General features: G+C 43.3%; 2 protein-coding genes across 3 annotated transcripts; both read right to left on the bottom strand.

Annotated features, from left to right (window-relative positions):
- Positions 1–30,366: 30,366 nt before the first annotated feature.
- Positions 30,367–49,347, bottom strand: METTL3 (methyltransferase 3, N6-adenosine-methyltransferase complex catalytic subunit). Its single transcript, XM_083144832.1, has 11 exons — positions 49,054–49,347; positions 48,757–48,965; positions 46,826–47,209; positions 46,332–46,507; positions 44,985–45,201; positions 42,754–42,941; positions 35,838–35,876; positions 35,646–35,754; positions 35,482–35,547; positions 33,627–33,739; positions 30,367–30,610 (listed from the first exon to the last, which is right to left on the bottom strand). The coding sequence occupies exons 1-11, from the start codon at positions 49,157–49,159 to the stop codon at positions 30,499–30,501; spliced, it is 1,719 nt and encodes a 572-aa protein (XP_083000958.1). The 5' UTR covers positions 49,160–49,347; the 3' UTR covers positions 30,367–30,498.
- A 27,757-nt stretch (positions 49,348–77,104) lies between these two features.
- Positions 77,105–112,170, bottom strand: SALL2 (spalt like transcription factor 2). Of its 2 annotated transcripts, none has more exons than XM_083144810.1 (3): positions 111,771–112,170; positions 80,203–83,099; positions 77,105–79,505 (listed from the first exon to the last, which is right to left on the bottom strand). In XM_083144810.1, the coding sequence occupies exons 1-3, from the start codon at positions 111,841–111,843 to the stop codon at positions 79,128–79,130; spliced, it is 3,348 nt and encodes a 1,115-aa protein (XP_083000936.1). In that variant the 5' UTR covers positions 111,844–112,170; the 3' UTR covers positions 77,105–79,127. The 2 variants fall into 2 exon arrangements, with proteins under 2 accessions (XP_083000936.1, XP_083000945.1); XM_083144819.1 differs by having other exon boundaries at positions 80,539–83,099; positions 111,771–112,169.
- Positions 112,171–144,179: the final 32,009 nt, after the last annotated feature.

Raw genomic sequence — 144,179 nt, 5'->3', positions numbered from 1 at the left:
ATGCCATGACTATTCAATGGCAGGGAGATCTTCTTTACGCATTCCCTCCAGTGCCAATGTTAGCGAGAATTTTGAAGAGAATACAGGACCAGAAGGTTCCGGTGATCCTAGTGGCCCCAGATTGGCCAAGGAGGTCTTGGTACTCGAGACTTCAGAGGTTGTCTGTGGACTCATGGTGTCTACCTCTGAGACCAGATCTGCTAAGACAAGGCCCATTCAATCACCTGGATTCCGATCGATTGATTTTGACGGCCTGGCTATTGAAGCCTCCATTTTGAAAAGGAAAGGGTTTTCTGAGGCAGTAGTGCAGACTATGATAAAAGCCAGGAAAGCTGTATCCTCGGCAAATTATTATAGAGTCTGGAAGACTTACATTAGATGGTGTGAGAGACGAAAGGCTAACACATCTCACTTCAAGTTATCAAGAATGTTGGAATTCTTACAAGATGGTTTTTCATCGGGCCTAAGCCTTCAGTCATTGAAGGTGCAGATTTCGGCCTTGTCCATCTATTTCCAAAAGAGGATAGCCATTTTGCCGGAAATTCAAACCTTTTTACAAGGGGTATCCAGGTTGAAACCCCCATACAAGCAACTGGCGCCTTGGGATCTGTAACTGGTTTTGGACTGCCTTCAGAAGGCACCATTTGAACCTTTAAGGTCGGCGGACTTTAAGTTTCTCACGTGGAAGCTGGTATTTTTGTTGGCAGTAGCATCTGCTAAAAGAGTGTCAGAGTTGGGAGCTTTGTCATGCAAATCTCCCTTCCTAATTTTTCATGATGACAGGGCTGTTCTGAGAACAGTGCCTCAGTTTTTACCGAAGGTAGTCTCTGCCTTCCATTTAAATCAGGAGATAGTTCTACCTGTGTTTCAACCCCCAGAGGGTTCTAAGAAAAGGGACAAGTTGAAAACTTTGGATGTTGTGCGTGCTTTACGCATCTATGTGGACAGAGTAAAGAGTGTCAGAAAGACTGACACATTATTGGTACTGTATGACGTACACAAAATTGGTTGGCCTGCATCTAAGCAGACTATTGCTAGGTGGTTGTAGGGTTACCACCTAGTCCCTTTAATTCCGGACACATATTAATTACACAGGTTCTGTGGCTGGCTGACTTCAAGACTCCACTTCACCTGATTTTAAACTGCCACAGAACCTGTGTAATTAACATGTGTCCGGAATTAAAGGGACTAGGTGGTAACCCTAGGTGGTTGCGATCTGTGATAGCCTTTGCATACACCAAAGTGGGTAGGCCTGTACCGGCCAGAATTAATGCGCATACCACCAGGTCAGTTGCCACCTCTTGGGCGGTTCGACATGAGGCCACAGCTGAGCAGGTTTGCAGGGCTGCCACTTGGTCATCTGTTCACACCTTTGCCAAATTCTATAGATTCCATGAGTTCGCGTCGGAGGACGCATCATTCGGGCGAGCAGTGCTGAGAGCTGCAGACCTAAGCGTACCCTCCCAAAGGTCCGGCTCTGGAATGTCCCAGTGTTGAGCTGTGTCACCAGGACCATTGAAAGAGAAAAAGGGATTTTTGTAAGAACTTAAGGCCCCCATACACTATGCGATTTTCGGCCGATTTCACCCGATTTCGGCCCTTTGGGCCGATAAATCGGCCGAAAATCGCATGTGTTTGACATCTGATTTGATCTGATGCGCGGTCCCGTGCGCATCAGATCGGATCAGGGCGTCGGACCTGCAGCACATAAGATATATTGGCATCTGACCCATCATGGGCACATCGTGGGTGCTTTTTAGCACCCACGATGTTTCAGATCCGATATATCATTGTGTACAGCTCCAGGTACCTCCTTCCGTGCGGCTGTCCACTCCTCCAACCCGGCGCAGCAGCAGAAACACGTCACTGGGGGCAGGCACAACAGGACAGGAGCCATAGCAGCAGCAGCTGCACTCAGCGAGTCAGTGTGACAGCGTCCCATCCCGTCAACACACACAGTAAATAATTCTCTGGAGCTCAGTCTGAGCTCCGTCCTCCCTGCCCGGCAGAGATAGCAGAGCATTCCTGTAGGTAGAAGGGAGGGAGGAAGCAGCAGAGTAGTTGTACGGAGAACGGGACTCCCCCTCCCCTCTGCTCAGTGCTGGAGGTGACGGTGTGGCCAGCAGAGCCCGACCCCCTCTCCCCTGCTGCTGGAGGTCGGTCAGCGTCCGTGCAGGCAGCACAGCCCGACACCCTCCCCTCTCCCCTGCTGTAATTACGCATATCCGTATTAGCTGCCTGACAGGCAGCAGCATGGACTGTCCTGTGACACTGTACCCAGTGGGATAGGTGGCAGGACAAACACTGCCCCAGTTTACCTGTGCCAGTGTCACATTGGGGCAGTGCTGGACTGGCAGTACTAGTACCCAGTGCCAGCCTGCATTGTCTCAGTGTCTCTGGGGCAGATATATTATAGTGGTGCTTATCGCACCACTGTAATACTTCCTGCTTCGCCTGATTAGCGAGGCGAAGCAGGATGGGAGACCGACAAGATGTATTAACATCTTGTCTGCCAAAGCGGGGGAGCGCAAACTCCCCCCCTCCGGCGATGTCCCCTCTTGAAGATAGCGCATCAGTTTACACTGCTGCGCTGTCTCCTGTCCCCCGGCCGGCTGGACTGCGCATGTGCGTGATCTCGCTACTTGCAAGATCCCCAGCATAGCACAGCGCTGTCCCTGCTGTAGAGATAGGGCTACGCCAGCCTGCTGCTGGCGCAAAACCAGCAGCGGGCTGAATGGTCAGCAGTGTTGACCATTCATACATTTGGCCTGCTATCATTTAGATAGCAGCGCCGATATAGACAGAGGCGCATAGCGCCCCTGTCATTTACTGCATGCTGGCTCCTTAATACATTGGGGAGATGCGGTATCAGTGCACATAACGTGTGCTGATACCCCTTCTCCCTCATATCGATCTTTAATACATCTGCCCCTCTGTACCCAGTGTGCTAGGTGCCAGTCTGCATTGTCCCAGGGACGCTTTAAGGCCCCCATACACTATGCGATTTTGGACCGATTCCACGCGATTTCGGCACTTGGGCCGATAAACCGCGTGAAATCGGCTCAAAATCGCATGTGCGCATCGGACATGCTCATCGTACCGGATCGGACGTGCAGCATGTGTGTGATCACGCCTGACCTCCTGCAGTGGGCGGGCAACGGCAGCTCCTAAATGAGTGGCCGGCGGGTGCAGCGGGGGGTGCCGGTGAGGAAGCAGTGCAGCCACGGCGGTGATCATCAGTGTGCTGTGTGCAGGGGGCAGCCAGCAGCGGCAATTACAACTTTAAAATAATGTGTCCATTGACTGTCCGTCTTCTGATTGGCTGAGATAGAGCACTCTCAGCCAATTAGCGGCCGCCAGAGGGAGGCCGCTGATTGGCTAAGAGTGCTCTATCTCAGTCAATCAAAAGCCGGACAGTCATTCGACACATGATTTTAAAGTTGTAATAGCCGCCGCTGCGGCGGTGCACACTGATGATCATTTAAGATCCGCTGCAGCCCGCCCCCACTGCTCCTCACAGGAACCGCTGCTGCCCCCTGCCTGCTCTTCACCGGCACCGCTGCTGCCCGCCCCACTGCTCCTCACCGCCCTGCAGCTCCCCGTTTTTTTTTACATGTGATAAATCGCATGCGATTTATCACATGTAAAAAATTGCACATCAAGTGCCAAATTGTTTGTGAGCCTCCCGGGGAGCTGCCGGGAAGCTCGCAGGAGAATTGGGTCCGAATTGTCCTTAGGACAATTCGGCCTAATGTATGGGGGCCTTTAGCCAGTGTGCTAGGTGCCAGCCTGCATTGTCTCAGTGACACATCCAAATTTACATCAGATAAATCACATGTGATTTATCTGACGCAAATTGGATGTAAAGAATGGTACATCTAGTGTCAAATTGTATGTAGGCCTCCTGGGAAGCTGCCGGGGAAATTCAAGGGAAATTGGATGCAATTTCACAGGTCAGATAAATCTGATAGTGTATGGGGGCCTTTACCGTTCGAATCACTTTCTCTGATATGGTCCTGGTGACACAGTGATCCCTCCCTTACGCTCAGTAAGTATGCCAGAAGTTTCATGATGTTCATGTTAAAATGGTTAAAAGTTAACAGTTACTGTTATAAAATGTGCATATGATATGTGCAGGCGTTTGTACAGAGTTAATGTATTCCAGTGGCTTTGAAAGATTGAACTGAAGAGTCTGGGATGCAGTAGGGGAGGAGCCTACCCTCTAAAGCTTTAGGATAGGTGCCTGGCTCCTTCGGACCCTCCTACATCCCAGTGTTGAGCTGTGTCACCAGGACCATATCAGAGAAAGGGATTCGAACGGTAAGTTCTTACAAAAATCCCTTTTTTCTTGTTCTGATTTGTCGCCATCAAATCTATCTGAGGCATTTTGAATCTTTTCACTACCTTCATAAAAAATTGTTGATCTAGTTCCCATTCTCCTGGTAAAATTTCGTGCCTGCTGAGGAAATCTGCGACAGTATTTCTTTAACATGCAGTGCTGACAGGGAGAGCAGGCTTCTTTCTGCACAAGATAGAATTTATGAGACTTCTTCCCACAGAACCTGATTCTTGACGATTCAGGTAGGCTACTACCAATGTATTGGCCGATAGGATTCTTAAATGTGTATTCACAATGAGGTCCTGGAAGTCCATTACTGCCCTCCGTACTGCTCCCATCTCCCTCTGATTTGAGGACATTAGTTTTTCTTGTCAAGACCATGTTCCCTGGCAATTCTTTTCTCTCAGATGAATGCCCCTGCCTGTCGTACTTGCATCTGTTGTTAGAACTGTATACGGAGGCTGTGACGGAAATCTCCCTGGCTTGCAGCTCTGTACTTAACCACCAATTCAGGGAGATTCTTGCAGTCCAACTCAAGCTTATCTTATATTCCAATGTTGTTCCTTTTCTCACAAAGGGCAGAACATGTCTTTGAAGCTCTCTCATCCTCCATCTTGCCCAGAGCACCACCTCTATTGTGAATGCCAGCATACCCAGCAACCAAAGCACCTGACGCATCTGTCCTCTGAGAGAGCAATTGCATAATTCACTGTGAGGCAGAATTATTAAGCATGGTGAAGTGATAAAGTGGCTGGTACTTTATTACCGGCCAATCAGATCCTACCTGTCATTTTTCAAACCAATCCTGTAACTACACAGTTGAGAGCTGATTGGCCGGTGATAAAGTACCAGCCACATTATCACTTCACCAAGCTTAATAAATCTGCCCGTGTCCACAATCACGCCTAGAAACCATAGCTTCTGACATGGCTCCAACTGGCTTTTTTCCCAGTTGATTAACCCGCCGTGTGATTGTAGAATAGAAAGTGTTCTTTCGATTGCTCACTTCACCACGTCCTCTGTCTTCCTACGAATGAACAAGTTGTCCAAGTATGTATATATTGTTACCCCTTGCATGTATGCAATGAGCGACAACAAAACTTTGTGAAGATACTCGGGGATGCTGATAACCCAAATGGGAGGCACGTGAATGCAAATGTCGATTCAAGATGCACAACCTCAACTTTCTGCTTCCCCTGCATACTGGGACATGAAAGGAAGTGTCTTGTAAGTTTATTGAGGCAATGAAATCTCATTTGATAGAATCAACTTCAACGTTTCCACGTGAAATTTCTTTACTTCCATGAACTCATTTAAATCTCTGAGATCCAGAATGGCTCTGAATTGGCCTGATGATTTTTGAACTAGAAACAGTCTGGAGTAAAATCCTTTTCTTGAAAGGGAACCCGTTCCACAGCCTTTGACCTTAATAGATCCTGGATTATCTGCTGCAGAACCTTGATTTCGTATCTTGTTGACAGAACTCTTGACTTTATAAACCTTCCCTCTGTTGAGGTACTGTTGAATTCTAGTTGGTAATCTCCCGACACAACTTCTAGAGTCCATTTGTCTTTGAATCCTGCCATATATGTACAAATTTCTGTAGTCTTCCTCCAATAGGAGGTCACACACACAAATGGAAGACCGGTGCCAATGCAATGAGTCTTCCTCCAATAGGAGGAGTCCTACACACACACACACACACACCCCCAATGGAGGACAGGTGCCAATGCAATGTTCACCATTTTGTGACCCGAACAAGGTCTACATCAGACATGTCGAATTGCGGCCCGTGCTGTAATTTCAAGCGGCACGCAGCTCCAGAAGCAGGTGGAGCATCAGATGCAGGACACAGCACTAAGGGTGGGGCCCCTGTGTGCGTACCTTTACCCTGCTGTCTACAGCAGTGAGGAGGTGACGGCCGCCACAGTGAGATGTGTTTGGCGTCTTTCAGGTGAGTATGCATCCATCCCCTGCAGCTGCAATTGTATATCACCCTCCTCCACAATCACAGTGACAGCAGTATGTGGGGAGGGGGTGTAGCAAGGGGGAAGCTTGCTCCCATAACATGCAGAGTGGAGGAGGGCAGCAGCGGGAGCCCAAGCATCGCCTGTCCTTGCAGTTCCTGCTTTGCCTCTCCGTCCTCTGGCTCACACAAGGGGCTCGGAAACATACAGAGAAGGTAGGGCGCAGGCAGGGGGACATACAGTGAATGGGGCAGAGTGGGGGACATACAGTGAAGGAGGAGCAGGCTGGGGGACATAGAGAGAAGGATGGTCAGGCAGGGGAATACACTGTGAATGGGGGCAGTCTAGGGAATTTACAGTGAAGGGGCAGGCTGGGGGACATAAAGTGAATGGGGGCAGAGTGGGGGACCATTCTGATGTGATTAATGATTCAAAGAATGTCAGGCTGAATGGTCGGCTCCCCACATTTTCACCTCACCAAAACTGGCCCTCGTCGCAAAAAGTTTGGACACCCCTGGTCTACATCATAATTCACCCAAATAACTCAATTCTGTTTATTAAAAAGCATAGAATTGTTTGCGTCAATTTTTACAGAGTCTTCACAGTTGTACAATTACCATGGATGTAGTGACATGGACAGTTCCAGGGATAAATACAAAATAATCAGCATTTTGGATTAGACGAATTATATATTTTTTCTTTTCTCACAAATAAAACACAATACACCAAAGTCGTTTTAACCGGCCAGTATAAAAAGATTTAAAACACAAATTATTAATAAATGTAATATACAATCCATAAGTGTTAGAGGCCGCATTAGCGGTGCTTGCCCGGTGCAGCCGGCTTCTGCAGCGCTGGTCACGGGCCGTTGCTAAGCAGCCGGGACGAAGTGTCACTGCCAGTCCCGAACACTGCCACTTGCCGACGTAAGACCCGGCGGCATACAAGTACCAGTAGATGTATACAGTCTTATGGGAAAAGGGCTGTTATTGGCAAGAAGGCTCGCTTGTGTGCTCTGTGGACTTAGGCCTGGGTGGCCACCCAGAAGACGTCCAGAGGCCCCTCGGCTGAAGACCTGCAGTCCAGTAACCATAGTGGTCCTGCCCTTTCATCTGTTCCGTCACCCTCCAGGCGTTCCCCAGGAAAACCTTGCTAGTGTTCACCAACACTCCCTGGTGAGTGTTACCACAACATATCATAAACTAAATAGAAACTACTCTGCAAAATAATCTAATTTGTTTATTAGCTCCAATGTATAATCAAATGAGTTATTAGGTGTTAATTCCTTAAAGGTTATGTATATTTACAATAGCAGCAAGATGTTAGAAAGCTTGTTATAGTCAAATGCACTTCATTCTTTTTTTTTTTTTTTTATCCTTTTTTATTAGATATTTTTGAAAAAAAACAACACATACACATATCATTAGACATATATCACAAACATTACACTACATACAGCCTTAAACAATTAATCTATTATTGAAAAGGTTCCTATACTTCGTTCGATACCTACAATAGGTTACCCTCTACTTCCACCTTAGGTTCTGCTAGTCCCGTTTCCTTTCCAATTACTTCTTTATACCCCCATACTTCTCTGTTTTCTCCTTTTTAATTTTTATTTTCTCCTTTTTTTTTCCTCCTTCTTCCCTCTCCCCTTCATGATTAACCCTGTCCCCCTTCTCTTCGGGGGATTTAGGGGACGATTTTCCTAGATAACCAACTATTATTTTTCCCAAAGCTTACTTAACCACCCCTCAGGAATGTTCTCCGTGCCCTAGATATACCACTATTGATTTCATTGTAGACTCTTTGTTAAAGTGCGAGTTTTATTCGTGACTATATTTAATTATATGGGGTCTTTTTTTCCTTTTTTCTCTTCCCCATCTCGTGTATTTATTAAACGTGATCTACTTGTTAATTCTGTGAAAGAACAAAAGGAAACACAAAAAAAAAAAACAATAATAATTTTTCTCCCTTTTTCTTTTTTTCCATTTATATATTTAAATGTGTTTATTAGTGCACTTTTTTTATTTTTTATTTTTTATATTTTTAGGTGGAAATAGCACAAAAAGATTCCTCCTCTAACGCATATCACAGTGCCCCATCCCCACCCCCTCCCCCTGTCCCCCTATAATACCAACCCCCCCATACCTTGTAGAATTTTGTTACTGACTTTCTTGATATGTGTATATATTTCTCGTGCTCTATTATGTTATCTACTAGTTTTATCCATTCTATAATGTCTGGACCTTCTTTGGCCATCCAGGATCGTGCTATAATCACTTTAGCGATAGAGCACAGATTTATCGCATTTTGTCTCATTTCCGATGTCATATTGTCTTTAGGCCATATGCCCAAAATACAGTTTATTGGCTGGAGACACTGGGGGGGATACCGATATCTACTAATACCTTATTGACTTTTTGCCAGAAAGCCTGCACCTGTTTACACTGCCACATTAAGTGGAAGAATGAGCATCTCAGCTCACGACACTTTGGACAACTGTCTAATTTGTTAGCTAGGAATTTTTTCAACTTTACAGGGGTTATATACGTTCTGTGTAAGATGTTAATCTGGACCTGCTGAATTCTAAGAGAGTTGTGGCAACCTTAGGTATCGACAAAGCAATCTTCCAGTCCTCCTCACTAATTTCTGGGATGTCTATCATCCATTTAGATCTTAGTTCTGGGAGATCTTCCTTATGGTTGAGATCTAGGAGATATTTATATAATTTAGACACTCTATTCTCACTACTGATTTTTTTAATAAAACTTTTGAAGGGTGTTTCGATAATTTGAGTGTTTCTCGGTCCGACCTGATTAGAGATAGCACTTCTTAATTGTAGGTATCTATAGAACATTCTTTTAGGAAGCCCATATTCAATCTGCAATTGCCCAAAGGATTTTAATATATTACCATTATAAAGCTGTCCGATTGAGTTAATCCCATAGTAATTCCAAACTTTACCCCCCTGTTCTATATTCAACTCTTTCAGATGTTTTAAAGAAAATAGGTAGGTGTCTGGATCGAGCCCCTCATAGTTTAACATTTTGCCCACTTGCTTCCAGACTTTATTTGCTTGCACAAGGATTGACGGCGACCCCCGACCACACTCACCCCTCAACACAATTTGTAGTGGGGTGGGACCGGGAGCAGCCACTCCAATAAGGTCTGCCAATCCTGGCGGCACTTCATTCTCCCGAACCCAATTACATATATGAGCTAGCTGGGCAGCAAAATAATAGAGCCTGAGATTTGGCATTGCCAGACCTCCTTTTTCTCGTTCTCTGGTCAAGGTGTCACTTTTTATTCTTGGGCGTTTATTTCTCCAGACAAAGGATATGATTATACTATTGATCTTTCTGAAGATGTCATCTGTAATAAATATGGGAGATTGTTGGAAGATGTACAAAAATTTAGGCAAAATTACCATTTTTATTAAATTAATACGACCCATTAAATTCAGTGGCAGCTTCATCCAGCATTTACATTTGATTTTAATTTCTTCTATTAGAGGGGCAATATTGTCTATATAGAAATTTTTTGGGTCTCTAGAGACAGTAATTCCCAAATATTTAAATTTATTTGACACTAGAAGAGGAGTATCGATCCTATGCTCCCCCCGCATTACCTCTTGCGTTAGCAGGAGATGAGATTTGTTCCAATTTACCGTCAATCCTGAAAAGCGCCCGAACTCCTCAAGGGTATCTATCACGATTGGCAAGTCCCTACCATAATCCGAAATCCCGACCAGCAGATCGTCTGCGTACAGGGAAACAATGTTAAAGTTCCCAGGCCTTGGAATCCTCCCGATCCCCAGAGTCGCCCTTATCCTACATGCTATTGGCTCGATCGCCACTGCAAAAAGCAGTGGCGATAGAGGGCACCCCTGACGGGTACCTCTTGACAGAGAAAATGCTTCTGACACATAACCATTAATGGCGACTCTGGCACTCGGGTTCCTGTATAGCAGAAGATCCAACCGATATACCTAGGACCAAAGCCAAAGGCATCCAATACACAGCAAAGATAAGGCCATTTGACTGAGTCAAAAGCCTTATTGGCATCGAGCGAAGCCACTGCAGCTTCAGCCCCAGTATTTTCCAGTGTCTGGAGATATGTAAAGACCCTTCTAAGATTTATTGAAGTGGATTTCTCCCTCATAAACCCCGTTTGGTCTGGGTGCACAATATCCTGAATTACCCTACCAAGTCTATTGGCCAGTATTTTGGCAAAGATTTTAACATCTGCCGTAATCAGGGAAATTGGGCGATATGACTCCACACTCATCGGGTCCTTGCCACTCTTGGGAATAACTGTTATGACCGCTTCTGTCATTGAATCTGCCATACGGCCCTCTTCCTCCATTTTCTGAAACAGGTCTAGTAGCCTGGGTATCAAGATCTGACCAAATTTCCTATAAACCTCCCCCGGCAACCCATCAATCCCCGGGGCCTTACCATTTGATAGTGTTTTAACTGCACCCTCCACTTCTTCTAAGGTAAGGGGAGACTCCAGCATATTCACGGCCTCTGGGGTTAGTTTTGGTAAGTCTATACTTCCCACGTAGCTTTGAATATCTCCTTCCCCCCCATCTTTTATTTTAGATTCATAGACTTCCTTGAAGTATTTAACAAAAGCTGCAGTGATTTTAGATGTATTGGTAAAAATGTCTCCTTTCTCTGAGGTGATCTTACTCACGATATTTGTGGGTTTGTCCACCCTGGAGAGTAGGGCCATATATTTCCCTGCTTGGTCCATATTTAAATATATTTCATGGGAATTTTTGAGTAGTCTACATTTGGTCATATTCTGCAGATGCTCGACCCAGTTTTTCTGAGCACTCAGCCATGCTTTTCTATCATTTTCAGTTTTACCTATAGTGTATCCCTGTTCAAGATCTATAATTCTTGCCTCCAACTCTAGTGCTTTTTCTTGAGAAGCTCTTTTTATTGATGCTATTTTCTTGATCATGCATCCTCTGAAGAACGCTTTAAAAGTATCCCATATACGAGTGGGATTAGTTGATCCAAGGTTGGTATTAAAGAAGCCCTCTATATCCTCTATATTATCTAATTGATCCAGCCATACGGCTTGGAGTCTCCAGTATCGAAATCCCACTTCCTTTTCTAAATCTATTTGAATGACCATTGGAGAATGGTCAGATATCCCACATGATTTATAATCTATTTGAGATATACTATTTAGCATATTTTCAGATGAGAATATCATATCTATCCTGGAAAAGGAATTTTTTGCAGGGGAATAACAAGAATATTGTCGATTCCGCTTCCGGCCCCGAGCAAGACGGCCGCGTGAGTACGGAGCTCCGTGGACGGCGAGGCGGGCGGCACCCCTAACCTGCCGGACCATGGTCCCCAACAGCTCGGCCGAGTGGAGGACACAACAGAGAGGCAGGCGCGGTGCAGAGAGAGGGGTCTCTCTCCCATGTCGAAGCGCCAGAGCCGCCGAGCCACAGCGCCCGCACAGACGCCGCAGCAGCCCAAGATGGCGACCGCACTCACACACGCTGACACCGGGTCCCTGCAGGACCAGCCAAGACGCTCCCCAACGCGGCAGTTACAGCCTCAGCCCAGCCAGCAGCAGCAGGTAACAAGGGGATCCCCAGATTCCCCCACGGCATCCCTCCGAGGCACCCCAGAATGTTTAATCAGAGATATCAGCAGAGGGGATGAGGAGGACACAAGGAATGAGGCATACCAAAGCATGGTACGGGCAATTAAAGCCACCATTACCCCTATGTTCAGAGAACAGGCAGAGGCATTTAACCAAAGTTTTGCTGACTTAAAGGGGCACATGTCGCAGCTTACACAGAGAGTCTCACATAACGAAGCACAGATAGGGGCAACGTTCCATGATGTCCAAGAGCTGAAAGCCCACAACAATGCTTTACAGAAGTCTGTGTATACACTAACCAATAAGGTCGACGACCTTGAAAATAGATCAAGGAGATCAAATCTGAGATTGGTGGGTCTCCCAGAGACGGTCAGGGGACCGGCCCTACACCATTTTATCCGCAATACCCTACCGGCCTTACTAGGAGTGGAACAGGATTGCGCAGACATGGTTATTGAGAGAGCCCATAGACTGGGACCCGAAAAAGAAGGGGTGAATGTTAGACCACGAGTAACCATATTCAAATGTTTGAATTATTTACACAAGGAGACAATGTGGACAGCATCGCGCAAGCAGAAGTCATTACAGTGGGAGGGCCATAAACTGCACCTTTTCCAAGACTATTCAGCTGAGGTTACCAGAGCGCGTAAGGAATTCACTAGTATTTGCTCCAGATTGATTTCAGACAAGAAGAAGTTTGCTCTGCTTTACCCTGCTCGCCTTAGGGTGTTTGAAGGAGACTCATTTAAGGACTTCTCTACAGCGGCAGATGCAAGAGCATACCTTAGAATGGAAAATACAGACGCCGCCTCGCCTTGTGGCTCTGCAGGCCCGATGGGAGGCGACTGATTATTGCCCCATGGACGCTATGCAGAATGACCGATAAGTATATTTATGACGGAGAGTACACACGAGAATGATTAATGCAGTTGAGTATCCAGATAACTCAGCCTCTCATACATACGTATGTGTATGACTAGTTATGTTATATACATTTTAAGGGATACTCATAGGATGATATGGGGAACGTGGTTCAAATTGTTAAAAGTTAATTGTTACTATTAGGGGTGCCGACCCGACTACGCAGTCTGGGAGATTGGTTGGATCTCGCCAAACCAGGTGCGTAGAGGTAGACGGAAGTTTGGCAAACTGCCAATAGAATTGTGTTAGCGGGGAGAGGGCTAGTTGTTTGTGGCCTGATCCTTTGCTGCTAGAAGTTGCATTTTATACATTGTAAGACATGAGAGTGACCACACTCTCAAGGGAATCCTTTCCTGTACAGGGAGGGGAGAAGGGGGAGGGAATTTACTGCACATCATTGTTGGGAGGGGAGGGTACTGGTTTAGGGAAGGGGAAGGGAGGGACTTGATGCATCGATGGTCAGCTATTATTTTACCAGTAATGTTAAATGTCTAATATTAGGCTGTGCTCGTGGAATGTGGGGGGCATAAACTCCCCGATAAAGCGGAAAAAACTCCTGTTATACCTCAGAAAGCAGAGGGCAGATATAATACTACTTCAGGAGACCCATCTTACAGATAGTGAACATGACAAGCTAGGGATCATGGGATTTAAAGTTGAGGCGTATGCCTCTTATAACTCAAAGGCTAGGGGGGTGGCCATATTATCAAGGAAAACATTAGGAGTAGCAGTCACCAAAATAGTTAAAGACCCAGAGGGACGTTTTGTAATAACAGAAATGTTGATACAGGGAGAACAATTCATCGTATGTAATATCTACGCGCCCAATACTTATTCCAGAAAATTCTTTACCAGTTTACTTTCAAAGCTGTACCCCTATGCTGACTCACGATTAATATTAGGGGGAGATTTCAATATGGTAGCCCAACCAACACTAGATAAATCCTCCCAGCCCAAAAGCAAGCCTGTAAAACCGCCACTGGGTATAGGAGAGCTTTCAGCACAGCTCCAGCTGGTAGATAGCTGGAGGATGCTACATCCCACGGATAGGGAATATTCATGTCTCTCGGCGGCACATGGGACTCTGTCGCGTATCGACTACATACTCCTGTCCACTGGCCTCTGTGGCCGACTGCTCGAGGCAGGAATGGAGCCGATCTGTGTTTCGGACCACTCCATGATATGGATAATTATAGAGACGGCCTTGGATGTTGGGGGCCATCGTCAGTGGAGGTTCCCCTCATACTTGGCGTCCTCAAAAACATTTAGAGACGCCCTGGAGGCCAAGTGGATGGAGTATCAACTTAATAATGAGGAACATAATTCTGATCCATTACTTAAGTGGCAGGCAGCCAAAGCAGTACTGAGGGGGGAGATTATATCCTTTGTAAACAAATACCGCAAAGAGAGATCGGCAGATATAGTTAAGGCCCAAGAATATTTAACGAATACATATGCTACATATAGCTCCTCCCCAACTCTGGAACATAAAAAGGAATATTCCCAGGCAAAGACCCAGTTTGATGCACTGCTTGAATCTCAAACGCTAAAACATATGAACAACACTATTTTTCAGTTTTACAGACATGGGAACAAAAATGGGCGTTTGCTATCCAACCTGATGAGAGGTGCTAGACCCCCAACACTTATAAACTCTAAAAACAACAGACGGGGACAGGGTGCATAAGGGGACAGACATCCTAGAGACACTTAGAAAGTTCTATTCCAAACTATACTCACAGGGAGAGATTGATCAAGAGGAGAAGGAGAAGTTCTGGAATGACATCGAGCTGCCCCAAATATCCAAGGAGGCAGCCGATCGCATTCTGGCTCCTATATTGGGGGAAGAGGTTGAGCAGGCCATAGCCAAGCTGAAACCCCTCAAAGCCCCAGGACCAGATGGCTATTCAGGAGAATTTTACAAAATCTTAAAACCAAAACTGAGTGAAACCCTAGCCACAGTCTTTAACATGATACTCAAGGGACAACAGCTACCATTATACTTTAATTCTGCGGTGGTTAAGGTGCTCCCGAAACCGGGAAGGGATCCGGAGGATCCTGGCTCTTACAGACCTATCTCGCTCCTCAACACCGACTATAAGCTGTTAACTAAAATAATATCCGAGAGAATTAAGCACATTTTGCCTACAGTCATCTCTGAGGACCAGACCGGATTTATACATGGCCGCCATTCGGTGGTGAATGTACGCAAACTGTTGGCGGTGGTACAAAAATTAGGGGAGGAGGGCGGCTCGGGGGATCAGGTCGTAATTTCTATGGACGCTGAAAAGGCGTTTGACCTGGTCACCTGGGACCACCTTTATGAAACACTGGGGAGATTCGGGTTCCCGTTAGCCTTTATTAATATCATAAAGTCCCTATACACTTTGCCCTATACCCAAGTGGCGTGTAACGGTTTCATATCCTCACCCTTCCTTATTCAAAAGGGGACGAGGCAGGGGTGCCCGCTGTCCCCATTGCTGTTCGCATTGGCTTTGGAGCCATTGGCGGTAGCGTTGAGAACAAGTCAGCAATTTACGGGTATCAGAATGGGATCAGTAGAACTGAAGGTCAGTCTCTTTGCGGACGACATGTTATTATTTGTGACAAATCTAACCAAGTCCTTGCCAGCTATTAGGGGAATTATTACTAAATTTGGATCATTTGCGGGATATAGAATCAACTTCCACAAATCAGAAATCCTACAAGTACTGGGACCCCGGGTTACTGAGGCCACCACTCACATTACATTCCCGTTCAAGTTAAACACTAAAGCCATCAAATACCTAGGCATTAATATCCCAGGTAAGACAAGCGATTTATACCACTCAAATTATTCCCCCATCATTGCAGAAATAGAGAGGCTGCTGAAAATATGGAAATCACTACCACTCTCATTGCTGGGAAGGGCCACGGTATTACAGGCAATAGCATTCCCAAAGATGTCTTACTGTATGCAGATGCTGCCGCTAAAACTATCCAGAAATAGCATACAAAGAATAAATAAGGCCTTCTTTGAATTCTTATGGCAAGGTAAAAAGGCGCGGATTGCCAGACACAAAGTTTATCTTAAAAGGACAGATGGAGGATTAGGGATACCAAATGTCTTAGCCTTTAACCAGGCAGTGTTTATGCGATATATTTTAGACTGGATGATGGGGGCAAATTCATATACTCATAAAGTATTGGAGGAAAACATGGTAGCGCCGTTCTCCCTGGCAGGATTGTTACATGTCCCACGGGCCAAATTACCCCAAAAGGTCCGAAATAACATACTATTCAAAGACACATACTCCGCATGGTTATAAATTAACAAACGACTAGGCCGAAATCACCAGAATACTAAATATGACACACTCTGGGGAAACCCAGGCTTCACACCGGGCTTGACAGAGATAGGATATGACAGGTGGCGGAAGAATGGAATAATGGCAGTTAAAGATGTGTTTGACCCCGGGGGACATCTTCTCTCATTTAGTGATCTGTCGACCAAATACTCGTTGCCCAACAGGGACTTCTTCATGTTCCTGCAGGTCAGACATTTCATTCAGTCAAAGGGAGGACCCATGTGGGATGTAGAACAACAAGATGTGATGAAACAGGTCTTTGCGTTGAGTACCACTGGACCTTTTAGAATTAGATACATCTATGGAAATATACTTCCAGCCACGCCAGAGGTGGTTTGGAAGGCTATGGTCCCCAGGTGGCAGGCCGACATTCCGGGGATAACCTCGGAGGAAATATTATGTAAACACATGGAAAAAACATTGAAGGTATTACATTCGGCCATGCTGCAAGAGGTTCATATAAAAACCATGCATAGGGCATACATTTCTCAAGCCCAGAGAAAATACTTTGTCCCTGGAGAGTTGGGAATTTGTCTCAAATGTAAGGGGTCCAACGCCACATTTTTCCACCATATGTGGGAGTGTGGGAAAATTAGAAAATTTTGGGACAAGGTCACGGCCTATATAAATACAGTATGTGGTTTAAAACTTACAAAAGACCCACTAGCAATGCTCTGTGCAAACTTCTCCAACTGGAATATACATGGTCGAAAGACAGAGCTGTTCCCATTCCTGACTATAATGGTGACAGTAGCAAAAAAAGTTATATTAAGGAATTGGACGGTGGCCACTCCTCCCTTTTTGCAGGACGTAAAGGCAGCCCTGTTACAAATGCTTTATTTCGATAGGAGAGCCACTCTCCCATTGGTGGAGGAAGGGGCCAAAAATTTTTATGCAAAATGGGGAACGTATATTAACTCGCTGGAAGAAGATGCACAGAAACATATCATGAAACTATTTGAGGGCACAACCTGGTACTTGCTCAAATCATTATCTAATAATCAAGATGCACCGAGTCTCTAAAGGGGAGGGGGGAGGGTGGGTGGGAAAAGAGGGAGGTGGGGGGATTCGTTCAGTTTTAGTTTAAGGGGGGAGGGTTAAAGGGGTGTTTAGTATAAGTTAACTCTATGTTATGCTGCAAAGTTGTAACTGAAGAAATAACATACCACGGCTATTCTAAACAGACTTATAGGTAACTATGGCCAAGAATTTTTGGAAAAGAATATATGGCTAATACTGTATAGAGTAAAAGTGATGCACAAACTGAGATTGATTGTACTACAGTGCTTTATTCATTACAACACAGTTCATTTGTTCAAATATGCAATGTAAAAAAGCTTTGCAATGTGAATGGAAAGTATATTTTGTTTTCTTATGCTAATTCAATAAAAACCGTTTAAACAAAAAAAAAAAAAAAAAACAAGAATATTGTCTTACTGTAGGGTGCCTATCCCTCCAGACATCACACCATCCTATTTCTCTAATAAAATCTGCTATACCTCACCTTGATTTAACTGTCTCCCCTTTATTACTCCATCTGTCCATTGTTGGATTCATTACCACATTAAAATCACCCAGACAAATTATGTTATTTTCTGAATATGCAGCTGAAAAATCCACCGCCAGTTTCAGAATCTCATATGTAAAGGGGGGAGGCACATACACTGACATAATACAAAACCGAGTAGAATTAATAAGACAGTCCAAGAATATATATGCATTTAAAGGAGATTGTTTTTTTTTACAATAATTGAGACCCCTCGGGATGCAGATGTGAACGGGGCATGATATGACCAGCCAATCCAGGGACGCCTCAATGACAGCAATTTTTCTCCACACAAATGGGTCTCCTGGAGACAGATGATATCTGCCTCTAACATTTTACATTGTTTAAGTACAAGTGAGCGTTTTAGTTTTTCATTCAAACCCCTCACATTCCAGGTCATTAACATAACCATTGCCGCTTATTATTATCTGGACCCCTTTTATACATCTTCAATTTTGGACACATTTCTCCATTTTTATATTTAAGAGCTATTTTTAGGCCTGATTGGCCCAACCATTTGGGACTAGCCCCCATCATGCTGTTTCTAGGAACCTTAATCATTTCTGGTTGTACGCTGCACATAAACACACACATAACACTTAACATACACCCCCCCTCCTCCCCCCACCCTGTATCACCTACCCTACTAGGCATACCTTATTCCCTTACAAACCCCTTAATCTAAGACCTACCAAGGGACTACTTTATTAATGGCCACCCAACGCCCGGCCGGATCTCCAGTACTTATTTCATAGTAACTAACACTGTATATACCCACCTCCCCACCCCCCCCCCAAGTCCCCGCGCCCCGAGCACTTTCCCGTCCCAGTCAATATTCATCACATTTTCTTTATCCCCCTCTCCGCCTCCCTCCCTCCTAGCTTGATGTTACCCTTTACATATCAACCATACTCCTATCATCCGTTTGTGTCAAGTTGCTTCCTAGCCGGGTAGTTTTTATCTAGCCACTTGGCTGCTTCGCCCGGAGATAGGAAAAATTTTGTTTCACCATCTGAGATAACTCAATTTTGAGGGGTACATCATGGAATATTTAAGATCAATTTCTCTCAATCTGGTTTTGACTTCACGGTACTTGGCTCTCTCTCGTTGCACATCCAGCGAAAAGTCAGGGAAAACAGAGATCCTTGCGCCCTTGTACCCAAAGTCTCCTTTTTCCCGAGCCATCCTTAGTATTGTGTCCCTGTCTTTGAAGTGAAGGATTTTGGCTATGAACGTCCGTGGTGGTCCTCCTGGGGGGGGGAGGGCGAGCTGGTACACGATGTGCCCTCTCTACTGCAAATTGTGCCGAGAATGCCCCTTCCCCAAACTCATTTTTCATCCACTCCTCAAGAAACTTTTCAGGGGCTCTTCCCTCTGCCCGCTCCTCCAGCCCCACGAACCGCACATTGTTACGCCTCATCCGACCTTCGATGTCCGAGATCTTGTGGCGCAGCTCGCTTAGCTGCCCAGTCATATTATTAACTTGCTTTTGCAAGGGACCAGAAGCATCCTCAATTAAGGAAATGCGGCTTTCTATTTCAGTTACCCGCTCCCTGACTTTTTGGGCATCATTTCTTATTAACATAATGTCCGTTTGAACTTGGTTTATTTGTTCGGAGAGTCGAACCTCACATTTATTTACTGCGTCCAAGACCTGTTGTAGGGTCACTTCTGGGGTTTGGGGAGCACTGGTACTTTTTGAGGGAGTTGTCTGTGGTGTAACCACTTGAGAACTATTTGTGACGTTCGTTTGTGAGCGGGCATATTTTTCAAGCCACGCTGCAGCTGTGTTTTGCCCTGTTTTCCCCATTTCCCCCTTTTACTCTCAGCCAAAGTTCGGTCTATTTATGAGAGGAAGAGGTAGCAGTTAGGGAGCGAGGGGGCTATAATAGATTGCAATGTAAGGCTGTTCACCAGATGGTGTCAAATAGTTTACTTTATCCCCTCAATCTGGTACCAGTATCGTGCTGTTTTAATCTTCGCTGTCCTGCTGGTGTTGCTTCCTGTTAACCCCTCACCTGCTACAGCTAGGTGGATTTTTATACAACAGTACTCTGTCCAAGTTACACCAGCGAGTGTGTTATAAGGGAGTTATATAACGAAAACTCTCTTCATAGAACCCACACTTCCCAGGTACAGTATTATGGGAGACAAAGTGAACAGTCAATAGAGAAAGTGGCTTACCAGCCTGCTTGGGTCTCAGATTTCAGCTCAGGTTTCACACTGAGCTACCACGCGTTGCAGATGGGGAGAGGGGAGTACTCCAGTCCTCATGAAGGTCCCAGCTCCTCCACTCTCTATCCCTTTGCTCCCGCTCTCCCTTTCAGCTGATGTCTTCTCAGGGACCTCTGGGCTACTGACTGTCTTTTGCTGCTTTCAACCCTGGTCACCAGCTACCATCCACAGATATCAGCGCCCACTTGCCCTCCGTCAGCTATTTTTGCCGTTTGCACCACTGGTCACCATTAGCCAATCGCGGGTATCAGCGCCCACCAGCGACAGTCCTCTCCTTGCCACTAGGGTTTTGCCCGCTGTGCTCTCCGGCAGGGGATGATTGCGGGAGGCTCCGGCGTCCTGTCAGAGGGACCGCGCATGCGCCGTTCGCCCGTCCCACGTGACCCGCTCCTTCACCTCCGGGCTCCGACTCCTCTGAGCAGCTCTCACCCGACAGCCAGGTATTTTCCGAGGACGGTGCAGTCTTCAGTCAGCTCCCACATCTGTGTGCTCAGGGCTGCGGGGGGTGGGGGGAAGAGAGACGCAGGCTTAGCAACGCTGTATACCCTGGAGAGCCGGACCTCTCTCCTCACTCACAGACTGCCGTGGTCACGCCCCCCCCCCCGGAAAATCAAATGCTTCACAGTTGTACAATTACCATGGATGTAGTGACATGGACAGTTCCAGGGATAAATACAAAATAATCAGCATTTTGGATTAGACGAATTATATATTTTTTCTTTTCTCACAAATAAAACACAATACACCAAAGTCGTTTTAACCGGCCAGTATAAAAAGATTTAAAACACAAATTATTAATAAATGTAATATACAATCCATAAGTGTTAGAGGCCGCATTAGCGGTGCTTGCCCGGTGCAGCCGGGTCCTGCAGCGCTGGTCCCGGGCCGTTGCTAAGCAGCCGGGACGAAGTGTCACTGCCAGTCCCGAACACTGCCACTTGCCGACGTAAGACCCGGCGGCATACAAGTACCAGTAGATGTATACAGTCTTATGGGAAAAAGGGGATTTTGGTCCTACCTGTAAAATCCTTTTTTCTGAATCCATGGTGGACACTGGGACAGTGGGGTGTGGGTGGAGCTTCAGCTACAGGCACCAAGTAGAATAGAGTTCTTCAAGTGCAGCCCAGGCTCCTCCTCCTCCACGCCCCTACAGGCTTCAGTTTGTTCAACAGCTTACCCGCAAGGTACAGGAAAAGGAAGAGAAATAGGAAAGAAACCAGCAACCCGAAGGAAGAATAAGTTTCAGGAAGGTGTAAGCCGACCCCCATTACTGTAGATCAGTGTGCGAGGGCGGGCGCCCAGTGTCCACCATGGATTCAGAAAAAAGGATTTTACAGGTAGGACCAAAATCCCCTTTTTTCATTCATGCCAATGGTGGTCACTGGGACAGTGGGACGTCCCAAAGCTGTCCCTTTTACGGGAGGGAACGCACCTGAGCTGCACTGATGACGCGTTGGCCAAAAACAGAATCTGCCCTGGCGAATGTGTCAAAATGGTAAAATTTTAGAAAGGTGTGTGGAGAGGACCAAGTGGCCGCGCGACACAACTGTTCTGCAGAGGCTCCCTGATGAGCCGCCCAAGAGGCTGCTACCGCCCGTGTGGAGTGGGCTCTGATAGAGGATGGAACTGGCTTATTAGCCGATACATAAGCCTGTTTTATGGTTAGTCGCAACCATCGAGCCAATGTCTGCTTCGTTGCCGGCCAACCTCTCTTGTTTGCATCATAGAGCACGAACAGGGCCTCTGTCTTGCGTAAGGATTGAGTCCTATTAACGTAAACCTTTAAAGCTCTTGTAACATCCAAAGAGCGTAACTCTGGGGAGTCCTCCAACTGGGAGAAGGCAGGAACAACGATATCCTGGTTTATGTGAAAACTGGAAACAACTTTCGGCAGGAACTCCTTTTTTGTTCTTAAGACTGCCCTGTCCTGGTGGAACACCAGGTACGGTGATGCACTGGATAATGCTGACAGGTCCGAAACTCTTCTGGCTGAAGAAATAGCCAGCAGGAACACTGTTTTCCATGTTAACCACCTGAGCTCTGCTGATTCTAGAGGCTCAAACGGTGGTTTTTGTAGTGCTGAGAGAACCACTGTGAGGTCCCAAGGCTGGATTGGAGGCACAAAGGGAGGCTGTATGTGAAGGACGCCTTGCAGAAAGGTCTGTATAGCCATCCTCTTTGCTAATTTCCGCTGAAACAAAATAGAGAGAGCGGAAACTTGGACCTTTAAGGAGGACAACCTAAGGCCCAAATCCAGGCCCGCCTGCAAGAAGGCCAGGATCCTGGAAAGCCGAAACTCCCTAGGCGGAAAGTTCTTCTTTGCACACCAGATGAAAAAAGCCTTCCAGATTCTATAGTAGATCCGGGAAGAGGCCGGTTTCCTTGCCGCTATCATGGTTTTTATTACTGGTAAGGAAAAACCCTTCTCTCTTAAAACTTCCGTTTCAAGAGCCACGCCGTCAAAGCTAGTCTGCCTAGATTCGGGTGAAGGCATGGGCCTTGTACTAGCAAGTCCGGACGAGCTGGCAGCCTCCAAGGTGGCTGTAGAGACATCTCCCGAAGGTCTGAGTACCAGGCTCTGCGGGGCCAGTCTGGTGCCAGGAGGATTGCTGTGGTCCCTTCTTGCTTGAGGCGCCTGATGACTCTTGGTAGCAGTGCCACTGGGGGAAAAATGTAGACCAGGGAGAATGGCCATGGAGCCGACAGGGCATCCACCAGATATGCCTGTGGGTCCCTTGCGCGAGCCCCGTAACGGGGTAACTTTTTGTTGACGCTTGAGGCCATTAGGTCTATTTGTGGGAGTCCCCATTTGTTGACTAGTTCCTGGAACACATCCTCGTGGAGCTCCCACTCGCTTGATTGTACCTCCTGGCGACTTAGAAAGTCGGCCTCCCAGTTCTGAACCCCTGGGATGTGTACCGCTGACAGAGCTAACAGGTGATGTTCTGCCCACTGCAGAATGGCTGTTACCTCCCTCATGGCCGCTAGGCTCCTGGTCCCCCCCTGGTGGTTGACATATGCCACCGCAGTGGCATTGTCCGATTGTATTTTCACCGGCTTGGAGTGAATCAGAGGGCCTGCCGACTTGAGGGCTAACAGGATGGCTCTTAGCTCCAGTATGTTTATTGGGAGTAGCGCCTCTTCCCTTGACCAACGGCCCTGGAAGGAGTGTTCTGCCAGAACAGCTCCCCACCCTCGGAGGCTGGCGTCCGTCGTTAACATCACCCACTGAGGGATGACAAACTGGCGCCCTTTTTGAAGGTTTAGAGGACTGAGCCACCATGTGAGCGACAGACGTGTCTGCCTGGACAGAACAAAGGTCTGTGATTTTAAGCTTGGCTGGGAACGGTTCCAGTGACGCAGCATTTCCCTCTGCAGTGGCCTGGAATGGAACTGCGCAAATTCCGCCATGTCGTAACAAGAGACCATCTTGCCTAGGACTTTCATGCACAAGTGCACAGAGACCCTGTGCTGCTTCAGGAAGAGCTTCAGGAGGTCTCTGAGGAGTATCCACTTGTCCTCCGGCAGGTAAACCCTGAGGGTTTTTGTGTCTATCACGGCTCCGAGATGCACCATCCGCTGTGATGGGGTTGTTGAGGACTTCTTCCAATTTATGAGCCAGCCGTGGGTCCGCAGGAGGGAAACCGTTAGCTCCAGATGGCACTGGAGTGTCTGTGCGGATTGAGCCAGTATTAAGAGGTCGTCTAGATACGGTAGTAGCCGAACGCCCTGGGCCCTCAAGGCCGCCGCCATGGTGGCCATAATCTTTGTAAAGATTCGTGGCGCTGTCGCCAGCCCGAAGGGGAGGGCTATGAACTGGTAGTGGTTGGTTTTGATTGCAAACCTGAGGTAGCACTGGCTGTCCGGCCGAATTGGCACATGGAGGTAGGCATCCTGGATGTCCAGGGATGCCATGAAGTCCCCCGGTTCCAGAGCCTGCAGGATAGACCTGAGGGACTCCATCCTGAACTTGGGAACGCAGAGATGTTTGTTCAGGCCCTTCAAGTTGAGGATGGGCCGGAAAGACCCGTCCGGCTTTGTCACCAGGAACAGGCTTGAATAGAAGCCTGCTCCTCGCTGAGAAAGTGGGACAGGTACTATGACCCCTGCTGCCAGCAGGGAGTGAATGGAGCTGGTCAGAGCAGCCGCTCTGTCCTTCTCCCGGGGCATGCCTGTTGTGAAAAACCGAGATGGCGGACGCCCCTGAAAAGAGAGGGAGTAACCCTGTGCCACTATGGTGTTTACCCACCTGTCGGTGGTAGTGGCCTGCCAAACCCCGGCAAAAGACAACAGGCGACCGCCCACCTGACGTGGTTGGTGGGCCGCCTGATCCTCATGCTGAGGGCTTGTCGGCCTGTTTAGGAGCCTGACGGCGACCCGCCCAGGACTGTTTGGGTTTGGGAGCGGATGGACGCCTTGCGGCGGGCTGTGCCCTTGATGAAGGCTGACCCCTGGGCCTCCCCTGTGGACGGAAGGTCCGAAAGGACTGAGATCTAGGCCTAGCTGGTGCCGAAGGCAGAAAAGCTGTTTTGGACGTAGCAATGGTGGCTACAATCTTGTCCAGCTCAGAGCCGAACAGTACCTCCCCTGAAAAAGGAAGGGCTTCTAATGCCTTTTTGGAATCAGAATCTGCGTTCCAAGTGCGCAGCCACAGTGCACGCCGGGCAGCAATTGAAGAGGCTGAAATTTTTGAGGAGAGGGCCGCTGCATCTATCGCTGCCTCTTCCAGGTATGTGGCCCCTTCCCTAATGAGGTCCACCGTTGACAACATTTCAGAGCGACGTGTACCTGAGGATATTTGCTCCTGTAAGGAGTCAGCCCAAGTTGCAATTGCCTTTGCCACCCAGGCTGAAGCCATAGCCGGCCTTGCTGACACACCAGCATTTGAAAACACAGACTTTAGGCAGTGCTCAATCTTCCTATCAGTAGGATCCTTCAGAGAGGCCACTGTAGGGATGGGAAGGGTTGTGGCCTTAACTAGGCGGGCCACGTGAGCATCAACCTGTGGAGGCTCCTCCCATTTCTTACGGTCCGCTGGCGCGAACGGAAAGAAGGAAATGAGGCGTTTGGACACTAGAAACTTTTTGTTAGGGTGTTGCCACGCCTCAGATAAAACCTCATTTAAGTCTGAATTTGAGGGAAAAAGAGCCAACTCCTTCTTTTTCTTCTTAAAAAGAAGTGTGTCAGGTGTTGTGGCCTGGGTGTCCTGTATATTGAGAGACATCCTTACAGCCTTAACTAAGGAGTCTACTCTGGACTGGGTCATCCTTTCCTCCTTGTCAGGTTCATCTATGTCGACATCCTCTATGTCAGGATCATCGTCTGTGTCGACCAGCACCTGGTCGTCCAAGTCATCCCCAGCATCTAATTGATTAGAGGCTAAAGGGGCTTGTGCTTTGCGCTTAGGTGGAGCCCTCAATGCAGACTGCAGAGAAGCAGACACCTGGACTAAATCCTGAACAGAGGAGGACAAACCCTGTACCCAGGACGGCTCTGATGCAGCAACAGTAGGCTGAGCTGGCAATGGCTGCGCAGCAGACTCTCTGTTTGCAGCTAACTGAGTTGCTAACTCCTTCATGGCAGCTGAGAGAGTGGAAGCCCAACTGGGTTCCCCATGTGTTGGGACTGAGGGGCCCCCCAGGGAGTCTTGTGCAGAACAGCGTTCACACAAACCAGCTTGATCCTGTATGGAGGAATAATTCTCCTTACAGTTAGTGCATGTATAAGCATGCAGTTTAGGTGATTCCCTAGCTGGCTTTGCTTTGGGGTTTTTCTGTGACATGTTAACACAGACAGGCCCTGTGTGCACTGATAACAATAAATGCAGTGGACAGTAACACCCTCTGAAACTATAAAAGTATACAGATGGATGACAGTAGAAAATAAGACACTATCCTCTCTGACACTCAGGTAAATACTGAGGTACAGAGGGCTGCTGAAAAACCTGTTCCTGTAGCGTGTAGAGGAGCAGGGATTCCGGTGCACTTCTCCCACAGTGTAGTCCCACGTAATGGCGTCTTCAGAACGCTGTTGGGGCGTGGGGAAGCTAAGCTCAGGCGGGAAAACCAGCGTTATGCCGCTCTGAGCGTGGAGGCGGGGAGCTGTGGATCAAGGCCCCGCCTCCCCTGGAACCATCAGTGCCCTGCGCCATTAACCAAAATGGCGTTCCACAGTACGGCTCCCTGGTGGTCTAGTGGCCGCGCAGAAAAGACTGGGTGCCACTGCCAGGGTCACCCGGGCTGCACCCCGCCCGGTGACTCGACCGCTAGCGGTGCGCACCCGATTGGTGCGCGTGTCACCTCACATGGAGGGCCCGCTTACCTGTGGTGGAGCGCGGCGTCCTCCGTGTCATGAGGAGAGCGGCGGGTCTGGCTATGCAAGTCAGCGCGCCGCTGCCAGCCACAGGGGAGCAGCGTAACGCTGTCTCCGTGTAAAAAGAAAAAATTAATAAAATAAAAATGAAGAAATCAGACAGGGCACGGAGCCCTGTCTCATGGTACCTGTGCCTTGAGGCACCAAGAAACAACTGAAGCCTGTAGGGGCGTGGAGGAGGAGGAGCCTGGGCTGCACTTGAAGAACTCTATTCTACTTGGTGCCTGTAGCTGAAGCTCCACCCACACCCCACTGTCCCAGTGACCACCATTGGCATGAATGAAAAAGGGATGTTATTGGCAAGAAGGCTCGCTTGTGTGCTCTGTGGACTTAGGCCTGGGTGGCCACCCAGAAGATGTCCAGAGGCCCCTCGACTGAAGACCTGCAGTCCAGTAACCATAGTGGTCCTGCCCTTTCATCTGTTCCGTCACCCTCCAGGCGTTCCCCAGGAAAACCTTGCTAGTGTTCACCAACACTCCCTGGTGAGTGTTACCACAACATATCATAAACTAAATAGAAACTACTTCTCTGCAAAATAATCTAATTTGTTTATTAGCTCCAATGTATAATCAAATGAGTTATTAGGTGTTAATTCCTTAAAGGTTATGTATATTTACAATAGCAGCAAGATGTTAGAAAGCTTGTTATAGTCAAATGCACTTTATTCTTAGCAGTAATTAGTAGCACATGATTTGTAGATATACTTAAGGTGCCCATACATGTTACAATTATTGTATACAATATATGCTGCACAAACTTTTTGTACTAGATCTCATCTCATCGCAAAACCGAGATGCGATATTGTATACAATAATTGTAACGTACTGCATATGGGCACCTTTAGTCCTTAGGTAACAAAAGGAAGGTAGGAGGTGCGGTTCTATCGGGCAGCTGGTACGAGGGTTGTCAGCCCCTAAATAGGTATAGCAAAAAGAAAAAGGATTTGTGTACCAGCACCAGCTGTAAAATAATATAATAAACTATTTCTTCTAGATCTAAAGATTTATTGTTATAAAAACAGTATTAATAAAAATTCATAATTATAAAAACATGGAATTAAATAAATATACATATAAATCAAATAGTATAGAGCATATTACCACTGGATGTTAAGTATGGTTGATTTAGGACTAATGGTGCCCATACACGTTCAGATATGGGGCTGTATGTTTTGTACTTTAAAACGTGCCGTACGATTCTGGCACGTGTAGGGGGATGCAATGTGCCAGTGCGATGCAATTCGATTTTTTTTTTTTACGTTGATAGCTACTAATGGACATCGCTTCGCATGTACTCCTGTACCGATGCAATGCAATGAAGCACAAAAAGTACTGCATGCATATATTTTGTGTTTTACAATATTGTACCTGCTGGAACGTGCATCGCATCCCCGCAGGTACACGGCGCGATTATCGCACATGAGATGCGTTTTGTACTTTAAAAGTACAAAACGGATGCGATAATCGCAACGTGTATGGGCACCCTAGGCTCCAGTCTTTATTATAGCAACAAATGAGTACGATCCAAATGGAATTGGTGGATATGTTGGATCCACCAATTGATCTACGGTCCCGGATCAGCCTACGGAAAAAGGTTGGTAGTTTGGTGGGGGCAGTCCAATAGGGGTTAATCCTGAATAAAGAATGTCCAGTGTGGTCATTAAGTGGTATATGCTCTGTGGTGGAGCTCAACACATTTCCCTGGAGTAGTGTCTCCAGCTTCTAGAAGAAACGGTTCATTATATTATTTTACAGCCAGCACTGGTACACAAATCCTTTTTCTTTTTGCTATACTTAGTCCATAGCTTTGTCCCATCCAGAAGGTGAAAACCACATACTGGGCAATGTAGGTGTATCCACAGGTGCGATCCCAGCTGCTGGTGCCACCCTTAAGGCCGCAACACACGAAGCGATTTGGGCCTGATTTGGAGGAATCGGGCCGTGAAATCGGGCCAAATCGCATGTGCAGACATCCCATCCGACCCGATGCATGGTCCCGTGCGCATCGGGTCGGATTTGGGAGGTCGGACGGGCTGCACATAAGATTTGTTAAATCTCATGTGCAGCCCAAGGCGGGCAGGGGACGCAGCGTATAGTACGTGCGGTGGAGGGAGCCGAGCGGGGGACTGTAAGCAGGGAGCCGGGCTAGAGAGGCAGTGGGCGCACTATCCTGGGCGGGGGGGGAATGCCGCAAATAGATACTTCCAGGCGGTGAACGCCGCAAGGGGATCAGAGACCGGGTAGCGTAGGGGAAGCCGGGCACATAGAAATGAATGGACAGCCAGTAATTGGCTGAGAGCTCTCAGCCAATCACTGACTGTTAATTAATTTCTATGTCCGCCCGCTGCTGCCCGGCTTCCCCTACGCTACCCGGTCTCTGCTCTCTGGTCCCCTCGTGGAGTTCACCGCCTGGACCAGTGCGCCCACTGCCTCCCCTGCCTGGCTCCCTGCTTGCAGTCCCCCGCTCGGCATCTGGCTCCCTCCACCACAGGTACTACAGGCTGCGTCCACTGCCTGCTTGCAGCCCCCATGCCCTGCTCAGCTCCCCGGGGGGACTGCATGTGATAAATCGCATGCGATTTATCACATGCAAAACCTGGCACATCAAGTGCCAAATCGTATGTGACCCCCCCCAGGGGAGTTGTCAGTAGATTAGGTCCGACTTGTCCTTCGGACAAGTCGGCCTAATGTATGGGGGCCTTTAGAATGCAGGCTTGTCTGGATAACAGAACCTGTATTGCAGCGTCCTGAGTCGGTGGTAAGTGTGCAACAAATGGATAGTTTGTAACGTGTTTCCCCACCTTCTAGCTTATCAGCGGCTTCCTCAGATACGCTGTTTATTTGGTGTTTCTTTAAAGGGTTAAGTATCCCTTATAAACAGCAGCAGATTGGCTTTGACCTGTGGATTTGTGCTGTGTTATCCTTTATTTTTTTTTAATCCCCTTTGGGGTTAAAATATTCCAAACCGAGCTGCAAACAACCATTTTGCCATTGTTCTGTAGAACAGAGAGAATGCAGAGAAGGGCTTCTTATTTGAAAGATAATATTGTTAGAGGGGCAACACTCCAAGATAATGACTGCCTAGACATGCAATGATGTCAGAGACTCATCATTGGTGGGATCAGATCACCCTACAGAAGTATCTGGACGGTGATCTGATCCCAAGAGGCCTAATGGTTTTAAAGACTTCCCCATTTCAGGATGAGCAGTCTGAAGATAATGGGCCAGATTCTCTAAGCTTCAAAAGTGATAAAATGGAGAGTGATAAACAGCCAACCAATCAGCTCCTGTCTGATGTTTTTCAAACAAAGTCTGTGACATGGCAGGTAGGAGCTGATTGGATGGCTGTTATCACTCTCCAGTTTATCACTTTTGAAGTTTAGAGGATCTAGCCCAAAGTCCTTATCTCTATCAAGTCATTTTGGAAAAAAAGTTGCCATCACAACTAGCAGATACCACAAATGTAACTGCCACACCTGTGTATGTGGGAGGAAAAAAAGAGTCTGGAATTTACATAATTTACGACACAATTGACATATCATATTAAGGAATTCCATAAATGTAAAAGTCATCATATGTTCTATACAATACCTTGTGTATCCCAGTGCTCCATATGGAGTCAAATAAAGGGATTTAACCAGGCAAGAACATAAATCTCTTTATATGTGGCCCTGCATCAGAAGGAGGCATGTTTTTATTCTGGGAAGTAAAATATGGCATGTGCATATTATTCCGCTGTGACTCTACACCTTACATCAGGGGTGGCCAAACCAGTCCTCGAGATCTACCAACGGTCCACCTTTTCCAGGTTACCTAGTCATTACTAACTGTCACATTTTAAAACATGCTGCATTCATTCCTACTATAGATCCACAGGTTGTCTGGAAAACATACATTGTTTGTAGATTGGTAGATCTTGAGGACAGGTTTGGCCACCCCTGCCTTACATAAACAATGATGTCTCCTACTAAACAGTGTGGAAGCAAACACCATTATACAAAGGTAAAGCGCATTCTGTCTTTATTCTTTTTTTTTATGTTAGCAAAAAGAAATGATACCATAAAATTACTATTTACAATTCATGACCAAATTTCTTTGGAAAAAAGTAAAAAAATTCTTCATGCCCATAATGTGTTCACATGTTCTTCGGTTTTGAAATAACTCCATCTGGATACTGTTGCTTAAACCGAGCCACCACATCTGGATCTAATAAATGAATCCCATCTAGCTGATTTCCTAATGTGATCCTGGACAAAAGAAAATGGTGGTGAGACAAAAAACAAAAAATCTTCCTGCAACATATTCAAAATTCACTTCATTAAATGGTTCTATATATTTTACCAATAAATCTTATTGATCCTGAATAAATGTATTTCCCCATCTACATCGAGCACTGGACAAAATCTCTCCAATAAAAGCTTCTATATATTCACAATACTCTGCATAGATTGTGGCCTTTTTCTTGCTTAATCTGCACACTGAGCCTCAACAGTTAACCTGGTCCCTATGATGAAATTGCTCATGCCAACTTTTATCCACAGCAATATTTCACACACTCAGCCATTATAATATTATTCATGCGGTTTTACATGGTGCCACATGGGTTCTGCAGTGCCTAACAATACATAAATGAGCAAAAAGAATAAAATCTACAGTACAAGAATTTAGGCTAAGTACAGGATAAATAAAGGGGTGTGGTATGAGCTGCCGATAGGCGGGATTCTGTCAGTCATTAGACTGATGTCAGAATCCCGACTGCCGGGACAGGGGAGCAAGCGCTGCAAAGCCTCATGTGGGCTCGGTGGCGCGCTGCAAAGCCAGCTTCTATTCTCCCTCTATGGGGGTTGTGGTACCCCCCACAAGGGAGAATAGCCCCTGTAAGTTGGGATCCTGACTGTCAGGCTTTTAACAGTCCTGATTCTGGGGAGGCTCCCCGGCACCCAAATAAAAGATATTTACATAAGGGCCAGGACACTGAAATAATAATTATTAGGGTAGCAGAGACAAAGGCTAGGCATTTACCCCTTTGTAATAAGTAATTATACATTTTCTAAGAAAGTAAAAAAAAAATAAAAAAAAAAAAAAGCACATGAGGAGGGCCATCCTCTTAAGTGCTTACATTCTAATGGGGCAGTGTAGACAAGAGTGGCACCGAAGCGGTAGAGATGAGCATAAACAGAAGGTTCTGGTGAGAGATGGCTGGGTTTAATGAAGAAGTGGGTCCTGAGAGCCCACTTTTGTAGAAAGGTGGAGAGTCTGATAGGGAGTGGTAGAGAATTCACAGATAAATAGCAAAATGCAAGGAGAGGGAGGAATTAAACAGTTGGCAGGAGAGGCGGTATGCATTTTTGGAGTGAAGAGGTCTGGTGGAAGAGTGGATAACTATGAATCCGACCCAGTATTTGGAACATAGTTCCAAGCCAGGTCTGATCCCGAATTTACTCCGTTTACACTGCGGTGCCGACCTGGGAGATTACAAGCTTCAGGACCTACAATCACCGCGGCCTGGCCCTGGATCGCTGTGCTGGGGGCAAACCAAAGGTAAGCTGCTGGGCTGCCCCCAGCCTCCCTGCACCCCCCATCCACGAGGTGAATGGATGCCGCACACAGACATCCATTCACCTCCTCCCTGCTTCCGCTGCTGTCTGCACAGTACAACAGACAGCAGCAGAGGCTGTGTGCCCCCCCCCCCCCCCTACCCCCACACTGACCGCTGAGGTCCAGAGGTTGGGCTTCCCCATTGCTGTAAATGGGAGCCAGGTAGGATGACCCGGCATACCAGTTTACTGCCCCCTACCTGGCTTTTTTTTTTTCAGCTACCCCTTTTACACCAATGCTGTCCCGGTTCCATCCCAGGTTTTTGCTTCGTGTACAAGTGGTATAAGTGGGAGAGTAATAGGTGAGGGCTTTGTAAGGGAGTGTGAGGAGCTTGAATTGAATTCAGAAGGGGAACAAGTGTAGGGCGTAATAGGTTTGGAAAAGATGAACCAGGCAGCATGGCGAATAGATTGGTGTAGAGAGGCATTTGTCAGGGAGTAGATTACAATAGTCCAATCTGGAGAGGACCAGTGAGTTGTCTTTGGAGCATACAGAGTTAGAAAGGTTCTAATCCTGGAAATATATTTGTGTTGGAAACTGCAGGAGTGTAATGCTGGGCATACATCAAGGCGATTTGGTCCGATTGCGACCAATCGGCCAGTTAAATCGGACCAAATCGCCTCTCCCTGACATGTAGTCGGGTCCGATGCGCGGTCCCGTGCGCATCGGACCCGACTAGGTGGTCGGACCGGCTGGCCGTCCGACCACCCGTTCTGGGAGGGGCGCTAATCAGTGACGCATGCGATCCATCACAACGGATCGCATGTGTCCCTGCCGCCGGAAGGTCCCGGCGGCTTGCAGCCCATCGGGTGTCCGTACACTGCTGCGAGACGTCGCAGGCAGTGTATGGGCACCTTTAGAGGTGCCGATTGTGTGGTTTAAAGGAGAGGAATCAATCAAAAATAACTTCAAGGCAGCATACTTATAGGAAATAGTTGTTACATCATCAGTGAAGATGTGGGATATGTGGAAGATGATCAGCTCAGTCTTAGACATGTTAATGTTTAAGAAAGCACTGGGACAACCAAAAAGAGATAGTTGGAAATACAAGTGAGAAGAGGGAGACAGATCAGTAGAGGAGCGGTAGAATTGAGTGTCATCAGCATAGAGGCGATACTGGTCTAAAGATGACCTATAAAGACATAAAAGGAGAGGTTCAAGAACACAGCATTGGAGGACACCTACAGTTAATTGAAGTGGGAGAGGTGGAGTCATGAGAGGAGACAGAAGAGAGGTAGGAGGATAGCCAGGAGAGAGCAGTATCACACCGACTAAGGAAGTGTCAAAAGCAGCAGAGTAGTTCCCCTTAGATTTGGCAGGATGGGGGTCATTGCAGACTTTCGTGAGGGCAGTTTGTGGAGTAAAGAAGATGGAAGCCAGACTGATATGGGTCAAGCGTTAATCGTCAATAACAGAGGGTTTTTCATTTCTACTGATCTGTCTCCCTCTTTTCTCACTTGTATTTCCAACTATCTCTTTTTGGATGTCCCATTGCTTTCTTAACGTATTGTAGGCCTCATCTCCCGTTACCATTATCACTAGGTTTAGGATGCTGTTGTTCAAAGTCCGAGCAAGGAACAAGCTAAAGTTTTAAGATGACGGTAAGGCTTCTCTATTAAGAGGACTTTGCATGGTAAGATTTCATCATTCACGGGAAAAACTTACCAATTTGGCTGCACATTGTGTGGACGTCCGAAAAGTTCAATCTTGCGGGTGCCAGGAGAGAGACGTTCAATCATCCCATATATCTCATCAGGTTTGTGACTTGTAGACCGTACCTAGAAAGATGAATAAATGGCATTAAAGAATGTTAAGTGCAAGGTAGCTGAAGACCAGTTCAGAATGTACAGTAAAAAGAAAACAAAATCAGCACAAAAATGTGGGTATAGGATGGTTGTGTAGAAAATGCAATGATATTGTACTACAATAAGGTAGTATCTGAAAACTGACTTGTTATAAAAATCCCAGTCACACATGTGCTTGTGAAAAATAAAACAAAAATGTTACAGGTCTTTCTAGTTAAATTGGGATCAAAGTTTTGCAGCATATGATACAATATCAATCTGTTTATCCGATGCAGCTTCATAAGAACACTTGCCAAGAGCAGACTTCCTCTGGCAGAAGTGGCAGCAGAGTGGCTGATCAATAGCTTTCCAAAGTGTTCTTTTTTAAATATAATGTTCTATGCAGGGGATAAAGGATTTACCATCAGCAGTGAATGCTTTATTGGAGATTTACTCTAAATAGTAGCAATTATGCTCATAAATATCCAGATATTGCTGAAAACATAATAAAAAAATATTTTGGTTTAAAATGGATGTCCACTTGTTTAGATCACAGACTTGGAATGGCATACCATCGCTAGAATCCAAGCTGCACCTAGAAGACCGGTGCCAGAACTCTGACATAGATTATCATGCTTAATGATGGAATTCTGAGTGACGGGAAACCTAATCGCAAGCGTCTTGCAGTGTTGGGCATATAAGGATTAGGCTAAGGGACTAGGAGAGACTTAGGGATGGAGTCAGACATCAGGGTAGGATGGTTAGCAATAGGCACTAATGGGAAGGGTACCTATGCGGGCCTTAATGGTATTCTCGGGATGTCGGTGTCAGCCTTTTGACTGCAAGCGTCAAGTATGTATCCATCTTTAAATATATACATGCCTTTTGCCTTAGTTTGTGATTTCCTATTCAAAATCAAAACTTGCTGGAGAGAGTGGAAGTCAGATGCAAAATATTGACACCCTCTGTTCTAACAAGACATAGTTCTCAGACCATCCATTTATATCATACAGAACTTATTGTACTGTTGTAGGACTGCTAATTAGTCCCGTGCTGCACCCCTTCAGTGGAACGCACTCCCTCGCTCCATTAGACTCTCCCCGACCTTGCAAAGCTTCAAACGGGCACTGAAAACTCACCTATTCATCAAAGCGTACCCTTCCACTGCATAAACCAGCTGGTTCTCCGACCCCTTGCCTGTTTCCTGTTTACATCCTGCTATCTAACCACCACCCCCTCGCTTGCACCTCTTGTAATCTGTCTGTCTCCCCTTCCTACTAGATTGTAAGCTCCTCCGAGTAGGGCCCTCTTCCCTCCTGTTGTCAAAGCCCACTTCTCTTCACATTTCACTCACAGCTCTCCTATACTCCAACACTCAGTGACCATCTTCGTCTGCATACTCATCTCCATCATTGGCCTCAAGCCTCTAGTTGTATGTGGATTGAGTCATCACTACTTATATCCAAGCTGTAATGTGTATTGATCTGTGGCGCTCTTTATTTGTACTGTATTTTTGTTATTTATTCAATGTTATGCCAAGTTTTGTCTCCCTGTATTGTTACTTTGTACGGCGCTGCGAAACACTTGTGGCGCCTTATAAATAAAATTATAATAATTATTATTATTATTATTATTATTATTATTATTATTATTATTATTATTATTATTATTATTATTATTATTTTAAAGCAATGCTTTAAACACTGTAAAAATAACAAATAGTGCAAATAACTTACCTCTGCCACAATAACGTCACAGTCTAGACCCCTATTAAAACCCTGCGGGTTTCCTTTAACACCAACCTACAAAATAAACAATGCAGACATCTGAGCACGAGGCTTAGGGACATCAGAGTAAATATAAAAGCAGTGATAAGACAGAACACAATAACAATGATTACCAGGCAGTGCTCTTTGCCGTGATTAAGCCAATGGCCAGTCCGGCCAGTCCGTATAATTCGTTGCAACTGGTTGGTTTTGACCCAAATAATTTCATCCACTCGCTCATATCTGTAGAAAACATAGTATAGTGACAAATCAATATAAAGTTACAGGTCAGTCTTATGTTATAAAGAAAGGTACTATATACTCACCCCCACAGTTTCAAGCATTCCCGGCCCAATTCCATAGCCCTAGAACCAGAGAGATCAAAATATGAAACACAACCCATGTACTCTCACGTCAAAGGATCATAGCATTTCCATATAACTGCTGCACAAATAGGATAGAATAAGCAGAACAGACAGACAAATTAATGATGTACTGATTAACTATATAATGATCAGATCGGAGTCAGATTTTCCAAACGTGTAATGCTTGGTTAGGTAGTTTGTGTACAAATGCAGAAAACACTTATTATTCTTTTTCCGACAGAACTACAGTAACTCCAAATGTAGTAAAACACCCCAAACTGTCACAAAAAACACCAGAGCAACGGCATCACTTTTTCACCGCTGTGTTTTGAAAAACAAAAACTGAATCGTGACCCGTATTGGACATGAAAACTATGCTGCTCTGTTCATAAATGTATCAAAGGGAAAAAGGGATTTTTGTAAGAACTTACCGTTCGAATCCCTTTCTCTGATATGGTCCTGGTGACACAGCTCAACACTGGGATGTAGGAGGGTCCGAAGGAGCCAGGCACCTATCCTAAAGCTTTAGAGGGTAGGCTCCTCCCCTACTGCATCCCTGGACTCTTCAGTTCATCTTTCAAAGCCACTGGAATACATTAACTCAGTACAAACGCCTGCACATATTATATGCACATTTTATAACAGAAAACTGTTAACTTTTAACCATTTTAACATGAACATCATGAAACTTCTGGCATACTTACTGAGCGTAAGGGAGGGATCGCTGTGTCACCAGGACCATATCAGAGAAAGGGATTTGAACGGTAAGTTCTTACAAAAATCCCTTTTTCTCTTTCAATGGTCCTGGTGACACAGCTCAACACTGGGACGTTCCAGAGCCGGTCCTTTGGGAGGGTACGCTCAGGTCTGCAGCTCTCAGCACTGCTCGCCCGAATGATGCGTCCTCCGACGCGAACTCATGGAATCTATAGAATTTGGCAAATGTGTGAACAGATGACCAAGTGGCAGCTCTGCAAACCTGCTCAGCTGTGGCCCCATGTCGAACCGCCCAAGAGGTGGCAACTGACCTGGTGGTATGCGCATTTATTTTGGCCGGTACTGGTCTACCCACTTTGGTGTATGCAAAGGCTATCACAGACCGCAACCACCTAGCAATAGTCTGCTTAGATGCAGGCCAACCAATCTTGTGTACGTCATACAATACCAACAATGTGTCAGTCTTCCTGACACTCTTCACTCTGTCCACATATATGCGTAAGGCACGCACAACATCCAAAGTTCTCAACTTGTCCCTTTTCTTAGAACCCTCTGGGGGTTGAAACACAGGTAGAACTATCTCCTGATTTAAAAGGAAGGTAGATACCACCTTCGGTAAAAACTGAGGCACTGTTCTTAAAACAGCCCTGTCATCATGAAAAATTAAGAAGGGAGATTTACATGACAAAGCTCCCAATTCTGAAACTCTTTTAGCAGATGCTACTGCTAACAAAAACACTAGCTTCCACGTAAGAAACTTAAAGTCAGCCGACCTTAAAGGTTCAAAAGGTGCCTTTTGAAGGCATTCCAAAACCAGTGATAGATCCCAAGGTGCTACTGGTTGCTTGTATGGAGGTTTCAACCTGGATACTCCTTGTAAAAAGGTTTGAATTTCCGGCAAAATGGCTATCTTTTTCTGGAAATAGATGGACAAGGCCGAAATCTGCACCTTCAGTGACTGAAGGCTTAGGCCCGATGAAAAACCATCTTGTAAGAATTCCATCATTCTTGATAGCTTAAAATGAGATGTATGAGCCTTTCTTCTCTCACACCATCGAATGTAAGTCTTCCAGACTCTATAATAATTTGCCGAAGATACAGCTTTTCTGGCTTTTATCATAGTCTGTACTACTGCCTCAGAAAACCCTTTTCTTTTCAAAATGGTGGTTTCAATAGCCAGGCCGTCAAAATCAATCGATCTGAATCCAGGTGATTGAAAGGGCCTTGTCTTAGAAGGTCTGGTCTCAGAGGTAGACGCCATGAGTCCACAGACAACCTCTGAAGCCTCGAGTACCAGGATCTCCTTGGCCAATCTGGGGCCACTAAGATCACTGGAACCTTCTGCCCCTGTATTTTCTTCAGAAGTCTCGGTAACATTGGTACTGGTGGGAATGCATAAAGGAGATCTCCCTGCCAGTGAATAGTCATGGCATCCACTGCCTCCGCTAGTGGATCCCTTGTTCTGGCATAGAACCTGGGCACTTGACGGTTGATCCTGGATGCCATCAGGTCCACATCCGGAGTTCCCCACATCGAAGTGATTTGGTGAAACACCTGAGGGTGTAAGCTCCATTCCCCTTCCTTGAGCTCCTCCCTGCTCAGGAAGTCGGCTTCTATATTCTCTATTCCTGGGATGAATATAGCCGATACAGCTGGAACATTCTGTTCCGCCCATAGGAAGGTTCTGGATACCTCCCACATGGCCAATCTGCTGCGTGTACCTCCCTGGTGATTCAGATACGCCACAGCTGTGGCATTGTCGGTCTGAATCCTCAAAGGGAGGTTCTGTAACCTGTCTCCCGCCAAGGAAATGACTTTCCAGACAGCTCTCAGCTCCAAAATGTTGATTGGTAACGCTGATTCCTCTGCCGTCCACAGGCCCTGAAGCCTGAGATCCAGGACTATTGCCCCCCAGCCCCTGAGACTGGCGTCGGTAGTTACTATCAACCAGTCCCAGGTCTGTAATGACCGACCCCACTGAAGGGAATCTACTTCTGTCCACCATTTCAAGGATTCTCGGGTGTCCGAAGACAGCACTATCATCTCGGATTTCATGGTCAAAGTGTTTCCTGACCAAGCTGACAAAATGTTCCATTGGAACCTCCGAGAGTGGAACCTGGCAAATTGAAGCGTCTCGAATGACGCCACCATCTTCCCCAGGAGCTTGAGGCACCTCCATACTGAAATGCTCTGAGCCCTGAAAATCTCCTGGACTAGGGTGACCAGATCCCTGGCCTTTACCTCCGGGAGGAATACCCGATGAAGATGGGTGTCCAGTATGACTCCCAAGAATTGGAGCCTTTGTGACGGTACCAACTGAGATTTTTGCAAATTTAAAATCCAGCCGTGAGCCTGCAAAAAACTGATGGCCTCTGCCAAGTGACTCTGCAGCATGGCTGCTGACTCTGCTTTGAACAGGAAATCGTCCAAATAGGGTATTACTGTGATTCCCCTGAGCCTCAGCACCGCCGCCATTACTGACATTATCTTTGCGAATACCCTTGGCGCGGTTGCTAGCCCAAAGGGTAACGCCCGGAATTGTAAATGCAGGTCTCCTATGGCAAACCTCAACAAGGTCTGATGCTCCGGGTGTATAGGAACGTGCAAATATGCGTCCTGGACATCCATGGACGCCAAAAATTCTCCCTGGTCCAGACTCAGGAGTACTGACCGTAGAGACTCCATTTTGAAATGGTCTACCCATAAATGAACATTTAGAGACTTCAAATTTAGTATTGGTCTGAAAGACCCGTCTGGTTTGGGCACCAGGAACAGCGTGGAGTAAAAGCCTTTCTTCCACTCTGTCTTGGGGACTAGTGTCACCACCCCTTTTTTCAAAAGGGAGTGCGCTGCTCTCACAAGAGCTGTACGCAGCCGTGCCTCCTTTGGTAAGGATGTGGGAATGAACCTCTTCGGAGGTGGCCCTCTGAAAGGGATTTTGTAACCCTGTGTTATGATGTCTAGCACCCAGGCATCCTGGTCTAGAGAAGCCCAAGCGTCCCTGAAGAGCGTGAGACGCCCGCCCACTTTTGTCACTGTCGGGCAAAGCCCCTGACAGTCATGCAGAGGGTTTATCCTCTCCTTTATTGGCAGGCTTCTTGTGAAAAGAGCCAAATTTTGACCTTTTGTGTCTTGCCTCTAGAGGGCTGAAACCTTCCCCTGAAAGACTGTCCTCGAAAGGACGCACCACCTCTAGGGGAGGGCCGAAAGGACGGCTTAAAAGCAGAAAATCTGGACGTCTGCTTTGCTGAGGAGGCCAGAAGACTGTAGTAGCACGAAGAGTGGTGCCAGGAAAAGAGGTTACGCTGTTAGAGTGCACACTGTCACGTTTTGTTTTTACTGTTACTGTATTGTAATCATGAGTATATAATAAAATTTAACTTTTAATACACTTGCTTTTAAAAGATGTCCTCTTTATTTTTATTCCTTTATGTTCATAGGAAAAAAGAGGATTGGGTTTTCTAGGTGAAATATAGAATTAAAATTGTTTACATTTAGACATGGTGCTCATACAAGAAAATGAAATGAGAGGGTGTAGAAGAATAGAATGTTTAAAACAAAAGAATGTCAGAGCCCGTGGTCTGCTGCACTTAATTTGATTTTTTCAATTTTTTCAATGTTGTAATTTTATCGCAGGTATTCCCTGGGTCTTATTGTGTCTATGCACTGTTGCCTATTATTGGCTTATGCCCAGCTACTACAGTCTTCTGTATACCCAAAGTTACCCTGAGTGGCACCCCCGCAAATGAACTAAAAATAGCGGGCAACAAGGGTCTAAAAATAGAGTTATTGACGACCCATTAAGAGTGTGCAGACAAAGTTCCTACCTGTCCTTTCCCCATCATTTATTTGCTGAGGAGGCCGGCAGGAATGTACTTTTGCCGCCTGTGGCCTGTTTTATAATCTCCTCTAATTCGGTACCAAAGAGTACCTTTCCTTTGAAGGCTAATGTTTCCAGAGCCTTCTTGGACTCATTGTCTGCTTCCCAGGCTTTTAGCCAAAGCACTCTCCTGGCATTAATGGAGACTGTGGACACTCTGGTTGCCATTTTAATAGCTTCCTCCTCTGCTTCAACTGCATATTCTGCTGCTGCCTTAATCTTTTCTGCCAGCAGTAATGCACCCGGGTCAGCCTGCAGCATGGTGCATAATTCACCAGCCCACTCTATCATGGCCTTAGAAACCCAGGCTGAAGCAATAAGGGGTCGTAAGGTAAACCCCACCCCTTCAAAGATAGCCTTGAGGTTTCCCTCCAGCTTTTTATCCACAGAATCTTTAAAAGCTGCACCGCCCTGTACTGGTAATACAGTAGCCTTGGACAAACGTGCCACTGAAGCGTCCACAACTGGGACCTTTTCCCAGAGCTCCGCATGAGACTCTGGCATGGGGTACAGACTAAGGAATCGCTTAGGCATCTGAAGCCTCTTATCAGGAGTTTTCCAAGCCCCTTCTAACAATTCCTGTAACCCCTCATCTGAAGGAAAAGTAACAGCCTCCTTCCGCTGTCGCTTAAAAACACCTTTAACAGGAGTCTTATCCTCCACAGTCAGCTTTAAAGCCTGCTTCACAGCTATAATGAGATCCTCTATACCAGCAGCAGAGTTCTCTTCCAAATCATCACCCTGATCCCAGGGGATGTCAGTATACTCTCCTTCCTCTTCATCTACCACAGTGGTTAAGGCATAAGACCTTCTAGGGGTCCCTGCCACATCATCCATTTTGTCCAGCATTTCACTGAACCTGTTAATCCCTTTTGCAGTATCCTGCATCACCTGGATAAGTGCAGGATCTGCCTGGGTAAGAGGCAAGGAGCCAGACGACTGCTGAAAAGATGGCATAGGTCTCTGTGATTCTACCAGCCCATCACTCTGCCTGTCCAAAAGCTGCACCAAAGCGTTTACTGACCTGCCTAGGGCCCTGGCCCACGCAGGTTCCATATGCTCTGCCCTATGGGGATCACTGCCCATGGGTCTCACATCAGCGCAAGTAATACATAAGCCCCCCTTGGCCATCTGCTCAGGGACAAATTTTTGTGTGCAAACATTGCACGCGCTCAGTGCATTAAGGGCTCCCTCCCCCAAAACCACAGCCTGATGCTCAGACATGACGCAAGTGATAAATGTATATCTATCAGTATACACAGTGCAAACAATGTACAAGCGTTTATACAGAGGCAATGCACCCAATCACTTATCTGTCTGTTGGTTTCAACTGCGGGGAAGCGATGCCCAGGAAATCCAAGTCACTCTGCCAGGATCAGTAAGCCAGCTCAGCTCCGCTGCAAGCGTTCTGAAAGGCGCCAAAGTCAGAGTGAAGGAAGAGACCACAGGTCCCTGCTGCTGCGGGGTCCGTGACCTTTTGGCGCCAACCACCCCCAGCAAGCCGCTCCTTAGGTAGGATTTCCTAGTTCCAGTGTCTCCCCCTCAAATGGGGATCACTTGGAACATGCCTGTCACAACGCTGCTGTCCTCTCATCTAGGAGCTCAGCGTGTAAGCTCCGCATAAAATGGCCGCCGCCATCACGGAGCGCCTGTCCCCCATGATCCCCACCTAAGCGTGGAGCCGGTTTCAGGGTACTCCGGAGCCCAGGCAGCCTTTTAGAAAAGGCTATAAGCGCTGCACAGGGGGGACCAGACAGTGTCTCCCCTGTGCACAGTGAGCTGACAGGACGCGCTTCTGTCAGCTCCTGCTGCGCAAGCAGTGTGAGGATTCACTATGAGAATCCTCACACTGTGCCTACCTAGCTAGGGTAAAAGTTAATAAAATAATAAAAATCCCCTAACTACTCTAATTCTTCGGCTGCTCCTGCAGCCCTTTAGAATAGCACCCACTCCAGTGGGCACCTAACACGAACTGAAGAGTCCAGGGATGCAGTAGGGGAGGAGCCTACCCTCTAAAGCTTTAGGATAGGTGCCTGGCTCCTTCGGACCCTCCTACATCCCAGTGTTGAGCTGTGTCACCAGGACCATTGAAAGAGAAATTGCAACATAAATTTGAAATACCAGCAAACATTCATGAACACGGTTTTGCTGGTAGAACTTTAAATTTGCACAATGTGGAGCCATAATCCTGCTTTAGAGTATTTTTTTTATTATCTTGTGTTAATGAACGTCTAATATTTCTCAATATATATGATCAGTGTTGGTGATACAAGACCCTACCTTCCAGTGACCCAGAGGAAGAGGAATCCATCATCCTGCAGTACAGGGATCTGCAGTTTCCTCATTTCATCATCAGTCAATGTCCCATAAGGCAGCTCCATGTGAATATCCCATGGTGGGTCAGCCATTACCACTGAGAACTTGCCCAAGATGCCGACATCCAAATAACGAATATCACAACGGATCCACTGAGCCAAAGTCAAACCAGGTTTAAAAAAAAAAAACAAAAACAAAAAAAAAACAATAAACACACTCAAGCTCTGGTAAAAGTATACAGCACCTCCACAGTAACTAATAGAACCCCACACTCAAAACTTCCAAGCTATGAGAAACACCCAGCCCTACCAGCACTGAATGATTACCACTGCCACACATCTGTACATGATTAAGAAGAAAAACCAAACTATGACCGTGGAGGACTAGGATGGTGAATGCCTGTACTGAAGTATTTTCATAATGTCTCATAAGTGATCCACATCAAGTACTCCAGATCTACAAAAAAAACTTGTTCCTAACACATAGAAACATAGAATTTGATGGCAGATAAACATGTTACCTCAAACTATATTTGATCCTTATTTATTTGTAAGGATATCAATATGCCTATCCCAAGCATGTTTAAATTGCTCTACTGTATTTGCCTCTACCACCTCTGATTAGAGGCTATTCCACTTATCCACTACCCTTTCTGAAGTCATTTTTCCCTCAAAATTCCTCATTAGTTTCAGTGCATATCCTTGTGTTCTGTTGCTCCTCTTCCTTTTAAGCATTTTTAGGAAATATATCAAGCCCTCTAAAAAGAGTGGAAAAGAAAGCAAGTGGAGAAGTTGCCCACAGCACCCAGCTTCTAAAAATAATTTTATAGTAAGTACATGAAATATGGTCGCTATGGGTATTTTCTACCCTCTTTTGAAGGTTTGCAATATTTAACATTTAGGGGGGTATTCAATCTGGGGTCACGGCTGTTGAGCTTACTCCACAGCCGTGACCCTGTCCCATTCGAGGTCAGCTCGACTGAGAATTTGCAGGTGGGATTCAATGGGCAGTATTCAATGTGAAATTTTCTCCGTGCATGGCGAGAGATTTTTTCTCTCGCCATGCACTCTCCGTGTTCCGGAGCCTCCTGCTCCCCCTATTCAACGTGTTAAAGACTCGCCGCCACTCGCGGCGAGTCTTAACCCCTGCAGCGGACGAGCGTCCGCGGCAGGGAGCTGTCAGGGAGCCGGGGGACGTAGCAGGCAAGAGAGATTAAAGTCTCTCTTGGCTGCTGCAGGGGATATGGGGAGGGGAGCAGGGCTCCCCTGGACCCAGGCAGCACAGGCTGCCCCCCCTATAGCCAGCGGGGGACCCAGTATTCACTGTACCCGAACGTGCATCGGGTGCAGTGAATATATGAATATCTAATGAGCGGCTCGAGCGCTCCGGCCCCCTGCTGGCTGCACTGTGTAAAAAAAAAAAAAAAAAAATTTAAAAAAATATTTTTTTTAAAATTAAATATATATTCATGTGCTATAGGCACATGAATAAAAATAACATGCCACTTCACAGAAAAAAAAACCTGATTTTTTGACACCAAAATTAAATAAAACACCCTTTTAGTTTAAAAGTTCACATTCCTGCTCTCCATCAAAAGATGGAGAATTTCTACACGGAGAGAGACGGCGAGAATCACTTAGAAAGACGGAGAATATTTCACATTGAATAGGGTGGCTCGCCTTTGGAGAAAAAAAACCTCTCTCCACCGCGTGAAAAGCACAAACTCTCCAGAAATCACAGCGAATTTTTCTCATTGAATACTGCCCATTGTCCTGCCTGTATCGGGGCGGGGGCGTGGCCGCGAGCTGCGGCCAGGAAGAGGCGAGCTGCAGCTGAAAGCTAGTCACTTCCCGGCAGAACGAGCCCGACAGCTTGTGAAGTTGGGCTCATTCTGCCGAGCTCCACCTGTTCAATGCTGTAGAGGGAGACTCTGAATAAGGCCCGGCGGCCATCTAGCCCGTCGGGAGATGGTCGCTGGTGATTGAATACACCCGTTAATCGTTGATGTGTAAAATGAGACCTCATTAAGCATTAGGAGGATATTACCCAATCAGCCCAATATGTAAATTTACAGTTAGGAGCTTATTGGCTGCAGCACTATCACCTTGCACCTTGTTCTTTATGGGGATAGAAACTACTTCTCCAAGCTTCACACATTTACCCCAATATTCTGTAACTCATTACATCTGTTTTACCTGTGGAGGGAAAAGACGTCCTACACTTGGGTCTCCAACACCTTTAACCAGGGGCATTTCTTGGCTGGGAGTAGATTCAGATCCAACTGCTGTCGCTCCAGTCTCTACCCATGCATCAATCTCATAATGAACATATTTACAAGTGTCCATGTGGAAACATGTATTAAGAAAGGAGCAGTCACCGAGAGACTCATCAGTGTGCAGATTAATGATGCGCCTGTAATAATAAATAAAATATGAGAAGTGATGAGAAATCTAACATTTATCCCTATGAGAATATAATTTCTGCATTTTAAATGTCACACAAACCTGATTTTTTAGTAAAACTAATATGCTGAAAGTACTCCGATAAGTGAAAGACTTTTTTGCAAAAGTAAATGTTGATGTACAGTACAGATGTGTCCTCATACATCTAGCCTCAATATGCCATGCAGAGCAAGATAGCTGGCATGGGTGAGCAGCCAGGTCATGTGCAACTCTTAACTGTCAGGCATCTTTTTTCCCAAAAATGCATCTGTCACAACACAACTAGGGTGCTCATAAGACTGGAATAATTAATTTGATATGACACATATATAGCACTTCCCGTTTCATAGTTGACATTTGCCACCATCAAGAGTTGGTGTCAAATGCTTTTGCAATCGATGGGGGAGAACCAGATAATTTCCCTCAAATCAAGGGCACAGCATAACTGAAACCCAGGTTCTGAATGGCCCACGGGCCAGCCTAAGACCAGGGTTGACCATCGGGTTGATGGTAATCGGCTGCATAGTTGGTGACCATCAATGGACACTTTATATAGCCATAGATGGCAACAACACTGTTGGCCAGAGACTCAGTAACAAACAGATAAGCAAGTGTTATATCAAATGAAGCATGTGCCACAATGGCCTTGCATTGCCATAAAGATGCATTTTTTGGCAAAAAAAAAGCCCAATTAGCATAGTTGCACGGGACCTGACAGCAACAGATGAATAACAGATTTTTTATTTTTTTTTAAATAAATAATGCTAAGATTCTCACGTGACATGGTGTGCCAAGAGGGGCAGTTTGACAGGACTGCAGCAAAGATGTATGAGGGCACTGTACCAATGAAAAATGGAGTGTCCCAAATATTTTTTAGTGCCCGTATGCAAAAGGTTTGTTCTAGTGCCGGGCGGCCCTCTTCTATAATATTAGACAAGAAAATACAATCTTTTCGTGCTTTTCCGCTCACCTTGTTAGGAGGGAACAAGCAGAAATAATTGGCGTATTCAAACAGAGCAACAACTGAATTGCTCCGTTGAAACACAGGATGTGCAGAAAGAAAAAAACATTTAAATTCTTGACAAAATGGCTAAGTATTACCTAAAGTGCAGCCTCTGACACGGAGTGTCCGCTCCTGCCCCTCTCATACATTCTTCTTTAGTTCCATAGTCACAGAACTCTTGGACCTGAGCCCTCCCACGGGACCGGAATTTCTCTACAATGGACTGCTCCTTGGCTGTACTGGTGTTTAGAAGCTCTAGGATCTCCTGACTTACCTAATGTACAATAATGCAAAGAATAGTAAAATCCAAGAAAGGAAAAAAAAAAAAAAGTAATAAAACTGTAACTAATTACAAATAGAATATGCAATACTGTGCTTCAATGCTTATTTATTTCATCCAATCACGCAGGTTATTGCTGAAGCCCTATGTTTTGGAGAAAAATAAATTATAACTAACCAAACCACCCATGCTAATTTGTAGAGAGTATTTAAGACTGCTACATTGTGTCCCCATTATTGTGATGTCAATATAATCTTTTTCAATATATGTGCTTTCAAAATAAATAAATATATGAATGAATAACAGACTTACCTTTTTAGTTTGTTGCTCTTTGGTGGATTGTTGACTTAGCAAGCTTTCTATTTCCAAGTCCACATGAGATGCATTTTTACGTGCCTTCTTTTGGGGTTCTAATATTTTTTTCTCACCTGAAATACCTGCAGCAGAGGTAGCTAATGATGAGGACAATGGATCATTCTCTTGATTTCTTCTCTTCTTGGTTCCTGATGCAATGGTTGGACCTTTTCTTTCAGTTAAGGCTACCATCATAGCAGAAAGCTTAGAGTGATCAGCAAAAGTTACTACAGTTGGTCGGTCATCATCTTCATGTTCCCAGCCTTTTACTTCAATTAGCTCTTGGGCAGCAAATTTCTGTAAAAGGCTTTCAACAGCTTGGCGTGACACGGGAAAATCTGGCTACAATGACAGAGAAAATGGTTTGACAGTTTTTTATGAATTGGCAAAACAAATAAATCTGGTATATAGTCGCTGAGCGATTTGTTTGTGCTGCAGCAATAAATCACCGGGTGCATGCTCCCCTGTTCAGCCTGCGATCAGCTGTTTCCCTCTGCAGCTCCCCCGGCAAAGTCGCCTGTTCATCAGCGACCATCTCTGGTCGCTGATGAAAAGGAGACACTGAGCAATATATTGCACCGTGTGTACACAGCTTTACGCTTCCAATCAGAAAAGCAGTGTAGCCCTAGCTGGACCTTGTTAGCTGCTTGTGGTCCCCCATACACACTGTATCAGAGATAGTTCAGTGTGAATGGACTTTTATGGGATTGGCAGGATGGGCCAAGAAATATTACACCAGCACATAAGACACGACCTTCCGATCGCAAACAGTGTAGGAGCACTATAAGCGGTTTACTGGCTAACACTCCTGCAGCCGTACTGCATACATGCCTATACAATCGTTGGCGGTTTACCCAATATTTGACCATGAATTGTATGAAGGGTACCATCAAGTGTACCAAGCAAGAAATGAAAAAAGAAACAAGGATTGTGTTCAACCATTCCCTTCTACTGCAGTGTTATATATAATTGTTATTGATTATGCTGTACCATATTCCACAGCATAAAAATAGAAGGTCATAAAATATGTCAGGGCCAATGTGACATTTAGGTAAATTTAAAAAAATGTCCCATAGCCTGAATAAAGTTGAATAATGAACATAAAACTTTCATCATAAATAAGTTAAAGCTTATAGTTGATTCCAGTAAAAGAAGTCTTGAAAAAAAAAAAAAGGAATTGTTGGGAAAAAAAAAGACAAAGGACAATATACTCGTGATGGAACTGGACTCCGATAAAACACAAAATCCATCCATGATTACAGAACATTGAAACGTCTTGTGACGTTAGACCAGGCTGGGCTCTTATTTTCCTGTATTGGGTAAACAGACCCAATGTTTAATTATATATTTATCTAAATATTTTTTTAATCTGATCTGCCGGATTTGGGTGAAATCAGGCCTAAACAGCATAGAGTATGGGGCCCTTGACAAGTGTCGGGATTCCAATCACATGCCATGCTATAGGCTGGGTTTGACAAGTGACAGGAGCTGGTTGGCTGTTTATCACTCTCCACCTGATCACTTTTCGTACATCTGACCTGAAGGGAAGAAGGGTACACAGTGCTTCCATGAAATTTGAGTATTTTGTGGAACTGATGACTTGGGTTGGTTGTAAATCAAGTTTACAGTCATATCGTTTAAATGACATTCTGCATATGTTTGTGGCAAAATGTAAATAGAAAACACAGAAACCGACATCAGTGTGAGCAAAGGAGACCGCACAGGTGATGATAAAGTGGACAGAGATAAGGTACCAACCAACCAGCTCCTGTCATTTTGAAGCAGCCTGTAACAAGGCAGCTGGAAGCTGATTGGCTGGTACTTTAGCGCTAAAGTTTCAGTACGTAGTACATAGACATGACTAGTATACATGAAGCCATAGCCCTCACCGTGGTAATAGCCTGCTGGATAGACACAGAGTCCGCCGGCAGCACGAGGGAGAGGTCTGACAGGTGGTGCAGAAGTTTGTTCTCCAGCTCGGGGTCTGGGGTCACCTCTGTAGAGCCGCTGCCGCCTTTGGAGCACTGTGCTGATGTTGCAGGGACAGGGCTGTCACTGCGGAGAGATGGCGCCAGCCCGGCCTCCGGGTTCTGCAGATCTGCGGGAGAGGAGGAGGGAGAGAGGGGTCACTCTGGGATGTAGTAGCCCGGCGGGTGCATACCGAGTAACTGAGGGACGCATCCTACCCAGGGCAAGCTGGGACGTGACATCCTTTCGCCGCCGCTGCAGCCGCTCCCGTAGATAGTCCAGCTGCTTCTTGTGAGCCTGGATGGAGCTCCATGTGTCGGACATCGCGCTGCAATTTGAGAGGCCGGGTACCCTCCCGCACTGATTCCAAGCTGGTTACATACACCTCTCCCCTCTGTAATACCAGCACCGGGACCACTCACTGCACTGTAAAGCGCCCACCGGATGTGTACAGACTACGCCGGAAGCGGGGAAGAGAGCAGCCTGTGCACACTTCCCCTACACATCTCTTCACGACAGTAATTTACCAGGCTGCCAGTGCCAGGCATGGGACGTTTCTCACAGTAACTAGATCAGGTTTGCCTACCTGACCCTCTCCTTCAGATAGAAAATGCTCTGTTCCTGGACTTCCCTGGTAATGTATGATTGCCATGGGGAGCTAGGTAACTGATAAGAAAGGTGTTTCACTACGGTGATGGCAGTCATAAAGAGCAGAGCATTTTCTCCCTGAAGGAGAGGGTCAGGTAGGCAACCCTGAACTAGAACTAGCTGTAACCAAGTGGGAGCAGGGTTGTGATAGAGCTCAGACAGAGATGTACATGTGGGCAGGGAGGATGTGCACACGTGTACGTGTGTTAATCTAAAGCCCCCCCCCCATACACCTGAAAGACATTGCACCCAATCATACAATCTCAATGGATTGTAAAATGGATTGTATGCAGATTGCGTGCACATCGTGTGTACGCAATCACACAATCTTCCGGCCCTGGGAGATTGGAGGATTGGTCGTCTGATCTGAAGTGCTGCACGTCAGATCAGTTGGAATTGGGAGCAGATTGCATGTGCTTTTAAGTACATGCAATTTGTCTTTAGATGGCTCATACAACATTCCCTCCTTGACTAGCAGAGAAGAGAGGTACAGCTTCTTGGCAGCAGATGCTAGGAGTTGCAGAAGTTTCCAAGTGGCAGACGGGTAGGCGGCTGAAAAAAGCGGTGCACGTCATTTTGCACAATTCTGTCACTACTCTGAAAACAGTTTTCAGAGGATTGCTTCATTAGGGCTATTTAATGATGGCATAACACAGCAGATTGGTAGTTGCTGGCATCCTGTAAATTAATAAAAACAACAGGATTTTTGGTACTCCTATCCTTTTGATCCTAGTAGGCCAGCCCCCTATTTAAATTAAGCTTCAATCATACAAATCATACAAACATGCAGCAGATGAATTGTATGACAGATTGTCAGTACACTCTGTGTCCAAAAACCACCAAGAAATGCTGGGGAGTTGAAGGGAAATTGAACCCAATAATTATTGTAATATGACCGGTCTTTCTGATGTACAGTATGGCCAATGCTCCTACATCGCTCCATGTGTAGAGGGCCATAGGGATGCATGGCCCTGCGCGTCGTTATCGCCCGGCAATTAATATCCTGCAGCTGGATATTAATCCGTCAGGGCCAGTGTTTTCACCAGAGAACACTGACTGAGTGTGTAGTGAAAGGATAACATCCCTGGTATAAACAAGCAGGAGATATGTTTGCCCTGTCTCCATGACAACAGTCTGAAAGTGACGTTGTGGCATCTTCCGGATGCGGAACTAACACAGCCGCGTGTGGGACAATAGGAGGCCATTTAGTTAGGTTGCTATTGCAACAAGTAGAACCAATCAGATGTCTGAATGCAGGGGTCAAAGGACTTGCAGAGAATCAATGTAAAGGACCTATCTGTGTGAATCGGACTCTGATTGGATAGAAGGAGTTTAAAGCTAGCTCATTTAACAGGGATTATCACACTAACTTCTGAACACCTTGAAAAAGACCCCAGTCGGGGTAGAAATGCGTAGGTGACTGAACGGAGGATATCCAGGAGTGTGGTGAGGAGTAGCCTGCAAGCATTTATCTGGGAGGAGGCAGAGTCTCCGGGTCTCCATATCCAATTTGATTATGCCAATTTTGGAACTGTTTGGCCTCAGTTCTAATAGCATCTGGTTATTATTCACCACTACTGTCCTGCTGGATATATCCTGTTCCAACATTTTGTTTTGTGTGATTGTATTTTATTGTCATATATATATATAAAAAAATCTGTATTACACCATTTCCTCTCTCCTCCAATTTGCATGAACAAGCGGTACTTGTGAGTTATCTGGGCTGCCGATTTTTTGATAGTATGCCTTAAGTTAAGGCATACAATCAGATGCGATGCGATATCGCATCGCATCGCATGCGATCATCGGATGCGATGACCCGATTTTTCCATAGGAATCAATGTTAAAATGGACTGAGTCCATTTTAACATGGAATTCAATGGGAAAAAGGGGTCCTTTTCATACCCCTACTATCCAAGTGGGCATGGAGTTGGATATAAACCTGTGGCGAGCGTAGCGAGCCACCGAGCCCGAAGCGTGGCGAGCGAACGGTATTCTGTGTCCCCTCGCGGGGCTCGCTACGCTCGCCACGCTTCGGGCTCGGTGGCTCGCTACGCTCGCCACAGGTTTATATCCAACTCCATGCCCACTTGGATAGTAGGGGTATGAAAAGGTCGCATGCGATGCGATGCGATGTGCCCGATCCGACCCGATTTAGAAATCGGCAGCCCGGATAACTCACAAGTACCGAACAAGCTGCTCAATTGGAGAGAACAGCTGCAGTTTTAATTCACCCTATGGAAACATTTGGAAAGGGCCAGATAGGTTTACCTTGCATGTTTTGTTTTTAACTGCCTGGGATCGAGCGGCTTGGGCGCGGGCGGTTGACGTCACATGACATGAATTCGGAGGATAGCAGGAGCTGGAAAAGTCAGTCCAGGCTGACTTGTCTTAGCAAAAGCAGGAGATATCATTAGATGGTGAGCGATCATCGAAAGATTTCGCATGTGAGGGGATGTATTAGCGTATACATTAGTGAGGGGGATTTAGGGGCCAGGCGATCTTCTTTGCAACGTTTACCTGTTTGCTAGGCTGCGAATATACGCAGCCTAGTGAACATGTCTTAATCCGGCCCCATATCTGTATAGGAATTAGTGTTCACTCTAGGATTTATTTAGGGGCGGGTTCTGACCACCAGGCAGGGCACTTTTTTCAATCGGGAGGGAAACAAAAACAAAACATATATAAAAATGTAACATGTGCAGAGAGAGTTAGATTTGGGTGGGGTTTGTACTTCACACTGATATCTATATTGCAGTGTAAACCTAAAGCAACAAAATAACACCCAAATCTAATGTTGGGTACACACCAGCACAATGCTGCTCATCACAGAAAAGTATGACCCGCACACGAGCTGACGGAGCCGCCGACCGGCACAGAAAAAGCCCCTGATGTGATCGCGATCCGATCGCGACCCGCACCCACTACAATGGTCGTTTCTGAGATCTACTTGCAGCTAGTAGGGATCGCATCAAAAGGGCAGCGAAATGGCCCAAAACATGGCCGATTTACAAACAATCGGTCGAGATTGTATCTAAATTGGCTCATTTTGGGCCATATCGTCTTGGTGTGTACCCCACATCACTCTCTCTGCACATGTTCCATCTGCCCAACCTGCAGTGCACATAGTTTTGTCCATTAGAGAGAGATTTTGATTTTGCAAGTGAACCAGACTCAGGCCCCTAGAGCAAAGATCTGTGCTGATGACATACCTCCCAACTTTTGTCCGTATGAAATAGGGACACTCGCGCGGAAAAAGGGGCGGGGCGTATGCAAATGAGGCGTGGCTTATGCTAATTAGCCACAACCTCATTTTCATACGAGAATAGACGCTGTGCTATTCTATTCTACTAGATTGGGGGTCTCCCAACTGTCACCCCCCCGCAGCGGGACAATGCCTGCAGCGGGACAGGACCCGAAAATCGGGACTGTCCCTCTAAAATCGTGACAGTTGGGAGGTATGTGATGATCATCAGTATGGACATTTGCAGTGTTTAAAGAAAAAATTCCATATGTTAGCCCACAGATGGCACTCATGGGTCTCTATACAATGCACTCAGCATCAGCAACCTATCCGAGTATCTGACTCTTATCAAGCTACTGATACTCCAAGACATTGCTGCTGTTGATTCCTTACAAGCATTACATGAAGAAATATACTGTAAGTGCCCTCTTTGGGCTAATACTGTGGAAAAATGCATGCTGTTTCCCTCGCAAAAGCCAGAACTCGGGCTGGTCACATTATAACGGAACCTTGTAGTACAGTCCCTCTAAAATAAAGTGACACAGCTCAAGTCGGATTTCCTAGAGAAAACAAAATGCAGACTTTATTCCCCCTAGGAAAATAGCTCAAGTGCACCTCCCAACACCCATGTTTGGTGAGTGTTACCAGTGTTGAATACTGAAATGTGAAGGGATGAAATATGCCACTGCAGCCATACACTGCTTTTGCATGCTGGCACTTGTAGAACTAAAAGTGTGATAATTACCATGGCATCCTGGGCCATGAGGGACATGTAGTGTAATACCACGGGTGTGGATCATTAGAGCAACAGTAAAAAGGTCGACAGGCTTTAAGTTGACATTGGCATTAGGTCAACACAAGCAAATGTCAACATGGAAATGGTCGACACCAGAAAATGTCGTAATAATGTTTTCTTTTTTGTTGTTGTTGTCTATGTCAAAATCTGCAGCCATGGACAACATATAATTGTACCAACTCCCCTCACATGGCATGCTGTGCTTGCCATGCTTCCGGCACATTATTGTAATCTAACTCTATGCCCACTTGGATCGTAAAGTAAGGACAAGTTGGTTTAAAAAAAAAAATCAAAAACTTATGATGACCTTTTTCTTGTGTCTACTATTTTTCGTGCCAACATTTTGCTTGGTAATGTCAACCTAAAGCCTGTCAACCTTTTTCATGTATCCATCTATTGCATGTCGACCAATAGTGGTCAACCTATTGACTGCCAACCTAATCACCGCTGACCAATCGGATCCCAGTACCTTGTATAACAATAATGCAATGGTAGACCAGGTTTGTCACGAATTGACCAATAAGGAGTGACTTTGCTCTAATTCGTCAGAGTATGAAAAAGTAATTCTGTTTGATTGGTTATGCATAGACTGTAGAAGGGGATTCAGTTAACATCATGGTATCAGTGAAGTTTATTGATACAGTGTGTTAATGAAGTTCAGTGGGGTATGGATCATTGGATAGACACCAACTAGGTCGACAAGCATTAGGTCACCAACACTAGGTCGACGTGCAGGAAGGTCAACGTGACTGAAGGTCGATAGGGTAATTAGGTGGACACAAACATGTTGACACGGGGAAGGTCGACAGTCAAAAAGGTCAACATGGGTTTTTTTCATTTTTTTTTTACCCGAATGTCTATACCGTCACCATGGACACTAAAACGTAGCACCATGTGCGCTCGCCATGCTTTGGCACGGCTCGGCACACTATTTTATTCTCCCACTACGCTCTAGTGGATGGTAGGGCATGAAATACCGCTTGTCGGCACATATCGGCTCCAAAAAAAAGTGAAAAACCCCATGTTGACCTTTTGACTGTCGACCTAATGACCCTGTTGACCTTCACGCATGTCGACCTAGTGGTATCGACCTAATGCTTGTTGATCTAATGACCGTATCCCGTTCGGTGAATCCTACAATGGGTCCAGCTGCAAGTAAACAATTTCTGCCACCTTGTCAGGCTAGGGATTTGCCTCACTTATTGTCTCCAGCCCTTAAATCACTTCAGTTTTTAATTATGTGCCTATGGTGTTGGGACATGGGGATATTTGTGCTATTTGCAGTGCAGTTGGGTCCCCATGCTGCACCCAAGTATATACTTATATCTCTGCCACACACATTTCAGTTATCAGGAAAATGATGCCTATTATTCTACAAGCACAGGTGATGGCAATCATACATGACTAGGGAAGTCCAGGAAAAGAGCATTTTTCTCCCTGGAGACGGTCAGGTAGGCAAGTATGCCTCAGTCCTTGCCCTAGTGGAGCTTACATTCTATAACCCCTACCACATGTACACACATACACAGTCATCCTAGGGTTCATTTTCTGTTGTACACTCCCCCCCCCCCCCATTTTTGGGATTCACCAGTCAAAAAGTATTGGGCCGAGGGGTGCAATGCAGCTGACATCACAGGTAATACAGGCAGTGTCAGGAGGAAGTACCCTTTCTGGGCTGCTTCACCCCCTCCCTCTGAACAGTTCTTCTCTGCCTTCCTTCAGCACCCTCCGCTCCCATGCAACCCGCTCCAGTCCCACCTTGAGCATCCATGGCCACTAGCAGTTCCAGGGGCAAGCAGCTGCAGAGCCGCTAAGAGATCTGCAGCTGCTCAAGGAGAGTCTGTATTTCCAGGGACAGCCACCTCATGATGTCACATGCTGGGGGGCAGGCCAGATACATTTTGAGTTACAGCTCTGGCCTTTGCAGCACTGAGTAAGTCTAGACTTACTTGGCACTTGCAAACAGGGTGATTCCAAATGGATATACCCCTGTGTGCACAGCTGCGAATGCATTCGCAGCTGTACAACTGGGTGAGATTTCACCAGAGCAGTGCGGCTTGGGGCGGCCTTAACCTGCTCACTGGGCTCCGAAAAGTGTCATTGCTGCAGGCAAAATGCAGACTGTGTACACTTTTTATAATAAGGAAAACCTTAGGCAGCCTGCATTCAAGTAAACTAAGAAAAACGAATAGCCATAATATGCAAATCATCATTAACTGGATATAATAGAGAAAAATATGGGGCAGCTTCATGCTATTTTTTTTTAAACTGCCTATTTTGTTAGAGCTGTGACTCAGGCTTCTAACAAAGCATAGAAGAAAGATTACACAAGGAACCCTATGATATCCTGCCTTTAGAAATTCAGAATGAACATCAGTTTTAACCAAAGGGTTACTAATGGAAACGGTGATCAGGCTAGTTTTGTGTTTCTGAGCTTTTCATTTGCTAATATATTAGTTTTGCATTTACGTTATTTCGTACTTTAACTCATGCCTTTGTAGTAAAGCAATAAAAGAGACATTAATGTCTTGCAGTGTTTCTCTTAGAATTGTTTGAGCCATTCAGTGGCTTTGCAGTATCCATTTATTTACCATTAGACTGAAAAGCAACACATAGTAATGCTGACGACTTGCAAAATTGATGTACATTTTGTATAGCATTGGGGTCAAGAAATTAAAGGTCACAAAAAAATACAATAAATGGTTCAGTGTTGGGGTCTTACTGAGTTTAGGAGTCAAGAAAATGACCAGCAGAATTATTAGGGTATAGGTCAACAAAAGACAGAAAAGCTTCATCATGAATGTAACACATAAGAAAACAAATCAATGGTTGCACAAAGAGTATAGCACAATGGGTGGAAATTTTACGTTTCAGATGTTTCCTTAAACATTTGAAAAGTCTTTTTGTGCCAAATGGTGGCACTCCACGGCTAAAGCTTTCAAAAAAGCTTTATAGCTTTTACACCTTTGGGTGGCGATACCCTACAGAAGCCTATGGGCTTCTATCGCCGCCAGCCGCAAACCCGCCGCCTCCGTCGACCCTCCCCCTGGCTTACCTTCCTGCAGGTCCTCCTGGACCCTGAAGGTAAACCCCTCCTCCCCCTAGCAACGCAGCCGGACGTCCTTCCGGCTGCAGGGGGGAGGAGGAGGCACTGGGGACATCCTGCTTAGGATTCCCAGCGTGAGGGGAAGAGGAGGTGCCGAGTTAGGTGACGGACACCACATCACAGGTATCGCGGGGGGGCTCTATCACCGCACTGCGATGCTAGCCACATATGTTAATACATATGCACTAGCATCGGTGCGGCCAGGCGGCAATGTATTTTAATACATCTCGCCCTTATTGAGTTAAGTTTGCACAAAATTATTTTCTTTTTGATAATGTATTTTATTTGCAATTAAATGGCACTGATATGGGGTTTAACATGGCCCCATTGTATGCCAATTTATTTATGTTTCAGTATGAGAACAACCACATTATGGCAGATGTTGAATACACCAGTAATATAGCCATGTATGTTTGATTTATTTATTATCTGTTTATGGTGTGGACTGTGACCCAAAAATACTTGATCATTTTATCACCAAACTGAAATCCCTCTCTGGCTCCATCAGATTTTCATATGAAAGTAGCACAGAAAGTATTGACTAGATGTGACAATATCGATAATTGGAGATACATTTCTGACTAAACTGTTTAAAAAAACCAAGGCACAAAAGCAGCTTATTGCTGGAGACGAGTTTCCATCCGAACCTGTCGTACAGGATTTTCCCTTTTCATAGCTCATAGGCTATATATTTTACCAAGGCTGCCATGCACATGTTTTAGGTTCTGGCATACAAATCCAATGTGCATTCTCGGCTCGGAACTCACTACGCAGTGCACATAATAGGGAGATCTGTAGTGCTGCCAGTAACATGGTCATTTATGTGTGACCCAGAATAGCTCACTTAAAATGTAAGGCACAATTCATTCTACACATATTGTAAACAAAAAATGCCCGTGCAACTGGCTACAGGTGTCTCTATTATGTGCTTTGAGTGGTGAGTGCCGAGCAGTGCATGCTTGTTAGCGTTGGTACTGAGAACCTATAAATAGTGAATGTGAGTGGGAGCTATGGGAAAACATAATCTAGACTCTAAACTAGTGGTTTCCAAACTGTATACCATGACACCCTGAAGTGCTTCGGGACACTTGCAGGGGTGCCCTAGGTTGGCCCAGGACCAATTCAGTATAGGCAAATACAGTGTTGGTGGCTGGCAATCATACAAAATGTGGACAAACACAAACAAATCTTGTCCCTCATCACATAGTTAAACCCAAGTATGACGTATAAAAACAAATTACTTAATTTAATATTTCAGAATAAAACATTTTAGGCCTAGGGGTGCCGTGAAAACAATTCTGATACTCTAGGGTGCCGTGATTGAAAAGTTTGGCAACCACTGCTCTAAACTATCCTTATGCCAGTTGTCAAGTCAATTAATTTAAAGGTTTGGCTGTGATTGAGCAACAATTATACACTTTCTGATTGATATGCATTAGTAGTGCTGTAAGATGATACTTTGTATTCCTATTGGTTAGCTTTGCCACTCTCCCATGGATACCATTTTTGGGCAGTCTCTTTATTATGGTGGAACCATGAATGTTCTCTTGATTTGGTGATAATTGTTAACACTGTAGTTGCCTTTGGTTCCAGAGCTTTAAGCCTCATATACCCTACCCAGTTTTTTTTTTAAAAGCTATCACTCAGAAGGGCCCTGAACATAGTTGGCTATAAATTTTGGCTATGTAGCCAACGTCTCGCATTTTCATCTGGGTCCCAGTATCGACACTGAAAGATATCAGTAACATTATCGTTCAGAGCGTATGCACAATATAGTCCCCTGCGATATTGGTCCAGCGGGTCGTCTAGTGTGTATGGTGCTTTACAAATGGCTTTGTAACCCTTTTCATACTCAAATATCTTAATAACTATCTTATTTTTACATAATTTATTTTTATTGTGCCATTCTGTGCTGCTTGTTGAGACCTTTAACCAACTTCACATTGCTGGAAAGGGTCTAATTAAGTGATGCTTAAATACACCAAGCAGGAAGAAATCAAGTTTGATTGTGTCTAGTTTAATTTAACTTAATTATCAATTCAAATTGATTTATTGGTTTAATGGGGGCAATTACTATTTCATATGGTGCCAGATGGTGTTGGATAACCTTTTTCCTTCAATAAATGAAATAATTGAAAAACTGTATTTTGTGTTTATTCAAGCTGTCTTTGTTTTATATTTAATTTTGTTTCAAGATCTGAAACAAAATTTATTATTATTATTATTATTATTATTATTATTATTATTATTCTTTATATGGTGCCACAAGGGAGCTGCAGCACCAAATTACAAAGTGCATAAACAAATAAGCAAAACAAGATAACAGTTCAAGACAATATAGAACAAATACAGGGCATATAAACAGCTGCAAAAAACACTGAAATAAATATCAGAAAACCAAAAACGTCTTTGTATGTAATGTTAAAGCAAGTATTTCTGCTAGTCCAGCACAATCTTCCCGAGATTTCTGGAAGGTGCTGCATTCCTATTTGGTAGGTTTGGTTGTATTCTGCAGTAGTCCTTATAGAAAATTACTTTATGTATGTTATAAAGTCCCCACAAGGGATTCTCCACAGTCCTGTACTATTTTAAAATAATCTCATGGACTGAGCCTGTCAAAAAAAATTGGGTCACTTCTTAAAAGTTCTAGAGTGCAAATAGAATTTTTATTTTATATGGGTTTGATAGACACTTGGATCAACAATTGTATTTCTGCCCCTTTCATATCTAAATTTAGGGGAGTCGCTATATTATTGAGCTGTATCTATGAGGCAGATGTATTAAGTCTGGCGAGGAGATAAAGTGGAGGTAAAGTGGAAGGAGATAATGCACCAGCCAATCAACTCCCAACTGTCATATTTCAAACACAGCTGATTAGTGTTATCTCCTTCCACTTTTTCTTCACTTTATCTCCACTTTATCTCTTCTCCAGGCTTAATACATCTCCCCCATTATACTATCACAAGCTAATATTTGGATCTGAGACCCATTTATTCTTCTTAACCTTATTATTTCCAATATGAAATATACATTGTTGAATGTATTTGCTCCCAAACTTGGTTTTGTTTGGAACTCTTTAATTTCCTGGCCCAGCAAGATACTGTGGGATTAATTATGGCTGGAAATTTTAATGCAGTCGATGATGCCAGACAGGATAAATTTCCATCCACCGCATACTCCATTCCTCTTTCTGAAAATGTTCTTTCTTGATTCAAATCCCTGCAGGGGATATCGGACTTATGACACATGCTTAAACCCTACTGAACGATCATACCCACACATCTCCCTGCAGTTCACCATACCGCTAGAATTTATTACATCTTAGTTGTGGACTACTTATTTTCATTTGTGCAGACTGTGACCACCAGTAATATTAGTTCTGATCATGCCCCTATTTATTTGACCCTTTATTATCCTTCACGTGTGCCATCCTCTGGTCTATGGCACTTCCCTGCTTTCCTATCCCAGCCTGAAGACTTTTAAAAATATGCTGACTTTCAATTAAATAAATTTCTCGATGATAACATTGGAACACCACTGTTCATAATATTTATGTACCAAAAAATAAATTTAGAGGAGAGGCCTCAAAACAAACCTGTACAGGAGGCTTGGCTTTGGCCTTTAGAGTTTACAATACTAATGATAATTGCTTTGAATGTTATAGGCAGGCTTATCACTTATTGGAGAAATTTATTTTCCCCCCAAAGTAAGCCAAGTAGGTTAATTGCCATTATGTCCAGGCCTTTGAGATAGAAGAGCTATATTCATTCTCTTATAGCCTAATCGAATCTAATAGACGGCCTTATAACTGGGCCACAAACTGAACGACGTTAGGGTTCTGGCACGGTTGGTCTTCCCATCCTTATTTTAATAGATCTAGAATTCCTCTGGACTGTCTCCCATAGAGGAGCTCAAAGGAACTTAACCCTGTAGAGCAGGCATGTTCAAAGTCCGGCCCGGGGGCCAATTGCAGCCCGTGCTGTCACTTCAAGCGGCCCGCAGCCTCCAGCCTGAAGCAGGCAGAGCAGGCAGAACCCCTGCTGCTACAATCGTATATCACCCTCCTCCGCATTCACAGTGACAGCAGTGTGTGGGGAGGGGGTGCAGCAAGGGGGAAGCTTGCTCCCGTAACATGTAGAGCGGAGGAGGGCGGCAGCGGGAGTCCAAGCATCTGTCTCCTGTCCTTGCAGTGCCTGCTTTACCTCTCCATCCTCTGGCTCACACAAAGGGCCACTTGTGGGGGCAGGCATGGGGACATACAGTCAATGGGGGCAGAGTGGGGGACATACAGTGCAGGAGGGGCAGGCTGGGGGACATAGTGAATGGAGGCAGAGTGGGGGACATACTGTAAATGGCAGTCATACAGTGGAGGAGCAGGCTGGGGGACATACAGTGAATGGGGGCTGATTGGGGGACATACAGTGAAGGAGGGACAGGCTTGGGGACATACAGTGAATTGAGGTAGTGATGGACATTCGGAGAAGGGGGGCAGGCTGGGGGGCAGAGTGGGGGGCATGCAGTGAATGCGGGCAGGCTGGGGGGAATACAGAGAAGGGGGGCAGGCTGGGGAATATACAGTGAAGGGGCAGGCTGGGAGACATAGAGTGAGTGGGGGACCATTCTGATGTGATTAATGGTTCAAAGAATGTCAGGCTGAATGGTCGGCCCCCCATATGTTCACCGTACCAAATCTGGCCCTCATCACAAAAAGTTTGGACACCCCTGCTGTAGAGGATTGGGGTAGATCCCAATCTTGTTTTTCTTGAGACACTACCTTCTTTATCATTTGCTTTAGGGTTTTATTAAATCTTTCTTCCAGGCCATCTGTTCGAGTGTGGTACACTGAGGTGGTAATCCTGTATAGTTTTAGCAACCGGCATAAATCCTTCATGAGTCTTGACACAAAGGGGTAAATTTACTAAGATGTGATTTACTCCACAACAAATCAGAATCTACTTATTATTTATTTAGCAACCTCTAGAAGATAGTAGACAGGATTTGATTGGTTGCCCATAGCAACATCACATGTGAAGTAGAATTCACATTTAAGTAAATTTCCCCCAAAAAGGTGTACCTTGGTCCGTTAAGACTTACAGTATTCCTAAGAGGGTATACATGGTTAATAGCTATCTGGCAATGGTGCCAGATTTCATATTGCACAAGGGTATTACCTCTGGGTACCTGGTGGCATAATCACTACCAACAATATGTAGTGGTGCCCTCAAGCAGATTTTTCCACTGGCCCTATCAGATCCATACCAATACACTCAAAAGGCATCAAAATAATAGGGAGGGGTACCAGTGGAGCCCTAAACTCTGGCCATGGGGCTGTCCTCTTGCACACTGGGAATTCCTGACAATACCTCTTAATGGAAGCATAGATGCCAGGCCAAAAGAACCTTAGCTGGATGCGTTGGAGTGTTTTCTCCTCCCCCAGATGGCCACCCCACAAATGCGTATGTGCGGCTTCTAATACCAACTGCTCCAGTTTTTGGGGAACTAAAGGTGCGTACACACGGGGGGAGATATATTGCTCAGTTTCTCCTTTTCATCAGAGACCAGCGATTAGAACGGGGCTGAAAACAATATATTGCTCAGTTTCTCCTTTTCATCACAGACTAGAGATGGTCGCTGATGAAAGGGAACCTCTGCCGGTGGTGCCGCAGAGGTAATCAGCTGGTCGCAGGAGCAAGCTCCTGCGACCAGCGATTAGAACGGGGCTGAAAACGGGAGCGCACACTCGGCGATTTATCGCCGGGGCACACTACCATCACTGGCAATATGGTCCCGAGCGACCATATTTCCAGCGACTTCAACCCCTATCGCCCCTGTGTGTACACAGCTTTAGAGCTGATCTACCCTTCTCCCTTATACAGTAGCAACACGATATAGCAAATACTTTTTCAAAACAAAGTAGGGTACACCCTCTGATAATAAAGCATCAATTACCCTGCTGTTAACCACTTTAACAGTCTCGAAGGTGTGTACCAAATTGCTGTCATCGCCAAAGTGATATCTTTTCACCAACTGGGTTCCATTGGGCCCCAGACTCAGTTTCTTGGGGTGGTTCAGGACTGGCAGCATCTCTCCCAGATGCCAAACTTTGGTAGTCTCTGGCCCCTGAGTTGCTCTAGTGGCGGTCAGTTTGTTGGTGTAATGCCAGGTAACCAGATCCTGCCGTAATGGAAAGTCATGGCCCAAGATCAGTAAATAAGGTGGTCTGGAGGTCCGCTCTGCTACCACCTTTAATGACCAACCTTGAACGGTCAAGGTAAGTAGACAAATAGTAAATTATAACAGTGTATATCAAGATATCACTCAATGTTTGCACATTTATGCAACATACATATAAAAATATTCAAATAAACACTCTCAATACGTATGGTGGCTGCAAACAGTTCTCAGGGTTTTCCGTTTTCCAAAAAAGTTAAATTAAGTGTTCATCGATGAACTTTGCGCCTTGTATAAATGTATAGGTGATGTATAAAATCCTTAAACAAGTGTTCTAAATGTGTACCGACTGAATGATGAAAACATGGCATATAACGATATCTCTGGAACGGTGCTTCCTCCTTGTGTGGTCCAGGGTCATCGATTGGTACACTCGTGGACAATGCGGTAGGTATAAAAGATGTGAACCTGCTGTACTGTATAAGAAACTATTAATAAATAATTAGCATTATATATATATATATATATATATATATATAATGGATACAGATAGGCGGCACTCACAGGCTTTCTTAGTGATGAAAAACGTGAAGTTTTATTCAAACACGATCCAACATGTTTCGGGTCTAGCCCGTCCTCAGGGATCAACAGTGTAAATACAAGTGCACATATTTAAACATCTAGACAGAACCCGCCCCCTAATCAAAACACACTTCACCTGGAAAAGCTCACCTACGGCGTCCATCGCCAGGTCCGGCTCCCGCCACCTCCACGTGCGTCGCTCCGCCAATGACGTCATGTTGGGCACGCCACACTCCGTCCAGGAGTTGCCCGCTACGTCATCAGCCGTCGCCCCACATCGTGAACCGCAGCTCACAGCCAAGCCTCGCTCTGGGCGCCGTGGTGCGCCATCTCCATAGTGATATATCTAAAGCAAAAAAAAACAAACCAAAATGTAAAAACATGATTAAGAGGCTTAATATAAGCCATTTAAGAGGCAGTGAACTGCCATATCACTTGTGGTTATACATAATTAAGTGAGAAAAGTGAAAAAACATGAAATACATAAAATACATATGCAACATATGTAACGCTGGAAATACATTTGTACACTGGGAGGTCACACAGTTCTTCATGTAAATACATTATCTTCACAGTTATAGGCACAATCTCAATGTGATACTAGTGCTTTGGTTGGTACAGTGCCTTTAATTAACTTCTACCAGTGTAGCTAAGGAGACCCCCTTTGATCTCCATTAGGGGTGAACGAACTTCACGGCTATCAGAGCTAAATACATAGAGTTAATATAACTTAGGGCTTTGCCACCATATGGTCATATATAGCTCTGCAGCCCATGCTGCTCGTTCAACCCCCTTGGTGACAAGGTGTCCAAAACAAAAATCCATTTGGATTCAGCTTGTAGCAGTTTCCTACTCCTATTGCCGCCTCTGACACTCTGGGGAATGTGATCAATGATCTTAAATCTTATGCTTGCCAGGCTATGCTTTAAGAGGGCGCAGTGTCTTGCGACTGGCTGGTCACTGGTGCCTGTGCTGAGGGCCTGCCGGATAGATGACCTGTGGTTTGCCATGCGTTCTTTAAATTGGCATTCTGTCTTGCCCACGTAATATAAACCACATGGACAAGACAGAACATAAACCACGTACTTTGTGGAGCATGTCACAGAGTGTTTAATAGGTATTTTACGACCTGTGTGTGGATGACTCACTGTGCTCCCAACAAGCATGGCTCTACAGGTGGTACACCCGATACATTTATAACACCCCTTAGGGCGAGTTAGGAAATGGCTAGCTACTGGTCTCTTAGTAAGCTCAGTCACATCCACCTTGACCAGCATATCAGCAAGATTCCTGCCCCTCCTGTACGCTGGCATGATTTTTCTATTGTGCAAGCTTTTTAATTCCCTGTCAGACGAGACTATAGGCCACAGGGATTTCACTCTTTTAGTGTGCACCTCACTGTTGGCCGCATGCTGTGTTACCCATGGAATTCTATCTTTAAGTTGTTGGTCTGTATCATTGTGTTTCTTATTATTGGATGTAAGGGCCATTTCCCTAGACATTTCTAACACTTTTTGTTTAGTGGCTGCTAAGTCCTCCTTCCTGTAGCCTCGCTCAACAAATCTGTCCTGCATGATGTCTAAGTCCCTTTTTGTCTGTTCTTCATCACTTGTGATCCTTTTGACACGCAACATCTGTGAGTATGGGAGACCATAACGTAGCGCCTTTGGGTGGCAGCTCTCATACCTCAACAGAGTGTTGCGGTCTGTCTCTTTTACAAAAATGGATGTTTGCAGTTTGTTGTTTCTCAAGCTGATTTTAACATCCAAGAAGTTAACATCCTGTGTACTCATATTATATGTCAGTTTTGCTGGGCAGTTACTTTGATTGTGAGTGTCAAGAATGTTACACAGTTCCTCCTTGCGGGGAAGGTGCTTTTGTACCTCCGCTACATAGATGATCTTTTGATATTTTGGTTGGGCAGAAAGGAGGAACTGTGTAACATTCTTGACACTCACAATCAAAGTAACTGCCCAGCAAAACTGACATATAATATGAGTACACAGGATGTTAACTTCTTGGATGTTAAAATCAGCTTGAGAAACAACAAACTGCAAACATCCATTTTTGTAAAAGAGACAGACCACAACACTCTGTTGAGGTATGAGAGCTGCCACCCAAAGGCGCTACGTTATGGTCTCCCATACTCACAGATGTTGCGTGTCAAAAGGATCACAAGTGATGAAGAACAGACAAAAAGGGACTTAGACATCATGCAGGACAGATTTGTTGAGCGAGGCTACAGGAAGGAGGACTTAGCAGCCACTAAACAAAAAGTGTTAGAAATGTCTAGGGAAATGGCCCTTACATCCAATAATAAGAAACACAATGATACAGACCAACAACTTAAAGATAGAATTCCATGGGTAACACAGCATGCGGCCAACAGTGAGGTGCACACTAAAAGAGTGAAATCCCTGTGGCCTATAGTCTCGTCTGACAGGGAATTAAAAAGCTTGCACAATAGAAAAATCATGCCAGCGTACAGGAGGGGCAGGAATCTTGCTGATATGCTGGTCAAGGTGGATGTGACTGAGCTTACTAAGAGACCAGTAGCTAGCCATTTCCTAACTCGCCCTAAGGGGTGTTATAAATGTATTGGGTGTACCACCTGTAGAGCCATGCTTGTTGGGAGCACAGTGAGTCATCCACACACAGGTCGTAAAATACCTATTAAACACTCTGTGACATGCTCCACAAAGTACGTGGTTTATGTTCTGTCTTGTCCATGTGGTTTATATTACGTGGGCAAGACAGAATGCCAATTTAAAGAACGCATGGCAAACCACAGGTCATCTATCCGGCAGGCCCTCAGCACAGGCACCAGTGACCAGCCAGTCGCAAGACACTGCGCCCTCTTAAAGCATAGCCTGGCAAGCATAAGATTTAAGATCATTGATCACATTCCCCAGAGTGTCAGAGGCGGCAATAGGAGTAGGAAACTGCTACAAGCTGAATCCAAATGGATTTTTGTTTTGGACACCTTGTCACCAAGGGGGTTGAACGAGCAGCATGGGCTGCAGAGCTATATATGACCATATGGTGGCAAAGCCCTAAGTTATATTAACTCTATGTATTTAGCTCTGATAGCCGTGAAGTTCGTTCACCCCTAATGGAGATCAAAGGGGGTCTCCTTAGCTACACTGGTAGAAGTTAATTAAAGGCACTGTACCAACCAAAGCACTAGTATCACATTGAGATTGTGCCTATAACTGTGAAGATAATGTATTTACATGAAGAACTGTGTGACCTCCCAGTGTACAAATGTATTTCCAGCGTTACATATGTTGCATATGTATTTTATGTATTTCATGTTTTTTCACTTTTCTCACTTAATTATGTATAACCACAAGTGATATGGCAGTTCACTGCCTCTTAAATGGCTTATATTAAGCCTCTTAATCATGTTTTTACATTTTGGTTTGTTTTTTTTGCTTTAGATATATCACTATGGAGATGGCGCACCACGGCGCCCAGAGCGAGGCTTGGCTGTGAGCTGCGGTTCACGATGTGGGGCGACGGCTGATGACGTAGCGGGCAACTCCTGGACGGAGTGTGGCGTGCCCAACATGACGTCATTGGCGGAGCGACGCACGTGGAGGTGGCGGGAGCCGGACCTGGCGATGGATGCCGTAGGTGAGCTTTTCCAGGTGAAGTGTGTTTTGATTAGGGGGCGGGTTCTGTCTAGATGTTTAAATATGTGCACTTGTATTTACACTGTTGATCCCTGAGGACGGGCTAGACCCGAAACATGTTGGATCGTGTTTGAATAAAACTTCACGTTTTTCATCACTAAGAAAGCCTGTGAGTGCCGCCTATCTGTATCCATTATCTACAAGGGTGGAATATCCCGTCGTGGAAGGCACTGGGTATTATTAAAGTATTCAGCAGTGAGTGCCGGGCAGCAAGAAGTCTATATATATATATATATATATATATATAGAACAGGAACAGAGTGCGCTTAAGAGTGAAAGTACACAACTTTTTCCACAATATAAAAATTTAATAAAAGCCAACAACACGGCTCATAAAAGATACAGAGTTAGTACGGTCATATATTGGAATCAATTGACAGAATCTGTGGTAATTCAGGCCCTGCTGTTGTACTGAATTACCACAGATTCTGTCAATTGATTCCAATATATGACCGTACTAACTCTGTATCTTTTATGAGCCGTGTTGTTGGCTTTTATTAAATTTTTATATTGTGGAAAAAGTTGTGTACTTTCACTCTTAAGCGCACTCTGTTCCTGTTCTGTATTTCTATTTGTTCTGGGTCTCAGCTAACGGGGGACTCTCAGAGTTGCTGCTGTTCTCTACTGGGGCGCGGATTTTTGGGTACCTTTGCCTTCTGTATATATATATATATATATATATATATATATATATATATATATATATATATATAGCGGGATAAGCGCGGCACTTCACATATTATTCAAGTAGTAAAAATCCTTTATTTGCCCAACTGCAAGTCCCTGAAGACGGGGAGATATACCCCGAAACGCCGTTGGGCAAATAAAGGATTTTTACTACTTGAATAGTCTGTGAAGTGCCGCACTTATCCCGCTATATTGCCTGGACCCGCAGTGGCCACGTGAAGGCACAGACAGCAAGCAGTTATCTTTGGACAACCGGAGTGCTGGGCATTCTCTCTCTCTCTCTCTCTCTCTCTCTCTCTCTCTCTCTCTCTCTCTCTCTCTCTCTCTCTCTCTCTCTCTCTCTATATATATATATATATATATATATATATATATATATATAGTGCCCCTGTTATGACCTTTAATGATTAGGTCTCTATTAGCCTTTGACAAAATTCAAAGTAAATAAAAGTGAAGTCCAAAATGTATAATTATTTATTAAAAAGTCTCTTATACCACACAACAGTGGTGGGTGTTCCAGACCATAAAAGGTTCAATGGTGTGTTTCAGATATTTCAATAAAGCAAACAAACGTTCCAACGCGTTTCGTCCCATGCATGGGACTTTATCAGGGGTTCACGAATAGCATTGACATAATATCCAAGATTTTCATACACGAGATGTATCCCGAATCGGGTGTATAACAATAGATCCTTTAACAATGCTGAGGTGCACTCTTATTTATGGGACTTATTCCTTCAGTGGCTAGATCGGTGTAGTGGTCTTTTATTTCTTGTTTTAAATTATACCTGCGTATATTTAAACAAAAGGCTTTGTGGATTTGAGAATTACTCCGAGGTGTATATATATCTCCAATATTGGATCAATCTCGGTTAAATGTGTGCTGGTGAAAGGTTCACCAGCACACATCTCCCAAGGGACAGTGAAAACCACATTGTGAACAAACCACAGCTCTGTATTGGTAGTTCCTTTCCAATAGTACTTATTGGTGGGCTTCAAATTGAGATTTACCTATCAGGCAGAGAGAACCACAATCTGTACAGCTCATGATTCTATATTGAGTATATTCACCTTTAAGCATACACTGGTGTCACCCAATAGAGATACCGCCTTAACCGAGATTGATCCAATATTGGAGATATATATACACCTCGGAGTAATTCTCAAATCCACAAAGCCTTTTGTTTAAATATACGCAGGTATAATTCAAAACAAGAAATAAAAGACCACTACACCGATCTAGCCACTGAAGGAATAAGTCCCATAAATAAGAGTGCACCTCAGCATTGTTAAAGGATCTATTGTTATACACCTGGTTGGGGATACATCTCGTGTATGAAAATCTTGTAAATTATGTCAATGCTATTCGCGAACCCCTGATGAAGTCTCTTGCATGGGACGAAACGCGTTGGGCACGTTTGTTTGCTTTATTGAAATATCTGAAACACACCATTGAACCTTTTATGGTCTGGAACACCCACCACTGTTGTGTGGTATAAGAGACTTTTTAATAAATAATTATAAATTTTGGACTTCACTTTTATTTACTTTGAATTTTGTCAAAGGCTAATAGAGACCTAATCATTAAAGGTCATAACAGGGGCGCCATCTTACAACTGCTATCCACATTCTCCTTTCCCCCGTCCAACAGGGGTCCTTGTAAGTCCGGCAGCCTAGATACAGTAAATAATAAGTTGGTGGCGCGAAACAAGAGTCTGCTCCCCATATATATATATATATATATATATATATACCAACTCCAAAGGAATGATGGCACTCAGGAGGCAATAACAACAGTACAACGGGGCCTGTTGTTTCATTGTTGGAGTGCTGGCAGGATTGGACATATATATATATATATATATATATATATATATATACATACATACATACATACATACATACATACATACATATATATCCTTCATGATGAGCCTGTCTCCCCGATTATCACACACTTCTAATGGCCCTGTTTCTTATGGGGTGTTCTAAGGGCTATTCAGAATACTATGAGACCTATAAAGGTTGATACAAAGGGAGCAGCCAGAATGGTGGCATACAAGTGTTGTGATGTTCGGTGATCTGATACAGTACCACTCATGTACCAATGTTTTTAAAAAAAAAAATACTTTACAGATAATTATAAATATACTTGTGTTGGGTAACCTAAAGGTGCCCATACACGATGCGATTATCGCATGTATTTTGTACTTCTAAAGTTCAAAACGCATATCCGATAATCGCACTGTGTACCTGCGGGGATGTGATGCGATGCGCGTCCCCGCGGGTACAATATTGTAAAGCACAAAAAGTATCTTCAGGCAGTACTTTTTGTGCTTCATTGCATCGCATCAGTACAGGAGTACATACAGGGTCCATTAGTAACTATTAACTTAAAAAAAAAAAAGAGGCTAAAATCGCATCTCATCGCATCGCACCCGCAAAGAACAGTACATTGCGTCGCATTGCGTCGCATTGCATCCACTTCAAGTGCCAAAATCGCATGGCAGCTTGAAGTTCAAAAACGCACAGCTCACAAAATCGGTGCGTGTATTGGCACCTTAATTCGAATTACAACAACCATTACAATTATTACGCATTTTTTTTTTTTTAAATTGCTAATTAAGTAGTTAATATCATTTTTACAGATTAGTTCAGGCATAGCAGCCGTCCAGAGACCATTGACCTCCCAACCTAAACCTAATCCTGCTCAGCATCATGTTAAATTTGTCATTTATTTAATTCTCTTGCACACAGTATATAATCAGCTTCCTTTTCAATCAGGCACTTTATTTCAAACAGGTGACCTCCTTTACTCCAGTTCACAATGTTTTCTTTTCCATTCCCACGAATTCCTTTGGAAAGGTTTACACAAAATTTGCATTCATTTCTTGGTCATCCAAGACTGTTATATTGTCCAAGGCCCCAAGGATTTTCTTTCTTTACATGTTTTTCCTACTTTCTTTTGTCTATTCGTTTCTACTTCACTAATTCTCCCTGCACCCGCTGTCTGCTAATGTCTACCCCCTCTGTATTAATCTCCGATTGCTTAGTGGCCAAAAGAACCCAGGGGAATAGAATGTGTTGGATCTTGTGTCCTAGCTAAGAGAATAGAAACTGATTTTATCCAGTCTTTCTACTTATTTGGTGTAACTTTGATACATTAGTATAAACCTGTGTTCTAAAGGCAATGTACTTAGTATCTCAGCAAGTCTTTTAGCAGTTCTTAACAAATGATAAAGCTGCTTGGACAAGAATGAACTCCACATCACTAATAAGGACTTTTATTAGAATGAGTGATCATTTATATCATTTGAAACGTTAAACAGATACTATGCATTAATGTAAAACAAAGGATACTTATTTCCTAGCAAAGCATATAATAGCCCTTTCAGACCTCAAATGCCGCGTTGCACCCGGGATTACGACATGGATCCATATCAGGAGCAATCCCGGCATTTGCGGTCTGCAAGCTCCGTGTCCAACCTGGCTTATTGATGGTTTGCTGATGTTACATAGGGGTTCGGCGGAGCAGTGGTGTGTCATCAGGGGGCAGGAGACCCGGATTACCCATTCACACTGCACCTTGACCCGTATCAGAGCAGTGTTCTACCTTGGTCATGAAAAGGATTGAAAAAATCCTGGGTTGTAGGATTGTTCGGATTAGTTTGATAAATCAACTGGCTTTGATTAATTTATTTGAATTACTATTGTTTGTTTTTAGGCATTTAGCTCAATCTGATAATATTGTCAGAGCCTGCATGTACTGAGCGCGTGCGCAGGGCCGATGCTACTCATTGCAGCGCAGCAGGCGGAGGGGGGAAGGGGCACCCCACCGCTCACCCACTAGGGGGGGATGCGCCGCCGGGACACCAACGCCGGGGTAATGATGAACCGCCAGGTCACCAACGCCGGGGTGGGATGATGCGCCGCCGGGTCACCAGCGCTGTGGGGGGCAATGCCGTGGGGGGGGGGGTGTTTGGATGCGCCGCCGGGTCACCAACGCCGGGTCACTCCATGGGGGGGTGGGGCGTGAGGGGAGACCACCGCCGGCCGGATGGCAGACGGGACTACCCCGGAGGTGATACATAGGATCCCTGCACAGCCGACGCTCCTCGGTGCTCCAGGGCCGCTCCCTCCTCACCTGGCTCTAGGGTGGGTGGGGGGTTTTACAACTGCTCTGTCCCAAGTGCCGCCCTCCAGTGGCCGCATGTGCGGGGGGAGGGGTTGGCGGAGTAGATCACTGGCCGATATCGTTAACAATATCGGTGACAGTGTATGCTCAATATCATCAGCGGCTGCAGGAGTTGTCTAGTGTGTACCCACCATTAGAGTGATTATGAACAGTGCTTATCTAGTCAATTAACTCATATAAATAAGTAAAAAATGCCTATTAGTAATGAAAATATTCCCAATATTAATATATAAACTATGGCCATATAATGTGGCATAATATGAATATTAACTATATCAACTGGGAGCATTACAACGTGGCCAAATTTTAAATGGAGACTACAATGATATGTTGAAGGTTTTTAATATGTACTGAAGAAACTGAACTGGGAGCACTGTGTGGCATACTATCTACTTATAGCACTACAATATAGCATACTGTTAACTAGGACACTGCTATAGTGCCTAGAATGAACTAAGCCATTACTCTAGTCACAGTGCATAAGGTGGTGATTCAGGTATGGTTGGAATGAGCATTAACAGGAAGCATCTAGTAGACACGAATGCATGAATGTGTGATCCACCACTGCATCGGAAGATGCAAGAACAGATCACTTGTGACACTATTGGCTGGCTGAGTAATACATGAAGCTACACAGACCGGCGTAGCAGTTTGTCGCTGAGGTCAGGAAATCTGTGTTGGAAGATGGAGACCCGGGTCTCGGTATTCCCACAAACACATTTCTCACCACCCCATACATAGTATACAAATTAATATATTTCTATACAGGATGTTGATATACTTACATATACACACAACCTATTTGAATGGGATGCATTATAGATAAAAGTTTAGAACATGGGATACACTTACCTATGGTAATTAGCTAGTATTATATACTTTTGCTGGGTACATCATGCCGGGTAGTGTATGAAATGCAAGTGGAGACGCAGAGGTGACTGATGAGGACCCTGGATGGACACCAGTTTAAAACAGTGGCAACAGACACAATGGACAGCATCTCCGACATCTAGCTTAACCCTTTGAGTTCCAAGTGAATTTGTCAAAATAGGTATGAAAATTGCCAAGCAAACACATTTATTCACCATAATGACCTGTATTGTTTACCTTATACAGGAAATATAATCTTTTTTGTTGGCAACATTTTTTATTTGAGTTTATATAACAAATGTGAGCCACTCTGGCATTTTGAACGGATTTTTTACGCATCTCTTACAGAGATGTTGGCACGCAAAGGATTTAAGATGATGTTGCCTTGATCTGAGATTGAGAGCTACTTAGCTTGATGTATGAAGGTTCCCTACATACTGGAGTGCCAATTTATCTTCATATATAGAGACAAATTTGTACTTACATTTTTGTTTCGGTTTTCACATTTACCCACATAATGTTTTATAAGGGGCATTACTTAGTGTGGCATATTGTATAATGGGCACTACTGTGCGCCACATACTGTGGTCTAAGGGCCACTGCTACTGCATTGCATAGTGTCAATGAGGTCCACTGCTTTGTAACGTAACATGAATAAAAGGCATTACTGTGTGATTTAATTAGCATTTTATTGCCATGCCCTTTTTGTACTATTGTCTGGTCACTCCCCCTTTTTATGTACACAGGGCACCAAAATGTATAGTCATGGCTCTGCTTTTGTGTGCGCTGATATGTCCTACTTTGTGTTCAGCACCCCTGTGCTAAACAAATCCTACAGTGAACACTATCTATTCCACTACAATTGCAAAGCTAAGGCTTGGTCATTTGGGAAAATGCCTTACTTTTTTTTGGTATCAGGACTTTAGGTTGATAGTTATAAGGATGATGGTCAACAACATATAACCCAACTGTCCTGCTAAACGCGGAAACGACCCAGTTTTTGGGGACGTTCCCGCATCCCTCCCGTGGCCAGCGGTGTCCCGCTGCGGAGGGGCAGTTGGGAGTCCCCCCCAATCTGACAGAATAGACGCTATGCGCATGCGCACAGCGTCTATTCAGCTGCGCAGTTTTTTCACAGTTTTATTCAGCAGCGCAGTTTTTCATCTGAAATCTAATTCTCTCTGCACATACTACATTTGCCCCACCTGCAGTGCAAATGGTTTTGTCCATTTGAGAAGGAATTTGCCTTTGAGAGTGAACCAGAATAGTGGCCACAGTCCATGGAATAGCAGCACTGCCCATCATACAGACAATTATGGAATGTATGAATTCATCCTTGTACAGTACAGTTATAGTTGTACCTAGTACCTTTCTAAAGCCGTGTGAGGAAGTCTATATGTCTATATGTATAGGCATTCAGCAATCAGTGACTGTGCACTGCCGAGCACTAACTGTAGCACACCTGCTCTTCTGCCATTACTGTAAAATGAGTACTGCCCACTTGCCCCTATCACTTTCTTAGTACTCAGATATCACAGAGATACAATTGTGTTAATAATAATTAAAACATATAATACTAGAGTTATATAGTTAATAAAGCAAGCTCTATGAATGTATCTTCATATTTATTATGTAGGAGGAAAATAAAATAAAAATGAAAGGCAAGAAAGTGTGTGAATGAAAATGGGTAAAATAAAAGAGATAAAGAGGAAATGTTCACCCAAGTGCTTTAAAGGGATTAAGTCCAGGCTCAGTTGGCAGGAAGTTTGGCTGAATAGGGAAGAAGCAGCCAGCTGGTCTAACAGTGGGGGATATCTGCGGCGTGAGCCTGGCAAGTCAAACATAATCGCTTAAATAATATTATCTGTAACCAGGACCTCTTGATCCCATCTTCTTCCAATCTGTGAGAAGAATGAGCATCAGCCCTATGCTCAGCTGCTACAATGCCTGAAAATTAAGAGAGGAGCCATGGAAACACACCACCTTTTAATATGCAGCATTGGCAAGCTGCACAATCTTGATGACATTAAGATGTACAGTACCCTGTTAAAGTATTCAGCACACAAAACTTTTACTTCATCTTGTTAATGCAGATTCTGAATTTGACAGATGGAAATACATTTCTACGCAATGTATAGAATAACATTTTGCGTAAAATAAAAGTACTAAATTCTTTCAGATTACCATTTCAACTTGTATCAACTGTGATTTTTAGTAGTCCCCCCCCCCACCACCACCACCATCTAATTCAATTAGATAACTTTGAGGGACACAATGCTCTGCTGGGCTTTCTTCTTAATGTATGATTATCTTCATCTGTGTTGAACAGGTTAACTGATAAGAAAGGTGTTTCAACACCGGTGATGGTAATCATACATAAATAGGGAAGTGCAGGAGCAGAGCAATGTGTCCCTCCTGGAGAGGGTCATGTTGGGAGGTATGTGTTGTTACAATATGCTCAATTTCTGTTGTACAATACATTTGGATCATGGGTCTTCAAACTGTGGCCCTCCAGATGTTGTGAAACTACAAATCCCAGCATGCCTTGCCACAGTTTTAACACTCCCTTATAGCAAAACTGTGGCAAGGCATGCTGGGATTTGTAGTTTCACAACATCTGGAGGGCCGCAGTTTGAAGACCCAGATCAAATGAAAAAGTAATAAGCTCAAATGTGCAGAGGTGCAATATATTGCCTCAAAAGTTGTGGTCATTAAAACAATTGATGCACATATACATACCCCTCTCTGTGAGTTACTACAGCATGGTAGCTACTTACATGAAGAAGAAATAGTATTCCAAAATAAGTAAGAGACAGGAATATACATAGATACATAACTGGGTTTGGGTAGAAGACCATTGCTACTGAAATGCCAGGTTGCTGAGGGCAATCCATTGTAGAGAAGTGAAGTATGTATGCAGTATTGGAGTCCATAGTGTCCTGGCTGAAAGAGAAAAACAAAACAAAAAAATCCTTGCCCACAAAGTGTTTGCAAAACACCATCTGCAAGGTACTATGTAGGAAAGTCTTATGGACTAATGAGACTAAAGTGGAACTTTTTGTCCTGCAGGTTTCTGTTGCTGAATGCATTTAGAACACTGCACCCCACCCAGGCAGCATTATACTCACCATGAATTATGGCATGGTGGAATTCATTTATGCTGCTCGCTGGCAGCAGGAACAATGGAAAGATGAATGGCACACATTGTAGGCAACTCATTGACACAGACCTACTTTTTTTTTTTTTTTTTTACCAATATGCTCAATGTGGAAACTTGTCTTGAAACAGAAAAATCATCCAAACCAACTATAGGAGTAATATTAGGTTGGTTCAAAATTAAACAACCTTAATTCCATTGAAATCTGTGGTAAGATCTCAAACGTCCCCAACCAACCTTACCCAGCCTGAACAGACAAAGTAGATGAGTATTTATTAAATTGTGATATTTAATTTTTTATTTTTATTATGGGTTGCAATTACCTTTAATTTGGAGAGAAAAACCCCTATTTAAATTTTGGACTGTGCTACAGCTCCCTATCTGCAACTATCACTGGCAAGGAATTCCAGGAACAGATCATGTTGTCCCTCCTGGAATGTATCATGTTGGGAGGTATGTGTCACTAAGAAGCCAGAGTCTCTGGGGTAGTGCAATATCTCCAGGGACGCTGGCCGCACCAGTAGTGAGGTATTCTGGGACTTTTCATGAGGCCACACCGCCTGTAGTGGGGTATTTAGAGGAGGCCATGCCCCCTACTCATTTCTGAGTGGGAGGCTTTTGGCTGCACCAGGTGTCACCTAAACCGATGCAGCCACTAGACAGGAATACATATCATGTGTCATTTATGAAGGTAAAACAGTGCCATTCATTTATAACAATATTTGCCTTTATTTATTTTCTGTACTACCCATATAAACCAATACACTGGTTGGTTGATATGGGTAAAAGTACCATTTTGCAGTTACCCGAGCACCAGTTTTCATCAATGCCCCCTATTGCGAAGCATAAACATGCTCCTTGAATATCTGGGAGAGATCTACATTTTGGAGGCTCTCACAAACTCCTGAGAGAGTGTTTCAGTCTGAAGTGGGTGACCTGGGGGTTTAATGATGCAATTCACATTCATTTTGTAATTTTGCCCCCTTCACCAATGTACAATACTGTGTATTGGGGAAGGGCCATGATGACACTCTGTGATTTCTACCCACTCCATGACTGCCAAGCATGAGGTTCTTCAAAAGCTGGCAAGTATGTTGCAAACATATAAAGCATTAGAATAAAATTGTCAATCTGTTTTATTAAAGAGATTACTTTTATTAAGAGAAAACATTTCATATGGAAACTATTTTAGCAATAAGCTACTCGCTTGTAAATTCTGCTTACTGTAGTCCTAACAGAACCAACATCTTGTGAGTATATTCCCTAAAAGTTTAATAAAGCAACAAAAGAGGGTACAGCAGGTAGCGGTTTGTAAATCGGTGCCTTGACACCATGGATATAGAAAGTTTGGAAGTATGAGTATAGTTATTCATAGCAAAAATCAGCATATGCACTAATTAAAAACAGAATTAATTCTTTATTTCTACTAAGTCTCTAACAAAATGTATCTGTTGACTGAAGTCTGTCCCAAAGCATTTATATAGCAACAATATGAGCTGTTCCCTTCTGAAAAACATGGTAACGCTTTCACACATGCAGTTGTAAAGTTTTCAACAGTTTGTCAGAACTTAAGTTACTGTGGAGTCTATTTACTAAACCTTGGATGGAGTGGACAGAGATAAAGTACTAGCCAAACAGTGCCTAAAGGCCCATACACACTGGGCGATTTTGAGCTGAAAGCCGCTTCAAAACACCGAACACCAGTGTGTACGGCCCGGCGATGAGCGTTGATTTGCTTGTATTACCAGCAGATAAGCGGCTTTGTGGACGCTGCGCTATGCAAAGCTGTCCGGCCCAGCTGACAGCCCCTGAGCGGCTTTCCCCCCAGTGATGACAGTGGTCATCGCTGTCCATACATACTGGGCATAATCGCCCAGTGTGTATGGATCTTAACTGTCACATGGCAGTTAGGAGCTGATTGGCTGTTTTTTCTATGTCCAAGGCTTAGTAAATGGACCCCTGTGTTTGAAACTTTTTGTGCTCAGTGGTTCATTTTCTCACCTTGCTTCCTAAACATTGTCATGTATCAGTTATAATTACAGGTTGAGAATCCCTTATCCAATATCCGTTATCTAAATTGTTCCGAAAACCATACATTCCAGAAAGTGGGGATATCTGTAACAGCACTACTGAGGACATGATATGTAACTGGCACTAAATATGTGCAAGAAAATGATTACTTGCCATTAAATTCAGTATCTGAGATAGTACAAAAACTTTGTTTCATGTTTTGAAACCTTGTTTTATGCACAAATAAAATATATTTGTGTGTATTTCATGCGTTTGTTGTGTTTGTACAACATAAATGCAAGATACCTCAAGATACATCATTGAAATATAAAAATATTCTGAAATACGGAATAATCCATTATCCCAAATTCTTCTGGTCCCGAGCATTTTGGATAAGGGACACTCAACCTGTATTAGATTGTGTTAGAGCTTCCAAGGCAGATCAACCATTTAAATCTCCTTCATCTGCATTAAAACAATGGTTTATTCTAGTGTTCAAATCCCTGAACCGTGTTGGAGCTTTGCACAGATGCTATTCATTCTTTAGAAAGTTTTCCACACTTGTTTCCTTCAGAATATAATAAGGTGTTTCCAGTGCATGTGTAATATTTGCCGTTGCATACCTCAGTAGTCGATAGTATTACAGAATATATGCTCCTATCTCAATAACTAGAGGCCACTTTATCAGAAAAATAATCTATACAGCCATGTAAAATGGCAAACTGCTCCACAATTACTTTTCAATATCTATTTTGAGTATTCCACGCTAGGAATAGGTATCCAATGACCCACTTAATTATTGTTTAATGTGATTTCTAAAGGAAAAACATTTCTGACATTTAGCTTTTAATGTGTCAAAAACCAGGACAGTCCCTGGTAAACTTGGACATTTGGGATTACTAATTATAAGCCCTTTTTCCATATCTCATTGAGACTTTATTGGATTTTCAGAATTTGAAAACTATTAGAAAACAGTGCAACTACTTTAGTCATATGTCAGGAGAAAACGCACTCCCTAAGTAAGTCTTTAACTCCATAGTTGATAAGGGAGTTATTATTTATATAGAGAGTAGACTCAGTAATATTGAAACAGCAGTCATTCTCTATTCTGTAAGTTTTATAAGCACTAGTCTATTTTTCTTCCTTTACTGGACTCTCATATAATGCTTCTGTTACACTTGATTTCTTTTCCTTGACTTCAATTAGTGCTCCAGTGGGGGTGTGCCCAACTTTAGCTGTCTGCAAGCCAATCGGAACAGGAGGTGGGATGACAGCACCTGTAGATGTAATGTTAACATTAGATGGCGGAGGGCCACTTGTGAGATAAGCAGTGTATTGGTTCCAAAATGATAATGGGCTAACTCCAACCAGTTGTGTAGGGATATCTCTAGAAAGGAAATCCTGCAGCCTCACTGGGGTTCCTGAGAGCAAAGGACCAAGGTTATCCAGAGAGAGACGTCTTCCTCTTCTGGATGTGCTATTATTCCATACATGAGTACTCATGTGGACCTACAGATAAAAAGAGAGGGTAACGAACATTACAATATTAACAGTTAGCCTGTTTTGATTGCCTATATTGAGTAAAGTCTAAATGTTTTAAAACATAAATACTCAAATACAAGCCATGGCAGTACAGATGTTCTCTCAAATAAGTGAGAAATTACATACACTAATGCAGGGCACATAGAGGGATCCATTTAACCGTACACTTTATATAGAGGATGCAATTTACATTTCTACTCCATTTTTTAATTGACATTTGTATTAGGAGTCTAATCAGGTTATCAGGAAAATGTGTAGTGCCACTGAAATAATGAAAAAGGGAGAAAGTTTCTTAGGGAGAAAGTATAAATAAACCACTTCTATTTAGGAAAACTGATGCCTTGGAAACCCCATGTTTGACAGAATCAGTACCCATTGGGTATTGAGAGCAACAGATGACATTTCCTTGAAGTCTCTTCCAGCAGGAAAACAGTAAATTTCATGGTGATTAATTGGGAAAGTATATACAAATATTATGATTAATGTAAATGCTGTTTGCTGTTTGGAATGCTGGTAAATATGATATAATATACTTTGATTTTAAGGAAGGTTATCTGAACACTTCTTCTATGTGCTGTATGGTTGCTTAGTGCTGTTACTATAGTTCAGTGATTCTCACAAGACTTGTATTTCACTGAATAGTTAATTTACATGGAGAGCCTACCTTTAGGTTCCCTCGTGTGGTGAACGCCCTTCCACACATATTGCAGGAAAAAGGCTTCTCTCCTGTATGTGTCCTCTCATGAATCTGCAAAGCACTGGCCGAGGAGAACGTCTTCTTACATACTACGCACAGATGCTGCTTAGGGCTGCGTCTCAAAGGAGGGGACAGGGAAGAAGGCACCGGCAGCCGAGGAAGCTGGACCAGTGCCAATGTCTGGGGTGGGCTTAACACTTCACTCTTCACTGCGCTCACCAGAAATGTGTGGGCTGGAGTTGGCAAGTCTGCAATTGGGTGTTTGGGACTGCTGACTGGCTGAGGAGGGAAATTTTGTCTCACCTGGTGTGCATGAAGCACATGCTTCGTCAGTATGGATGCCTCCAGGAAGCTCTGCTTGCAAACCAAGCAATGGAACAGCCCATCTTTGGTGTGGCATTTCTTGTGTTCTTCCAGAGACTCCATACTGGGCAGTTTTTCAGAACATAGGTCACAGATGTGGGCTTCTTCTTTACTTGGGCTTCCTTCTGGTATGTTGCTCATATCTGTCTCTGGTTCTTGCTTACTTTCTGTATTGGTTTGAACTTGAAGTTGTTCATTTTCAGAAAACTGGTTTATGTCTGTTTTATCATCTTCATTACTTAAAGGATCACTGATTTCTTTTTGCAGAGCTTCTTCAGAAGCTGGGTTAGTGGTTATACTGGGTTCTGATGGTGTAACTACTTCAGTGGCTGCAAATGGAACATGTTGAACAGTGGGAAGGGCAGTTGTGCTATTCTCATCCTTCTTCTTCACAGCAGAGGCAGCAGCATCATCATCCATGCTTGATATCTCTGACTCTACTAATGCTGCTTTTTCACTCTCTGATTCACTGGCATCCAAAGAGTCTTCATCTGTGCTAATCTCATCTGAATAGTCTGGAGTAGTCTTCTCTTCTATGGAATCTGTTTTGGTGCCACCTCCATGGGGAATATCTCCATTTGGTATCTGGCCGCCGAGATGCATCCTTATATGCTGCTGGAGAGTAACCGCATTGGTAAACTTTTTCTGGCAAATTGGACATGAATTTTGAGGCTTTGATGATAAACTGGATTTATGGCCTACAAAGTGAGCTTTCAAATTGCCTTTTGTTGAGAAGGCACGCCCACATATCTTACACTTGAATGGCCTTTCCCCACCATGTTGGTTATAATGAAGTCTAAGTGCCCTGGGACAACTTAACACTCTTAAGCAGATGACACACTGGTTAGGCACAGTTGCTTGCTTGTCTATTTTTTCTACCAATTGTTGGAGTTTTGACGTCTCCGAATATCCCAGTGGTTCTACAGCATATGAAAAAGGGAAGTTTCCAGATTTAAAGTGACTGGCTAACAATGCCCAACTTGGAAGAGAGGTAACAAGCTTGCTAAGTTGCATCCTTCCAGTAACATCAGCTCCGCCAGTCCCTGCCCTTTCAACTGGAGGGGTATTTTCATCTGACTTGGTTTTTGCACAAACATTGGGAGCCTTTAGTCCACCAGAGCCATCATCACCTTTCATAAGTACTAGTTTGTTAATTGACTGTAGTCCTTGAGTACCTGAGCTTGAGAATAGATTTAAGCCCTCTGTGGCCATTATTGGAGGTATTACTGGCTTCTTTTCTATTGTCTCTTCTTCTGCCTTCTCTGGAGGTACTGACATGCCATAAGGTAGTCCTGTACTAGTCAAAACATAGTCCAAATGTTCAGGAACAGGATGTGGGTTCATTTGTATATGAGGGTACTTTTCCCGATGCCGATGAAAGTGCACTTTCAGATTGCCTCTGGTAGTAAAGCGATTTCCACATATGTTGCATTTGTACGGTCTTTCACCAGTGTGAGAGCGCAAGTGGATTTGCAGGGCACTGTCACTGCCAAAAACTTTTGCACAGAAACGACATTTGTGCTTTCCTGATGCCCTTTCCTGCTGACTTTCTCCACGAAGGGAATCAGTGTTTTTCTGCTTTAAAAGGCTTGGGGCATTCTCCAGTACTCTTGCCCCTAAAAATAATCCAGCTGGCAAAGTAGGTAAACCTGGTGGAAAAATTGCATGTGGAGAAATAAGTTGGCTTGATGGTGAGCTTGGAAGTGAAGCTTGCCCTGAAACTGTCTTGTCACCAAACCCACTCATCACTTTGTCCTTCATACTGGGAATGGTTCTGGCTCCAAATGTTTGCCCCATATGATTGTAGAGATGAAGAAAAGTCTGTTTGGATGTTTCATCTCTGCAGAATGTTTTTGCTGATTCAGGCCCACATTCAGATGATTTTGATGGACTGAAAACAGGTAAAGGTCTGGTGCTACTTGTTCTTTCTGGTGAGGATGTTGTTGTAGTAGGAGTAGTCATGGATAGAGATCCAAGCATTAGTACCTGTTGACATATTTGCTCTGTTATTTGCATCTGGCGTATCTGCCTTTGCTGGAGAACTCTGAGTTCTTCCAAGATCATGGGAATGTTTATGGGAGCTGAAGCTGTCTGACCCCCAGGAACAGCTTCCTGACTCATTGGAGCCAAGCCCACCTTTGGTCCTGCCATCCCTTCCATAATCAATCCTCCATTGGGTATTAGGAAGCGCTGAGATGGGCCAACTCCCTTCTTGTCCATTTCTTGTCTCAAAGAGGCCATAGAACTTGTTCCTCTGTCGCACTGTTCAGTCACCATTATTTTATTTTCTGATCCAAAACTTTCTGGAGAACTAGGCTGTGAACGAGACTCCTCACTGATGCTAGGTCGCTTGCTCTTTGTATTAGATTCCACTTGGTTCTCCACAATCACAACAACTTGGTTGTCAAGTGGACAGCATTCCTTGTGTTTGGTGAAATCAGAAGGTTCATCAAACTGTGCACAGCATTTCCTGCATACCTGAACTTCTTCACCTGTGTCACCTGTGAAAAGATCATATTAAAAAATTACATTGGACCAAGTAGCATACGGTACAGATTCTCAAACTGGTTTTGAAAAAGAGTTTTCCCACAATTTAAAAAGTAGATATTTTTAATAGTCTGTGAATCTTACACCTTTCTGTTTACACAGAATTTTTGTCCTGCTGTTACTTGGAATATGTACATGATATATTTAGGGAAACCATTTACTTTACATAATATTCACAATTCAGGTTAACTTACAATATCAGTCATCTTAATTTTAACACGAAACCCCCATTTCTATTTTCCTCTGCCCCCACACAAACACACACACACACACTCTTTCTTCATTTAACAGGACTCTCTTTGTATCCCGGCTTTTGTCAAGCATTAATACTCCGGAGAGAAAAGCCAGCTTCACAGCTCCTGGTAATTGATTTGTATTCACACAAGAGCCAAGGGGACCGACTTCCAAGCATTGATATGGTAATGCTTTCATGGTAACTGTCCCTTGTTCTGGCTAATTTACTCCCGGGTTCTTCGAGCTTAATTAAACTTGTTGAATTAGCTGGGGGGTACCAGGGCTTTGAGACACAGCTTGGGAAGAGAGCGTACACAGTACCAAGTAACTGCTTTTTGGAATTTGCTTTCATCTTCTATATTATTGAATTCATGTACATAACATATGCGTGTATGTTATTGGCAAAGTCTTCTGCCAGTGGTTCAATGTATGATCCAACTCCTGGCTTTGTGCCACTTTCTTATAATATGTGCATGAAACAGAAGGTCAACAGAACTTGTACCTTTATGCACAGTCCCCCAATTTGACAGATTCTAATACAACGGTCTCTATTTTTATAAGAACAAAATAGAAAACTAACTGAAATTACATCAGGAAATCAAGAGACGTAACTATCTTTGTGATGTTGGTGTACAAACTCATAAAACCTCAATCTGTCTTTTTTGAAATGAATTAAAATGGGAGGGACTTCTGTGAGAGATTGCTATTCTTTCTCCAAGTATAAAAAACAAACAAAAAAGGTCCAGGTGCTTTTAATTACAATAATTAACCAATAATGTAATATATCAATAAATCAAGTAGCAAACTATTACCCTCCTGTATGCTAAGGAACATACACTTTATATACTGGCTCTTGTATATAAAAAAACAAACACAGAATTTGGAGAGTTTTGCGCTGTTATTAAAAATCACTCTGGAGTCTGATATCTAAATACACACTATGGGGTCATTCTGGTTGGCTCACTAATCAGCATTATTTTGCTGCTTAGCGAGCCTTTTAACATCGCCCGCCCCCGTCGTCCAGCGAATATCCCATCCACTTTGCGAATGGATGTATTGCATAAACACCCATTCGCATGGTAATGTGCAAGGCCGAAATCATTTGATGATTGGCAACCATCGAAGGATTTCTACCATGCTTGCATATCTAAATCAGTCTGGGCTGACTTACTCTTGCCACGTCCGGGTCCAAGAAAAGGGTGGGCAGCTGACGTCCTGTTCCCGCCTGTGTTTGCATGGGGATGCCCAGTGTTTTCCTGAGTGCATCCCACCCACCTCCATATACCCCTGTGCTAGCACCATGGAGATGTTGCAAGTCTCTGAAGGTGCCCGCACAGAAGCCTTGCACATGCGCATAAGCGAGTATGTGCATGTGCAGTGCTAAAACATTGGTCCCCATTGCGAAGACGCCGGGGACCAAAGCGATCAGAATCGGGCCCTATAAATGTTATACCAAATAAGGTTTTATTTTTCAATAGTATGAATGTTAGATGATGTATCACATGAACAACCGGTTCTTCACAATATCAATATATAAAAACAAACATAAAAACATCAGACATATATAAAATACTAAGCAGTAATCAGATTACACTTTAGTATTTTCACAAGTGATAAAACTCGTTGTGAATGATAATACTCAACATCGACCCCCGGACTGAGGGGGTTATTCTAGTCCATTCTTTCTGACAAAATCCTTCTTAGATGGACAAAACCATGTGCACTGCGGGTGGGGCAGATGTAACTTGTGCAGAGAGAATTAGATTTGGGTGGGGTTTTTCTTCAAAGTGAGATCTATATTGAAGTGTAAAATCATGCAGTCAGTATTTTCCCTGCACAGAAACAAAATAACTCACCCAAATCTAATTCTCTCTGCACATGTTACATCTGCCCCCCTGCAGTGCACATGGTTTTGTCCATCTAAGAAGGATTTTGGCAGAAAGAATGAACTAGAATAAACCCCTGAATTTGTCTCTTTACGAACCTTACAGAATCAGGCCCTTAGTTTGATACGGATGGAGTTAAAATCCCGGCGGTCGGAATCCCGGCAGTCAAAATACATACGCCGGAATCCCGACCGCCGAAATCCCGACCACCAAAATCCCGGCACTTTGTCCCTCTATGGGTGTTCACGACACCCACAGAGGGAGAATAAAATAGTGTGCCGAGCGTAGCGAGGCACCGGGCCTGCTGCGTGGCAAGTGCAGCGAGCCCACAAAGGGCTTGTTGTGATTTCGGTGGTCAGGATTTAGTACTGAAACCGTTTGATAAATGGTTCTCCAACTTATTGGCTGGATCACCATTTATCATACACAATGAGTTTTATCACTCACAAGTTTTATCACTAGTTTATAAATGAGACCCAGAGTGTTTTAATGAGTAGGTAACTCTGATGAGAGGAGTGAAGTACCACATGACAGATGCCACAATCCAATACTTTCAGCTCCCAATCGTCTTATGACCCATTCCTCCCACTCACTGTGCTCTGCAATAATTAATTAAAATGACCCCAATGTGTACAGTTGATTTTTCCAGGTGCATTGGAATGTCTCACATTTGACGCACATGACAATTCTTAAATTTCCTACAAACATAATATAATATACCCATACTTTATCACTGACTGATTCAAGCAGTATTTAGAAACAATAAAATAAATAATCAATTCTCAGACATTTACAGTATATATTGAATTTTACTGGTGTCAGAGGGCTTTTTTTGTCCGGTCAACATATACTTCTTTGTTCAGCCAACAATGTTGAATACATTAGGGAAAAGCATAATGTGGGTAATCAGGTTTTTGGTATGCTAACTGCAGCACAGAATAATTTAGAATGTGTTCTGATTGTTCAATTGTAGGAGGCAGTGGTCTGATTCAGAGGTGGATACAGAAGCGACCGCAGCTGCATCAACCATGTGGCTGAATGTGCAAAGACTAATAGACACACGGTTCGATTTTATCTATTTGTCTATTCGATTTTGCTTATATAAGCAAAACTGATTCGAAATCGAGGTTGGGGGGTTGGTGTTATGGATGTCAAAGCTAGAAATATATAACATATATAACATATACATATATTAAACAGTATAAGGACTGCTTCAGAATGTAATGAAACATTTTAATGTTCTGAGCAAGAACACTAGTTCCCCACAAATCTTGGTAGAGGCTCAGGGGGTGATAACTGTTACACTGCAGAGAATTAAGGTGGAAAATCGTGGGATTTGGATCCTGGGATTTGGCCTTAAAATTACCGGGATGTGAATCCAGCCGGCCCGAGGAGAATCCCAGGATCTCGGGAATCTCAGGATTGAGCATTTCTCAATCCCGGATACAGGGATTGAAAAATTGCCCCAGGATTGGCATCCCTATTACAGTATGTCTTATTCAACCCATGGCACAAAATATAATAAAAATTATGGTACTTGTTTCCTAGCACGGCGCCCACTACGTTAATTGCGTAGAGGGCTATACTGCATAAAAAAAATTCTGGGGTGCTATGCCATGCCATTAGGTATACAATAATATGATTGTATGCCCGAAAAATAGGTGTAACGCACCCCCTCACTATCCACACCACCCCGAAGCGTGGCGAGCGCCGCGATGGTTGGCGGAACGTGTCCTCCGACTTTTTCATTACCCCACTATCCATGTCGGCGTGGAGTTGATTTTATATAGTGTGGCGAGCGCAGCGAGTACTGCGAGGGGACACGGAATACATGTAAAGTAATCCGCGTCCCCTCGCCACGCTTCGGGCTCGGTGGCTCGCTGCGCTCGTCACACTATATGAAATCAACTCTACGCCAATGTGAATAGTGGGGTAATGAAAAAGTCGGAGGACGCGTTCCGCCGCTGCTCGCTGAGCTCGCCACGCTTTGGGGTGGCGTGGATAGTGTGGGGGGGGGGGTGCGTTAAACCTATTTTTGGGACATACAATCACATTATTGTATGCCTAATGTTATTGCATCGCACACCCTATAAATTTGCATGCGATCGCATGCGATTTTGCAGGACATGCGATGCGATGCCATGCGATATAGTGGGGTACAGTGGCCATAGAAAAAATTACATAAAAAAAAAAAATCACTGATCTGTGTTTCTATATAATTATCTGTTATCAACTTATTATGTCTTAAAGGAGGAGTTATATCAAACTTAATGCTAGAATCCATACAACTAATGTGGGGAAAAGGTTTGGTCATCTGCAAATGAAAACCTGTACTTTTTATTGATTTTACCCTGGCCGATGCAACTGTCGTCTTTAGGATAAGTGATTGCACAAAAGACATGCAATTGCAGGAGATACGCTAGAAACTAGTTTCTCTTCCCATACACATCGAAACTAGTAGGAATATGATAATGACCTCCTCACATGACACATTCATGAAACATACATGGTGGTTATCTGTAATTGCATTGTCACCACCCAGTTCCCACCCGGAGTGTCCTAGGTCACAGAAAAACAGATCAGCCAAGTTCTGCCAAACTCCGAATAAAACGGACATGCACAAAAATACTTATATTTTCTTCTTGACATGCGCTGTATTTAGAACCTCACCTACTACATTTGTGCTGAGAGAACCCTAAGCGTGAGAGCATGCAAGGGGCATTTTAAGAGAGGAGGCCCGTGTGCAGCCTCCTCCGCCCGGGCCCCCTCTTCTTTGCTCCAGGCTGTGTAGTAGGGTCTGAGTACTAGACCCTACTGCGCATATGTGAATCTCCAGAAAAAATGGTACGGCGACCATTTTTCTGCCAATTTCTGCATTAATTCATTGTGGAGTCTGAGCACTAGAGCACTCAGACTGCACTGCGCAATGCCTACCGTGCCATTTTTACTGCGATTTCGGCATAGTTTTTGCTGCCGACACTGGTCTTTGGGGGGTATTAGAAGAATGGTGCAGTGTGTGCGGTGAAGGTCCCCCTAGCACTCAGGGGCCTGTGTGCACCGGGCACACTGCACCCATTATAAATACGCCACTGTATGTAGCACAGAATCCATAAAACACCAGCATGTTTACGTAATGAAATGGCGCCTGAGTTGCTAGTTATGTGTTCATAAAAATGTATGGAATTATATAACACCATTAGCATGGGAAGACAGTGTGGGGGAGCAGTTGTGTAGTGTTGCAGTCTGGCACATCCTAAATTACATATGTTATTATAGTCTATATAAAATATCCACTTTTTATAAATCTCAGCTAAATATTCAACCCACTTACAGTAATAATAACATTTTACCTTTTCAATTCAACATCTTGTCTTATAGTCCAAAGTTCCCTAATAGGTCTCTCCTCCACCCTGATCACTGCTTCCCATGCTAGAGTTCAGGACTTTGCTCGTGCTGCACCTCTTCAGTGAAATGCACTGAAGCTAATTCTCTGACCCCCTGACTGCCTACATCCTGCTATCAAGCCACCGCCCACTTGCTTGCACCTCATGTAATCTGTCTGTCTCCCCTTCCTACTAGATTGTAAACTCCTCAGAGCAGGGCCCTCTTCCCTCCTGTTGTCAAAGCCCTCTTCTCTTCACATGTCACTCACAGCTCTCCCATACTCAAACACTCAGTGACCATCTTTGTCTGCATACTCATCTCCATCATTGGCCTCAAGCCTCTAGTAGTACATTGATCAAGTCCTCACTACTTATATTTAAGCTGTAATTTGTATTGAACTGTGTCGCTCTTTACCTGTACTCTATTTTTGTTATTTATGCAATGTAATACTATTTTGTCTCCCTGTACTTTTCCTTTGTACGGCGCTGCGAAACACTTGTGGCACCTTATAAATAAAATTATAATAATAATAATAATATACAGACAAGAAAACAAGGGCGTAACTACCATAGGTGCAAGGGGCTCAGCTGCTATGGGTTGGGATCATTTGGTCTACAGCATGATGGTTGACAGTCATTAGGCCGACACCATTAGGTCAACATGGGTCTAGGTCGACATGAGAAAAGGTCGACATGGGAAAAGGTTGAAAGATCAGTAGTTCGACAGGTCATTAGTTTGACAGTGCCTATGTCGACAGTCAAAAGGTCGATATGGGGTTTTCCACTGGTTTTTGACCCGAATGTCAAAACGGTCGACATGGACACAGTTTAACATGCACCGCATCCTCTCGCATCGCTAGCTGCGCTTGCAATGCTTTGGGCACGGTGCCTCGCTACGCTCGGCACACTATTTTATTCTCCCACCCCGTCTTAGTGGATGGTAGGGCATGAAATACCGCCTGTTGGCACATGTCGACTCAAAAAACAGTGAAAAACCCCATGTCGACCTTTGGACTGTCTACCTAGACACTGTCGAACTAATGACCTGTTGAACTAATGACCTTTCGACCTAGAACCATGTCGACCTTTTCCCATGTTGACCTAATGGTGTCGATCTAATGACTGTCAACCATCATGCTGTAGTCCAAATGACCGCATCCCGCTGCTATGGGGCCCAGAGCTGAAGGGGGCCCATCTTTAAAGTCTATATGTGCTCTATACATTTATCACCATCAGTTGCTAAATAGGGGCCCTTACAAACTTTTGCTATGGGGCCTATGAATGTCTGGTTACACCCCTGCAATAAAAGTTCATCTCTTGTTGTGCGACAGTGTTAGCAGGAGACAGTGCTGATCACTTTGGTGACAAAGAGTTAATGGCCTGAAAAATCTTGGATCACTTGTCACTTGTGTGACACTAATATTCTGGGAAATACCTGACTTGCCCAAGAATCCCCACTTGCATGTCACATTGTTAACTTGAGATACTGTATCCCCATTATTCCCATGAGGCAGCACAAAACCACATATAAAAGAGTCTTTACCATGGACTGAATACTATGGTTCTCTTTACTTCTGGCAAATGGAAAAAGTAATGTTAAAATAATTCTCGCTTATTACTTTTGATCATATACAGTATATAGGGTTAGATTTCCTATACAGTATAGCATGAGAGGTTTAGACATATATAGCCTTGCATCTTACCAGGTTTATATGTCTGATTATAGTTGTTAAACTTGTTCTCGGGGGTAATTTTCCTGTGTTTTTTACTTAAAACTTACAGTAACCAGTCATAAAACTTTTACAAGCGTAAAGTTAATATGTCTTCTCTCTTTTCTGGTAAATGTAAAAGACTATTACATTGTGTCTCTATAAACAGCTCCTCACATGTGTGTTGAACACTACTACAGAGAGACCTGACTTCTATATGAATGTAAGCTGCCATAATTGGGGTGCCTTGCCTGTTGCTATGATGCTTATCAGGTGAGGCAGTTCACCCTGTCTATGCAAGACTGATATGCTAAGGAAGCTCTTTTGTCTGTGTGTAGACCCTTCCACGCTCCTTACTCAATCCTCCCCCTCCTCACCAGCTCTGCTTCTTCCCCCTCCTATACCCTCCGCTTTTTCCTATTCAGATCCTGGGAAAGAGATTTTGCAGCTGGCTGAACTAAGGTTGTGAGTCACAAAAGCCCCCTCTCATCACAGCGACAATGCAAAGAAAGTGTCCCAACCCAATGAGCTGAGAATGGAGCCAACCCCCCTGAATTCCCATCCAAGCTTTGCTGCTAACTCTACAAGCCAGAGAGGCTTTATCTCACCCACACTGTGTGTGGCCTTGCATTAATATTATGTATTTGTGGGATGCCAACATATTCCACAGTACCATATAATAGGCAATTAACAATGGAATCTCTGGCACTTTGTAGATGTTTGTGAAAACCTGCATATTAAAATATTCCAGTCCTTCCTCCATTACGTACCCTCAGCTACTGCATGGGCTTGTATAGTAATAAGGTTATTGCAGTATTGGGTTAGCATAGGACAGGGGTAAGTCTGTTCTAAATGCACTGTACCTTTAATAGGAAAACACTAGCTCATTTTATAGGTTATGCTAATTTTTTCTTTTTGTAGTAAAATATATTGCATTCTGCAGAGCACTCAGCATTCGTGGGGTTGCATACGAAAGGATCAGATCCAATTTCCCTGCACCATGTTCAAGTACTCACAATTGTAAGGAGGCATTGGAGGTGCCATATGGGGCCTACACACGGGACGATTTCAGGGCATTTTCTAAGCGATCTCACCAGAAAAAAATCCAAAGGATAGGGCCGGCTTCTGATTGGCTGAGAATGCTCTCTCTCTCAGCCAATCAGTGGCTCGGCTGAGAGATCCTAGTGGCTGAGAGATCCCATGGGGCTGGAGCAGGTGTCAATTATTGTGCAAAAAAAGGTTTATGGAGCTAGCTGCACAACTTCCATGTAAAATAAAGTTGGTGTGCAAAAACATCTACTGCAGGTTCCTCCTCTAGATAAAATAATCATAGTACAATAAAGGTGTTTTTTTAGCGCACTCTCAGCTTAGAGTTGTGATGTAGCATATAAGCCAAAATATCCAGAACACTAAAATGATATTTATGAATTCACCCAAAAATATTCTGAACCACTTTCAGTGGTTAAAATATTAATATCTTATAATAAAGAGAAAGTATAATTTTATATTGAATTGATGATGTATCTTTGGAACACAACCACATACTAGAAAGTACCAGATACTGAATAGAGATAAAAGTCTGTTATGGGTCACTTGACAAAGACTGACAATGTCGAAACATGTTGGTGGAACACAGGAGCTGCTGCCTTTTTTGGACCTGGAATAGTGGACCTTTTAAGCATTATTATTATTATTACTAATTATTTCATAGTGCAAACATGTTCTGCAGCAGTTTACAGAATTATTTGGCCATTTACATCAGTCCCTTCCCTAGTGGAGCTTACAATCAATATTCCCTACCACATGTACATGCACACACATCCAATTTCATAATTTTTTGTTGGGAGTCAATTAACCTACCAATATAGTTTTAGAGGAAACTGGAGTTGCTGAAGGAAACGCATGCAAGCACGGATCGACATGGTCAATATGGTCAGAAGATCTACATGAAATCGGTAAACAGTAGTAAAGGTCAACAGGTTAAAAAGGTAGACATAACAATGGTCAACTCACATACAGTATGTCGACAAAAGTTTTTCCCAACCCTTTCATCATTTACTTTTATCATTTACCATCCACATGGACTAGGATTGGGAATAGTAATATAAGCCAATGCACCTTGCTCAAAGCATGGCAAGGGTACACTTTCCATTGTCAACCATTTTTGTGTTTACCATTTTCATGTCAATCTTTTCACCATGTAACCCTTTTAAACCTGTCACCCTTTTGTATTGTCTACCTATTCCATGTAACCCTTTTCACCCTGTTGACCTTTTGCATGTCAGTCATTTGGGACCGACCTTTTCACTGTCTGTACTGTAACTCTATTGAAGCATACCCAGCAACAACAGTGTCCCTACCTTTAATGACACCCGCCCATTGAACAGTCAAGATAGGGGGCATGGCCTTATGGGTAGGGGATGTGACCTCATTGACAAAAACCCTGTTTTTGTCATGTTAGGGGTCTAGAGATACTGGGAACCACCCGGGGACCAATTAGCCTGCAGTGATGGCTAATACACTGTGACTGGAGCTGGGTGCTGCACGTAATGTTGTAGTGCAGCACTCAGCCCTTGGCACTGAGGAAGAGACGTCATTTTTATGTCATCGCTTGGAGGGTGACACTCGGCTCACACCCCTTAGTAATGCCAATGCCCAACTGCACGTTTAGCCCACTTTTGGTATATTAGTATATATATTCACACAACGCATTAAGTGGAAAAGGACTTCCTCAGGGATGTATCTAAAAAGAGAGTGGATGTATCACAAGTTTTAAAGTACCACACAATGGGCCTTATTTTGGTTCATTCTTTCTGACAAAATCCTTCTTAGATGGACAAAACCATGTGCACTGCAGGGGGCAGATGTAACATGTGCAGAGAGAATTAGATTTGGGTGAGTAATTTTGTTTCTGTGCAGGGAAAATACTGACTGCTTTATTTTTACACTGCAATATAGATCTCACTTTGAAGTAAAACCCCACCCAAATCTAATTCTCTCTGCACATGTTACATCTGCCCCACCTGCAGTGCACATGGTTTTGCCCATCTAAGAAGGATTTTGTCAGAAAGAGTGAACCAAAATAAGGCCCAATATCATTTATATCATTTCAAAAACATACAATTGATTATAAAAAGAATAATAAATGATATCATGTCAGATCCTGCTATATCCCAATTCACCATCCAAAAGACATCTGTGAAATACTTGGGCAACAAGTAACCCACATAATATTTACACCCCTACTGAACAAAATGTACTTATTCCTTATTAGGCAGAGCAGCAGTGTTAAAAAGCATTATATTTCCGAAAATCTTTTACTGCTTGCAAATGTTACTCTGCATACTACCGATCGATGACATTCAAAGATTGAATGGCCTCATGTCCAGGTTATTATATTATGGTGTGGCAAGAGACCCAGAATGTCTCTCTCAAAACTTTCCAGATCTAAACACCACTGGAGAACTTCCAGTTTTACGCATGGTCCATACATTTTCGATATATCACCGATTGGTTGTATAACAATTCTACCTACACCGATATGAACCTAGACAGAACCCTATTTCACCCCTTTCACCCAGCGCCGTCTTACACACTCCCATATCCCTCATCCCCCCGTCTACACTTGATCACATCCTTTTCAAAGGCACGTATGGCGCGTGGTTGCAGGTAAATAAGAAACTACAAAGGAACCCTAAAATGACATTTTTTCCTATCTGGGGAAACCCTAACTTTCCTCCATCTCTGCTCCACAATACATATATGGACTAGTGCCACAAGGGCCTAGATCTAGCCACTAAATGGTTTGTTCTTTCCCTTTGCTGTACTCCAATCACGCTATGACCTAACAAGAAACCACTTCTTCATGTACCTCCAAACACGGCACTACATCGCCCCCCTGATTCCTTCCATCCTCTCTCTTGATTATCCAGACCCTTTAACTCCGTTGTTCATGCTACTCTACCATCATAGATATAAAACAAGTAACGTCTATGACAGCCTTCTTCAATCCTTACCAGACACTCCTCTACACTCATTGTACCAAGCCTGGTCACGAGTTATCCCTGAAATCAAATCCCCTAATGACCTACTTATAACATATGCCAAAACACAGAAAATACTCCAATCCTCCTATCTACAGGAGGTCCATTTTGCTACTGGGAATTGCTGTAAATGTAAAATGTCAAATGCAAAATTCTTTCATTACTTCAGGTCCTGAAATATTGGTGCAAAGTAACACCCTCCTTTCTCTTCAACTACTACCCGCCCCTTTAGCATGTTTGTGCATAAATTTCACTCCCATCAACCGCCAATGGACATATACCTCTACTTACTATAATACTTACCTTAGCGAAAAAGTTGATACTCATCCACTGGACAGTATCCACAGCCCCGCCCCTAAGCGAGTTAAAGAGCAGACTCTACCAAATTCTACTGTTTGACAGACGTACTGTGATGCTGGGTCTCCATGGCGACCCACAATCTTTCCTTTCCAAATGGGACCCCTTCATCAAATCTCTTGATCAGGATCTTCAATCAAAAGTGCTGTCCTCCCTCATTCCAGTTCCTGCTCCGAAAGAGTAACAACGCAGCCCTCAACTACCTGGAACTCCTTGTGGAGTTTAGAGGCTAGAATATTAAAAATTCTCCCACACATACAGATACACCATAACACCTCACTACACTTATCATACTCATCAGACGTTCAAACTGCGGCATACAACACAACCCACTCAGCTTAAATTTGATAATATTGCTCCCATCATAATTGTTATCATATCATGCTCTCCCTGGTACATTCAATTCCCTTCTCTTCTTACCGCCCCCTTATTCCCCTTGTCTTGTCTGTCGCCTGAAATATAAATGTATATATCTTTACTGTTTAGCAAGAAGTGCGCCAACAATTTTTAAAAGTTTACCTACGAAGATGTTATCCCATATTAGTCGCGGGGACACTCTAGTAGTCACACCCTCTTCCCACATGTTATACCAGATTATAAAAACTGGGGAGACCATCGTTCTCATACTCATCTTATTACCGCCATTGTTTTTTTCTGACAATATTGCCTGTAAATTTCTGTTTGTGAAAACAATGAAAATCTTTGAAATCAAAAAGAATTATACATTAAATAACTTTTTTTTGAAGATTGGAATAAATTAATCTATTAAAAAACAATATTATTGCAATCAGTATTGGTCAATGAAAATACTCCTATTGTATAGTTTCCACAAAATACCATTGACAAACCTACTTAGTTTCAAAACAATGATTCCTAATATATGTTCCAATATGCTAAATTGTGAGAGTAACCAAACCATTTCAGAGCTTGACCCTGACAGCTAATGCCATCTTCTATAGTAGTGTATGTGCTACTTTCTGTTGGATACCAGAGAAGCAGGCTTATGCAGGGTACACACCACGACGACCCGCTCACGATGCACATCGTGAGCGGGTCGTCAGTGTCTCGTCCGACCCACGGTGACGCGGGGGGGCACGACCCGCTCACGATGTGCACCGTGAGCGGGTCCGATCCAATGGCGACCCGCACCCGGCTGTATGGTCGTCATTCAGATCCTACCTGCAGCAGGTAGGATCTCATAACGACCGACCGACCCGCGGGACCGCGCATCAGATCGGTATCGGTCCACACCAGGACAGAAAAGGGCCTAATCACCACACAATCTACATCCAATTGGTCGGAATTGGATCTAGATTAAGGGGATCGGACCCTAGTCGTCCTGGTGTGTACCCAGCATTAGATTTGCTTTGTACATATGTCCATTATCACATCTCAACAGTATTAAAAATGTAATGTGATAAATTAAAAATAGGGGGTGAAATTTAATAGGATGAGAGATTCAAAAAGTGAGAGATTTGGTAAGAAATCTCCAGTTTTTTTTAAAGCAGCAATCATTTACACGAGAAAATCAAACTGGTTTTGCAGTGTAAATGATTGCCGCTTTCAAAAAACTGGAGATTTCTTACCAAATCTCTTACTTTTTTGAATCTCTCATCCTATTAAATTTCACCCTGCATGTCAGCCTTATTCATGTGTCAACTAAGCGATCCACACCCTGTGGGGAAATGTCTCAATCAGCGGCGTAGCTACGTTTTGGGCGCCCCCCGCCACCCATTCAAACCCCCCCAATCCCCCGCAGCCTTACCTTTCGCGCTGGTCCCGACGGCTCCGTTCTTCTGCTGAGGACCACCACAAAATGGCCGCCCCCATACAGCAGACAGTTTCAGAGAACTCTGTGCTATATGGGGGCGGCCATTTTGTGGTGGTTCTCAGCAGAAGAACGGAGCCGCCGGGACCAGCGAAATAGGTAAGCCTGCGGGGGATTGGGGGGAGGTGTAACTATAGCACCACAGCCCCCGGCGCCCCCATATGCACAGCGCCCCCCGCGGTGGCGGGGGCTGCGGTGCTATAGTTACGCCACTGGTCTCAATCCTTTCCAATAGATACCATTGAAAAATTGTCCATAGCAACCAAACAGCTTCTAAATGCCATTTTAATCACTATGCTAAGTAAATGATAGCTAGAAGCTTATTGGCAACTTCTCCAGTTTGGGGGTATTCAACCCCGTGCATATTTTTTACCAGGCGAAAAATCTAAAATTTTTGACCATTTGAAAAAAAATCCAGCATTGGCGAAAACCGTGTGGATCGACAAATTTGCATTTTAGCACGTTTTTGTGTCCATTTTTGCGCATTCCGATTCACCCCCCCCAAAATAAAATAGTGAAATGGCATCAGAGAAAATGGACTCAAAAAGGGGTGAAAACGCCCATGATTAAGTACTAATTGGCGCATAATTGCTGATTTTTTGTGTGGCCAGGAAATTTTGATTGGGATTGAATACCCCCCTTTATCTCTGTCGCAAGTTTGCACATGTTTTTTTTAGTGTTGGTCATGGGAGTGCAAAAAATTAAATCTAATAAAATATAACATCTTAGCATTTTGGTTCCTAATGATGGGTACACACTGGAGCAATGTTGGGAAGATTTTCTGTATTGCAAGGACAAAGTGGCTATGTTGCTCAGTGTGTCTGATTTGCGAGCTAGTGCAGTTGTAAATGATAGGCGTTCATCAGCCATCCTGCACAGCCAACCAGACGTCCATCTCTAATAACCAATGTTATGCAAATAAAGGATAGAACAGTGATAATTTCAGTCTTCATTAAATCTTTACAGTATACAGGCAATTAAGTTCAATGGGAGTCATCCCTCCTTACATCGTCCTGATTGCTCGACAGTATAAGCTTAGTATAAGATTAACTTGTTTGGACACAGTGAATCTCATTCAGGCTAGACTGAAAATGCAAGTTGTAGGTTTCCCCCCCCCAGCACCTTTCCTCTTCTTTTAAGTGTGCATAGCAGAGCTGGATTTAGAGCTTGCATGGCCCTCGGCAAAATATCGGTTTACCTCCTTCCTCAAACAATTCATTTCTTACCAGATTCATGCCCCTCACATTATTAGTAATATTTACTTATTAGTAATGCCCCTTTTACTACATTATGCCACACACAATAATACATCTTACACATTATGATACTCATAGATAGTGGCGGTTGACTGTAAAGGGCAGGCAAACCGTCACAAAAGAGATTTCTTTGTGGGAGGCACACTTTTATTACAATGAATGATATGAGTTAGTTAAAACAACTTTTAATTGGGGCAGCACGGATGGTGTAATGGTTACTGCTAACCATTACACCTGAGGACAGTGGGTACGTTCCCTGCAGTGGGGGACTGCCTCTACAGTCAACCGCCACTATCTATGAGTATCGGATTATTAGATTTCTCGGGGGGCACCTCCAACAGCACCTAATCATCCTATGTGACAAGGATTAATATATATGATTGTTGGTTATTTGACTGTGGCAAATTCACACTTTGTCCTGTGCGGAGTAAGATTTCTCATTGTTATCTTACACATTATCCCTCACACCAAAATACACCTTCCACATTATGCCATACAATGTAATGACCCTTAAAACTTGTGCTATAAACCATAATACTGTACCCATACACATTATGCCACATACCATAATACCCCTTAAACATTATGTCACACACAGTAATGCCGCTTGTACAACATCCCACTCACTGTAATTCCCCTTATCATTATGCACACAGCATAATGTCCCTTACACATATGCCACACCCTATAATGCCCATTGCACATGTCAGCCTCTTACTTACTAGACTGGGAGGCTGCTTCCTATTTGGGTGCTCGTGATTTGCAGCTGACCTACTTCCTTTTACTGCTCATTGTCAGGGGTTTTCCGTACCCATGATCCTTTTCTTTCTGACTGGCTGGACTGTGGTCTGGCCGGCCACAGAACCAACTGGACCGCATCTTCCAAAATCCCTGTCCATTGTGGGCTGTCATTTTATCGGCACTCCCCCATACACTGTACAATATTGTGGCGCATCCTACTGTGGCTTAGAGCTCCCGGTTGAAACTTCCACTTAGTGGCAGAGAGGAGATGGTGAATGAGAGTTCTGGTGTTCCCCAGTTACTCCCCAGCTTAGCCCTTAGTGATCCCCTATAATATCCTACCCCACCAAGGCCAATAATGCTTCATTTGACAGATCTGCCTGATACTCCACTGCAGCTAACAGCCTGGGGATCACTCGGCCCTCCCATGCAGCTAGCATTCCAGGGACCCCCCAATCTGGACTCGATTTTTGGGGGCCTGGCCATGGATCTCTTGAGATTTGCTGGAACTATGGTTTCCTACCAGTAAATCTGGTCCTGGTAGATAGTATTATGTTTTTTGCTTTTGCAACCAGGCTGTTTCTTGCACTTATGGCTACTTGCTCCAAGGGGCATGAGTAGGGGGTTGGAAGGGCGTGTAGTCATAGCTATAGTACAGTAAGGGGAGTGTTGACATAAATACATCCCAAGATGGCAACCTAATAGTCATCATTGCCCCTGTATTGAGGCTGATGACTTGCGGTTCTGAAAGTTGGAGGCTAATGATGACTGAATCTGATATATGCAAGCACAGTATACAGATGTTTTCTCATACATCTTTATTGCAATTGTGTCAAACAGCTCCTGCTAATGTTGGTCGTCTTTTCTGCTAAAAATGTATCTTAGTCATAATGCAATTGCGTAGACTCACTAGGAGACTGTGCTGGTATGCATTACCATAGGCAAAGGGTGTGTGTGTGTGTGTGTGTGTGTGTGTGTGTGTGTGTGGGTGGGGGGGTGTTCAGGTTGCCTTAAATTATGACAACAATAGCACTGGTATATAATATGATCATTAGAGCTGCCACTACATAATTTATTTTAAGGTACAGAGCAGAGCTGCTGAACATGCCTAGTGTACCAGCTTCTTCTACTACATTTACTGTATGTGTGGATCTGAGCCCTTAAATACTGCACTGGACAAGAGAGTAACTGCCAAGAGGAAGAGTCAGGAGCCTTACCGTGAAGTGGGAGATTACAGTACTGGTTACAGTACTGGTTCTATTATGTTTGTGTATTTATTTATGACATGCTTAACCTTTTCCTGACCACTTATCTTATTTAAATGTTTGAAACAGTCTATACCAGTGATTTTCAACCTTTTTACCTTGCGGCACACTAAATAAGATTTTAAAATTGCCAAGGCACACCATGAGATCCCCACAGGGCAAAACACATTGGCCCCCACAGGAAAAAAACAAACCTATTGCCCCCATATAAAAAAGCAATCACACTGGTCCCCACAGGTAACACAAATAAAATACATGAAAAGAAGAGACCAGTAAATAACACTTGAACTGGTGCTGGCTGTAAACTAGTTTGGGCATCTCTAGATCTGGAGGCACACTTGAGAACAGCTCAAGGCACACTAGTGTTCCAAGGCACAGTGGTTGAAAAACACTGGTCTATACTATAGACCCTCTGTACTGTTAAATATTAATGTACTATGTATCCAATGTATAAAAATACCAATTTTCAGGGCTGTTACTGCTCCCCCAGACTCCCGTACTTACTTCAATGCGCTGTAGAGTGAGAGATTTTGGATTACATTTGGAAACACCCCTCTAAAATTCCTGCATTTGCCACTGAACACATATACCTGTTAATATGTAACACTTATATCTGTGCATAACTTAGTCTATAAATCTGTATACGAAGTGCTACGATGCATTGGATGTGGCTTTTTTCCATGCTACAAGTCCGATGCAGCAGATGTTGCTTTTTTCCATGCTACACACAGATATGCAGGTGCCACATGTAAAATGAAACAGCAATCTAATAGTGCATGCTAGTCGCATCACACTGCGGCTAACATGTGATTTCAGCAAAAATAAAAAAAATACCCCACGCTAGTGGAGTTGTACAGGACCTGATAGCTCACTCACACCAGGCATCTCCCACTTTGTGGCATAGGGTGAGATGTACAAAGCCTTGAATAGTGATAAAATGCAATTTTCTAACATAGCCTGTGACATGGCAGGTAGGAGCTGATTGGCTGGTGGTTTATCACTCTCCATTTTATCACTTTTCAAGCTTAGTACATCTGGCCCATAATGAGGCTAAATAGACACATCTGTAACTGCTGCAATTTATTAGCAATATTATTATTATTATTTATTAGTGTACTGAACACTTGATAAAAATAAAAAAGTGATTCCTGTTTATGAAGAAGGCTGCAGACATGTTTATTAGTATGTACTTAAAAAAAAAAGATACAACTTTATCATTATTATCTATACATTCCAGCCACTGTAATATGCATGACTTGTGTACAGCGATTTTGCCCATTTGTGTACTCACAACAGAGCCACACCTCCTGATGTATTTGCATTATTTGTAGGAGAAGAGACATTCACTTGAAACCTATAGGAGACTTAGTTGTATGTTTATGGCCAAATCTCCATAGGTACCAAAATGTGATTACCCCCATCAGAGGTGGTAGAGGCAAATACGGAGGTGGTAGAGGCAAATACAGTAGAGCAATGTAAACATGCTTGGGATAGGCATATTGATATCCTTACAAAGAAATAATGATCAAATGTGGTTTGAGTTATCCATATGGTTAAAAAAGGGGAAGACTAGATGAGCCAGGTCATTCTTATCTGCCATCAAATTCTATGTTTCTATACATTCTATGTTTCTATACTGTACATTGATTTTTTTTTACAGTTTTGCATCAAGCAGCCCAGCTTTTAATGGGCGTTCCAATAAAAACGCTGGACATTCCCCTCATGGCCCGGTGACGCGGGTGCGACTACTGAATAGCCTGGTTCACAGAATTACTACTTTCACACAGTGGCGGCAGAATAACCCGCCAATTATCGGCAATTACCCAGAATTTGAAGCGCCGGGTTATTTGGCCACCGCTGTCAGACCCTCTTCACACAGGAGAGCAAATCTCCTGGTCTAAAATTTAGACCCGGAAATGTGCTCTATTACAACACGTTTTTTGCCTGTGTGAAAAGGTCATCAAGGATCTTAAACTCCTGGTCTCTGACCCTGGTCATTTGCAGGGTCGGAGACCCGGAGTTTAACATCCAGATTGACCTTTTCAAGCAGCAATATTAGCCTTTACCGTCACCTTTACCGGTCAGTTGTCCTCCAATTGCTAGCATCATCTCAGGATGGCATTAGGCAGGGGTACCTATGATGAAAAAAGCTTTACTACAAAAATAAAGCTATTTTGTTCCCAATTGTATTTCTAACTTGATTGTTGACTTTTTGAAACTGAGGGGGTGAAACTGGAAATAGAAGCCCAATTCCACTATGCATGCATTATCTGAGAAGTTGATAGACAAATGAATGGCCTTGTCAAGAGTAATACTACTCTTATCACTGCCAGTCAGGGTGATTGAAATGCTGACAATTGCTCAGCTGCCATGGTCGCTAATTCTTTATTAACAGCCTAAACCAGGCATGGCCAAACTATGGCCCTCCAGCTGTTGTGAAACTACACATCCCAGCATGCCTTGCCATAGTTTTAGTATTTCCTAATAACAAAACTGTGGCAAGGCATGATGGGACTTGTAATTTCAAAATAGCTGGAGGGCCATAGTTTGGACATGCCTGGCCTAAACTAAAATGTTTGATGGACATTGAATGCTAAACATTAATGTTACCATGACTGTCAATATTATGAAACCAGCTACTAAATATCAATGGTTTGGGCCATAAAGCCATATTTACCTACTCTCCTCTAAGTAGACTCACAATATTTCAGGACTCCAGAAGAGGGGGTGGATCTCCCACATTCTGACCATTTCCTAGGGATGTGGGCAGATTGGGGAGGTAATACCAAGGATCATTGGTTTATATGGATTGGACAAGGCTAACATTATGCAATTTGCATAATTCGAACCCTGCCCATGGACACGGGAATTGTAGCATTTTGGCGTAATTGTCCTAATAAGGTGAGAACCTGACTCCATCGCTAGAGCACTGCATCTGCTCTCCAGTAGGCAAGCATAGTTAAACAAGACAATTATCTGCATGCTTTCGCAGTGATGATCATGTTATAGAAAGGTATAATAAGGGGTTTAACCAATTCCTTATTATAGCTAATGCCTCAAAACAATGTAAAAGCATGCTTAATCATAAATGTTTAACAATGAAAACATTGGCTCCTGAGTCTTGGACGACATATACAGATGGTCTTTTTTGGTCTTCCAAGCCTAACTTTGCTCTCAGTAAAACCAAGAACAGGAGACTATATCACATTGAACAGCACTTTAGGGGGCACATTCATCAATTAGTTTTAGCTATTTAAAACACATTGGGGGAAATTTACCAATATGAAAAACCTAGTTTTTCATATTGGTATTTCCCCTACGGCTGCATACGACTGTTTTAGTCGTATGCAAAGTCGTGTTCCGGAGGGGAAATTACAAAGCAGTCAGATACGACTGCTTTGTAACCCTCCGATGGTGTAACTATTCGTATTAGCGGCACATATATACGGCTGCTAATACGAATTCGTACAGGCAGTCTGCACGGATCAGTCAGATCCGTGCAGGCTGCAGAGTGTAAAAAAAAATAGAGAAATAAATAAATTTAAAAAAAAAACCGGCGTGGGGTCCCCCCACAGCCGAAACCAGCACCAGGCTGACGGAGCCTGGAGCCGGTAATTAAAAATCAGGGAACCCGACAAATAGGGGTTCCCCGATTTTTAACAACCAGCCCCAGGCTCCTGCTCTGGGGCTGGTTCCCAAAATACGGGGGACAAAATGACTAGGGGTCCCCCGTATTTTAAGAACCAGCCCCAGGCAAAACCAGCCAGCAGGGTAATGCCACAGCCGGGGGGAGACTTTTTATACAAGTCCCCCCGGCCAAAGCATTCATCCCTACCGACCAGTCAGCCTGGCCAGGGGCCCTGGGGGAGTGGGGACCCCCCCAATGAAGGGGTCCCCCCCCTCCAGGACTTACCTGACCAGGCTGAAGCCTGGTACTGTCCCCGATGCCCCTGGGCGGTGGGCATCGGGCTGATTATGGTGTAAAAAAAAAGATGAAACAATTGTTTTTTACTGTGGCACTACAAGTGCCAGCAAGCCTCCCCAGCAAGCTGGGACTTGGAGAACCACAAGTCCCAGCCTGCTGGGCATTAAAGGGCCCGCTGGCACTTGTAGTTCCACAGTTAAAAAAATAGTACAATAAACACACTGACACGATGAAAATAAAAGTTTAATACACACATTACATACATACTGATACTTACCTTTCTTGATCCCGTAGGTAGCCCTGGTCCTGATGTCCTGTGTCGTCCGCCAGGTCCATGTCGGCTGTCCGCGTCGTCCTCCAGGTCCATGTCGACGGTCTGTGTCGTCCTCCAGGTCCATGGCGGTGTCCGGGTCCGAAGAAATCCATGTTGGAGCTGTGGAAGGAAATCCTACTCACCTGGTCCTGCGCTGAAGAAGTCTTCTCTTGATCCGACGTAATCCAGGTAATGTTGAAGCTGTCGCCGGTCCCCGCTGTCTCCGCATCGCGCTGAGGAGAGATGCTGAGATATTTCATACTCGGCGCCTCTCCTCAGACTGAATTCTATTGGCCGCCTAGCGGCCAATCAGGAGCCGACTTTCTCGGCGGCGAGAGGATGCCCACATGGGAACACCCAGCGTTTCATGGGCATTCCCATGCAAACACTAGGTGTTTCCATGGTAATTGATCAATGACCCAGGTGCGGGGCGGCGAACAGTTGACTTCAGCGGATGTCAGCTGCCCGCCCGCTTCCCGTACTGGGAGCATGCAAATGTAAGACACCAGAGAGATGTCTTACTTATGCACGCACTGGCCGTGTCTGCGGCGGGCGGTGTTACATTCACACGCAATGCTGCCAGTTTCGCAGCATTGCATGTGGACCAGAATAAGGTCCAAAATACACTATACACATATAACACCAGTGACTTATATATTGTGAAAGTAGAAAACATGAACTGCTGATTGCCTAGTTGGAGATGTTCCCCGACAGCAAGGACAAGAAACATCAACCTATCAGCATTCATGAGTACAACATCAATGTTTGCAAAACATCTATGTGATGTCCAAACCATATTTGTTATGTAGGCTGCAGGGAGGCAGCATGCTGCAGGGAGTCTTTGATAATAAGCTTTAAAACCTCTTAAAATGTTTTTAACACGTTTTTGGATTTCAACAGCCATGTGCACAGTTTAAAATGTACATACAAACAGTACAAATCATATTAACATGTAGTAATATACATATTATGTACAATCATATATTTTAAAAGTAAATACAGACTTTTGGGAAGAACTGCAGGAATTTATCAAATCACAGATTTCTCCCCATAGATTCAATAGAATAAATAGCCACATACACGTCTATGCTGCAGGAGGAACCAGTCATTCCCTACTATAATAGCCTGGACAGTAACATACATGTCTATGCTACAGGAGGCACCGATCATACCCTACAATAATAACCTGGACACTAACATACATGTCTATGCTTCAGAAGGCAACAATCATACCCTACAATAATAACCTGGAGAATAAATAGCCACACACATGACTATGCTACAGAAGGCAGCAATCATACCCTACAATAATAACCTGGAGAATAAATAGCCACACACATGACTATGCTACAGGAGGCACCAATCATACCCTACAATAATAACCTGGACAGTAAAAGACATGACTATGCTACAGGAGGCACCAATCATACCCTACAACAATAACCTGGAGAATAAATAGCTACACACATGACTATGTGACAGAAGGCACCAATCATACCCTACAATAATAACCTGGGCAGTAACAGACATGACTATGCTACAGGAGGAGGCACCATTCATACGCTACAATAATAACCTGGAGAGTATAAATATAGCCACATGCATGACTATACTGCAGGGGGGCACCAGTCATACCATCCAATAATAACCTGGAGAGTAAATAGTCATAGTGATTATTATAGTGGAAGAAGAAACAGCTCACCAGGCATTACTAACTAAAAATAACATCATATATAAAATAAAGGGACATGTTTTAATAGCACAAGTAAATGACTTCTAGGTATTTGACAACATTCCTGTTTTGAATATTGGGAAAAATGAAACCAGATTGCTTATCAGAGAAAAACCACTTCCAATTCCCATTTCTCTATGCCACATAATTACCTCCTCTCCCCTACCCCCATTAGGCAGACAGGGCCAGTGGTGGGGGTTTTGGCATGCCCCTGCAATCTAGAATGCTTTTATTTGAGAATTACTGTGCAGGGCCAATGTGGAGGTTAAAATGTTCCAACTCACCATTAAAGGTGGTGGAACTCAGTCCCACCCCGTTCTCCCTCACTTTAACCCCTGCCCACATGCCACACTCGTAACTATACAAATAGCACAGTCTTTAATGATACACAATCAAATAAGTCTGCAATTCTGCCTAAGAATAGTGCGTGTCCCTGCACCACTTCTACTGGTGTTTGAGATTCATGGAAGTGGAAGCTACTAGTACTGTAATTATAGAGGTTGGTGAATAGAATAAGGAATGGGCACCCTCATATCAGTGCATGGATGGGTCATGCTAAACCACCTGAAAAACATATGTGTGGAACACTCTGCATTTATATATATATATATATATATATATATATATATATATATATATATATATATATATATGCATTTTTATGAATGGCTATGCACTTACATAGACCTTCAATTTGCAGATTTTAAACCCGTCTGTGTCACAATAGTTTTGTATTATCTTATTAAAACTAAATGAACATGGAAACACATAACACAAGTATTTGTTTTTGTTGTTACGATAACTTAAAGCAAAAGTTGCAAAAGTTGCTAAAACTGTCTAATAACTCTTTGAGTGCCAAGTGAATGTGACCAAAGAGGTGTGAAAATTGACAAGCAAACATTTTTATTTATCAGAATGACCTGTAATGTTTACCTTATACAGGAAATATAATCTTTTTTTTTTTTACACAACATTTTTTATTTGAATTTATATAACAAATGTAAGTGACACTGGCATTTTTAGCGAATATTTTGCACATCTCTCACGGATGTTGGCACTCAAAGGGTTAAGACAAATAACAGAACGTTATGGTGGCCCTGTCCCAAAGTACAATCACAGGGTCACCTGCCTGGTCCGTCTTACTTTTCTTGTCAGCTGCCTTTCACGTCTATTATCTAGATGTTCTAAGAAGCATAATTTATGCTCTTGCATTCAGCATATTAGAATCATGTGAATTGTATTAGAGTTAATATGTTGTCCTATGTAATCATATTAGTGCCAAAGGCTGCGTTTCCAAATTGCCAAAATCCACTATTGTAGGTAAAATGCCTCAGAACCTGTAATTATATCCAGCATTATAGAAGAATGGAAGGCAATTTTCTATACATAAGGTGTTATATCTCTATCTGTAGAACTGTGTCAGTAGCAGAACATAGGGAGAATAATATCATTTTACTCCCCCTATTTGTCTACACTAAAAATGTTTTCCGAAATTTCCGATTGTTTTATACAGGTTGAGCCTCCCATACCCCAAATGCTTAGGATTAGAAGTATTTTGAATTTTTCTGTATTTTGGAGTTTTCGTATGAGATATTTTGGAAATGGGACCCAAGTGTATCCACAAAATGCATTTATGTGTCATATACACTTTATACACATAGGGCCTGATTCAGACCTGAACTCTCATCTGCAAATTTGCAGATGACTGTGAGTAGTCAGCCACCGCCCAGACAGAGTAATAAACCGCCCTGTGTAAATCTGCAAGTGAATTGTGAAAATTTAGCAATCTGCTATCCCATACCTCCCAACTTTCATCCCTCCGGAGGAGGGACATCCACAAGCGCGTCGAAGGTGCGCCGGAATTTTCTGGGGTGGGGCCTAATGAAAGGGGGCATGGCCTATACTCGCAGCTCCCCTGCGAGGCCACGCGGCTGTTTTCGCCACTGTGGGGGCATGCCCAGCAGCTCCATGAGCTACTGGCGATGCCCCTGGCCCCTCCAGCTGCAGGAATAGACGCTGTGTGCATGGGCACAGCGTCTATTCAGGGTGACAGGGGGGATTCCCAACTGCCTCCCTGCCGCGGGACACTGGGACGTTCCCACGATAAGCGGGACAGTTGGGAGGTATTCTATCCTGTTGCGCAACCATATGCAATTCACTCACCATTGAACTCTGTAACACATACAGGCTGTTTGAGGCCAGCACTGACTTCACATACCCTCCCTTAAAACGCTGACTTCCTGTCAAACTGCGAGGGGATTGCTTTTAGATATTTTTACTATTTCTGTTGCATGTGTGCTACGATCTGTTTGCATGCACAGTCATTGAATAACTGGAAGAATTGCAAATTCGCACATCAGTGATCAACTCTGAATCCGGCCGATTTCATGAAATATTTTGAATAGTTTTGTGCATGAAACAGATTGTGTGTTCCTTGAACCATCAGAAAGTAAAGGATCTGCTCACCTATTTAGTGCAGCTTGCTGCCGTTCCCATAGACCTCAATTTAAAGGCTGGTGCGCAAGCGCATTGTTCTGTTACCCTTTCTTGCCAGCATAAGACGATCAGTGAAGGGGAGAATACCCTCACAGAAGTATGTGATTTTGCCATGTATATCTATCTGCAATACATTATGGGATTTTGGGAGAGCGTTCCCAATTTTTTTTTAAAGCAGCAATCACATGGCAAAATCAACCTGGTTTTTAGTGTAAATGATTGCAGCTTTAAAAAATGGGAAAACTCTCCCAAAATCTCTCACTTTCTAATTCTCACACCCTATTACATGTGTCCCTACTATCCATCTCCTTCAATGTTGCTTCATCGTGAACCTTCTGTTCTACCATCTCTTGCTCGTTCCCCTTCTTCCCAATCTCACTTACACTCAATATCTTTGGCCTACTGTACTTTTGTATTCCCTGTAGTTCCTCACTGCTTGTTCCACTTCTATGAATTGCTAACATTGCCCACTGTGACTTATTTAGTGCTCCCTAGGTGGCTGCCTCACCTGGTACTACAGGGGTAGAGCAACTTGTACAAATTATACGATTAGGATTCAGTTAATCATTTTTCACTTTACCCTTGATATTAGACATGTCATTTTAATTTATTGAGAATTCTATTGAAGATGGGAGGTTTCCCATAGCAACCAATCACATTTTATCTATTATCTTCTAGAAGGTGCTAAATAAATAAGAAGTATAATCTGATTGGTTGATAATGTGCAACAGTCCATCTTTAATAGAACTCCCATCTTAGTAAATTTACTCCATGTTGTTTGTATTGCACATTTTAACCTATTTAGTGCGCCCAAGATGTCTGCCTTGTCTTGTCTGTTCTAGATCATGTCTAGATTTAACAATGCATAGTTATGATGGTTTTGTCCTCTCTTAAAGACATTGCTTATTATGCGCACTGTAATCCTATGTAGGGTGCCTAAAATGGCTGCCTCACCTGGGTATAATGGATAATCCTAGGAATTGATGACCCAAAATGTCTGCCTCACATATGTATTAGATTCATAGATTCTGTATTTTACAAAAATCTAAACCACTGTATTTTCATGGTTCCTGTAAGTAACTTAATTTTGTAGAAAAGCACTATATAAATACAATTATTAATATTATTGTTTTTAGTTAGCACTGTGTTTTAATAGATCTCTTAATTACCTGTGTGTCAAGTTGTTTCGCTCTTTTTAAAAAAAAGTAAATAAAAATGTAACATGGGTTCCTACACAAGAAATAGCAGATGGATGAAGTATAGGTAATTTAACTTTTACAGACATGTTATGATCGATCGTAACCCAGTTTTTAGAGTGTACAACTCCAGGAGTTTGCAGCATAAAACAAGTATTGTTCTACTTTTTGAAAACTAATTTGCCCTTACATCACTGCGAATGCCAGTAGTTCTACATTAAAATAAACATCTGCTTAGATTAATATTATTCTGAAAAGAAACGCACACACTGTTGGGTATATTTGTAAATTTGCTTTTTAAGTGAAAAAATAAAACACAAATAAACATATTTTTTAAGCTGAAATTAACAGACAACTGCAAGTTTTACATGAGGTTCTGGTACAGAGAAAAGTTACAAATACTTCTCATCGGGTAACTATTAATACCGGCACCTGATTGTAAGGCAACTTTCTACCGACGTAACCACCAAAACCTTTAAGACTGCAACATTTCTATGTATACATGAATGAGTTCTTCACGGAGAGTGTAGATGGGATGTCGGTAGATATGGTGAGTGTAGATGGGATGTCGGTAGATATGGTGAGTGTAGATGGGATGTCGGTAGATATGGTGAACACAGACTAAATAGTACTTTATCAGTGTATTTCTGGGGTTTGTTTTGTATTAGTAATAGTGAAGATACACAGGTAAGAACAAGTCTGTTTTTATAGTTAATAATTAATACTTAATTTCACAACAAAAATATATTCTAATTGGAATGGGCTATAAAATATCCTAGGGCTATATAAATAAGTGTTAATAAATAAAACATTCCCCTTTAGATTGTAAGCTCCTATAAACAGGTCTCTCTGCCCCCCTGTCGTTTTTTCTCTCTTAAACCATCATTATCATCCAACGGCCAACAACCTCACCAAACCTATGGGTTCGGCCGCCCCACTGCTTGCTTGGGTACTGTGACTAGTGCTGCAGAAATGTTTCTAAACCCTGCTCATTTCTTGCTGTGTTCTGTACCGTTACACTTTTTTCTTGTTGTGTCCTCACTGTGCCCAGGACCCCTTGTGACACAATATAAATGAGATATAATATTATTATTATTATCATCGTTATATGTTTAGCAGAATATTCATCGATGAACAGTGATGAAAAAAAACTTCTTATGAACTTATTCAAAAAAATTATACACTACAATATGATTTATCTGATAATATATTAATTTCATTGTATTATATTATATTAAGTTTATGACTTGTCAGATAATGTTTAGGACTTGTGAAACTTTCCAGCATGGACATCATTAAAAAAAAAGGAAAAAATCTGCCAGCATGTTTAGTGTAGTCGATGTCTTCTGAACATGACAGTATGCGTATCATCCTTAGGCTCACGACATGCTTTTACTCCCTTACTCCCTATATGAAACTTGCTGAATTAAGTCAGATGATCTGAAAAGTCACATGGAATGTTCTGCAACCTTACCAGCAATGTTCCTCACTGTGCCTACACACAGGAATCACCACAGCTTGTACAATGCACCTAATTGCTATACACCCTGGGGATAATATGCTATACCTCTAATACAAGAAGAGTTACCACACATACATTCCTACATCACCATTATATTATGTTGTAGTCTTCCTATCCTGCACTTGGGAAAGTGATATAATTGCTCTACTTAATATTTACAGTATTTGTATTTATTATCCTGAAATATCCCATATAGACTTATCTTCATATAACATGAATGAATAATATCCTGCTATGCTGTAATAGAAGACAGTGGTTTATAAAGGAACCGCCAGTTACTGTATATCATATAAAGCCATATTACAGGTATGCAATACACATGCTGGATTGCGTTTAACATAGAAGCAGTTTGCATTATGTAATTGTTTTAGCAATTAATGGATCATCTGCCTGTGTCGTACAGTCTTATGGGCATTTATGCATTAAATATTAATAAATGCAGTGCTGTCTTTTAATTTATCTGTAATACGTATTATAAGAAACATAAAAGACAACCACATATAATCTTTTTGCTAGTGGAAATTTGGTCAACTGTTTGAAAACCAGGCTCACACACACAGGCTCACACACACAGGCTCACACACACAGGCTCACACACAGTCTCAAACACAGACTCACATACTCCTTCCCGTAAGGAGTTGCTGATGAGTTACAGCTGAAGTCATATGATTCCCTGCTAGCACACCTAGCACACATACATATTCTCCTCTCCCTGTGGTTGCCCCATCTCTGTCCTTACCATTCTCTGAAGAGGTTGAGTTGTCACAGTCAGAGATGAGCTGCTGAGGTTTCCTCTGTTTCCTGCGTGACATTGCAACCACTGATTTGTGCTTAACACACCACTTCCACAGAACAAGTGCAGAATCCGATCTCCTCTGCTCCTTCACAATGGGCTAGATTCTTCTTCTTTGTCCCCTTTCCTCCTCAATACTGGATGCCATTTAACATAGCTAATCTTATAACAATCCCTAAATCTCTCTATCTATCTATCTATCTATCTATCTATCTATCTATCTATCTATCTATCTATCTATCTATCCAACCTTCCAAATGTAGCAGGAACTTTCTTTGTCTCTCTGCCTGTGGCATATTTAATCTCTCCCTGTGTTTGCTTTATCTGAGGCTCTTGTCCCAAACTCTCAGGCACATCACAGTTGGTCAGCTACTGATCAGACACTCCTACTTTTTCCAACTCCCACTTATTGTGACAAATAAGACAAGAATTCCATGAAATTGACTGATTGCCCCAGTGAAATGGGTGCCTAGCCCTCCCCCAGTGTCACCTTGCTTTTAGTAGAAAAGGACAGTTTGAAGAATGTTGCTTTTCAAGTCGGCTTTATGGCTGGCATTCAGCACCAAATGTTATTTCTTGGTTGAAATTTGGATAATTATTGCTATTTCATATATGATGGAGAGCTGGCAAAATCGCTACTGATTCAGTGACTTTGCAGACGTTAGATATATTTCTCATATATTTAGTAGGAATTGTTTGAAGTTACCACATTTCTCTGCTCAATGTCACTAGCGATGCATTTCAAAGAATTGTATTTACAATGTTCAAGATGTGTCACTGTGATTTTGTTGTGTTAGATAAAGTTACATCTGGATTAATGCAGAGAGAATTCTGGTTAGTGATTTGCGGTGTGATTTACACCGTGCAAATACAAAGTGTGTATTTGGTTTGGTAGCTATGGGGCAGATGTATTGAGTTAAATGCAAGGCTGATAAAGAGAGATAAACGTCCAGCCAATCACCTCCTTACTGACTTTTTTCAAAGACAGCCTGTAACATGGCAGTTAGCAGGCGATTGGCTGGACGTTTATCTCTTTTATCATCCTTGCATTTATCTCTTGTTAAGGCTTAATACACCTACCCCAATGACAACTATGGATATGCAAACTTTTAGGGGTTACGCTACTGTAGGTGCACCTGACAGGTTTGCCAATGACTAGATAAATTCCAACGATCAAAATGATCCCAATAACACTAGGGCTCTTATTCAGCTCTGATCGCAGTACAAATTTGTTTGGAAAATGGGCAAAACCATGTGCACTGCAGGTGGGGCAGATGTAACATGTGCAGAGAGAGTTAAATTTGGGTGGGGTGTGTTGAAACTGAAATCTAAATTGCAGTGTAAAAATAATGCAGCCAGTATTTACCCCGCACAGAAACAAAATAACTCACACAAATCTAACTCTCTCTACACATGTTACATCTGCCCCACCTGCAGTGCACATGGTTTTGCCCATTTTCCAAACAAATGTGTACTGCGATTAGATCTGAATAAAGGCCTAGATGTGGAGTGTACACACTAGACGATAATTGCTTCATTTCATATAATCACCCTGACTTCAAATGTTTGAGGTGACATTTTTTTGTAAGCAGGATCAGGCCGATCTCTGTACACACCACAAATGGCACATGTTATCTTTCCAGCAGGACCGACCATTTGTGCAGCAAATGCTATATCGGTCATGGATCCAATGAGTTATCAATTGGCCGTGGTACATACCAAACAATTCTCATGCCAGCGACCCAAAATCGGACATATAGGGCCAAATGTAGTAGTGAGAGATTTTGGGATTGTTTTCCCATTTTCTTAAAGCGGCAATCATTTACACTGAAAAAACAAACAAACAAAAAAAAAACAGGTTGATTTTGCCATGTAAATGATTGCCGCTATAAGACAATGGGAAAACTGTCCCAAAATCTCTCACTTTCTGATTCTCACACCCTATTACATTTGGCCCATAGTCTCAGGCTGAAATTGTATAGTGTGTACACAGCTTTACTCTAGCAAAGTTACAGCTGCTCTAATGCTGTGCACACACGCTTAGATTCTTGGTAATTTTTTATTCGATTTGGACTACATAGTCCAAATCAAATTGAAAATGACCCTGAATCGAACAGTTTTTAGCTGCATAAGATTGATCCTGATGTTCGGCCCTTCGGCATCACAGGATTTTCAGAAGGGGGTTTCCAGAGGGGCGGAGCAAAGCACGGAGATGGACACTTAGGTGACCCAGTATAAAGTATTATAGATAGACCAAATGTATATAAATAATAATAATAATAATAATAATAAAAAAAATATATATATATACATATATATACAGGGGCATCAACAGCAGTGTAGGCCCCTGGGCATAACAATGTATTGGGGCCCCTACCGATTCTCCATCGGTAAGGGTGGGGGAAGCTTTGATGTCCCGCAGGTGGTAGGGGGTTTATTATATCAACCGCTCAGCATGTAGGGCCTGGATCAGTAATTTCCACTAATTACCCCTTTACTGCTCAGATGGTGGGAGATGGGGTGGGAGAAGGGGGCATTGGGCTGAATGAAGGGGCCCTGATACATAACTTCCAGGGTGGTAGAGGATGTTTAATATGCAGAGGAGGGGTGTTTAGTGGAGTGGGCTTATTATTCATAATTTTCTGGTGGGAGGACAGCTTGCTTGACTGCAGATATCTCCAGTTCCCGGAAATAGATTTCTTAGACTTTAATGGAATTAAAAACTAGAGAATCCCACCTACCAAATGGTACTGGGGACTAGGGGATCAGAGTTCAGGAGGCAGAGCAATCTGCCAACGAGTATATAAAACTGCATACAAGGTGTGTGAAGCTGGAGCAATAACCAGCTGCTGGAAGGCTAATATCTCTGGTTCTGGGAAAAGTAGAGACAAGCTACTAGTGTCCTTCAAAGGGGGAGAGTCCCAGCTTTTGGAATATACCCTCAGAAAAACTTTATGTCAGACAGAACCTGAAATATCTGACTGGGAAGAGCAATTAACAGGCTTGGATGGGACCACTGCTTTGAAGTCAGATATCTCCGGTTCCCAAGGACCAATTTTTAAAATTCTTGTACCCATGGAAAGAGGGGACCCTCAGCTTTCAGTAGGCCTTAGACTCCTGGGGGGGTTTCTGGGTACTCAGAAACCCCCCTGCATGCGCTACTGCATCAGGATCGAAAGCAGAAATAGACCTGCCTGGCAAGTCTATTTCTGCTTCGATCTAGCAGATCGAATGCAGCATCCCCCCTCCCCCCACGCGCCAACCATCCCTCTCTCCCTCCCTGTTGATGTTGGTACATGCCGGGTCTCGGCGGCCGTTGATATCAAATCATTATCGCCGGCTGCCGGATCGAAGCGTGTGTACATCCCTTTAGATATGATGGAAAAAGAAATTTTACATGCAATACTCAACTGGAAGTTTCTTGTTCACTATCAGCTTTATAATGATAATTACAGTCTCTCCCTCTGAAACATTTGTTCATGACTCTATGTAAGGGCTGATTCTACCCAAAAGGAAAATTTCCATTTTGATTCAAATTAATTAGTTACGATAAAATATAACCCCCAATTTAAGTAACCTGTTCTCTGATAGTTCATTGAACTAATTCAGAAGATTACTGTACTTTGTTTCAGCCTTGTCAGAACCTCTGTCTTGTAAACATATTTGTAGAAATGTGAGATCACAGGAAGGGACTATAGTGGCATAATATGTGATGCCTTAGTACCTCTACCCCTTAGCCCTCAGGACCACACACAGTTCATGTTTGAAGGTCACCCACAGTGGTGCAAGTAGAATTTTTTTCTTGGTGGTACTAATAGCCTCCACCAAAAATGGGTGTGGCCATGTGTCCTGAGGGGGCGTGGTCACACAATGCTAGAGGAGTGACTAAATGACAATAGTGGCTTGGCATCAGGAGACAAGGAATGAGAAACAGGGAATGTCAGGGGTTGGGTTGGCTCTTGCTTGGGGGAGAGCCAGGCAGCTTGTGCTTACAATTGTGGAGCCTGCTCTTCATGCTGTCGGCGCTGCTGATGTCTGTTGGTGTGACAGACTAAATCAACAGTAGCCGATAGCTGCATACAGCACCACTCATAACGCTTGGTGGGCAGGCTGCGGATGCATTATATTTAAACTTAAAATAAAAATAGAAATGACAGTGGGTCAGGGGGTAAGTGGTACTGCGTACCTGCAACATATTTCTTACAGGTACTCCGTACCACCCCGTACCACCTTACTTGCAACACTGGTCACCCAACAAGTGCACTTTGTATCACCAACTGTGACAGTTTATGATGAAATGTGTGGGGTCCTAAGGACTGAGTTTGAGAACCTGTGCTCTAGTGTGTACCTGATGTTAGAGAGAAATATTATTATTATGGTTACATTTTATTTAGAAGGCACCACAAGTGGTTCGCAGCACCATACAAAGGGCATAGGGCATAGAGATAAAGTGGACAGAGAGAAAGTACCAACCAACCAGCTCCTAATTGCCCTTTTTGAAACACAGATGGTAACATGGCAGTTAGGGGCGGATTGGCTGGCACTTTGGGGTATATGTACTGGCTGGTACTTTGATGGTACTGGTACTTTGGGGTCATGGAAGAGAGATAGATCTGAGAGAGATAAAGTACTAGCCAATCAGCTCTTAACATCCATGTCACAGGCTGTGTTTGAAAAATGACAGTTAGTAGCTTGTTGGTTGGTAATTTGGGGGGTATTCAATCCCCGTTCAGGACTGTTGGGCTGGCCTGACAGTTGTGCCCCGGTCCCGTTTTCGGTCCACTCAACTTGATCTCCACAGGCGGGATTCAATGTCCCGCCTGTCGAGTGCTGAAAAGGGGGCGTGGCCGCGAGAAATGGCCGTGGATCGCTGAGATCCGGCCATGAGGTCGACAATCCCTGCCCGTTCTTGGCAAAACAAGCCCAACTGCTTTTAAAGTCTGACTTGTTTTACCGAGATGCCTGTTCAATGCTGTCATGAAAGACAAACGGCCACCGCTATTTCTCCTGTCAGAAATAGCGGCAGGGGATTGAATACCCCCCCTTTATCTCTGTCAACTTTATATCTCTCTCCAATGATTAGTACATAGACGTCTTGATTTTGTTTTTCTGTGTCTTAATTCCACTAAAATCATTTATATTTTTGGGATGAATAAAGTTATCTTGTTTAGGCCAGCATTGCCTATTATAACAACACAGTAGTCACCAGCCCGTCAAAATTGACAGTAACATAACAGTAATGCCTGCGCCAGTAGCTATGCGCGCCTGAACAGAGGAACACTTAAATTGCTCTGTTGGTTAGTAGCTGCCAGCCATAAAACACTTGAATTCCCCCCTAGGCGGTGAGGAACAGCATTAGCTTTTTTTTTAATTCAAATTTTATTGAAAGGATGAGAGATAATACATAAAAGATCTTCAAGAGGTCCCAAGAAAAAAACGAAAGCTAGGCAAATGCAATCAAAGGAACAATTGCATACAGTCTCAACCTAATTTTATAAGACAGAAAGGAAGTATTTTACAGTAACAGAAAAGGATAGATAGAGGATGTAAAGGATAAAAAGAAAACAGGGAGAAAGTGAGACAAGGGGATGAGGTCCAGGGTTCCCACTTCTAAGTGAATTTCCTAGATGAACTTCTGGATGTGTCCATTTTGGCTATAATATCTCAGAAAACAAGTGCTTCAGTTTTCTCCAGCAATGCAGCAATGCTGATGATGGGATTCGTCAGGTACACGCAGTGATAGGAGAAAGTATTTTGGACTGAGAAGCATAGGAATGTGTAGGATTGAGCTGTTGAGAGCGCAAATCACCTTCTATAATGGAACTAGTTTTGGACAATTCCACCATATGTGTAAAAATGTTCCAGTATCTGTGCTAGAGGCCATGTTGGAATACACCTCATTCCAATCCTTGTCATGTAGGGCTTCCCCTAGATCAATCTCCCAAGCCCTCTAATAAGATTCTCTCACCTCTGAACAAGGGGGGGAAAGGGCCTTGTATCACGTAGAGATGAGAACCCTGGTAGATGCTAGATGCTCAGTGTTAGCCTCTTATTATATAGGATAATTCAGATTTGTTGGGTGAAATGTAATAGGATGAGAGATTAAGAAAGTGAGAAATTTGGTAAGAAATCTCCTGTGGGTTGTTTTTTTTAAAGCGGCAATCATTTACACTGCAAATCCAGTTTGATTTGGAAGTGTAAATGATTGCCGCTTTAAAAAAAAAAACCTGGAAATTTCTTACCAAATCTCTCACTTTCTGAATCTCTCATTCTATTAAGTTTCACCTGTTGTCTTGTATTCTGACGTGCCACAGCACTTGTTTAGAACGTCTGATATTCCAGCACTGAACACAATGTAAATCCTGCTGATTTCTTTTCATGTTGCCAACTTCCAAACGTTTCTGGTTTTCTTTCCTCAACAACTGAACATAACTGAAGATAACCCCTCATCTTTGTTAGATGCATACATCGGTTCTATTGTGTTTTTGTATGCTGTAATATTGAGGGCTATAAGCACTTGGAGAGGGAATGATGTCTTTTCCTACATATATTTTCCTCCATTTCTATTATTATTATTATAATTTTATTTATAAGGCGCCACAAGTGTTTTGCAGCGCCGTACAAAGGAACAGTACAGGGAGACAAAACTTGCCATTATATTGAATAAATAACAAAAATAGAGTACAGGTAAAGAGCGCCACAGTTCAATAAACATTACAGCTTAAATATAAGTAGTGAGCACTCAATCAACGTACTACTAGAGGCTTGAGGCCAATGATGGAGATGAGTATGCGGACAAAGATGGTCACTGAGTGTTGGAGTATAGGAGAGCTGCGAGTGACATGTGAAGAGAAGTGGGCTTTGACAAAAGGAGGGAAGAGGGCCCTGCTCAGAGGAGCTTACAATCTAGTACATTTCTAAAGTTACTTTTGAATACATTTTGAAGGCTGTATGTCCGTCTACACCTACACTAATATGTACTGTCTACTCAAAAGGACATAGGGGGAAATTTACTAAGATGGGAGTTGTATTTCACATGGGATGTTGCTATGGGCAACCATTCAGAATAGAATTTTTATTTATTTAGCACCTTCTAGAAGTTAATAGATAGGATATGATTGGTTGCCATAGCAACATCCTATGTGAAATACAACTCCCGTCTTAGTAAATTTCCCCCATAGGCTACAAATGATAGACTGTAAAAAAAAGACTGTAACTTCCTAAAAGTGACAATATATATATATATTTTTTTTGCTGAAACGCAATAACTACTAAAAAAACAACATTCATATTTTAAGAAGTTTACAGAGTATAGTTACAAATAATTTATATTTTATATTCTTGTTTAGTTTCTATACTTTGGTATATCTTTATCGTAATTGTTCACTCTTTTAGTTGTTAGCTAATAAACACCTACACAAGTTCTAACATTCAAATAATCTAAATACCATTGAATCATTTTATAAACTTTATTCTAAAACCTGTATTACTAGTTTTGGATGAACCACTGAATGATCTATTCTTCTGAGTCTCTTTGATCCCCCTCTCATTCAGCCTGTCATGAAGTTCTTGCAAAGAACAATTTCTCTGCAGGGGGCAAAATGAAGGCGGGGGAGTATAGAGGGGAAAAAAGGGACAGTGAGTGGAGGTAGGCATTGGGAGGGGTGTCAGTAAAATTGTCTATGTAGTCACACAGCAGATGTCCTCTAGATGTATCATTTGAAAGTGTTGTCGCAAACACAGCCTCAACAGGATACTGAGGGATATGTGTTCAACCAATTTGTAGTGCCACAGGAAATCCGGTGACCTTAACCATTTCCATACTGCAGGGGCCAGAACAGTGTCATTGCAATGTTCAGGGAGCAGATCCAATACCGGGTCTAGAGCTGACAACGCAAAAGCAAGTTGAAAGTTATTAGAAGGGGTCGGCATATTTTAGAAAACTTTAAGAAATATAAATTTGTAAGATAAAGGTTACTGGATAAGAGTTCAGATATTATAAAGAACCAATGACAACAGTAAACAAGACAAGAAATAAAGAACATTGCTTAACAACTGTATATTATCTAAAACCGCCAAACATAATAATCTATAATAATAATCTAAAACTGCAGCCTCTATGTCAGTGGTTCCCAAACTGTGCGCCTAGGCTCCCTGGGGTGCCTCGGAGCACTTGCAGGGGTGCCTCAGGTTGGTGGTCCAGACCCAATTCAAATTATTTATGGCCAATGAAACAGGCACAATCAGTGCTTGGGGCTTCCAATTATAAAATATTTGGGGAAACAGAAGTGAATTGTGTTCCTCACCACATAACTGGACCTAAGGATGACATTTAAGCACAACTTATTTCATAAAAAAAAAAAAAAAAAAAATTATTGGTAACAAACTTTGGCCTAGGGGTGCCCTGAAAAATATTCTGATGCTCTAGGGTGCCGTGATTCAAAAAAGTTTGGGAACCACTGCTCTATGTCATATATTCTATAAATATAAACAACCAATTGCCAGACCGTTGCTTAGAAGTTCTAAAATGGATGTACCTTATTTGATCTTACCAGTTTTAACATTGTCGTGGTTCACAGCTTTTTCTATCAGTATACTCTCAGTTCCTTTTGCTTTATTTAACATTTAAATGCAGCAGACATGCAAAAATATGCTAATGCCGAAGCTGCTGAGATGAGATACCCACTGCAGGCGTCTCAGATCTAATGCTTACGTACAAAAGATGCAATATCGGGAGCATCGGTTGCAATATTTACTGTACCTTCAGCCATGTAAAGCTTTTTATCTGTAGAAGCGGATGAGCATGGCAGCAGCGGAGCATGAATAGGAAGGAGGCTAGTTTACTGCAGGCAGCACAGTGACAGCTCACCACATCACCCAGCTGACCTGCCCCCCCGGCGCCCGCATAATACATTACACAGCGGAACCGCAGCAGAGGGCACAGTTGGGTGATTGTGGGTATGGACAACGCACCTCTACTCTGCTCCTTAGTGTAAGCATCTCTCCCATGTTTGGAGGGAGCGAACTGTCCCCCCCCCCATTCCGACGCCCCTGCAGGCAGCCCAGTACTAACCCTGATGCTGTCACCTGGGCCCCATTTCTGCTAAGGCCTGGAACTCAAGTACCCCCAGACCCACCTTAATGGCAGCCCTGCTGTATATGGTACTTGTAGGATGCCTTCAATCATCATGTCCCTTCAACGCATTTCACTCATTGATGTAAGCTTCTTCAGGAAAAGAGATCAATAATTGTAATTGACTGCCACCTCTTTTTAAGGCTTGCCTGTTTGTGTTTATTAATTAGGATAAACAGACTCTAAATTCCGTCATGTATGCATTATGTAGCAGACTCTAAGGGATGTACATTTGAAACTCACAATCAAATGATGTCTCAAATTCCGCCATCCAAGCTTATTGTGCGATTGTAAATAACCATAGCATGAAAAGTATTCAATGTTTATATACATATGTGGAAATAAACATTTGTGCATGTACAATAGTGACCTGCTGTAGTTCTCTGAATTCAGATGTATAGGACAGCCGTCACTTCCACATCATATGATGGTGGATGCAATCGGGAGGCCGACAGCCAATGGTGAAAACACTATCACAGCAAGAGAAACAGATGATGCTAAACCATCGAATGTTGTTGTACATCCCTATATCAAATATGTGTGTGTCTGATACTTCTGACAACAGGTCAAGCCCTAAAAAAGGATCCCTCACCAAGAGGCATTTGTCTCTTGATTTATCTTATAACTAAAGGAATGTTCTCTTTTCATATTTCAAAGCATCTAGTAATGTAATCTTCTTAGCAGAATACTCTGTAGCTGTATGAATGGGGACCGTTGTGTGCCAGGACAGTTACATTAGTCTCTAGCTGGCTTCCACACCCTGAGGCATGTTTTCATGGTAAGTGTGACTGCTGATCTACAAGAGTGACCCTTAAAGATCGGATTTCGGAAATAGGCATAACACTAAAACAACAGCCTATAAAGTAGCTGAAAATTTGTCAGTTTAAAACTCTTACCCCAAACAGTCTAGAACAGGACCAAGATAATAGTGATTTAGTGTTACCAGACCACCCTCATCTCACACCAATGAAAGACAACCTTGTCCTACATGGACTGGTTGCCTGATGGAAGGGGTTGTTTTGGTATAGTTGATCAATGGTGTCTAGATCCACTATGTTATTGTCGACCAAGCTTAGTCTAACCTGACTAGTTAGATGTCTAAAGAAAGTCGACAGTGTCTAGATCGACAGTAACGAAAGTTAGATGTAAGCATTAGGTCGACAGTCACAAGTTGTCATGAGTTTTTCAAGTTTTTTTTGGTGGCAATGTCAACATGGGTCAACATGGACACCAAATACGTTCACAATTTCCCCTCGCGTGGCTTGCTACGCTATGCTCCGCACACTTATAATCTAACTCTTTGCCCACCTGTATGGTAAAGTATGAACCAAGTCGGTCTAAAAGCTAAAAAATTTAAAAAAGCTAAAACATTTGAAAAACTTATGTCGACCTCGTGTCTGTCGATCACGTTCCCATCGATCTAACGCTTGTGTCTAACTTTTGTTAATGCCGATCTAGACGCTGTCGACTATATTTAGGCATCTAACGAGACGCATTCGACTAAGCGTGGTTGTCCATAACATGGTCGATCTAGACACTGTCGATCCAACGACCAGATACGATCGGAAGGACATACAAAAAGCACTAATGGTTTAGGGAAAAAAGTTTGGAAAAAACTAGAGAATCAGACAGTTAACCAGTTATATGTCTCAACAACGGTATAAGGTCATTAGGTTAACAGTGTCTAGGTCGACAGTCAAAAGGTTGACCACTATTGGCCAACAGTCAAAAGGTGGACACATGAAAAAGTTGGACATGCATTAGATCAACATGGTCAAACAGTTGACACAAGCAAAAAGGTTGACATGAAAAATGTGGACATGGAAAAAGATCGGTGAATAATTTGGTATATTACGGTGAAACCAAATGACTCCATTTATATTTATAAGCAATTATAGAAAACCGTAGTGGTGAGACGGAAGTAGTGCAGTAGGACAGACTTATATCACTGCACTCTGTGTACTCGAGGGATCTCAATTTTTTCTTTAAAAATTCTGGTTACAAAATAAGTAAAATTTACTTTTTAAAATATAGGTTCACGCTGCTAATTTCATGCCCTCTCATTGCCTTGACACCAACTTGCCTTCTTTTGAACAATCATGTAAAAATGGCTTACATCCGACGGTAAAAGAGCAGTTAGAAAGATATACGTGTGGATGAAAAGACACTGATATATTACTCTGCTTGCCTGTATACTGTGTCCCTGAGGTCCCATTTAAGTGGCTACAAGAAAACCTTAGTAAAAAAAAGCATGTAGCCATAGGGATCATTGTGCTTTATAACCAATGCAGTAAAATAGCACTGATGATCCCATTTGAATGTATAGATTTCTGGCTTCCTTTTGTTTCCCAAGACTATAAGTGCTACATAATTGGAGATTTCTAGACTTTTCAGGGAGTCAGAAAGATTGCTACTGTTTCAGGGAGTCTCCCTGACAATCAGTCAGAGTCGGCAAGTATGCTCTATGTCCCATTCAGAGTTACATTAAAACTTTGTTCGTTTACTTAAAAGTTCTTCAACTGAGTCATCCTCCAAACATCGCCAGACTAAAACTTCCCATTCCCCCATTAAAGATAGGCCTGTCAGAGGAGCAACAGGTGCCATGGGCAAAGCTCCTGGTTAAGTGTGCACATCCGTGTGTGGGTTTGTGGGTGGGTGTGTGTTGGGTGTGGGCCCCTTAATCCTGCCCTGCACCCAAATGTGGGTAGTACTTCCTAGGTTTATTAGACTTTTATGGATCCTTTCATCCCTCAAACATACCCTTAAAACAATTTAGTTTACCAACCCTCACAGTTGTCCAAATATTGTGATCTTCAGACATTTGAGATTGGGTTTGATTCAGACCCTAAATCTCCAATCTGTAGCCCATAGCCAACAGTTGGCTAATGCTGTTTACATATGGCATTAACTGCAGGCATCAATCTCTGCAATGCATCACATAGCTAGAAACCTATGCATGTTGCAGCTCCTGTACACATTCTGGACAAACGATATAGGGGGTTACTGCGTCTACCTGAACACTGGCCACTGAAAATTTGTAGCAGTGCGATCAGGGCTGAATTAGCCCCAAAGTGCCAACCAATTAGCCTCTGTAATTTTACAGACTATGCAAGTAAAAGCGTTAATCTTTAATTAGAACTAGACATGCAAATGTGCAGTGGCCAGCGTTCAGGTAGACGCAGTCCTACTAGAGTGAAATACCACCTTGCAAATTAATGTGATCGCTGTGCGAATAAATGTGCAAAATTAAAAAAGAAAATTTAGTGCAAATTTTTTATGTGGAAATGGTTTGGACTTTTTTTGTGGAATCATGCTGTTTGAATGACCTGTATTCCATTTGCAAAGAGGGTACCTTGATTTTGTAGAACTTTACTCTCCTCTTTTGCCTAATTAAAATCAATCTTTTTACTCTGAGGAAATACATTTTGTTTGCCTGAATTTGGTAGTAAAGTTCCTCCCTTCGATATACCAAGGGCCTTATTTTGGTTCATTCTTTCTGACAAAATCCTTCTTAGATGGACAAAATCATGTGCACTGCAGGGGGGGCAGATGTAACATGTGCAGAGAGAATTAGATTTGGGTGAGTAATTTTGTTTCTGTGCAGGGAAAATACTGACTGCTTTATTTTTACACTGCAATATAGATCTCACTTTGAAGTAAAACCCCACCCAAATCTAATTCTCTCTGCACAAGTAACACCTGCCCCACCTGCAGTGCACATGGTTTTGCCCATCTAAGAAGGATTTTGTCAGAAAGAATGAACCAAAATAAGGCCCCAAGGGAGGAACTTTACTACTAAATAAGTGGCCTTATAAGATACCTTGATGTTGTTTGAACCGATCTTCCCTGATGTGAGTTGGGTACACAGAACAACCACCCTGTAAACCGCTTGCTTTTTTGAACCATACTTGTTGTAAGAAGGTATGCACATTCAATTCGGGTGTTTTCCTTAGAAGGTGAAAGCTTTTCTTCTGATGTACTGTAGCAAAGAAACCTTGATACACATTGATTTAACCTTATCATGTGTTGGTGGGAGTGTGTCCAATCACTGCTGAGTTTCCAGGCCACTACACAAACGGTATTCTATCTCTAACCCCTTTTTTCAAACAATCCTACACATATTTTGTTTTTGTTTTATTTTACCTTGGAGCATGGCATTTCACTGATGAACATTGAAGCTTAATAAAGAAATTGCACAAAGAAACCTTTATAAACTTCTAATGTTCGTTATGCAATTGTAATCCACTTCACCTCTACTTCACAAGATAAAGAAACTGAGATAGACATCTCAACTCCACCTCTAGTGTGAGTTTGGTACACCATGTCTGCTAACAGTTTTCACAGAATATTATTATTTGTACCATTCCTAAACAATACGCCGCATTTGTTGTTTTGTTTCTTTTATTTTTTTCTCGTGAATTGAGTGACCTTATTGTAAAGGACATTCCAACAGCGAAACAGAAAAAAGGGGAAGAATAAAGAAATCAAACTAATAAGGGACACATTCCATTGTAACGTTTTATTTTTATTATTTATTTTTTATGTATTTTGCACCTTGAATATTGTATTACTCAAATTGGTTATATGTATAGATGTGTATGGCTGCTAATCTATACTCAGCTATATCAGTTTTTAAATAAAAACCCCCACTAATGGTCCGGTTACCACCCCCAAACGCCTATTTCCTGTCAATCACTTTGCGAATGGCCAGCGATCAGAAAAAGCAGCAGGCTTTCATCACAGGACGGCCTCACACATGCGTACTCTGACCCATACACATGCTCAGTCTATCAATAATCGGCTGATGTGTGCATTTGCAGCCATGTGATCAGGTCTGAATTACCCCTTTTATCTCTCTCCATTGTCTCTCTCTCCAAGATTTGATCAAGCTCCCTCCATATGTGCAGACTTTTTTTTTGAATAGCATCTTCCACCTCAAGTAATAATGTGGTTTGGTGTGCTCATACAGTGTGCTGGTTAGGGGGTGCTCATACACAACATTAGGGGTGCCTCAATTCTGCAGCTTGGTAAATCTGACATTTTAGCAGTCCCCACAGAAAATTGTTGGGTAGTTTTTGCAGTTGGAAATGTGAGACAGTGGCAGATATTGGAAATATCTGCATTGGTCACTCCTTGCTTCATACATAGAATACAATATGTGGGAATTTCTGAAAACAGCAGTTTTACCATAACGAAAATGCAGCCTTGCGATTAAACCGGAATTGGGCCCATAGAATGGTGAAATGGTGTTATACATACTTGCCCACTTTTGAAAACTAGTTTCAGGGAGATTATAGTTGTTAGTAGAATTTTACACAGTGCATGGGTGTCATGCTCCACCCAAAGGGCGTGTGTAGTTCCATATATGGAGAGATTGTTAAAAGAGATTGTGAACGTGTCACCTAGAAGCGTGGCTGTGTACTTCTACATCTGAGAGGAATCTTTTAAAATAACTTATATCCACATGTAGATGAGCCCCAAAGCAGTTAGTAAGAGATACTATACCTGGTAAAGTGCTGGGAAATGGTGCTGATGATTCAATGTAACTGTATCTAGCTCACAAATAGTTTTTTTTAGGGGGGGGGAGGGAAATTTAAAAACATTTGCATATTTAGTCAATATTTGACAACAGGTACAGTAATATCCTATTGCTAGAGCTTTTGCAATTGTTGTGACAAGTACTTTGCTGCCACCTAGTGGTATGTATAGATATTTCAGAAGTTCATAAATAAAATCACCATATTAAATTATTATTATTATTATTATTATTATTATTATTATTATTATTATTATTATGCATGCTGTGCAAAGAAAATTTGCCATTCATATTAGTCTATGCTTATCATCTAAATTCCCATATACCCAAGCACACATATGCACCAGGGTTGCCTACTTTTGAAAAATAATTTCAGGGAGAAAAATAAAAGCCAAGGGGCGGGCCTTGCATTCGTCACCAGAGGGCGGACCTTGCGTCGACAGGGGGTGGGCCTACAGTACTTTTGATAAGCATGCAGACAGATTTGGGCATGAAATATGTTTGTGTATTAATTTGGTCCGCAACCAATCAGAAAAATATATTTGTGGATCGCCTGCACTGTAGTCCTCAAAGGGTTACATGGTTCTGTGATGTGCCCTATGCCCCTATATGAATGGCATAACATATGAATGACAAAACATGTAACATACTTTCTGGAGGAGGGAGGAGAACAGACTCGAGGGAGAGGATATTATTGCAGCAACTTTGCTGCTTGCCGGGCACTGTTTACTTTAAGGCAAGGGTTAAGGGGATATCTGCTGTCCTGGCTAGTGAACTGTGATACACAGAAGCCAGAGCAGGGAACTCACACTAGAAACCTAGATGAAAGTATCCAATTACCTTACTTATGCAGTCTCCGTGTGCTGCCTGAAAGCACGGAGCCGCCTGTCACTGTGTGCTGCTGCTGGAAAAGGCATCACTACTAGTAGCTGTACATAGTCCCCTGCCTGGAGGACGGAGGTGGAAGCCGCTGTCACCCGTTGCTGATAGGGAGGGACGGCTTCACTTGCACACTGTACTGTGTGCCCGGCCATAGGTGGAGATCTGGGAGGTCTCCACTCTCCTAGCTAATGCAGGTACTATTGCCGCAATGTGTAGGAAGCGAAGCAGCAGCTGCGGGAGAAAGGGTCCGTCTTCCGGGAGTCCGTGAGATATCCCATGATTCCGGGAGTCTCACAGACATTCCGGGAGAGTCGGCAGCCCAGATATGCACACTAGATTATATTTTCATCAGCAGTCTTTTAACCTACAGTTGGTAATATAGTATCATTGCATGACTGAATTGCTTTCTTTAGCTAAAATAAGTAGACTAATTTTCTTTCTCCTTTTTTCCTTCATTCTGTCTTCATCTGTTTCTGGCATCCCGCTCCCAATTTCCCTTACCCACTCTTGCCTAATATTACTTTTATTTAATATTTAAAATAAACATATTTACCACTCAAATCAGTCTCCCTGTGTGCTAACCTTTAACATGATGTGTTCCATACTCTTTGCCCAGGCTCTTAAAAGTCTTTTAAGTGTTCAAATAACTGTTATTGTCTGTTTTGAGTCTTATCCTCCTTTTGCTCACCACTTGTTCAACATAAACAGGATAGCTTCAAGACGGTGTGACAGAGAAACAGAATAACCATATCAATTTGCTCAGTTCTTAATTTAAAAATAAAAATCAGTTACTACTCACAATATAGCTCTCCCAGTTTTCTTCTTCCATCAGACAAAGAACTGGTGATGCGATTCAGATCCGATTATCGGTCAACTGCGAATACGTACAGATTGTAGAGCGCATGCACAAGGCCAAACAGTGTCAAAAGCGAGCGTCTTTTTTGATTGCTAGCCATTCACAAGATGATTGACAGGAAGTTGACTATTGTGGGTGTTACCCAATAATTTTTTGGAGGTGTCAGGAAAAACGCAGGTGTACCCAAGCATTTTCAGGGAGGGTTTGTGACATCAGTTTCATTTCTGAACAGCTTCTTTCTATCGCACAGGAAGAGTATGTCCTGGTTTACGCACAGACTGCTCACAATGGAAAAATAATTTCATAGCGAGCAGCTTGCATATGGATTTTGCAGCCGATTGACGTAGTTTTCGCAAGCCATTCGCAGCCTTGCACAAGGCAGGTTTTCACTCTGGCAGGGTGATGATTACCTAAACACAGGGCTCTGCAAAATCACCCATCAGCGATCAGGTCTGAATCAGGCCCTTGGGTCAGAAACCCAGGTGATCATCCAATAAATAAACCTAATAAATCTTCTTAAATTGACCTTCCAACAGGAAATTAAAAAAAAATTCAGGCATCTTAGATGAGAAGTGTAGGTCAATTTTTAAATCATGAATTGGAAATCATGCCCTCTGAAATGGGTGTGGTATAGGACACAGACAATGTGTAGGCTGACAACAGAAGGTAGTCATGCACAAAGTTGATAATGACAAAAGGTCAACCCAAGCAAAAGGTCAACTTGGATAAGGTCAAACCGTAAAAAGGTTGACATTAGTTTTTAACTTTTTGTATGTCAATGTCACTACCTGAGCACGTGTATCCCCAATTAGTGTACTGCGCCCTCTTGCATGGCTTGCTTTGCTCACAATGTTTCAGGCCAAGGTAAAAAGTTACACTTTTTTTAAAAAAATCCCCCAAAACTCATGTCAACCTTTTTACAAGTCAACCATTGTTAATGTTGAGCGTTTTGTGTTGACATTGTCTACCAGTCATCTGGATATCCTCTGAAATAGATTTACTCAAAGAGAAACAAGAGGACACTCAGGGTGGGATGTTGCTATGAACAACCAATCAGAATCTACTTCTCATTTTTTTTAGCACATTCTAGAAGATAATAGATAAAATCTGATTGGTTGCCCATAGCAACATCTCATATTCACTAGAACTCCCATCTTAGTAAATAAACCCCCGAATATGAATCATGTAGGAATACTACAGAATAAGTAAGATTTCTGACAATACATATAATAGATACATTTCTCAGGAACTCCCTCAAGGACTGTAATTACCATCTCATACCAGATTTATATTAAATAGAATTTCTTATTGACCAGGCGCATACTGTAGAGCCTCACATCAAGGCTGGCCGCAAAGAGATATAACAGTCCACCTACATTATTTAAAAAAGGGAAGAAATAGTTTCTGGGATACCTATACGTAGACTCAAAATATGAACATGTAGATATTTCAAGATATGGCATTCTCTACAATACAAACATGTAAAGGCTTACAGACAGTAATGGAAATGATTCACCAATATAAAGTCAGACACATATTGTATTTTCCAACCTCTGCTAGTTGCTGAAAATTAAACTTACTTCACAAAAACATTAGAACGAGATATTATTCAAGCTAGAATCTTGATAGAGCCTAATAGACTTACCGCACAAAGGAGCTCTCCTCAACCACAAAGACCAACCCACCAATGCCTGAGTGAACAATAACGAAACATTTGTCTAAAGGCCCCCATACACTATGCGATTTGGGCACAATTTCACCCGATTCGGACGAATCGGGCCGTGAAATCGGCCCAAATCGCACTTGCAGACACCCCCTCCGATCTGATGCGCGGTCCCGTGCGCATCGGATCGGGGTCGGGAGGTCGGACGGGCTGCACATAAGATTTGCTAAATCTTATGTGCAGCCCAGCCCTGGAGCCGTGCGGGGGATGACAGTGGGCGGGGGATGCCGGCTATAGAGAGCCGAGCAGGGGGGGGGGCTGCATAGGGAGCTGGGCAGGAGGCACTTGAAGCTGTTGTGGTGGGGTGACAGCAGGAGCAGGGCACCGGGCAGGGAGGATGAAGCTGGCTGCTGGGCAGCGGCGCGAGCTGGGAGGAATAGATAACTTGAAAAAAAAGTCCATACAGATGACTAGCAAGCCATTGATTGGCTGAGACCTCTCTCAGCCAATCGCTGATTGGCTGAGAGAGGTCTCAGCCAATCAATGGCTTGCTAGTCATCTGTATGGGCTTTTTTTTTTCTTCAAGTTATCTGTTCCTCCCGGGCCGGCTCCCGCCGCTGCCCGGCGCTCTGCTCCCGCTGTCACCCCACCACAACAGCCTCCTCCTGCCCGGCTCCCTATGCTGCCTCCCCCTGTTCCGCTCTCTATTCGCCGGCATCACCCGCCCGCTGATTTCCCCCGCATGGCTCCCTCCTCCTGCAGCTCCCCAGGGACTGCATATGATAAATCCATGCGATTTATCATATGCAAACCTTGGCACATCAAGTGCCTAATCGTGTGTCCCCCTCCCGGGGAGCTGCAGGGTGAAATCAGGTCCGACTTGTCCCTAGGACAAGTCGGACTAATGTATGGGGGCCTTAAAGATAAGGGGCCAGATTCTCTAAGCTTCAAAAGTGATAAAATGGAGAGTGATAAACAGCCAGCCAATCAGCTCCTACCAGCCATGTCACAGGCTGTGTTTGTCAAAAAAATGTCAGACAGGAGCTGATTGGATGGCTGTTTATCACTCTCTATTTTATCACTTTTGGAGCTTAGAGAATCTGGCCCTTGACCTTTCCATAACAAAAAAGAATAGCTGAAATCACTGAATCAACTAAAGTCCAACCTTACTGAATCTTATTCATGTCTTATTCAGTGGGGACAATAAGCTCAATTTCTCAAGCCTGTCGCAAGTCTATCGTGCTAGTAAATCAATGCATATTTTTCAGTTTACCTCACACTTATCCAACCATGGATTATATATTGCATTATCATTAGGTTGTTCAATATGGGGGTTATTCTGGTTGATTTGCAAGGCTGACCCTGCACATGTGCATATGCCCACCATCGGTCCCTGTGCGAATGTTCTGGTCCGTGCGAATTGACCAGAATAACCCCCTATATCTAATTGTGAGATTTTTTAGGAAGTTTTAAAAATGCTATGCTATGTTTATAACATAGAATGTTTATAGCAATGTGTAGGCATCTAGTAATTCTAGCCACATAAGTGGATGTAGTGATAAGATGGACAATAACAATATTGATATTCATCTGGTAGGCACAATGTCAATAGTTATGATGTCAACACCACAATTTCGACAGTTATGATGAAAGGTTTGGGTTAGGCACTAGAGGGATGGCTAGGCGTTAGAATTAGTGGAGAAATACCCACTTGAATGTTAGAGGATCCCAAATCAGACAAAGCAGTGAATGTCACATGATCAATGGGATCCTGGAGGTTCCTTTGGCTTGGGTGGCTTCCACTTTCAGGAGCAGGCCAATCAATGCTTGGCCATCAGAGATGATACCGGAATCAGTATCAGCTTTATTGGCCAGGTATACTTGCGTATACTAGGAATTGGATTTGGATTGCTGTGCAACAGCTAGTAACAGTAAAACAGTGACAGTACGGATACACAAAACACATACAGGTATAGGTTAGATGTACCCTGGGGATTATAGACGCAGGGAACATGTGTTTGCCGAGCTGCACAGCGCCTAGGCGGCAATCAGCGGCGCCACTGGTCATTGCAACAGCCAGCAGTAGAGGGCTCAAAAGATCATGGGCCAGATTCTCTAAGCTTCAAAAGTGATAAAATGGAGAGTGATAAACAGCCAGCCAATCAGCTCCTGTCTGACATTTTTCAAACACAGTCTGTGACATGGCAGGTAGGAGCTGATTGGCTGGCTGTTTATCACTCTCCAGTTTATCACTTTTGAAGCTTAGAGAATCTGGCCCCATCTCCCTTACAGTCATAAAAACATTCTAACATGTCAACATTTCAGCGCGGTCTTCGTGAAGAATGTTGATATAACTGTATAACAATGTCAGCATTCTCCTGCTTTATGAATGCCCTACACCCCATATAAGGTCATCCAAACCTGTATGTTAAAATAATTAGTTTACACTTAATTGCTAACTTCTCTAGTTTTAACAGTTTTATGTGAAATGATTTGACTATATTAATAATTTATTAACTATTATTCCCTGCTTTTAGGTTGTTCCCTCTATTTTATGTCCCTTCTACCTCCCTCCTTACCACTTTTTCTATGTTGTTGTTTTCCACCTTGCCTTATATATCATCACATATTTACTAATATTGACTGCTTTCTCATAGTAGTCATTATATGGAAAAGCCATTCATTTAACACAAAACTGAATATTTCATTAGGATTCTCAAGGATTCTTACCCCATGTGGTCTTGCCGTACCTCATTTTCCATAATTTTCATTCAGTTTACCTTTGTCACACCAATTCCCCCTTTCCTTTGTTCATGCCAAGTAACTCCCAGCATAAGTGACCTTTATTGTCCTTATTAATCCCTCCAACTCAATACGTACATAACTTTTGAATTAATTAAATTTGAGCGTGACGTCACTAAGCCCCGCCCCATTATGTTAAACAGGTGAATTTGAGGATCTCCGTGGAGGGGGCGGGGCTAAAATGACGCGATTTTGTCATTTTAGCTCCGCAGTGTCCTGCAGGACTGTGATACATGCTAAAAAGCAGGAAGATATACACTGCTAACTAAATTGAGAACCCCCAGCTAAAACTGCATAAAACCTGTGGATATCCATGCACTGAAAGAGACTATGGGCATTATTTTTTTCATTCAGGCTAATTAAGCAACCTGCTATATTCTTTGGTTTCTTGTAGTGGATGCATTATAAAGTATAGACTGCCACCATGTGGGAATTTTTCATATTGCAATGTATGTCTTCCCCTGTCATATAAAAGTTTGTAGATCCTCCAACTTGACCTCATCCACTTTGTAATTTACTATCACAGCTCAGCTCCCTGTGCTGAAATTAGTAAGGGTTTGGGTTATTTGCATAAATTGAACAGTCTATTGCAGGCATGTCCAAACTACTGTATGACCCTCCAGCTGTTGTGAAAATACACATCCCAGCATGCCTTTCCACAGTCTTGCTATTAGGAAATGCTAAAACGATGGCAAGACATGCTGGGATGTGTAGTTTCACAACAGCTGGAGGGTCATACAGAGGGCCACAGTTTGGATATGCCTGGTCTATTGTAATGATAGGTGAACTGGAGATGAACATTTCTATGAAGCTACAATATGTCCAAAAAATATATCATAGGTGGCAAACGCAAAAATGTAAAGCTACGCCACTGTATGGAATACAGCATTAAAATTTAACAGTACAGATGATCTAAAGCAGGAGTGTCAAACTCAAATTCATCGGGGGCCGCATCAGCAGTTTGGTCACCCTCAAAGGGCCGGTTGTATCTGTAGGACTATGTGTCCACTCTTTATTATCATAAATTATTGTCACTGCATTCAATTATTACTGTTTTTTGTAATAATGTAAGTAATAACTAGCTCTGAAAGCAGAAACATAGTCAGAATAATGAGGTATTTGATTGTAGTTTATGGTCCCTATACCACTGTAAAGTGACATGGAAGTGGTCAGTATATCCAAAGTTTATCGCTCCACCTGCCATGGTATGTAACCATTGCAGTGCTGTGAAGGGCAGGTGCAGACCAACGCAGAGCCCACTCACATTTCAGTAGCAGATGATGCAAGTCAGAAAAGGAGGGTCAAACATCGCTGATATTGTCCACAAGACACTTTATTGGAGACTGCTCAGACCTAATACCATGTTCTTCTGTCTGAGCAGTCTCCAATAAAGTTTTCTTGCGGATGATATCAGCAGTGTGCATCCTTCCTACTGGAATTATATTCTCAAATTAATTATAATCAGACTTTTAAGCAGAATAATAAGCAGACCCCCCCCCCCCCCCACATACATCATATCTAGGAGAGAAGGGTTCAGGCAGCTGTTGGATCTGTCACTAACACCCTAACCCTCCTCCCGCAGGAATTCTCCTGGGGCCTCTATGAACCAAGGGTACCCACCGGGATATAAATGGTTAAGTTTTTTTACTTTACATACACATCAGGCGATCTATATAGAGAGACGATACAACGAGTTAGTATGGTACATCCATAGCCCTGATACTCACCAACTCAGCATGGTACTGATACCATCAAACTAGGAAGTGTCAGATGTCGTTTGACACCCTGGCTCTCACGCTACATGTATATATCAATTTCCCCCCCCGTACGAACCTACATAGAGCACATGCATGCCCCTGATAAGGAGCGATACCTACCAATCCAAGAGTAGCCAATTCCTTCCTCCCCCCCCCCTTTTTCATGCACACATTGTGCGACTGCACATAGAGGCGACATAACATACCAGTGTCGACACCACCTGGTTGACCGATGCATAACTAGGAAGGGTGACAGATGGAACGCCCGCCCGCAATATGAATAAGCATCACCAGCACCCACCTCTAAGCAATCAGGAAGAATATATCAACGCTACTCATCTATAATTAACGAGGGAATTGATCCACTTATGGCCATATTCACCGCTTATGTGTCCAAAGTATAACTGAACATAGCAGCATCTATAACACGTATGTCTCTGACAACGGCACCCTAGCTACGGCTGCCAGGGTTAACAGAACGACAGACCACCAATAGGGCTGGGACTACTACGTTAATCCATTTATTATGTTGATCCATTTATGGTCCTACTCACCGCTTATGTGTACATAGCATAACTGATCATAGCGGCATTTATAACACGCATGTCTCTGACAACGGCACCCTGGATACGGTTGCCAGGGCTAACAGAATGACAGAACACCAATGGGGCTGGGACTATTACGTACGCAATACACCTGTGAAGGGGGCGGCGACAGGGGCGGTACATAGCATCCCATTGGTACTACGAAATAAGAGCACCTACTTAAACCCGCTGGTGACGGTGATACAGGTTGCCCTGAGGAAGAACTGCGAAGCGTACGCCGGCCTCCACGAGCCGTGCGGTCGCTCCCTTAGCTTTATTATTTTCCTGCCTGATTGTTACCATTTCTAGTCCTTTTAAGGACTCTAGGAGATCAGCAGTTAGCTGTTAGTCATTCCGCCTGCCAGTCCTGGGTGATACTTACCTGTGACCCCACGATCTGACAGGGACGGGACACAGCTGCCAGACCCTATGTGACACTGCCTGCAGCATTACAGATACCCGCTGTACGCTGGGAACATTGTCCAAATATATTTTTGGTAATATATACTGGTTACTTATATGCACTGTTATGAGAAGTGATTTATTGGGTGAGTTGGGCAGTACACACTAGGCGATCGCGCCGACTGCTCAAGACTCCACCTTGTCACTGTGCTGATCCACCTACAGGATCTTTTCGTTGCACAGTGTTTATATATATCGAGGAAATCACTATCATATGAGTACACAGCAGTGCATTCCAGTTAAAATATAAGCGACTGCCCAGCCGTCAGCGCTTTACCACACATGTTATAGAAATTTTCTTCTATGTGTATATATAAACGTGATGTGCATATAAATAGGACACAGGCAGACGATTAATTGCCTATAACAGCAATATTATGTCCCCCTAGGTGCACCATAGGCAACATAGCCAGCACCAAGGGTGAGACTTATCATTAAGAGTTATACCAATCCAACCATAAGTGCTAAGGGACGCCGCATGAGCCCAAGTTTTTAAATTCACATCAGCACTGTCCGTGTTACATGTTACATGTTGTCTGTCATATTTCGCAGCCTATTTCTTTTTTAAATTGCCCTAATAAAAAGTATGTTTTAAGTCTTACAATTTATCTGAGGTGCACCACTACCGCGACAAACCCTTTTTCTCCTTTTGCCTGAATCCATACATATTTGTCCTGTGGTAGCACACCCCCTGGAAGTCCATTACAATTGTTGACAATATACCCTGATGGGGGGCCACCTGTTTATATATAGGTAGAAATTTTGTCCTGTGCGTTTGACCACCCCAAATCGTACTTTCTGTCACATCACAGGATGGCATGCGCTCAATATAAAAACAAGTGGAGGTTTCCTGTGTAGAACGGCCGGTGCCGCTAGAGGGCAGACGTTCTCTGGCTTGTAGGCTGCCGTGCATGCTCTGAAGAGGCGGCTTTCTTGTGTCAAAAAAAGAAGCGAGAATAAAAGGTGAAGGCTGGCGGCGGCTGCGCGGGCCACATAATGAGGTCTGGCGGGCCGGATTTGGCCCGCGGGCCTTGTGTTTGACACCCGTGATCTAAAGTATAGGCTGTTTCAAACATTTAAATAAGTTAAATGGTCAGGAAAAGGTTAAACATATCATAATAAATAAATTCACAAACATAATAGAACCAATACTGCACTTTCTAAGCTCACAATCTCCCACTAAATGGTAAGGCTCATGTTTCTTCCTTATGGAAGCTGCTCTCTGGTCCATTGCGATGTTTGAGGGCTCAGATCCACACATACAGTAAATGTGGTAAAAGAAGATGGTACACTAGGCATGTGTAGCAGCTTTGCTCTGTGCATCACACTGCATGATGAGGTAGCAGCTCTAATGATCATATTATATACCAGTGCTATTGTTGTCATAATTTAAGGCACTTGCCAAGAGGAGGGGGGTTTCCGAGCAACCAGAACCCCCCCCCCCCCCCCCCCCCCCGCGTTTGCCTATGATCATAGCTAGTGCACAAAAGCTAAAGCCATTATCATGTATTGTTGTCTATTGGCTACTTTACATAATATTCTCCAGAAAGATCTTCGTAAGTGCTACGGAAGAATAAAAGTTGGAAAGCCATGGTTAGCAATATATATAATTGCATTAAAAAGAGATTAACTCCCTCATCGTTTGTGACAGCTTTGGATGTACTGCTCCTTTGGGTATTTGGCATTAAGCTTAGGCAAGGGGGAAAACAGATGCACAGTAGTTGGATAAGTATGGATAAGTGATCCCAAAATCCTTACCGCGTTTCTCCGCACTGTAGCATAAGGCGGTTTCCTCAGGAGCAAACATTGAGCCACAGACACCTCTCTTCAGTGCTACTTACCATCTATGACAGCATTGTGTTCTGCAGTAAAGAGGTGAATGCGGCGGCTCTATCCGCAATTCCACCCAGCTTTACCAGCCTGCTCCGCCATCCTGACTGTGCCATTGGTACATCTGCAGCTCTGAAGGTGACCCAGCAATCTGCCCACAGCAGCACCTTTACCTAAGAAAAAGCACCAGTCCATCGGGATCCTCCCTACCCACAACATCACCTGCCGTTACAAGTGGAGTGTGATCCTGACAGCGATCATAGATTGTAAATCCCTGTACACATGGGGGGGATATATCGCTGAGCGATATATCGCTCACGATGAGCGATATATCGCTCAGTGTCCCGTTTGCATCAGCGACCAGAGATGGCCGGGGAGCCCTGCAGTGGAAATCAGCTGGTCGCAGGAGCATGTTTCTACGACCAGCAATCACTATGGGAACGCGCACCCGGCCATATATCGCCGGTGCACACTCCCATCGCGGGCAATATGGTCGCTCAGCGACCATATTGCCCGCGATATTAGACAAAATTGCCCCGTGTGTACACAGCCTAAGTGCTGGCCAGCTTTTGCATCATGGGGGGCAGTTAATTATGAGCTGTTAACAGCTCACCGTGGAATTTCCAACAAGTCATGGTCCCAATTCATCCTATGTGGTGATATTGGAAGGTGTTATCACAGTCATTTATTACAAGACAGTGATCTGCTACAAAACACTTTATTTCCTGATTATCCAATATAATTCAGTGTTCATTGAAGTTAATTTTGCATTCTGAAGGTTGAATTCAGTTCTCTGCTTTTATGATATATATATATATATATATATATATATATATATATATAGTATACAAAATAAAGCGTCACTCCAGGTGCTTGTTCGATAGCAGTTTACTGTTAGTCTACAGTGTTTCGGGCCGGAGCCCGTCTTCAGGACATAAACAGTGTCATACAATTGCTACAGGTGTTAAATAGCTTACCGAGTCCCTGCGTTGGCGTCGCCATTCCGCCCCCTCCTTGGCGTCGGGTCCTTCTTCCAGGTTGTCATGACCGGAAGTGACGCGGCGCCCTCACCGGGGACCTCATGCGTGCGCCTCACTGACTGTCTGCCAGTAGTTCATTCTGGCATCTGCAAACAAACAAGATACATTATCAAACTTGTGGTGGTTGGTCTCTATGCTGTGATGTATCAATCTCGTGTCTCCTTATATTGAAATAAAATCTCTTTTGTACATGTATTAAAATCTTGATTATTGACTGCCTTACTGGTGTGCAATGCGTATTAACACAGGTGTATGGTGGCCAGGTTACCGCTAGATGGTGCTCATGCTCCTTGTGTTAGATTTTACACTTAACACTTAACATTGCTGCTCTCATCTTCGTGGTTTAACCTGTAGTATTAATCTAATTATGTGTGCTGTGCCATATAAAAGAGTTATCTCTAAACAATATAGGTAATAGGGATGGATCTATTTTTATAGATATGTGTCTGATGAACAGATATGTATGTATCTCAATCATTTGATTGAAACCAATCTAAAACGATCAATATATATTGAAGGTTTTTTTTGTGAAAATAAATTCCAAACTAATTTGTGTTGTGGCATGATTCGTTATCAGGCATATGTATGACTATGCCCCCTCTTGCCCTTAATTATCTATAAAGGATCCCTAAGTGATCAAAAATGTGTCTGTATGCAAAAATGAAACTATGATAATGAAAAATTCAAAAATTCAAAAATTATAATAATATAAACTGTTCCAATAAACGTCCACCCGTACTGTTCAGCTGTACTGTCAGACTGGGTGGATATCAATGGTGCTATTGTAAGATGGATTGGTGCTAGCAATAAGACCAAGTGCTGTCTGTTTTGTCGGGCTTGGATGTATGTGAAAAACCGTGAAAAAACTGCAAACAACAAAAGGTGAAAAAAATGCCTGGTGAAAATAAACTGTCATATATTTCTGCATGTTTTTGTTAGTTGAATTTTGTATCCCTATTACTATGCTGGTGTCTATACTATAAACATGATTAAAATAGACTTTAGTCTAATTGGTGTTTATACTCCACAAAAAGCTGTTATTCTTGTTGGTCTGCTACCTATCACAACTTAGTGTGAGTTATTATCCGATGATCCTGTAATTTTCTATCAATTACTGTGTTCTAATGTATTCATACAGTAGTGTGTCTCTATAGCGTTATAAGAAACATTTGAAGTTAAGAGCCTCATTTAGACCGTTGGGGCTCACAGTATTGAGCCTACTGATCCATCGGCATTCCAGCTGCAATAGTCTCTTGTCCCTGTCTCCTCCACGCAGTGAGGCAGGGACATGGTCAATGATTCTGTATCGGAGAGTAGCCATTCCATGTTTTTTCTCTCCGAAGTGCCGTGCTACAGCTTGATCACTGGTTCCACTTTGTATGGCGTCTCTTATGGCCTTCCGATGTTGTGCCATCCTTTCTTTGAATTGTCTTGCTGTCTTGCCCACGTAGTGTTTCCCACACGGACAAGACAGCAAGTATACCACATGTGTGGTGGTACATGTTACCACATGTTTGATTTTGAACATGTGGCCTGTGTAGGGATGTCGGAATTGGTCACCTGTGACCATATAGTTGCATGTCACACACCCCAGACACTTGTAGCATCCGGGTTTTTTTGTCAGGAAGTTGGCTACTTTCGTGACACCCAGACCTGTCACATCCGTTTTTACTAGAAGGTCCTTCAAATTGGGCCCCCGTACATAGCTCGGCATGATACGTTTGCCCATTAGGCTTTTCAACTCTGGGTCCGTGTTGACTATGGGCCAGTAAGATTTCACCTTCTGTACGATCTTGGGGCTCTTATTGGTGTATTTCGTAACCCATGTCATCGTGTCTTCTTTTACCTCCTTGTTTTTACTTACAAGGAGTTTGGGCCTGGTTTTAGCGCATGCTTTTTGTCTGGCCTTGAGCAGAGCTTCTTGTTGATACCCTCTTGCTATGAATTTCTCATGCATCTCATCTAGTTGTTCCTCTCGTATTCTTTGGTTGCTGTTGATGCGGCATACCCGCAGGAATTGTAAATACGGCAAACTGGAGATTGTGTGTTTAGGGTGGAAGCTGTGACTATGTAGGATGGTGTTCCGGTCGGTTGGTTTTGAATATAGTTGTGTGTGGATCTGTCCATCCTCAATCAGGAGGTAAAAGAAGACACGATGACATGGGTTACGAAATACACCAATAAGAGCCCCAAGATCGTACAGAAGGTGAAATCTTACTGGCCCATAGTCAACACGGACCCAGAGTTGAAAAGCCTAATGGGCAAACGTATCATGCCGAGCTATGTACGGGGGCCCAATTTGAAGGACCTTCTGGTAAAAACGGATGTGACAGGTCTGGGTGTCACGAAAGTAGCCAACTTCCTGACAAAAAAACCCGGATGCTACAAGTGTCTGGGGTGTGTGACATGCAACTATATGGTCACAGGTGACCAATTCCGACATCCCTACACAGGCCACATGTTCAAAATCAAACATGTGGTAACATGTACCACCACACATGTGGTATACTTGCTGTCTTGTCCGTGTGGGCAACACTACGTGGGCAAGACAGCAAGACAATTCAAAGAAAGGATGGCACAACATCGGAAGGCCATAAGAGACGCCATACAAAGTGGAACCAGTGATCAAGCTGTAGCACGGCACTTCGGAGAGAAAAAACATGGAATGGCTACTCTCCGATACAGAATCATCGACCATGTCCCTGCCTCACTGCGTGGAGGAGACAGGGATAAGAGACTATTGCAGCTGGAATGCCGATGGATCAGTAGGCTCAATACTGTGAGCCCCAACGGTCTAAATGAGGCTCTTAACTTCAAATGTTTCTTATAACGCTATAGAGACACACTACTGTATGAATACATTAGAACACAGTAATTGATAGAAAATTACAGGATCATCGGATAATAACTCACACTAAGTTGTGATAGGTAGCAGACCAACAAGAATAACAGCTTTTTGTGGAGTATAAACACCAATTAGACTAAAGTCTATTTTAATCATGTTTATAGTATAGACACCAGCATAGTAATAGGGATACAAAATTCAACTAACAAAAACATGCAGAAATATATGACAGTTTATTTTCACCAGGCATTTTTTTCACCTTTTGTTGTTTGCAGTTTTTTCACGGTTTTTCACATACATCCAAGCCCGACAAAACAGACGGCACTTGGTCTTATTGCTAGCACCAATCCATCTTACAATAGCACCATTGATATCCACCCAGTCTGACAGTACAGCTGAACAGTACGGGTGGACGTTTACTGGAACAGTTTATATTATTATAATTTTTTAATTTTTTAATTTTTTAATTTTTCATTATCATAGTTTCATTTTTGCATACAGACACATTTTTGATCACTTAGGGATCCTTTATAGATAATTAAGGGCAAGAGGGGGCATAGTCATACATATGCCTGATAACGAATCATGCCACAACACAAATTAGTTTGGAATTTATTTTCACAAAAAGAACCTTCAATATATATTGATCGTTTTAGATTGGTTTCAATCAAATGATTGAGATACGTACATATCTGTTCATCAGACACATATCTATAAAAATAGATCCATCCCTATTACCTATATTGTTTAGAGATAACTCTTTTATATGGCACAGCACACATAATTAGATTAATACTACAGGTTAAACCACGAAGATGAGAGCAGCAATGTTAAGTGTTAAGTGTAAAATCTAACACAAGGAGCATGAGCACCATCTAGCGGTAACCTGGCCACCATACACCTGTGTTAATACGCATTGCACACCAGTAAGGCAGTCACTAATCAAGATTTCAATACATGTACAAAAGAGATTTTATTTCAATATAAGGAGACACGAGATTGATACATCACAGCATAGAGACCAACCACCACAAGTTTGATAATGTATCTTGTTTGTTTGCAGATGCCAGAATGAACTACTGGCAGACAGTCAGTGAGGCGCACGCATGAGGTCCCTGGTGAGGGCGCCGCGTCACTTCCGGTCATGACAACCCGGAAGAAGGACCCGACGCCAAGGAGGGGGCGGAATGGCGACGCCAACGCAGGGACTCGGTAAGCTATTTAACACCTGTAGCAATTGTATGACACTGTTTATGTCCTGAAGACGGGCTCCGGCCCGAAACACTGTAGACTAACAGTAAACTGCTATCGAACAAGCACCTGGAGTGACGCTTTATTTTGTATACTATTGACAAGCGCTGGTACAGCCAGCGAACAGCGGGCACCCAGGCCAAGATATCCAGTGTAGCAGGGGCAAGTGAGGAGTGCCGGACCTCGAACAGTATATATATATATATATATATATAGATGGATAGAGAGCGCTAAAGGATTCCACCACCCTGTGTGTAATGTACAAATAGTTCAAATGCAACAGAACATATACAAGTTTCTGAAGAGTTTAACAGTTCTTTTTATTAAAAAGTTATAATTTAAAATTGTATGATGTCTTAATTCATTTCTTTAAAGATGATGACAACCCAACGCGTTTCGTCTTTAGAAAGACTTCATCAGGGTTTTTTTAGGGTAAACACTGCGGGTGGTGAAAAAATGCCAAATGTAAGTCAAACTATACATCAATATTCAAATATAACAAATGTACAACAATTGTTAACATCAAATGTCCAAAGGGGTATATTCACAAACAAACGAGTACATACCAATGAAACAATGAATGAAGATAAAGATGGAAATGAAGGTTTCTAACCATATGGTGAATATCAATTTTTCGAAAAAATCGCAATCTGGAAAATCATGATTAAAATTAAAAATATGTGGTAAACTGTTTCTCAGCGATCAGGGAGGAGAGTACGTTTAAAAGAACAAAATGATGTTGGAGAGCAGAATAATATATATATATTTTTTTTTTATATTTAAAAAAAAATAAGACATATACCTTTAGTGGGTGATAAATTGTTCCTTTGAACATGAACTTGGAGGCTACTGTTCCCCATACAATAAGTCAATTATTACTTCCATGTTCAGCCATTTTAGATGGGGGGAGCCTGTTTGGAGGAGGATGAATTTATCATTTTACCGGAACTTTTTACTTTTATCATTTTTACAATTTTATATAAAGTTACTAGAAACTCCCAATATGTAAATGGAATGAAAGTTGCCTTCCAGGAGATGTATGTCGGTAATTGCCGTATAGCAGGATGTGGTCCAATAAAGAGAACAAGTAATACTTCAGGGCGATCTGATTTACGCCCTCAAGCAGACACTTCAATATCTAAATAGTAATAAGGAGTAAATGCATCAATTTATTCATTTATTTATATATAACTAACGCTAATATGTCATGGGTAACTAATAATATGAAAAGATGAAAATGTTACCTTCCCGATGAAAAAATAATAGTAAGGCAAGATGTTCTCCAACGATCAGTGCAGAACAGTGTCCACACCCGAAAAAGGCCTCTGTAAATGTGCCCTAGGAAATGGGGTTGGCACCTCAAAATCAGGGTCTATAAAGAAAATCCCATAACAATGATTGTGTTGTCCAATAGAACAGTGGTTCCCAACCTGGGGTACTAGTACCCCTGGGGGTACTCTGCAGACCAGTTTGGGGTACTTGAAAATAATATTGGTAATGGCGGACGATGAAAAGGTCTTTTGATAGCTGAAGAAGACCCATTGCCATGGAGACAAACCATGTTGTGTCATATGCCTGGCCAGCAATTCACTGGGAGCTTCCCATGCTGCCCTCCGACATCAGCAGTCATCTGCCCAGCACTGACAAAGGTGGAGGAAGCAGCGGCATTAATCCTACCGGTGTTGGCGGGAATCCTGGAGATAATACACAACCA

The sequence above is a fragment of the Crinia signifera genome, chromosome 1, assembly GCF_055691185.1.
Source record: "Crinia signifera chromosome 1, ASM5569118v1, whole genome shotgun sequence".
NCBI classification, from domain to species: domain Eukaryota; kingdom Metazoa; phylum Chordata; class Amphibia; order Anura; family Myobatrachidae; genus Crinia; species Crinia signifera.
Note: the sequence above shows the minus strand (reverse complement) of the source record. Positions and strands in the feature narration are given on the sequence as shown.

Bases quoted from the DNA above. Each gene is read 5' to 3' on its own strand.
- SALL2 (XM_083144810.1), bottom strand. From the start codon at position 111,843: ATGTCACGCAGGAAACAGAGGAAACCTCAGCAGCTCATCTCTGACTGT. The intron at 83,100-111,770 runs GTAAGGACAGAG...ATCTTTTCACAG, and splicing joins CTCAACCTCTTCAGAGAATG to GTGACACAGGTGAAGAAGTT. The intron at 79,506-80,202 runs GTAGGCTCTCCA...TTTTATCTGTAG, and splicing joins CCACACGAGGGAACCTAAAG to GTCCACATGAGTACTCATGT.
- METTL3 (XM_083144832.1), bottom strand. From the start codon at position 49,159: ATGTCCGACACATGGAGCTCCATCCAGGCTCACAAGAAGCAGCTGGAC. The intron at 35,548-35,645 runs GTAATCATTGTT...TTTATTTTGTAG, and splicing joins ACGGCAAAGAGCACTGCCTG to GTTGGTGTTAAAGGAAACCC. The intron at 30,611-33,626 runs GTAAGTTTTTCC...TCTTTTGTCCAG, and splicing joins CACAATGTGCAGCCAAATTG to GATCACATTAGGAAATCAGC.